Here is a 144,179-nt window from a genome sequence, read left to right as displayed (position 1 = left end):
AACGGGCATGTGGATACTGTCAAGTTCTCGTTTCAGTGCTTGGCTATAGATGCTGGGGCTTTCTGTAAATCCTTGAGGTGCGCGTGTGGATTTAAAACTTCGTCCATTTAAACTGAATCCGAACATATATTGACTTTCCGGATCTATTGGGACGCTAAAGAAAGCATTTTTGAGATCAATTACAGTGAAGAACGTTGCTTCTGAGTCAATAGCTGTTAGTAACGAAGAGATATCTGGGACCACAGGGTATTGTGGTACAATACATTTATTTAATTCGCGCAGGTCAATAACTAATCGATATACTGGTGGTGCTTTTGGATCCGTTCTTTTAAGAATCGGAATTATCGGGGAATTACATACATTGGAGTCAGTTTCGACAACCACTCCTTGTGCAATGAGCTCGTCAATGATTTGCAGCAAAGCCACAACAGCATCTGGTGGTAACTTGTATTGTCGCATTCGTGGTAGTACTACTCCTGTTTTTAGTGTGACACGATATGGTGTAATATTCATGCAACCAACATCAGTGGGGCCTTGTGCCCATAAATGTATAGGTAAATTCTGTAACCGGTGATCCATGTCTCTTGACACGTAGTGACCTTTAAAGTCACGCAAAAATAATCGTACTCCTTCCGGAGAACAACATATTATGGCTCCTAGAGCTTTCAATGTTTTTATACCTAACAAGTTTTCTGGACATGATTTAGTAAGCAATAAATCTGTAGTACGTGTCAATGGACCGACCGTAAGTGGAAGAGGTTGTGTTACTTCATTAATGATAGGTTTTCCTGAGAATCCAAGGGAAATATTCTGTGAGCCTGAGAGGGGTGCCCCTGGAACTTCACTGCGTCTTATAGTTGTTCTGCTTGCCCCTGTATCAAGTAAAAACTTTCTGTCTTCCCCTAATAGTTCACTATGTACATAAGGTCCCTCTTGGTCTACAGGAACCTCTATAAGGGGTAAGCCAACTTCCCTCTCTAGGCTATTTCATGTGTATCGCTGATAATCGGGATAATCTGCTTGTGCATACTGATACATCTGTTGTGTTGTTGCTTGTGTTGCAGCAATAGGCTGCGCCTGTGGCGGTGCTACGGTCTGTTGTGGAGCTCCCTGTTGCGGAGCTAGTTGTTGCGGAGCTAACCTAGGTTGTGCATGCTGAGGGATTTGTTGTTGATTCTGATCCTGTCTAGGTGGACGTGGTCTCTCCTGGGTTCTACCTGTGGCAATATTATGTTTCAGGACTGGACAATCGTGTATATAATGACCTTGTTGTTTACAATAGTTGCATGTCCCTTTCGTAGGACCTGCGGAATCACCATTTGATGACCATCGGCTGGAACTGACTGTGCAACAAGCATTTTCATTTTTGTATCTTTCATACGTCTTTGCTCTTGTTCTTGTTCTTCTCTAATTCTATTGTGGTGATATTGTAACATCTGCAACATCTGTGATGGGGTATTACCTTGCCAGGTACTTTCGAATTTCAATACTCTATTCTTGACTTGCAGCAGAGAATTTTCAACTAATTTTGTCACAAACAGATGTGGATATGACTCACTACTGGCTTTTATGCCACTATTTATACCAAAACATTTTTCAAATCGGGAATAGAAATCACTAGTGTCTTCATCTGGCTTTTGTTTACAGGCTGATATTGCACCCCAGTCTTCCTTTTTCGTAGTTAATAAACGTGGCAGTACCTGTACTAGTAGCCCTGGTAGTGCTGTAGTCTTTTCCCCAAGCCCTGCTCCTGCAGCTCGGGCCCTTTCTTCGTTTTCTAATGCTGTCCACTCTATCTTTTGGTCTCCCACCTCCCATTCCTTTTCTTTGAGTTTCTCATAAACACCGGCGGGTAATAGGACTTTTAATATCTTCATAATGTCGGGGTAGGTATACTCTCCCATGAGTAACATGTATTTTATTTCACGGTGGAAACCTGCTGGATCCTTGTCATGGCTGGGTACTACTTTCTTCATTTCTAATAATTCCATTTTAGTTATAGGCGTGTACACAAACACGCGTGTAAAGTTATTACCGTCACCTCTGATTGGGTGTACTTCGCGTAACGGGTTCTGTCTATCTATGTGATACATTTTTCTTCCCATAATGGGAATTGTAACATGTTCTGGGCATACGAAAGTTAAATATTGGTTTCGAAATTCTAGAATTTCTTTAATCAAATCAGTACCTGACCCTCTCCATATATTCGTGAGTAGTTCTGTCAATATGTCAGGTAAGGGTCCTGGATCGGAGTGTTGGCTTTTATATAATATAAGGAGGTGTTGAATCATGTATATACTAGCTAAACGCTGTTCGTATGGGTCAAGATTCAGAAACGTGTGTGCAAGTACATCATCATTGTATTCGCTGGGACTGTCAGCCCATTGTACTGCTGACCTGGCTAATTCTTGTTCGTCCATGGAATCGAGCATATGGTACCCCCTTTGATCTCGGAGTAATTTATCAACGGCTTGGAATAGGTGTTCAGGGGATCTTGTATTTAACATAGGGTTTGGAAAATGTCTATTATATTCTGGACGTATTGGACGTATCGCGTCATTAAAGCCTCTAGTATTATTATGGGGTCTTCCTCTACCTACGTAAGCTATCGTTTCTAATTGTTCTGAGTCTTGCTCCTCCTCTTTTTCTGATTCTACTCTGTCTGCTTCTCGTCTTTCTTTATGTATTCGTTCTACTTCCTTGCGGATCTTTCGATACATGGCGATTATACACGCCTGTCTATCATGTTTCTCTTCTGATATGTTCTGACCCCATTTGGCAAGTCTCTGCATGGTATCATGATCTGGCCCAGGCCTGTCTTGGTTCCTAATCTCGCAATTTATGAAAAAGCGTAGTAGTTGTCTTTGTACATCCACTTTCTGGTATTCCATAGCTTTGTTAATACTTTCTGGACCTCGCCCTGTTTGGACAAAGCGATATATATCGTCTAGGTGTTCAACCATTCCTGGTATCGTCATTAAATACAATGTAGCTCGTCGTATACGTAGTGATGATATGAGCAATTTGTCCTGTCTACCTGGTACTGGGTCGTATCTACAATCCACAAGCTGTTCTTTAAACATGTCGGATGTCGCTAATTGGGGTGTACGTTGGAGTGCTAAATCTCTAAGGGTCTGTTTATTTCGCGGCGGTGTGGCAAACATGTCTGTCGTACCTCCTGTAGCACCATCTGAGGTGCTAGGCACGAAAGGATTCGTTGGACGTAGGATAGAGATTGTAGATGTGGGAAAAACTGTAGAAACGGACGGACATGTGGGAACTTGTGTAGGAGTTTGTAGTTGCGGGGATACAGACGAATGCTCTTGGTGTTGAACACCATCGGCAAGCGGTGTGTGTGGTATGGCATTAGCATACTCGGGAGCTACGTCATCTAAATAGGAGGAAAGGAAAACGTCCTTTGCTGTTTTGGGATGTGTTTTGGGATGTGCTTTTATCGGGAGCAATGGAGGAGTTAAATCTTTTGGTATCTCCGGGGTAGCCTTAGGTAACCCTTCGGCCAGAAGAGGATACATACCATTCATAAGAGTGTTTCTTTGTCTATCTACTTGCTCTGATTTTACTCGGGTACCTTCCTCAAGTAATAGATTTTCTCGAGTTTTATTTGAATTCTCTCTACCTTTCTCTTCCTGTCTGAGCGCTTTTTCTGTACGTCTATATGATTCTTTACGCCATAATTCAATGGCATCTTTCTGTGACTGTCTGGCTTTCTTTTTCCATAATTCTTCTTCTACTCTCATGATGCAATCTGCATCCCAGGTCCCCGCTGCGGGCCATCTCTGATTTTCTGGCAAATCCTTGGTGTAGTCCACCCATAAATCAAGAAATAATACGGCATCTAGGCCATGTTTATGATACATAAAGTACCCTGGAGTGTCCCTAGGTGGGATGGGAACAGCTTCTTCGAGTACCCCTTTTCTGGTTTTGATCTGTCTTAATTTCGAAAAGAGCGGCATTTTTAGACCTTATTACTAGAACACACTTTATACAATAAACACAATAATGAACAGTCATTCACACCACAATATGTATAACGTATTAAAACATTTAACACTTAACAGTTTTAACGAACGATGATAACTAATAGAAAACTAGTTACTGACATAATACTGACATTAGATAATACTTATTTATATGCAAGACATACTATATATACTGCTAAACAGTACAGATACACTGCTGAAACAGTGCAGACCGGATTTGTGTACCCAAACCCGTCTTGACCGGCACAGACTATGTGCACGTTAAATGCCTCCCCGGTAATGGTACTCACCGGGTAGCTCGGAACGGAAGGCCTCGGAACGGAACTGAAACTGGACCGGACTGGACTCGACTCGACTGGACTCGGAACTTCGGAACCTGGTGGGCCTCTGTATACCTCGGATCTTGCTCTCTCAGCTAGGCTCTGGTCGGGATACTTCGCACTTCTCACCGCCTCGTCTGGGTGTTGATCGCAGCCTCAGTCGCCCCCGCTTGGCCGGAGGGAGATACAGGAAATCCTGCAGGTACGCGTTTTTTTCCGTTCAGCTGTGGCAGGAGACCGGGCCTGCAACGCACCTCCGGCGCGTGAGATGAGAAAGTGTCCCTATTCGGGCGCCAATTTATGTGGTAAATATTTCATTACCGGTACTATTTTTTATGCGGTAAAGTCTAGTAAGAATAACTCAGTAAATATAAGAGGCAGAATCCGTGGTATTAGAGGTTCTAAAAGGCTTTATTCCTATACAAAGGAATACAATTCGAATTGCAGGCTTCTATTCCATCACCACGAAAGTTCAGGAAGGAAGGGCATACATTATTGACAGATAATTAGTTTTATAGGAAATGCATTACAGTGAAACAGATGCAAGAGGCGTAACAGCTGATAATACAGATAAAATGTGCATACGTAACTAATAGAGGCGGACATATAGGCGTAACTTAGTAAACGTCATTATACATGATGTCACAAGTGGGTGGATCCATAAAAGAATCCTGTAATGTCAGCAGAAATATTTGGCAGAGATGCGCGCGCAGCCGCATGACGTGTGATTGACGTGCAACTAGAGGGTGAAGGGGACTTGACATTTAGCTCTACATGTGGAGACAGAAGTCTGGAGGTCATGCCAACCTAATCCCAAATCATATCTAATATCCTATGTTTAAAGAACTGTGTTATCCAAAAGGAAAGGTCTCTAGGATAGAATCTATTCTATACTGACTGTTAGTGCGTGTACAAGCGTCTAAGTGTCTACATGAGATGCGAGGGGGTAGGAATATTCCATGGTAACGGGGGCTATGAATTACTTGCATGTGGACAGCGAGGCCTGGCCCTTTGCACGGTAGCTGGAGGAATGTTTACCTAAACTACTAGACAGGAATGCATCGGATGAGGAGCGGAGCAGATAATCTTGAAGGTGAAATACAGTTTTTGGCAGGCAACAGGCTGGATCAGGCACCGTTAGCCGCGCAGGGAGTAGGACAAAGTTCATGGATACAGATGCAGGCTCAGACTGGAGCTTTCAGAGGCAGAAGGCAGGAAAAGGCTTGATGACAGAATTCAGGGCCTACTCGCCTGAATCTGTAAAATGTGGAAAGTGAACCACATAAAGTCGGTGGCCTTTCATACTTAGGAATGGAATATCTGACCCATTCATGGCGGATCTGAAAGAGGACATGTTGACGGTGGACGCACATGTATTTGCGTCTTCAAAACTGGAACTGGAGGGAACATACATGTACTTATAGCATGCACATGGAGCCGTTGGGGTCTACGATAGGGGACAAAACTGATCACAAAATTCATATTTCCTCACACTCATACATGTACTCACTCATCATATGTACTCATACACCTATACATCCTGCTACACAATGCCACTCATCCACAGAGTTACTGACACACATACTCACTCATGAAAATAAAGAATCAAACATAGATTTATTTGCATATAGTTATACACACACCACCACACTTACTTCTACGGAAACTTACACATACTTAGTCTTTTAAACAATCACTTATAGAAACACATACTTATTCATATAGGAACTATTTCAATCTCTCACTCTCACATATACTCACTTATATACACCAATAGTCACATATACTAGTTTAAAAATATGTAGTTACTCATAAAGACACTATTGAGACAGTCATTCACTCACTAACACACCCATACACACACTCATCCACCCATACAGTCCTGCACACATGCTGTCTTCAACACATGCAAACAGTGAGTCACTCATTCATGCACCTATGCACTACGTAATACCCCCCACCGAACCATGCAGACACTCAGACTGATACTCAAAAAACCACCTAATATCCTATATAAACACCCATGTAGCTACTCACCAACCCATGCAGCCACTTATACACAAAGTGAGAGACTGATAAAGATATTTACATATTTAAACATTACTCAGTAAGCCATGTATTCACTAAGATACACTTAATCACTCAGTTATACAATCAATTTTTCAAAAACAAATCATCCATTTAGACACTTATATACCCATTTATTCTTCCATCGTCCGTGAGATATACATATATAAAACATATTTAATTTTCAGAAAAATACACATTCACTGGATGATGTCATCAGTGATGTCATCAGTGATGTCATGAGTGATGTCATGAGTGATGTCACTGACCATGTCATGAGTGATGTAATATGTGATGTCATCAGCAGTGGATTGCGGGTGCGCGAGTTATAGTTAGCTTCACTAACTATAACGGGGGAATTTCATTGGTTTTTTACGAGTGAAATGTCCAGCTAACTATAACGTGTGTGAAACCTATGGTTTTTTCACTGAATTTGCAAGGTTTTTTAAATGCTAATTCCTAACTATAACATGTGTGAAACCCATGGTTTTTTCACTGAATATATATATATATATATATATATATATATATATATATATATATATATATATATATATATATATATATATATATATATATATATATATATATATATATATACCTAATAATATAAAGCATTTAAACAACATACCAATATACCAATTTAATTTCGACATAAAAAAGTCAACAACATCAAAAAATTACAGTTCACAAAAAAACTTATATATTATTATAAATATTATAATTTTGAAACTTAGTGTAGTTCCGTGGAACTCCGCTCTGCCTTAACACCAATTGGGATGAACCCACCTCCTTGAGTGTATCTGAACTAAAACAAGCGGTACTCCAATAATTAGGAACTGGCCAGAGGACTGCGGTGCCATCGTGACTGACCTGTAAAGTTGCTGCAGTTGCTGGAGCGTGATCTGGAAGGTGTTATCTGCACTGAGGGACGTGTACCTGCAGAAAGCTGTCCCCAGCTTAGGTTCAGCAGCCTGGACCAGGTTGCCCTACTGAACAGGTCACTGACACCGGCACCAAGGAAGACAGAGCACAGCTCCCAGCCACCCTCCATAGGCTATTGAAGAACACACCTGGAGCACCCCGGCGGCACACTTACATGTTAGGTGTATATTGTACACAAACTGACTGCATTACTCACGCTGGTGTTCTGGTGGGAATCTGGTGTGCTCAGTGCGTACCTGCTTTTAAATAGGAAGTGTTGTGATGTGTAGTCCCTAATTGCATCTGTGACTAACGCTGTCGTTGAGCCCTTCAGCAGCCTCTGAGGTGTGGCACCTGTGTGGACCGCGTCATCAGAGACCCAACACAGAGGTGGGTGATTCTTTAGCCACTTGAGGGTTAATTCCATGCATCTTCAAGACAGGTCACCATCCATTGATGTCGAAGCTACTGCGCAGCTATTGCAATACATATCACTTCCCAAAACGACTATAAATATTAGGAATGTTATTTCTACATAGCATTGCAATTCAGTAGTATACTTAAAAATGCACGTGAGTGCATATGCGTACTTGAAATGCATTTACGTGCATGTTCGCGCATGTGTGCGCGCTTGTACATCTCTGTATGTGCATGTTTTGTATGTGATGTCTCGATGTGGTTATTTGTGTGGTATGCGACTCGAGTGTAGGTGGTATGATATGTGGGTGTTTACTTATGCAACAGTGTTTGTGTGAGTTTACATGTACGCTTTGTGTTTGTGGTGTCTTCTTTTATGACTGGGTATGGTGTGTGTGTGCATGTTCAGTGCATGTTCAGTGAGCTGTTTGAATGTGAGATGTATAGGTTGCTTTTGGTGTGTGTGACTGCATATATTTGTATATGTGCTGTGTGTCTCGGGGTTTGGCATGCATGTGCATGTGTTATGTATGTCATTTGTTTGTAGTGTGTAATGCTTCTGTGTATGCATAGTGCAAAGTATTTTCGTTTATCTGGGTGATTGTTTGTGTTTCAAGTACAGAGCATGAGTTCTATACATACCTGGGTGTGTGTGTGCATGTGGCACGGATGTGTGTGCATGTGCTATGATGTATTTGTGTCATAATGGGAGTGTGGTTACATGTACTTGTGGTGTGTTTAAGGAGAGTGTGTGTCAGGGTGTGTGTGTTTGCGTGTGGTGGCACAGTGTACACACCGATACACTACCTGTTTCACACTCGCTTCCTGTTACTACTTAGAAAATCATTGGTGATTTGCCTAGGCAGCTTTGCAATGGAAGCAGGAACATTGGTGTCAAAGCGAACCTGGTGCGTCTTCTTATTCTTCTGGGCTGTCATAGTCTGCCTTTCTCTCTGCTTCCACACACCTCTCACCGGGCAGACAGACCAGGGTACATAAGGGTAACGAGGGCGTACTAACAAAAGATCAGAAACTGAACACCTGGATACACAATGTACACATCGGTGTGGCTCCATGGACTTATTTAAATGGCTGCATGGACATACATAATAAAAAAGAAACCCTTGCCATTGGTCATCAATCTCCTACTTGGTGACATTTTCAGAGTTGGTAGTAAGTTAGTGCACGGTAATAAAGTAGCGGTACCACTGTCTAGGGGTGGGCCGGCACAGGTAAACTCCACTATGCGGCAGTGGGAGGAAGAGTTTTTTGCTGAACTCCACCCTCCAAGGGAAGTACGGAGTTGGCAAAACTTTGCAAGCTCCGCCAACTGAGCGGAGTTTACCGCCCACACCTAATACAAACAACTCGTAAGCACCTTAGAAACCATCAAACCAACACTGCTATACTCCATTCAGTTATTGAGACTGCAGCATAAGGAATTTACACATAAACGAGTTTTCCATCTGGGAGAGCTGATTTGGCACAACGCCTAGCTACTGATTGACAATTCACACTTTCATTGGTAGGTTGGGGCCAGAGAATCCAATCTACAGCTAATTTACCATGTCTAATCAGATCGAAACCAGTCTGGGGTTGCTTGTGGTTCCTTCTAAAGAGGCCCTCGCCTGGCAGTTCATGGTGGACTGTTCCCATGAGGAGGCCTTTGTGTAGAGTGGCAGAGCTGCGAGAAAAACAAAGAATTGGAATGCTACATGGAGTGACTGCCAGAGATTAAACTTTTTACAAGCTTCCCATTATGTGTATTGTGTCTCATATGTAGTTATTTCGCTTTAGCTAAAAGTTATATTATTGCATCTGTATCAGTAGCCTATATGAAGACACAAGTGTATAAGGAAATTTACATGAGAAGATCAAATCTGCACTTCTCCAAATTAATAATCTTATGGCTCTGTGAAACAGTTATAAGTGTTATAAGCAAATATATCCCCGTTGTTGGAGCCTTGATAGATACAGGTAGATATAGGTTAAGGAAATACAGAGATATACCAGGAAATTGAGAAATTATAAATTCGCTTGTTGCCAACCTAAAGGTGGGGTGGCTCAGAGGACACATCACAAACCTTGTATGTTGCCAACATAAAGGTGGGGGTGGGCATTTTCTATGCTAGTTTGATAAAGAATACAACTACATAGATTTTGTTCCAATGTCCATCAAAGAAAGATTTGCGTAACAGGACATATAAAGAGAAAACTGATTTTGAAATGATTTTGAAATGTTGTTAAGTATTGCTTCTTAATCATTTTAAAAGTATATTATAAATTTTAACAAATAAATTCTGGTCCAGAAGAGCATTCTTTAAAAAACATAGAGCTGAGTCGTTTTGCACAAGGCAATCAATAACAGAACAAACTTATTCTGAAACTTACTCCTGACTTTCATATTTTAAAAGTGGAGAAAACGTATTTTCTCTATTTCTATATATGCAAACACAGAATCAATTGTGCTAAATCAATTTACTGTATTTTTCTTTTTTTTAAATAAATTTTTTTATTGAGCAGAGCAGAGAACCAAAAAAAAAAAATAATATCACATTGGTTTTCAGGGAGCAACAGCACTCATATTTCCAAATTTAGTGCACATATATCGTATATACATTTAAACCTACGTCCAACACCTATATCGTATATACAGTTAAAAACTGGAACCCTTCAGACCAAGATACAAGAAGATAAATAAAAAATTAAATAAATAAAAAAAACGAGAGTCCGGAACACCCTATGTTCATAAACATCAAGAAGCAATTAATTACACCCTCCCCATCTGAAACTGCCTAAAGTGACTAGTGCAAGGTAATCATCAAGGATACAAGTAAATCAGTTGGTTCATCAGTAGCTTTTTTTTTTCCTTTGCGAAATCTTGGCATTGTTACTTCTAACGTGCGAACATGCTAAAGTGCTAAAATTCCTATAATACAGCCAAGTTGTCAGAGAACTTCCAAACCACTGCAAACCTTTTTGTTGCACCAACCCGTTTAGCGTATGCTTTCTCAAATCTCCTTATTCTTGCCATTTTATTTACCCATTTGTGGTAAGATGGAGTCTCTTCCGACCTCCAATTTTGAAGGATTAGTGAGCGTGCTACTCTAGAGCAGATTGATATATATATCTCTTCAGCTCTTCTGACCTAGCTTTAGAGAGTCCAAAGAGAGTCACTTCGGTCTCTGAGTTGATCTTTTTTTTAATTGACTGGCTCATTGCTAAAAAAATGTCTTTCCAAAAGGCCTCCAGCTTCGGGCATGTAAAAAATATGTGAAGCCAGTCTTCCTCACCTTGGGAGAGACATCGAAAGCATTTATTATCTACTTCCGGATGACATTTGTTTAGCTTTTTCGGAGTATAATAGGCCAGCCATCGTGACAAGAAGGCCATCCTTTTAAAGTTGGCCGCTCTCAGGGCATTGCTTCCTATTTGGGCTATAGCCTGCCATTCCTGATGAGAGAGGGAACAATTTGTCTCCTGAGTTATTTTCCCCAAAAGTTCATCAACCAGGGGGAGTGCCTTATGCTTCATAAGTAGGGAATACCAATTTCCCACTCCCTTCAATTTAACTTTAAATAGAGCATTAGCCAGGGGAGTTGGGGCCCCACTTAACAGGAATATATATTTTTTAATAAAGTTTGTAATCTGCATATATTCCAAGAACCCTGGCTTAATTCGGTTTCCTGCCCTACATAGTACTCCTTCCCAAGGAATCACTATATTACCAATGAGAAACTGGCCCAGATTCTCAAAGCCAATATCTTTCCATCTCCTAACATGGCTTGAATGAGTATGTTGGTCAAACCCCCTACATTCATCCAATTTCAAAAAGGCAAACCCACAGACGTTAGCCTGTTTAAACAACAACTGGAGTCAGATAGAATAGTCACGAACAGTCTTATAACGAGACTTTTTCGATACTTTAGATGTTTTTAAGAATACGGGAGTTTGTGTGCCAGCCTCAACAATAATTTTTTTTTAAAAAATGTGTCCATCTGGTCATTAGGTCCCACTAGGCATGCCGTAAGATCTAATAACGCAGCCTCATAGTATGTGCGGATGTTTGGTAGGGCTAAGCCCCCCTGATTTGTCTCTAATTGTAGTATGGGCAATTTAACCCTAGACGCCTTTTTGTTCCACACAAATTCCCTAAACATAGAGTCGATTTCCTTAAAATATTTAGCATTAATTTTTAGGGGTACATTAGGAAACAAAAAAATTAATAATGGAAGGATTGACATTTTTAGGAGTGCTACACGGCCAATCAATGTCAAAGGCAAGAGGGACCATTTGTCTAATAAGGTTTTAATTTTGATTTGCCCAGCTATATAATTCAGATTGAATAATTTATCTAAATGGCACGAGACGCTAATACCCAAGTATCTAATTGGCTCATCTTTTAGGGCCTGAGTTCTTAAAATCGAGGGTAAGCAGTCACCATTTGAATTAAATAATAACATCTCCGTTTTCTTTTGATTTATTTTATAGCCTCCTATTTGTTCTAAATTCTAAAAGGGCTTCTTCAACGATCTGTTTTTCCGGGCAAAGGTACATAATTATGTCGTCTGCAAATAATTTTAATTTTGGCATCCCTTTGCATGGAGGTCTAATAAGGAAATTACCACGCATTCTTACAGCAAGGGGTTCAATGAAAAAAGTAAACAAAAGAGGGGACAACGGACACCCTTGTCTAGTACAGCGGTTTATTTCCACGGTCCCTACTGCATCTCCATTAACTATCACCTGGGCTTGAGCGCCTTGATAGATATTTTTACGAATGTTTAGAACTTGAGCCGGAATACCAAATTTACCTAGACCAAAAAAAAGTGCGTCCCAATTTACCAGGTCGAATGCTTTTTCAGCATCGACCATGGTAATGAGGGTGGGTATTTTATTATTTGTCACATAATCAATGGCTTGAATTAGAAACCGAGTATTTGTAGACATGTACCTCCCCTCTACAAACCCAGTTTGGTCACAGTGAATCAGCTCCTGGGCAATAGGCGTGAAGCGTTGTGCCCAGATTTTCAATAGTATTTTAAAATCCGCATTGAGAAGACTAATCGGCCTATATGAGTTAATATCTTTACCGTTTTTGCCCTTTTTGATGAAGCTGACCAATATAGATTCCTTAAAACTTGGAGGAACACTGCCTCCTAGGGTGATATTGTTAAAAAGATTTGCCAAAAACGGGGTCAGGTCTCTTGAAAAAGTTTTGAAAAACTCTATTGGAAGGCCGTCAGCACCGCAGGCTCTTGCTCCCGGAGTGGACTTAATAACATCTATAATCTCTACTTCAGAGATGTCTAGCAGGAGCTGTTCCGCCCTAGGCCCTGAAAGAGTAGGAAGCTCATTTCCGTCATAATATTTGCTGATTTGACTTACTCCAGCTTTATATCTAGTTGTATATAACTGGGAGTAATGATCTAAAACGACTTGAGCTATCTCCTCTTTGCCCGCTACAGACAGACTAGTTTTAGGGTCTACAATTTCTGTAATGGTGGATGCCTCCTGTTTGGTTTTCACACTACCAGCGAGCAACTTGCCAACCATCTGACTCTCCTCATATACGTGCTGTACATAGGTTCTAGAGCTAGCAATCTCTTCCAGGGTAAAGAACTCTTTTAACTCATTTTTGGCCCTATCTAGCTTTGATTTAGCGTCCCCTATACCTACAGATGGTGCATATCTGATTTTTGTTGCTTCTACTACGGCCTGCTGGAGCTTAACATTTTTCTCTTTCCTTTATTTAACCAAAAAGGGCGGATAGTGCTATCATTCGCCCACGAAGGGCAGCCTTAAACGCCCCCCAGACAGAAAAGATTTCTGCAGTATCCGTGTTAATCTTAAAAAATTCAATGATACAATCTTTTGTATCAGCCACCCATTGATGATCCTGCAAAAGGAGCCGATCCATCTGCCACCTGGATCTTGGCCTCTTATTTACCCCAATTTCTATACTAAGTTTAATGAGAGAATGGTCGGAAAAAGGAGTAATATCTACATCAGAGGTTGTACAGCCCAGAGATTTTGATATTAAGAAAAAATCAATCCGAGAGGCCGTATGAAATTGATTTGAATAACATGAGAATTCCAATTTAGATGGATTGGCAACGCGCCAGGGATCCATCAAAATATGTTCCTGTTTTAAAGCGTCAATCACCTTTTTAGTTTTTGGTTTAAGCACTTTTTTATTTTTATTCAAAGTGTCTTTCTTTAAATCCTGAATAAAATTAAAATCCCCTCCCATGATTAATTTCCCGGGTACCCCCCCTCAATAATTCACTGATTTTACACAGGGAAGAAGTGGCGTCCACAATGGGGCCATAGTAGTTGATGAAATGTAATATCGTTTCATTGAATTTGGCCCCCACCCATATCCATCTCCCCTGAGGATCTCTCTTTACTTGACCAAACTCCCATGGAAGACCCCTGCAGAAATAAATCGCTACTCCTCGCTTAGCCAATCCTGTAGAAGCAAAAAAGGCATGCGAGTACATTCTTGGGAGAAATATTCTAGGAGAGTTCGTTTTTAAATGTTTCTCCTGTAAAACTAGTACTTGGGGTACAAAGCAAGCTAACCATCTAATTAGAGCTCCATACTTTTGTTTGTTCAAAATTCCATTCACGTTAAGCGAAAGAATACTACATTTACTCATCATTAATAAGTCTATTTCTATAGGCCATACCAATTGCATCAAAAATTTGCATACTCCTGCCCCTTATTCCAATCGAAGCCCTGCTACTGCTCATTTTACAACTGCTTACACCCCCCCCGATCCCTTCCCTCCTCCCTATTGTGGCCTCTTCTGGTCCCGCAAACCACATTGCCCCCTTTCCACTAATGGGGTGCCCTGGACCTGCACCCTAGGTGAGCACCCCCACCCCCCAAACCTAGAGAAAAGACCTGTGGGTAAGAGCTAAACTATTATACATATTCGTAAAGCCAGTCAAAACAGTTTCATCTCGTAGTAGAAATATCTCTCAGCAATTCCTGAGCATCTTTTACCCGTGAGAGCATATGAAATTTACCTTTAGCCAACACCCTTAAATTGGATTGTTGCGCAATGGATGCTTGAGCCCCCTTGTGCTTTAAATAGAAACAAGAGCTTGACAAATTCCTTGCGTCTACAGGCTGCCGTTGCTGACATGTCTGAAAAAAATCCGACATTTGGAGCCCTCGTCAATAACAAATTGTTTCTGCTGGATTGCTTTAGTTAACACATCTTCTTTATTTCTATAATCTGCAAAATTAGTTAAAATTGTACGAGGGTATTTGGAATTCGGAATAGGATGTGCCGGGACCCGATGTGCCCTGGTTATTGTAAGATCCCCCGAAAAGTCAGGAAATACTTTTTGCTTGATAAATGCTTCAACCCAGCGAATAGTGTTGGTACCATCTTTCACTTCAGGCACTCCCACGATGCGAAGATTTGAGCGGCGTGAGTAATTTTCCAACTCCTCTACTTTAGACTCTAGGGCGGTCTTTTCGGCTGTCATCTCATTGATCTTCTGTATAGTAGACCTCATCTGATCTTCCAATTGAGCTATTCTTAATTCTGCCTCCTCAAGCCTCGCAGGAGTGCCAGAGATTGATTCCTCGATTTTTTTGAGTCTAAGATGGAGAGCAGCTATCTCATTTGCCTGGGACTTTTTCATTTCCCGGATCTCCTCCAATATCAGATTAAGCAAGTCTTTCATTTCCATCTGCTGTGAGTCTATCATAGGGGATGGCAAATCCGGATTTTGTTGCGCTTTCTCTTGCGAGTTTTTGCTTCCATTCTTGTTCGACTGGTTTGGAGATACCCGGTCCTTCTCCTGGAATAGACCTGACTGGTCCTGTATTCGCTGTGGGCTCACTCACTGTTGTTCTGGTCTATTTATTGCCACGGAAGATTGAAGTGGCAAATTTGCCCCGGCAAGCTTTTTCACTGGGAGGGATGGTGTATTCTCTTCTCCTTGATCGACTGTGACAGACTGTATCGGGGCTGGAGGCGAAACCTCTGCAGGTGGAGAAATATGTAGCCTTGTAAGGGAATCAATTGTTACAGCCTCATCTGGTGTAGCAGGAAGAATTGCAGCTGCCAGTGAAGGGGATGGAATTGCAGGGGGCTTTATAAGCTGAGAGCTCTTTATAGTGAAAAGCGAAAAGTCTTTGGTAGCTGATATGGAAGATTCACTAGGTCCCTCTTGTACTCCATCATGTAATCCATTGGTTCCTAGGCTCACGTCCCCCTCCCTTTGTACTCCTTGTGGCTCCATCAGCTCCTCCGTGGAGCTCTCCGAGCTTGAGATTGATATTGATCTGGAGCGACTTAAGGCACTTGAGGCTTTTGCCGGGGCTAATATGCCTTTAGCCTGTGTTTTAAGTTTCTTCGCTTTCAATCCTTTCGCAGCTGCCACCACATTTACTTGTCTTAAATGTCTTCCCATCCTGTTTTTGGCTTTTTAACTTTCCCTCAGCTGCTCACCGATGGCAGCGTCAGGTATCCCAGGGAAAAGAAAAAAAAAAGTTCAAGGCGCCACCCTACTGCTATCACTCGGTAATGCAATGGGTGTGCAAATCCTATAGGCCACCTTCAAATAATACCGCCCAAAAAAATACACCAGGCTGGGACTAGTATGGCTCTATTTATAACCTTTTACGGTTCAGCTGTTACTCAAGCCTCCCAAAGCCTCCCACAGCATTGTATTAAAAGCTTCAGGCGGACAGGGTAACACATTTAAGGGCACATTTTTAAGGGTCCCAAGCAGCAAGAAAAGAAATGCGCTGGAGTCTCTCAAGTTATTCCTCCTTTCCTTTTTCCTCCCTGCTTTCCCCCGGTACCTGGCTGAGCAGGGCGCTATTCAGCGCGTGAAGGCCATCTGTTCACAGTCAGCTCTAACCTCACCTATCAGTCAGAAGCAGCGTGGATTCCTTGCCGGGTTTCTCCTTGTACTGAAGTGTTCTTTGCTTCACTCGGCCGCACTCCAAATCACTCATGGCAGCGAGCGCAAGAAGCTGACTGGCCTCCCAGAAGCTAACGAGCATTCCTGGGTCTCTTATTCCTGATGCTGCTTGCGTTAGTGGCGTTCTCAACACTCCGCCATTACCGCCATTACCGCTTCGTCACCACAGCGGTCTTTCCCACTGGGGGGTGGGGTCCCGCACACCTGAGCTACGGAGCTACGGGAATCTCCGTAGCCACCATCACAAAGCCCAATTTACTGTATTTTTAGTCGAGGGGCAAATATTTAGGACCTGATTATGGTGTCGGTCGGACGAGCCTCCGACCAACACCTTAGCGGAATTAAATTTGCCTATTAGTCGGCAGTTCCACCTGCAGTATTAGGATGCAACCACCCTATGGGAGGTCAGAAACATTCTTATTTCTATTGCAGCTTGTACAGCGGCTGGAAAGGGTTGCAGCACAAGCTGCAATAGAAAAATAGATTTTTCAAACATCCCTGCGCCGTGTGGCAGGTACCATGCGGTGTGTGCCACACGGTGCGTGGATGTTTAGGGGGACACCATAGGCACCCCCACGCCCCGTAACGGAGGGCAAGGGGAGAAGGGGGCCCAGCTAGGGGCCCCTTTAAGTCACTTTCCGCCTGCCTTTTCATGGTCGGCGGACCACCATGAAAGGGCAGCCGTAAAGAGGCATCGTAATCTTTACTGTGAAGCCGAGGCATCGTAATCTTTACAGTGAAACCGAGGCTTGCTCCACTGCCATTTTGGGTTTACAATTATGCCTGCTGTCCTGACGGGCTCCATGAGCCTGTCGGAATGGGAGTGAAATCCCTACGTGGGTTTCCGTCTGACCTCCAGTATCATTACATGCCGGTCGGACGAAAACCCATTATATTGGGTGGAAAGCCTCCGGCGACCTGTCGGGTGGCTTTCTACCTGACATCATAATTAGGGCCTTAGTTCGGAACACATATCTTTTTCTCCAGTCCATTTTACACGAGCAGCAAAAACAGTGCTGATGATTTTGATTTATTTTTTAGTTTTACACCAATGCAAAGTTTCCATCATGATGCTCATGGTGCACAGATGTAAATCTCAGATGTACCTTTCCATCTACATGTACATGTGAGTTCAAAAATGTATATTGGTTTCTGCCTAGATTTAGTAAATCTTTACGCTGGTGTGAAGTGATGCAAAGCAACACAAAGTTTTGATGGGTATTTACTGTCCAGAGCAAAAGGTGTGTTGCACTAAAAATGTGCCCATTTTTCAGCACAAAAACCCCTTTGTGCTGCTTTGCGTCCTTTGTGTCAAGGGGGAGTTAATGGAGCAGCTCAGATAGGTTTTGACACAAAGGCCAATCTACTAAAATAGCCAGGCTGGTCTTTGTGTCAAAACAAATGCCTTCTTCAAACAGGCATTAACAAACGGAAATATGTTTGTTTCTCAAAAATCCCACACCTTGCATGTATGCTGCAGTGCACAGCGCGCTTCCAATGCACGGGTGTCCTTTAAGTTTGTCTAGGCACAAGAGTTTGCATTGGAAGGGTATGCTTCCAGTGCAAGTCCTATGCTAGAAAGTGCACGCTCACCTCTGCATCACGGTGCGAGGCTGTGCATTGAGCCAGGCAGGTTTTTCGTGTTCCAGTGGAGTGGATGACAGCAGCAGTAGAGAAATCTTTGGGGCATATTTACAACAAAATGGCGCAGGGTGGCATAATTTAAAAAATGCAGGGATGTGCCGTATTTACAAGAATACAGCGCACCCCTGTGTTTTCCCTTGTGCCAGCGCTGAAAAAGCAGTCTAGTGCCCGCGCAGACACCCTTGCACCATGGTGCAAGCGTGCTTGCATTGCCGGGATGATTGTGTTTGTGCAGGAAGGAACACCTACCTGCACAAAAACAATCATTAATGGCGTTTTGCTCCTTCTATGTGTGCTGCAGAATGCAGAACACATAGAAAGAGCAAAAAACAAGGAGAAATACAAGTATTTTTCCTCATTGCACCACTCTAACGCCTCCTTTCAAAGGCTTTAGTTTTTGGTGCTGCCTCGGATTTACAGATCTTTATAAATCTGGGGCAGTGTCAAAAAGCAAGGGGTGTTGCGTGGGAACGTCCGAAGCAACACCCATTGCATGCCCCTTAGCCACAGAAAAAGGCGGATCGGTGGGCCACATTTACAAGCAGCCGCGGCCCGTGGAGGGAGTTCCGTGGGGCGGTAAGGCGGGGCGGGGGAGGGGCAGGGCGGGGGGTTCTAAAAACCGGAATATGGATAATTACAGGTAAGTAAACAATTAAATAAATAAAACGAATTTTGCGATGCGGCGCGCTCTACGAAATTCGTTTTATTTATTTAATTGTTTACTTACCTGTAATTATCCATATTCCGGTTTTTAGAACCCCCCACCCTGCCCGTCCCCCGCCCCGCCTTACCGCCCCACGGAACTCCCTCCACGGGCCGCGGCTGTTTACAAGGCATTTAAATGGAGCAGGCCATTGCAATACCGGAGCGTCGGAAAGAGTGATGCTCCGGTGGCGCAATGTCCTTGTAAATATGCCCCTTAGTACACAGGGCTCTGTGCTGCGTATTCCCTTTTTTGCAATGCAGCGCAGAAAATTTGGTTGCTGCCCGGCGTTGAGTGAAGAATTAGTAAATCTGCCCCACTATATCTCTGAAATTACCTTCATAATCGTCAGAAAGATGATTAAGTGACTTTTTATGTGATTTTCCAAAAAACCTCCGAACATTTCCATTGTAAGAAACCTGTAACTAGTAAACGGAAGCACATAGGCACAAAAAGAGCACACTGCTTTCAGAATATTCCATGTGGAACACCTACGACGCTTCCGATTTGTCATGGGGTTAACAATTTTCACGGATTTCACCTCAAAAGGCAGCCTCAGATGGCTGCTTTTACGGTGGCTTTAAAGAGTAATAGATTTTGATGAACACGCTGCCACCCCTGCAGATCATCTTAATCTTCTTGAAGGCTCTGCCCGGATGACTTCTGGGTGGTGCAGAAGAGGCCCCTGCAGGACAGAGAACAAACCCGAGGATTTCAGGCCAGCTGGGAGGTGAACTTCGCCAGACTTTCTTCCAATATTCTTAATATGTTCCCTAAACAAAAAACATTTCCTGCGCAGTCTGCTTGTCAACGCGCCGCGACTGCAAGGGGCACCTCATATTTAACATAGGTGCCTGTGCCAGACAGAAGGACACGCGGAGATGTTATATTTTCGGATGAACACAATTCACTCATGTTCAAGTCTTTCTAAGAAATCGCTCAAATGTTTAATACCTGGAGAAAAGAAAAAGGAAAGGGAAACATACGGGTCGAGCAATATGGCCTCCAGTCGTTTCCCTTTTCAGCGGTTTATCTGGCCAATCAACAGTTACAATGAATCCAGTGTCTCTGACATAGGACAATTGCAATTAGAAGCATATAAATTAAAGGTTTGAAAGCATCGGGTTAGACCTTTTGTCCCTCCACAATCCCCAAAGTGAATTTATTCTGAAAGTTAAACACATTTCACAAACTGTGTGCACAATTCAGAGCTTTTTTGCTCACTCGTTGTGCTTCATGTCATGTTAAAATCTTAGTAATACACTGAACGCGATTTTTTAATGTGTTTTTTAAGAAACGACTATTATAATTATAATTTACACTTAAAGACAAACAATGGTGATTAATGGCGATATACAACAAAAATCTGATTCACAAAACACACAGGTTCAGGTACATTTAATTTAGAGATTCAAATGGCTCGATTTATACTTGAAAGTTATTCACAAATGTTTATTTTGCAATATTAAATCAATGAACTTGTGCACAATATTATCTGGTGATGGTATAATATTGCATTTGAATAAATCCTACTTCAGTGCTATGCTAGAGAGTTCCAAGGTGGGGATACCTTAAAACCAGCCCAATCCTACTCTGAAAGTGATTGAAAATTAAATCTTATCGGTTGGAGGATAGAGTCCTTTTCTAGGATGTAAAGAGGAAGAGAGTGTCCCCAAAATGGCAGGAGGGAGGCTCTCCATACAAAGGAACATATTTAATATTTTCTTTACGGAGATTTTTTTAAAGCGTTCTTGCTTAAAGATGGTGAAATTTCCTAATGAAGAATGGTGCACCATGTACTATAGTGCATGAGGAATAGCCCCTATATAGTTCCAAATGCTAATTTGCAAAGGTTTTTCAAGAGAATGCGTGGAATCATGTAAGTGCAAGGTTTACAGGCCTATTTTTGGAAGAACTATATTAATTCCCCAGAGTTGTATATCTGAACCCAAGGGAGGGTGTAACCATTTGTATGTCGATTTACACTTCGGTAATGTCAGTAAGGACAGACTCTCTAAAATGTGTTAAAACATAATAATCAAGTGGAAAGTTCAACCATTCTCAAAGCTTTGTAAGTATTTACACAAAACTATGCCATAAAGCTAAGAAATTAGAGAATAGGTCTTTCCACTGGTAAAACTTTTGTTCCATCACTGTCAAATACTTCAAACTTCTAACCCATTGCTCCACGGGGGGTGAAGGGGGTTTCTCATCACCAGTTCTTTGCAAATAATATTTGAGGAGTCAGAGCAGAAAAGCATATATTTATTTCTGGTAAGCGCACTCCTTCATAGACATTCCTTGGCTGCTGCCTAGTAGAGCTTTGCAGGGGTTCTGGCTAATCTCAAAACCTAATATCATACTAAAAAAAGGAAATAAAACAATAACCAGATCTAATTCAGCTCTGAACAGTGCATTAAAACAAGATGCCAATAACATACACTCAAACTTCAGTGATTATATTAGTTAGAACAATTAAATCATGCCCTCTCGCAGGGACGAAATAGGAACAATACTTAAGTGATTTAACTTAAATTATTCGCATCTGCATATATTTGAAAAACATTTTTGATTCAAGAGAGAGACTATGTTCCCCTGTAATTGTGCAAAAGAGTAAAGTTCCACCCAGGCTCACTATTTACTCCAGTTATAATCCAGTTTCTAAATTCACTTTAATTACCACTAGGACGGGGTTTCATGTATTTCGTGTGGTAGATTGGAGTTACACCACAGTGAGATATGCATATTCTTTTCCTATTTAAAACCCAGCAGCCTCTCACAGACTTTACAATGGACACATGAAGTTTAGAAGTGGATTTTCTTTTTTTTTTTTTCTTTTTTTTTCTTTTTTTTTTGAAGAGAAAATAGATCCATGTTGAAAGAAACAATGCTGAAATATACATATTAATAAATATGATATAAATAAGATATAAATATGCATTTAAATAGATAAATACTAATTGAAGTAATAATGAAGTCAAGGCATAGGATGATACATTATAAAGACATAACCTATAAGGAGAGGAAAAGGGAAAAAGCTTAGACAATGGAAATGCGGGAAATATAGATAGAAAGAACAAAGAGAAAGTAATTAGATAAAGACAGAAGAACACTACAACGAATAAAGCAGAGGGTACAGAAGGCAAAGAAAAGAAAAGAAATAAACAAAGGACAAGAGAGAGTAAAAGCTGATTAATGTGTTTGGGTAGAAGTAGAAGCAGGGGAACTAGCTGTATTTGATTTAAGAAATGGAGACCAAATTCGGAGAAAGGTGTCAGCTTGATCCTGAAGGTTATAGATAGTGCGTTCATGTGAGGCAGTCTGAATCATCGCTACCAACCAATCTTCCTGAGAGGGAGGCAAAGATGATTTCCAATGACGCAGGATACATATTTTAGCAGTAGCAAGTGAGGTATGAAAAAGACGAAGTTGTGGTTTCGAGAGCTTTGGGGAGTGGCGTAAGTCATGCAGGAGAATGTTAGTTGGTGTAAGTGGCAATTTTAGGGGCATAGTGGAATTCAAAGTAGTACCAATGTAAGCCTAATAGGATTGGATACTAGGGCATTCACAAATGATATGAGTAATATCGCAACCTGAATTGGTACATCTCCAGCAGTTAGAATGGGAAAGAAGACCAGCTTTGTGCAATTTGACTGGAGACCAATGCCAATGGTGTAGTATTTTGAAAAGACAAAATTTGAGCCTTGATTCACGAGCTCCCTTGTTCAAATTCTCTAGAATCAAATCCCATTCGGTGTAGAAGTGGATTTTCTTGACATACCTCTGTCTCTGGAATTTGCAGGCAAACCTGTATGAAAAGAATGTACCCCAAATACTTTCTAGCACATTTGCAAAAAAATGATAAGACAATCTCAAGAAGCACTAATTGCTGGTGTGTCTAATTTACCCAGGGCTAAACGATATCCAATCAGTCAGTACCCAAGAATCCTTAAATCAATTTTCTCCACATCTTTCATTTACCCACACCAGTGGCTATTTTACTCATCACAAATGATGTAAGTAAGCCATCAGGTTCCTGTAAAAGACACTATTTAATTAATGAGGCATGGCCTAAAATAACAAGCCTGTGCAATTCAATAGGTCTCGCATTTACGTGAGTTTAAGCTATTGGCATTGTAAACGACAATGCCTTTTATTTATGTTTTAAAAGCAAAAATCTAAATAAAAGGCATTGTTATTTTCAATGTCAATAGTTTAAACTCTCGTAAATATGACACCTATTGAATTGCACATGCTTGTTTTCAATGTAATCAAATGAGCACTGGTCACCACGTATCACAGTAAGTTAGAAACATTGTCCGGTGAGGTAAACGCTCACTGCTGACATCTGTGGAGAGCTGCATGTCATTAGTTCGAATCCTAGCTACGTCCGCCCATCCCTTCCTCCCAAAAAAGTAGTGTAAATTATGTACGGTTAAATATAGTCAACAACACCTGTTATTTACAGAGCAAAGGAACAGCCGAGGTGGTATATGGCGTGCTATAAAAGCTCATGCTATTGTTATTTCTATATTGAGCGCAAAGGAAGAGTTTAAATATCAATTACAAATATAGTTATAATTTATGTGGAACTGCATTCATACTACATTTACTTTTGAAATCCATGTTTCTGCTATTCCTGGCAGTTAAGCCCGGTATGGCCCTCGATGACAGTTGTGCCATCCATCGCACCTTCCATAAAAACATATTTATTCCCTAGTAGTTTGGTTTTATCACAAGACACTTTACAGTGGCATTATTTGTCTAAATGCATAAGGCATTTCACTTCTCCCGGGTCTTGGGTCGTGTGAATGTAGCAGACGGCCTAGTAAATAACTACGAAACACTCGAACGCGAAAATAGTCTACGAAGACATCAGAAAAACTGAAAACATGAGGGAGAAAAGGGATTGGGAAGCGTGAGAGGTTACGAAAAAGAGGAAGAAGTAAAAGGAGCGGAGGGTAGAGGCTGGTGGGAAATTAAACAGAGAGAAAAATGGAAGTGCGGCATGGACAGCAAGCAGGTGATGAGCGAGGGAAGGGAACAGAAAACATGGAGTAAAGAAACCCTAAAAGAGAGAGAAATGGTCGGTGGAGAAATAAAAGATAGCAATGAAACAACCTACATTCAATGCCACTTGTCTTTTCTTTCTTTTACTGCCCCATCCCCTACGGCATTGTTCTGTCGGACTCTCCTGGACGCTTCCTGTGACTCACTCTCACTCAGTGTCTTTCTGTGTCACCTTGTCAATCACTCTCACCCTGTCTTCTTCACTCTCTCCATGTGTATCTCTACTTCTGTTATCTCTCCCGCACTCTGTCAGTCTCTCCTCTCTCGGTCTCTGCCAGCCACCCCTACTCTCTCTCTCCTCCTTGCTGTCTCTGCAACTGTCAGTCGTTCTTTCTCTATTTCATCAGAAACACATAACCTCTCCTTCTCTTTTATGGAAAAACGCGCAATAATTCTCTCTTTGCAGAATTTTTCATGTGCGCACCAACCTGCATAGGCACAGACATGCACTTTAAGTGCACTCACTCTTATACATCATGCACACACGGAACAAGCGCTATGAAATGTTGGGTGGGACTTCGGCGTCTCGAGCTCTGGGACCAGAGAGTATCTGAATTAGACAAGGGAGGGGTAGTTCGTCCGAGTGGGGTGAGGAGTGTGACGCATGCGACAAATTAATTAGCGGCCTGTGCCAACGGCCACGTCGTTAACCTCGTGCCCAGTGATCATTACCCCCCATCCACACTCGATCTGCACTCTCTGGACTTCAAAGGGACACGCAGGAGGGACTCTAAGGATGCTGCCTGCGGCAGATGCACAGAATTCGGCGTCTTTAAAGAAGGCATTCCTTTGAACAAAAATCTCAAGTCTTGTGAAATGAACAGAAGGGGTCCTATACAAAGAAATCCCAGACTCCAAAAAAACGTTAGTGTCTCACGAGACCCGGTCTGGGGCTTTGGGGATGTGGGAACATTAGGATCGAGGAGCCAAGGCAGTGGGGGTCTGGCAGCGCACTTGGTGATTTGTAGGGGCCCATCTACAGGACAGGTGTCTGGCGCATGCAGCCACCATGCTGCAAAAAGCCCCCAGGGGAAGAATTGCAGAGAATGGGTGAGACTGGGCATTACAGATGGAAGTGGGGGATGGGCACGGTCCCGTGTTCGGTTCTCAGCAGCTGACACAGCTCGACCTAGCCAAGGTCACACGAGGTGTGCAACCACCCATGGTCTGGTACGGAATCACTTCTCTCCCAAGGCAGCGTCTACAGACGCTCTTTGTTCCGCAGCTTAGAAAGATGGCAGATGAGCCCCACCCCTCTTTAATTCAAACTCAAAACAAGCATTACATGGACGGATGCAAAAAAAAAACATGGCCCCTCCACGCGCAGACTCATACGCGCAACGCAAACAACACAAGTAAGCTGAGACTGGTAATTATAACCAGATGGCCTCCTTAAAGATAAGGAATTGCTTCACGACAGCCGTGAAGCAGGCAACCTAGTCCGATTGCAAGCCAAAGGGTGACAATGGCAGGCCACCGTTTAGCATAAACAGTGACGCTGGCCAATGGAAATGAGGGGCGGGGCTTAAAGCCCTCTTCTCAAAGTCCTCTCCTACAAAATCTTTCACGGAGGCGGAGCAGCGCTTTGCGCTGCAATGCACACGAGACCTAAAAAGGGCAGGGCAGTGTGTGTGTGTGGGGGGGGGGGGTGTAGACATTTTATATGATTTATTCTGCTACCGATTGATAGTGGCATATGCGACCATGTATCAATGTCTGATTTTGTTTCCTGAAGAGGAGGAGCTAACTGGGCTAGTACAATAGTTTCATGAGTGTGGTGCCCTTTTACTTTCATTCTCATATTTTCTACAACAATACACAGGTAAAGCATGAATTATTAATTTCAAAAGGGCGGTGTAACTGTGTCACTTTCATTAAAATCCAGAATTTTACTTTAAAAGTTTGAGTCATCTAAATTTAGTATGAGAGTTTATAGCATGAATAATAATAATAAGAGATGTTAGAATTGTGAATATAAAGTACTATCTTTTATCATTCAGAAGTAAGCCAGCTATTTTAAGAAAATGTTAGAGTGGTTATTTTTCAACACAAACAAGTTGGTCGTGACTATTCTTTGACTCCAGAGCAACCAGGTCATGGTTGCATAGTGAACTAGTTCGGTGGAGGGTTTAGATTGAGCACAGGAAGAAATGGCGCTCAAGCAGGTACGCAATCGATATTACAGATGTGACAAATGAGTACGGTGCTGCCAGGTCAGGGGAAAACAAACCCAAAATAACCCCTGCGAGTGTGTAGGTCAGGACCCACACTGTAGAAATTAGAACAAAGTCCTGTGCACATGTTTTCAGTTTGATGGTTCCAGTGTAGAAACCGTTAATCAAGTGTTCTTTGTGCAAAAAGAAATATGAAGGTTGACATCAGGAGAATCTTTCTGAAGATATTTATATATCAAACCAAATCAAATACAAAATTGAAATGCCAGCCGACACGTGTTTTGTCACAACTCGGTACAATTGTGACTCTTCAGGGCTGGGAAGGACACAAAGCATAAGGTGTAATACAAGAACAGAAAATAAAAGCAGAAATTAAGACAAAATTAAAGCCGAATGGCGCATGAAATAGGAGACAAAAAAGAAGAAAGCGACTTGAAAGCATAGGAACACCCCTGATCTCGTGGATACCCTATGGTGTAAAACGTACATAATTGTGACTCCACTGCACACAAAGAGAAACGTATTGTGGCCTCACCACATAAAAATTATAGTGACTTTGAAAAGAAAAAGAGGATTATAATAACATGCAGACCATCAATGAATCACGTCTTCATGGAAGTGTATAGCATAAAGGAAGTGTCTAAAACACACAAATCAAGCATTGGGTAACGTGCATGGAAATGTGGGTGCGTGCATCCATGGTGACTGTAAAACATATTTCGGTACATTCTGCATGCCAAAATAAATTGAAAAGCGAGTACAGAACGAAAAGCTCAGAATACGATAATTAATAAAAAAAAGAGCGCTATAATGGTGAAGTAAGGCAGTTCCAGCTGGTCGTGATGAAAACCGGAAGACAAAAGGGGGAAAATAACGCACTATTAAACAGCAGCAACGCAAAGAACCCTGTCGTCGTAACAATAGACAAGAACAGATGTCAGGGGTCTATCCGTGGCGAGCGGACGTGCACGAGACGCAGTGATCAGAAAAAAAGTACCTGTACTAATGAAAATCGTGGTGCATGAGTCTAAAAAATGAGACAAAATGAGGTTTTAAAAGAAAGCTAGGCACACCGGAAGAGACAGAATAAAAGGATGTAGTGAGTCTACGTGGAAGGGATAAGCACTCACCGCAGTACCGGTGATAATTCCAACCCGGTACGGACACGGGTTCATCAAACATTGAGGACAGGTAGGAAGGAAAGGGTCGTCCTTCCTAGGTGTTTCAGAAGTAATCTGAAAACACAAATATAACGGACGTGTCAGTCCGTGGGATCGGGAGACCTGTGGAGAAAGATGGATATCAAAAAGGGTGTCTAAAGAGTGGGGAGTGCAGGAAAGTATATGGCGTGTGTGCAGTAGATTTACCTCAGCTCCCGAGTGAAAGGCGAATAGTCGTCATGTCTAGAGTTCCAGTGTAGTGGAAAAGGCATCGGGAGCTGAAGTACTTAAAGAAAAAAGTGCACAGGAGGACTAGAGCGTAAAAGCTCAGGTGGTCTGGCGGAAGGTAGTCGCTACCAGGAATCAGGAATAATGGAAAGCGGAAGTGTAAGAAAGAAAGAGGTTGCGAACAGGGCTAGTGCGCTAACCTCATTATGGTAAAAGGGGAGCGTCACCTAAGTAGTACGGGGGCACTAGAACGAAAAAACTCCAAAAAAAGGGAAACGGAAACCGTGGAAAAATGTAATCCGAATTTGGAGTGATAACAACGGAATGACATGGAAATATGTATATCAGAAGTGCCGTCATAATTCAGAGTGTAGGAGTATGTGGGGGGGAATAATAAAATTGTGAGTGATAGAAAAAAAGAAAAAAATGGTTCGAATCACTATCGCGAACAAAAAAATCAAGTACTGAAGGAGAACAAAATAGTAATTGGAGAAACCCTAGCTCTAACCGTGCGGGGTTCCAAAACACGCATAATCATATATCAATCATATCTATCATCAAAGTGGCATGAGATTGACAGTCCATCAATATAACCTGTCATCAAGGTGACAGGGGAATCCTAATCAAAAAGGTATCATTATTGCGAATAGTCCTAAAAGAAAAAGTATATTGCAACAGTAGTGACAAAACGACTATTTAAATAATCAGATAAGATTGGTGAATAAAGTCAATTCTACAACAAAGTGATGCCTATACTTTGATACATTTAAATTCAGTTAGTAGAATTATCAAAAATAAAAAAAGGTGCAACATAGTCGTGGGCCACTCACAATAGGTTAATGCACATAACAGTTTCAGAGAAGATAGAACATATCACATAGAAATATGGCATAAGTATACATTGGAGTTTACAGATAGTGAAAATTGAGGAGTCAGGAAGTATTAGGAACCTAAAATGTATTGGAGTTCATGGTCGATGTTAAGACCATGTTTGGCTGTGTGTAGACGCATTATTCAAGTTGCTTCAAGCTGTCTCAGTCTCAGTTCGCGGTTTCCATCCCTGATGTTTTGTTCCATCACGTCTATTCCAAAGAATGACAGACGTCTGTGCGGACCTTGCGTAGCACAGGACGCTACATGCAAGGCCATGGGGTATCTAGCATCTCCATTGTGAATTGCCCTGATATGCTCAATGATTCGTTCTTTCAAGGGTCTTATGGTACTCCCCACATATTGTTTTTTGCATGTGCATTCGAGAATGTATACAACATATTTGGTGTTGCAGTTGATGTTGCGGTTAATGTTGTATTGTGTCCCTTGAAACCTGTGAACTCCTTGGTGCCATTAAGAGCCCATTTGCAAACTCCACAGCAACCACATTTGAAAAAAACAGTAGTGTGAGGGGTGAGCCAGGAAGAGATCGCAGTAGTACGTGGAACAGTCGGGCTGAGTATATTCCTTAATGTTCTGCCCCGTCTGAAAGTGATCTAGGGTTTAGTTGTTATGAATTCTAGCAATGTTTTGTCAGCTCGTAAGGTTTCCCAGTGTTTATTGAAGCTGTTTCTCATTGCAACGCTGACTTCATTGTAATATGTGATGAGTCGCACTGGTTGTCCCTGTGTGGAAGTGGTAGTTTTGGCTTGAAGAGTCATGTTTCTTTTGGTCTTTCCAATCCTCCGTGCCGCTTTATTTATGGTTGGTTTGTAACCCCTTTTGGTGAATCTATATTTCATGTCTGTCAAGCATTTCTCAAATACTGTGTCCTCACTACAATTCCTCCTTGCTCTGGTGAATTCACCATAGGGGATGGCCTGTATCTGGTGAATGGGATATGAGCTGTTGGCATGTAGAATGGAGTTACAAGAGGTCTCTTTGCGGTAGAGTCTACTCTGGAGTGTGTTTCTCTTGACATATAATTCTACATCTAGGAAAGTAACATTGGTAGGACCGGAGTGACATGTGAACCTCATGTCCATGTCATTTGAGTTCAAATGGTGACAAAAGGTTTCGAGTTTCTCTTGAGATCCGGACCAGAGGAGGAGACAATCATCAATGTACCGCCCCCAGTACACATACTCCTACACTCTGAATTATGCCAGCACTTCTGCTATATATTTCCGTGTCATTCCGTTTTTATCACTCCAAATTCGGATTGCATTTTTCCACGGTTTCCATTTCCCTTTTTTGAAGTTTTTTCGTTGTAGTGCCCCCGTACTACTTAGGTGACGCTCCCCCTTTCACCATAATGAGGTTAGCGCACTAGCCCTGTTCGTAACCTCTTTCTTTCTTACACTTCCGCTTTCCATTATTCCTGATTCCTGGTAGCGACTACCTTCTGCCAGACCACCTGAGGTTTTACGCTCTAGTCCTCCCGTGCGCTTTTTTCTTTAAGTACTTCCGCTCCCTACGCCTTTTCCACTACACTGGATCTCTAGACGCGACGACTATTCGCCTTTCACTCGGGAGCTGAGGTAAGCCTACTGCACACACGCCATATACTTTCCTGCACTCCCCACTCTTTAGACCCCTTTTTGATATCCATCTTTCTCCACAGGTCTCCCGATCCCACGTCTGACACGTCTGTTATATTTGTGTTTTCAGATTACTTCTGAAACACCTAGGAAGGACGACCCTTTCCTTCCTACCTGTCCTCATTGTTTGATGAACCCGTGTCCGTACCGGGTTGGAATTATCACCGGTACTGCGGTGAGTGCTTATCCCTTCCACGTAGACGCTCTACATACTTTTTAGTCTGTCTCCTCCGGTGTGCCTAGCTTTCTTTTAAAACCTAATATTGTCTAATTTTTTTAGACTCATGCAAAATGATTTTCATTATTACAGGTACTTTTTTTCTGATCACTGCGTCTCGTGCTCGTCCGCATGCCATGGATAGACCCCTGACATCTGTTCTTGTTTATTGTTACGACGACAGGGTTCTTTGCGTTGCTGCTGTTTAATAGTAGTGCGTTATTATCCCCCTTTTGTTTTCCGGATTTCATCACGACCAGCTGGAACTGCCTTACTTCACCATTATAGCGCTCTTTTTTTAATTGATTATCTGATTCTGAGCATTTCGTTTCTCTACTCACTTTTCAATTTATTTTGGCATGCAGAATGTACCGAAATATGTTTTACAGTCACCATGGATACACGCACCCACATTTTCATGCACATGTTACCCAATACTTGATTTGTGTGTTTTTTAGACACTTTCTTTTTGCTAGACACTTCCATGAAGACGTGATTCATTGATGGTCCGCATGTTATCATAATCCTCTTTTTCGTTTCAAAGTCACTACAATTTTATGTGGTGAGGCCACGTTCCGTTTCTCTTTGTGTGCAATAGAGTCACAATTATGTACATTTTACACCATAGGGTATCTACGAGATCAGGGGTGTTTCTAAGCTTTCAAGTCGCTTTCTTCTTTTTTGTCTCCTATTTCATGCACCCTTCTGCATTAATTTTTTTATTAATTTCTGCTTTTATTTTCTGTTCTTGTATTACACCTTATGCTTTGTGTCCTTCCCAGCCCTGAAGAGTCACAATTGTACCGCGTTGTGACGAAACACGTGTCGGCTGGCTTTTCAATTCTGTATTTGATTTGGGTTGATATATAAATATCTTCAAAAAGATTCTCCTGATGTCAACCTTCATATTTCTTTTTGCACAAAGAAAACTTGATTAACGGTTTCTACACTGGAACCATCAAACTGAAAACGTGTGCACAGGACTTTATTCTAATGGTTGCATAGTGACCCTCTGGGTTAATAAATGATATTGTTAGTTATTACTAATGGAACTGCTGTGTCACCTATGAAAGGAGATGAAGTCATAAGACTTCCATTGAACAGTTTCTATTTCAGTTTCTCTTCAGCATTATTGCTCAGGTATATTTCTTGCAAAAATACCATATCTGCAAAGAAAGTATTCTTTAATATAAAATGTCAGTTGACATCTTGCAGTCCCTGCAAGCTATCAATCGGATTCATCTGTAGATCAAGTATCTGGACATGTAGGCAGCAGAAAATAAACAAACACACACAGAGGCGAAAAAGAAAATTATAATAATCATAATTGGGACATGTAATCATGCTCTTGGTCTTATGACTTGAATTCAGCTGACCCAGTGTTATCAATACTGTAGTATGCCGTTTCGATTGTTGAGCTTTTTTAACAAATATTCCAGAATCTTGTACTTTCAAAGGTAAGTTTTTCTTTTTTTAAAGCATTTTTTCTGAAATTCCTGATTACACCAAAGATAATAGAAATAAGAATCTTGAATACCATATTATTGAATTCAATTATTTATTCATCTTAAATAAGTCTCTCTTTCAACTTGTATGTTTAATGTTTACAAAATATAATATCACATACATTGTCCTGTGATAATAATGCTCACTTCAAAAGTAATGTTTAAGAATTATACTCTTATCCTAAATCGTTACTTTTGCACAGCTAAAGATTGTTTCCCAAAAAGATTCCTGCTTCCACATCTCCATTACAGATTTAGGTATGTTTGTGGCTGATATTGGAATATGCAAGGTATCCAAACTTACTGCCCATTCATGATTGCCAAGGAAGAAAAACAAAAATGTATTATGTCCTCAGTAGACTGAGCAGCGACAGTGTTAGCCGAGGGTCGGTATTCTGGTGAGATTTCCTTCATCTCGCATGAGCACCAAACCCTTGGGTGCTCGGCACTTGGGGCAACTGAATGCCTGAAACCAAACTTGCCAGTTTCCATCACCAAGGCCTCATTGCTTTACACCACTGCTTGAGATGAAAAGTAATTTTAGAAATGAACCAATCTATCAACAGGGGACGCACACCTGTTTAAATGAAGAGTTGTGCACTGCTTTCTGTTGATAAATGAGGACTGAAAAGTGTGTTTAGTATCCCATCGCATACTCAGGAAACACACCCTCTACCACACACTTTTATTAAAAATTCAACCCTATTCAACCATGAGCACCATACTTTAATATTCACATGAAGACAAATCCCTGAACTTTGGGAAGGGATTTAGACGATAGGAAAAATCAACGCAACCGTCGGTGTTTTGCGTCTCTTCTCTCACAAGATGTTCTCCCAGGTAATTCCCTTGAGTGACTACCAAACTTTCCGTTCCTACTAATGACAAAACAACAATTTAATGTAGCAAAAATGTACAATACACAGAAGAAAACAGAGGATAAAGGGAACTTGTCTGAAAATACTGATCCAGCTGAAGCGGTGTAAATATTTTGTGAGCAAAGTCACGAGCTACCAACCTCACTGTAAACACAATCCTTGGCAACACTATTCACAATAACACAGAGTTTGGCCCGTTGAAACTTTACAATAAATCACAAACATAAGGTCCTCCGATAGATCTTTGTATGAGCGAATAGGAACTCAGATAATTAGAGATGGAAAGCCACTGCTTCATGAGAACCTAGAATAAAGGAATGCCAAGCTAATAATAATACTCTCGCAATCTAAACAATATCATCAATAAGAAAAACAAATATATGAAATAGTCATCAGATATCTTTATCTAAACTTCAAGATGAATGGGAAAAGCACAAAAATACATTAGAATAATTTAATATTAGCAATTCTTTTGTAATATAGGTAAATCACAATACATCACAGCTTAGAGCAAATACATAATCAAAATAACATATTGTGTGAGGGAGAAAGAGAATGAAAATGCATTGCAAAATACAAAATGCAATTTGGAATCATACAAACCAATAATCAGTTGCAGATTTGTCAGAATCAGGACACAATAGGAGCCCAATAGAATGCTAGAGTACAGCGTACAATAGCCAGAGTCATTAATTCCTCAGCTGAAAGATTTTGACCTTCATTGACTTCACCAGCGATAAAATATGGAGGTAATCAGGAGAGTTCAGTTTAGTGAAAATCAGAGTTCAAACTGTTAGCATGTCAGGTGAAGGATTGCAAGGAAAATAGCTGCACACGTCCTTTTCCCACTGGGTAATTATACCTTCTTACTTTATCAGTTCCTTCTCACAAAATAACTTTTTCATAGTTTGCATGATCTCTGTTGGTCAAAATCTGTGATCCAACCGTGGTGTGATCTTTTTCTAACCCAAATCGTCCGGAACCCATAGGTAATATCTTTGTTCAGTGCTCACTGTTTTCTAAGAATGTAGAATATCACTATATAGGTAAGCTTCTGCTCACTCCCTCACAGCCACTGCACTCAAAATCACCTGCCCAGACACTGGATGACCAGGGGGAGAGTGCGAACCCCACGAATATTACTGGTAATTGCATCTCAAATACCGTGCCCACAATAACTGGTAGTAAGAAAGGTAAAAGGCGTGGTGGCGGGGCGCGGGGGACTGCAAAGGCCAAGAGTAATAAAACCTCCCAGCTGGGGAAAAGTGACCTTAGTTGTGATAAGATCGGCAGTGGCAGCACACTTCAGGAGAAGAAGGGGAAGGTGAATACATCTCTCGATAGAGACGGCATTTCTACATTTCAACACTGCGAGGTAAAGGGCAGGAGTATCAAAGTGGGGAGAGCAAAAAAACACTTTCTGGATTCAAGAATTAAGGTTACTCCTTCTTTGCGGTCTTATTTTAAGGTACAACCATTAGTGCTGGACGTAGTCGAACAAGGAGAGGCCCTAAGGAGACGCTCGAAAGGGCAGTCGGAGTTACCCCTAATTACTGAAGGAATGAAGGCGGCAGGTAGCTCGTCTTGGGTTGAGCAGACTTCTTCAGAAATGGTTGTAACAGCCACTGTAATGGCACTAACAGCTCCAATAGCCCCGACAGCCGTAAATATGGTCTTGGACATAAATAAGACCCTTCCACCGAAGGTAAACGCTGACGATTCAGCTACGTTGGACAACTATAGCACAGAAGGTGCAGAAGGCCCAAAAAACGTTGATCAGCAGGGGATCTGTGGTTCCTCATTGGCCTCTCTGGAAGCTCTTTTCTCCTCCTTAGCGATGGATATAAAGAGGGGCTTTTCAGTTTCCGAGGTGAACCAAGGAGAGATTCGGCTCTTCTGTGAGATGCTGGATAAGAAAATTGATCTCCTGAACTCAAGGACAGAGGTGTTGGAAAACTCTGTAGGAGAAATCAGAGAAGAGGAACAATCTGTGTCTCCTAAATGTCCCGGAGGGAGTGAAGGGGAAGATATTAAGTCCTTTATTGTCACCCTCATAAAAGAGTCTATCCAGATTGAAGAATCGGCTGAGTATCTGAAGAAAGACATACAGAGATTCCACAGGGACCCTTTCCGGAAACATCCTAATCGGACAAAACCGAGGAAAATCCTCATAAATGTTCCTATTTTTTCTCTGATGGAAATGACCCTTAATTGTGCCTTAAAGCAAAGGTCCCTGAAACCAGAGACTTTGCCTATGAAATGCACTCTGATCTGGTCCGAACTACCTTGGACAGACAGTGGGAGCTGGGCAAGTAAATCGATGATTTAAAGAGACTTTGTGCGGTTGCCCAGTTAAAATTCCCTGCACTCTTGAAAGTCATGTACAACAATAAGATGTATAATCTCAAGACAGTGCAGGAGGCAGATGAGCTTCTTGAAAGCCTTGTTAAAGTTATAGCTACTAAGTAGCTCAGTTGAAACATTAAAGAGGTCTCTATATAGTTATTAGGTTCCTTCATGTTAATTAGATTCGAGAGAAAAATGCACAACACAATGCGCAACATATTGATTTGCCAACCACAACTTGGTTTATCTTAAAATGAGGGAGACACTTCTTTTATGACTAGCTTTAAAGGAGATTAGGAATAGAGTGTTTGCTTCTCGGAGCCTCCGTTTCTAGTTCTATTATGTAAAGTAAGGAAGGGACAGGGTATGTTGCCACGGCAGGCAGAGGCTGGACTAGTAGTCCAAGTAAATTTTGGTAGGGTTCTCCAGGGGTGGGGCAGGGAGGGGGATTGAGGGGGAGCACGGGGTGGGGAGCATAGGGGTTAAATATGGAGAGAAAAACACTAATACGCCTTTTAGCTTGGTTTATTCACTGTGGTTATGTTGGGCTTGGGATTGGTACTCCGGCATACTTGAAGTTCCGTTGTCTAAACTGCCATGACCCTGATACAGTTTTTATCTTGTAATGTCAATGGTCTGCAAGTTAAAATTAGGAGGGCAAACATTTTGCAGTACCTTAGAGACTCTCCGGCACAGATTATCATTTTGCAGGAAACGCATCTCTTAAAAGAGGAATTGGTTGGAATTTTTCGCAAATTAAAGTGGGTGGAACATTTTATTGGCACTAATCAGAGCGCTAATATTAAGGGTGTTGTTATCCTGGTTAAGAAACAAGCTAATGCACCTGTTTTAAAATCAATGGTGGACCCAGGTGGTAGGTGGGTCATTGCTGAATTGTCTATTCAAGGTTTTCTTACAACGGTGGTAGTTTATTACGGACCCAACCAAGATGACCCTTCTGCCCTGAAATCTATTTTTTCAAATCTGCTTGAATTTCAGAACCAATTATCATGGCTGGCGATTTTAATATAGTTTTAGACCCCCTTCTAGACAAATCTCCAAGTAGTACAGAAAAAGTGGCTGTCCAAGTCTCGGTCATATCTTCAAACAGTGTTGGTACAGTATGGATTATGTGACGTCTAGAGGGAAAGGTCTGGTTCCCAGTTAGGTGTCTCCTTCTACAATAACAAGTATGGACATAGGTCAAGGGTCAACTTTTTTTTAGTTAGCCATGACCTCAGGGGTAAGATCAAGAATATCGGATACCTGACTCATCATTTGTCGGACCATGCGGCTGTGTGGATGGACTTAGACTTGGCAGGGAAGGATCAATCAAGGGTATGGACGTTTGATCGTTCATTACTTCTCGATGATCCTGAAGTAAAGTATCTATTTTCAGAAGCAGAGTGCTTTTTTAATATGAATATTGGTTCAGGCAAATTTCAGTAGTGTGAGACGCTTGCCTGAGATGTATGGTCACAAACAGGGTATGCTATAAGAACAGACAATACAGGGAAGAGGTGGCCCAAACAGAGTCTGAGATGAAGAAAATAGAGCTGAGCCTGAACAGGGAGATTGTCCCTGAAAAACTGCAAGAGTATATCGCGGAACTAAAAACCTTGAAAGATCAGCTGGATATCCCCATCCAGTTGAGGATTACAAATAAATGGGAGGCTAGTAAAATGGCCCATTTTGAATATGAAGAGGGAGCTAGTAAATTCCTAGCATGGAAAGCCAAGTCGGATAGGATGAAAAATTTAATAAAAACGAATAGGCAGTGAGGATAACACCTCTTCAGTATCCACAGATGAGGAGATTGGAGAAACTTTTCTCGCCTTTTTCCAGGAGTTATATAAAGAAGAAAGTGTAGTAGATGGAACCTGGGATTGGCTAAGTGGAAAATTGTTTGCCTCCCTAAATACCCTTCAGCGAGAAAATCTGGAGATGGATATATCCGAGCAGGAGGTTAGGAAGGCCATCTCCGTTTCCAAGAGGGGTAAGGCCGCAGGGCCGGATGGGCTCCCTGTGGAATTGTATAGATCTTTGGGGGAGGCCATAATCCCAAATAGGAGTCCTAACTTTGCTACTCCTAAACTGAGAAAAATCCTAACTTTAAGACTTTTGGTATTCACAGAAAGCATTTAGGAGTCCTAAAGTTAGGACTCCTAACTTTACTACTCCTAAACTGAGAAAAATCCTACCTTTAAGACTTTCGGTATTCATATGAATAAATGAGTACGTGCCTTCTGTGAATACCAAAATGAGTAAGTGCCTTCTGTAAGTACCAAAATGGTAGTAAGTTTAGGATTTTGTCTTAAGTTAGTTCTGTGAATCGGGCCCCCTGTATGGCCCACGCCAACAAAGTTCCAAACAGGTCTTTCTCACGTTTTTTTTATATGCACCCAATCACCTGGATACAAGTCGTGTGATTGCTCCTGTTGGACAGTAGTGGCGAGACACAGAACGCACTACGTTAGCTAATCCTTTAGAATAATCCAGCACTAAATCATCAGATATGTTCACAAGCTAATTTGCTGGGACTGTAGGCTGTCTCATAGCCTCCCCATAATTATTTCATGAAAGGACAGTCCTGTTCTTCTGTCTGGGATACTTCTTAAACTCATTAAACACCAGTGGAAATGCATCAGGTCATTTCAGTGAGGTTGACACACAAATCTTTGCAAATCATGATTTTATTGTGCCATTTACTTGTTCAACCATGCCTGATGCTTCGGGTCGATAAGCACAATGTAATTTTTGCTCAATATGTAATGCAGCGCAAAGCATTTGAACCACTTGATTAGTAAAGTGGGTTTCTCTATCTGATGCGACGAGACTGGAAACACAAATCTTGGCATTAATTCTCTAAGCAGCAGTTTAGTAACAGTTAGGCTGTCATTACGTCACATTGGGTATGCTTTAACCCAACATGAAAACAGACACGCAATTACAAGGACCTATTTTAATCCATTTCTCTGAAGTTCATCTGTATGCTAGTAAATGGATCTCCTCCTCTCTTAATTTGACTCAAATTAACAACTGTTTTCCTCCTTGCATTTTGTTGCTGACATGTTACACATCATTGGCACAGACTTTCTGCAAGGGCTCTGAACCTGGGATTGTACCATGTTTGTGTAAAAAGTCTCATCATTGCATCTCTGCCTACATGAGTTGGACCATGGCAGACTCTTGCCATTGGTGACAGCAAGCTATCTGGCAATACAGGTCTCCCATCTGCGTTTTTCCCACTCTTCATCTTCAGGTCTGCGTGTACATCCTGCTTTAATCCATCCTTCTCTTTCTGCCTTGGTAACTGAATCTTGTAACTCTCTCATTTCTTCCCATATTTCAACAGTTGAAAACATTAGTCTGCATTTATCTTCATCAGATTGTTTTTTCAAATATTCCCCATTGATTGCATGTGAATTTAGAGCACAATAGCGCACAATTCTGTCTGCATATTTATTGCCAACTGTGACATAGTCACAATCAGATTTATGTGCTGAACATTTCACTACCCCAATTTGGGCTGGCAGTTTTAGTGCCATCAGTAGGTTTTTTACTCACTCTCTATTTCGTATCGGTGAACCTGAAGAGGTCATAAACCCACGTTGAGACCACAACTGCCCAAAATCGTGCACCACCTCGAAACCATATTGACTATCCGTAAATATGGTAACTCGCACCCATTCTGTAATGCCCTAGTGAGTGCAATTAATTCCACCACTTGTGCTGAATTTCACCTTTCAACCATGCTGCTTCAACAAAACACCCACCATTGTACAGATCGCAGAGGCAGCTTGCAAGGTACCTCCACTGTCCCTTAAGCATGATCCATCCACAAACAAAACATAATCAGATTCAGTTAATGGAGTATCCTGTATATCAGGTCTTGTTTCGTACACAAATCATGAACTGCTTCGTCTACCACCACTTCACAACTGGGAAGCAGTAATAGTGTAGCTGGATTCAAACTCGGGCATCTTGTCACAGACACATTCTCCGCACCCAAAATAACTTGTTCATATTTTGTTAGGCAACTGCTTGCAAGGTGCTGTGTGCGAGTTCACGTTAACAAAATCTCAACTGAATGTGGCACATACACTCTCAAAGGAAATCCCATTACAATCGTCTCACTCTGTTCCAAACTCACACAAGTAGCAGCAATTGCCTTTAAACAACCAGGTAAGGCAGCGTCAATTGTGGCTGAAAAATATGCCACAGGACAGCGTGCTGTTCCGTGCATTTGCATCAGAACTAAAAGTGCAAAGCAGTGCAAATTTTTTGGGGAAGTCGGGCATTCCTATTGTTGGTGCTCGACACAAACTGTTTAGCAATTCGAGAAATAAACTCACGCATTCCTCATCCAGATTTACAGGACCTGACATGTCTTTGTGTATCAGTTTTTGCGATAACTTGGCTATCAGTGAAAAACGTAGGATCCACTGCATGCAATATCCAACCATTCCCAGGAACATTACAACATCCTTTTGTGTGCTTGGCGGATACATATGCAAAATGGCATTAATGTGATCTTGAGACACCTTTCTGACTCCTTTTTCAATATTATGTCCTAAATAAAGGACCTCTTTTTTACAAAATTGTAACTTCACTGGTGACACTTTATCCCCACCTACTGCAAAATGGTTCAGTAGGGCAATCGTATCAGTAACGCAAGCTTCTTTTATTCCTGACGCAACCAATAAGTCATCAATATACTTTACTAATACTGAATTATTAGGCATTAATAAATGACTCTAGATTTTTCTTCAATATTTGATTAAAGATTGAGGGACTTTCAGTATACACTTGTGGAACTCGGCACCATGCCAAAACACAGTTTCCGAACCGGAATGGAAATAAATATTGACTATCCGGATTAAAGGTATCGAAAAAAATGCTTGACATAAGTCAATCACTGAAAAACACTCCGCTTCACATGGAATTTGATACAGAATCACAGCTGGATTTGACACTATTGGACAACAAGGTATCACAATTTGATTAATTTTCCGAAAGTCCTGAACTATTCTATATTTCCCATTAGGTTTGTGAATTCCCTTAATAGGTGAATTGCATGGACTCCCTAGAATTTCTTTAAGGATACCTTGTTCAATCAACATCTCAATCACAGGAGTTACTCCTGCAATTGTCTCAGGACTCATGTTGTAAGCTGGTGTTCTTAGGAATTCTGCATCTGGTTTTACAGCACTCTGACTTGGAGCTACTCCTTTCATCAGACCAATGTCTTTACCTGAAAAATCCCACTCATCCAACAACACTGTATCTTTTAACTCCACCGGAAAATCATTCGCTGTAAATAGTGGATATATGTTTTTTATTTCCATTTCTTGTTGTGCCATTTTAAACACCACATCTTCGTCTTTCATATGGAATGCTACTCCATCTGGTGTACAATAAATGGAGCAGTTCATTTTGCAAAGTAAGTCTCTATCCAATAGATTAACTGGACTGGTGTCACACATCACGCATTTATGCAAATCTTTAAAACCTACAATTTGTACTTTCATAGGTTTTGTCACTGTGGTCGCGAAAAGAATCGTTACTCTGTATGCTGCAACCAGTTGCAATCTCTTCTATCCATTCATCTAGTTATTCTGGGGAAGGTCCCAAAGATGAACCCTGTTCTGATCTCTGAATCTCTTCACTAACTTCACCTGTCTATGACCCTCCTGATAACGATGTCATCCACCTTTCCTTCTGCAACATCCTTCTCGGTTCTGTATGTAAACCTCTTTTTGGGGTTTCAGCTGAACTTTCTGAAATACGAATCAATGGCTCTACCCCTTCTCCTGTAATTGCATTTACTCCACTATTCTCATTTGACCCATTCTGTGTGGTCATTCCCTGATTCCTCACATTTGTTCTCTCCAAAACAGTGTGGATTCCACTCATATTTTTACTGTGGACTGTTAAAGTATGGACTTGCGAAACTCCTTGTCCATCATTGTGTAATGGAACAATAAGACCTATAGTTACTGGGACCAATAATGCATCTGTATTAATTGCAGTCATTTTTTCTGGCATCCATACTCTATCTGGAGTCTGATTCTGTACTAATGATGTTTTTCTCATGTGTCGAATTTAGATGCATTATTGGGGCACTTGGTTGTAACCCAAAAGGTCTTTACTCCACATCATTCTGTTCTTCATGATAAGGTGGAGGTCTATTCAGTACTAACTCATTCAGGAATTCATCATCTATATCCTCACCTCCCTCAACAAATAACTCAGTGTTTTTTACTTCAATCCCTCAACATACTTATTTTTCTCTTTGCTTTTCTCTCCTTCACTGGTCTCAACTATCATAACTGGAAACATCAGTTCTCCCTCAGCTATCTCTTTTCTCCACATTTTCTTTTGTGCATCCCATTTCACTTCAGCATATCGACTCATAGTATTCCTGTACTTACTCTGATGCTTTTCTCTTTCTGGTTTTATATGCCTCATTTCCCACTCCTCTAGAGCTTCATACTTCATAGATCTAGGATTTGACCTCAAGCTATTCATTCGATTCCTTACATTTTCTAAGATTCTAGTATTAAAAGCCCCATATTCTGGAAATGCTAAACTACCATCAATCTCAGTATATTTCATCCAGCTCTCCAACCACCTACACATGTGATATTTCCCCTCTAATGACATAAATGAAGCAGGGGTTCCTTCCGGAGCCACTGGAACTCCTTCTCTAATTGGTATCAGCTCATCTTTACGAAAGAAGGTTTTCAACAATTTTAAAAGCTTTATTATTTTTCTTACACTAAAGTCAAACATTTACGTGAAAACAATCTCCAACAATTTCATTTCTGTGCTATGATTCTCTGTCACCAATCAAATCCGATCCCAGCGCGGCGCCACATCAACCAACCAATACCATCACGGCACCTGTGGTGATTTCTCACCAACTGACCAATACAAGCGCGGCACCTGTGACATCAGTTTAACTCCTGCAACTGGCCCTCCCTTTACAAAGTTGTCGTCGTTTTTAGCAAGTCTATAACATAACGAACAACATAAAACAACTTGTCTCAAGATTCTCCACTTGTTACATTCCAAGTTTCCATATGCTAGCACTGGCAAGGCCTATGCACAGTACTACTTCCACAACAGACAAAACACGCTTAGTGTATGCCACACTAAGACCGCCCATAAGCTTCATCCCGGGATCTTAGGTCAACGACGGACCCTTTACTTTCCATTAAGGTCAACAATGGACCGCAACATGAAACACAAAGGTGCAAATTTTTATAGTCAGTCAATGTCTCTTTACCCGGTCTTTTCATTACCTAGTATTTTTAGTCAAAATAACCATCAGATTACGCTACCAGAAAACTGATTCAGCGGAAGCTGGGTAAATATTTTATGAGCTCAGACATGAGCTACCAACCTGACTGTAAACTCAATCTTTGGCAACACTATTCACAAAAACACAGAGCTTGGCCCATTGAAACTCTACAATAAATCACAAACATAAGGTCCTCCGATAGATCTTTGCATGAGCGAATAGGGACTCAGATAATTAAAGACTGAAAGCCACTCCTTCATGAGGACCTGGAATAAAGAAGTGCCAAGCTAATAATAATTCTCTCACAATCTCAATAATATCATCAATAAGAAAAACAAACACATGACATAGTCATCAAATACCTTTATCTAAACTTCAAGATGAATGGTCAAAGCACAAAATATACATTATGTTAATTTAATAATAGTAATTTTTTTGTAATACAGGTAAATCACAATACATCACAGCTTAGAGCAAATACATCACCAAAATAACATCTTGTGTGAGGGAGAGAGAGAAAGAAAATGCATTGCAAAATACAAATGCAATTTGGAATCATGCAAACCAAGAATCGGTTGTAGATTTTTCAGAATCAGGACATGAGATGAGCCTAAAAGAATGCTAGAGTACAGCAACAATAGCCAGAGTCATTAATTCTTCAGCTCAAAGATTTTGGCCTGCTCAACTTCACCAGCCGGTAAAAGACGGAGGTAATCAGGAGAGTTCAGTTCAGGGAAAATCAGAGTTCAAACTGACATAATGTTAGGCTCAGGACTTGCAAGGAAAATAGCTGCACACGTCCTTTTCCCACCGGGTTATTATACCTTCTTACGTTATCAGTTCCTTCCCACAAAATTACTTTTTCACAGTTTGCATGATTTCTATTGGTCAAAATCTGTGGTCCACCTTGGTGGGATCATTTTCTAACCCAAATCGTCCAGAACTCGTACGTAATATTTTTGTTCAGTGTTCATTGTTTTCTAAGAATGTATAATATCACTTCCCATCAGCAATGGGAAATACATTTTCAATCTTATGATGTCCACTTCACATGATCTGATCTTGCAACAAGGTGATACAGTTTTTTAGTTACAGAGAAGATGTCCATTATTCAAACTGTAGGTGAGAAACTTCAGTGATAATACTCATAGCGACAATGCTATAAGGTCAGCAGAGAAGATGTCCATTATTCAAACTATAGGAAAGAGACTACAGCGATAATACTCATAGCTACAATGCAATCAGGTCAGCATTTCTAGTCTAGCTGAAGTAAATAATAATAAAAACTAAATACATTTGAATTTCGAGGCCTAAATGGAAAACTACTAAATCATAATTTTCTAATGAATAAACACGCTAATATTGAAAACATTTAGAGAAATAAAGAGGCATTAGAAATAATATAAGAAGCATCATTTCATTAAACTTATAAACATATATATACAGAATTTATAGAGCGCGAGCAGTTACCTCTCGAGGAGGTGTCCCGGCGCTAGAAGCAGAGCAGAGAAGCAGATACCGCCATGCAAGTCAGCCCGATTAAACCGGTTGGTTGAAGAGCCAGGTTTTCAACATTTTTTTAAAGCAGGGTTCAGAGGGAGCCTGTTGGAGCTCAGGGGGGAGAGAGTTCCAAAGCCTTGCTACATTGGCCGAGAACGTTCTCCCACCCAGCCGAGCCCTTTTCACTCGAGGGACTATTAGCTGGATCCGGTGGTTAGAGCGGAGAGCGCGGGACTGCGAGTATCTTGGCAGCCGACCCCTCAAATAGGTTGGGCATAAGCCAAACAAGGATCTGAAAGCTAGCGTGAGGGACTTAAATTTGATTCTATTGGCTACAGGCAGCCAGTGAAGTGTTCGAAGATGCGGAGAGACCGAATGTTTAAATGGAATATGCATTAGCAGTCTCGCAGCCGCATTCTGAACCATTTGCAGGTGTTGAATTAAGTATTTGGGCAGACCTAGGAGTAGGCCATTCGCGTAGTCCAGTCTAGATGTGACTGTTGCATGGACTACAGTTTTCCTGCAATTTACCGGAAGAAACTGCAAGATTTTGCGAAGGTTCCTGAGTTTGCCCAGACAGCAGCCCATCAGTTGTTGTGTATGCGAAATGAAAGACAGATTGTTGTCCCATCGTACTCACAGATTTTTTGCTGAGGGGCTGGGGGAAGGGGGGGAGCCCATTGCCATTGGCCACCAGAGCTCAGATGAGGGCGGAGTGCCTTTGCCAAAATACAGCACTTCTGTTTTACCCGCATTAAGCTTTAGTTTATTGGTATTCATCCATCGTGCCACATCAAGGAGACAGCCTCTAAAACTTGACAAGGCTGCTTCAGACACCTCTGCAAATGGAAACACAAGCTGGGTGTCGTCGGCATAAGATACTGCCTTGACCCCCCAGTTAGCAATAAGTGTGAAAAGTGGGGCCATATAGATATTAAATAATAGAGGGCTGAGCGCTGAGCCCTGTGGCACGCCGCACCACAGCGGCTTCGGAGTAGAGGAGGCGGACCCCAAAGCCACCTTCTGGGTGCGCTGGGACAAGTATGAATGTAACCAGTCCAGTGCTTGAGCTTGTATACCCACTTCTGACAACCGAAACATCAACCTTGCGTGGTCGACGGTGTCAAAAGCCGCCGAAAGATCCAGGAGGACTAGTAAAACTGAGTCTCCCGAATCCAACGACCACCTTATCGACTCAGCCACCTCGATCAAAGCTGTCTCGGTACTAAAGCCGGGTCTAAAGCCCGATTGAGTCTCATGTAGGATCTTGTTGTCCTCTATATATTTGCTGAGCTGCCGCTGGATCATTTTCTCCAGCATTTTGCCTGGGGCAGCCAACAAGGAAATAGGGCGGAGGTTGCTGAGATCCTTGGGATCTCCGTTGGGCTTTTTCTTTAGTGGGAGCAGGGTGGCATGTTTCCATATATCTGGAAAGACCCCCAAAGAGATAGATGTATTCCACACATGTAGTAGGGATGGAGCTACAAAATCCGCGATTGAGCACCACAATTTAGGGGGGCAAGGGTCGTCCGGTGAGCCCGATTTACAACGGCTTAATTCCTTCATGGCCGCGAGCAGAGTAACTGGTTGGAAGCAAGTTAGCGGGCCACTTGTCAACACTTTGACAGGCTGATCTGATTTTTCTGTTAGTACCTCTGGGCCAAATGTGTCATAGACATGCTTGATCTTTTGGTCGAAAAAGTCCGAGATTTCATTGCAGAGGCTAACTGAGGCCGGTATCTCCCTTTCAATACATCTAGGTTGAAAAAAAGACTGAATCACTTTAAAGACTTCCTTGCTGGAGTGTTCAGCCTGTTCGATTGACTCTGCAAAAAACAGTTTTTTAGCCTGTCTGACAGACTTTTGAAATTTGCGGACGGCCACCTTATATAGGGACCTTTCTTGGGACCCATAGTTAGCCCTCCACCGCCTCTCTAACCGTTTGCATTTAGCCTTCTCAATTCTGAGGTCCTGAGAGAACCATGGGGCAGAGGGCGACCCCCTCTTAGACAAAGCACGTTTAGCTGGGGCAATGGATGAAATCATATTCCCAATCCAGTGATGAATCCGCAGGGCATCAGTGTTGGCGTTCAAAGTCAGCAAAGGTTTGCTTTGTGCCAGCACGGGGCCCATGGCGGTAGGGACAAGTTTCGACCATTGCCTACTCATGTAAACGCGTTTGATAGGCATTAGTCTGTCGGTTGCCAAGTTGATTGAAAAAGGTACGAGCATATGGTCGGACCAAAGTAGTGGTAGGGTTTCTTCCATCATCACCTTTTCAACATTAGACAGGATGAGGTCAAGTGTGTGACCCGCGCTATGTGTGGGGCCATTGTTAATTAATCTCAAGTTAGCGGCATTTAAAGTGGCCCTGAGTGTCTCTGCTTGGGCACAATCCATACTGTCCATATGGATGTTAAAATCCCCCACTACAAGGAAGTGAGGATGGAGGAGGGAGCTCTGCACTATTGCATCCATCAAGGTAGTAAGGTTAGAGTCATTCCCACCCGGAGGGCGGTAGATGACTAAGCCTGCTAAGGAGGTCTGGGAACCCACCTGAATGCAAAAGTGTAAACCTTCCACACCAACAATTTGCATAGGGGCCGATGATGTTAATGTGAACTGATCCTTAATTATAGCAGCAACCCCTCCCCCTCTTTTTCCGCCCAATCGGTTGGCGAAACACATTGTGTAGCCCGGGGGGACTGCTAGAGCTATTGCCGTCACATTATCCTCACTAAGCCACGTCTCGGTGAGAAATAAAACATCCCAGTCTTCCCCTTCCAATAGCAGCCAGATATCATTGGCATGCTTTGGGAGGGATCTGCAATTCAGCAGCCCCGCTCTCAGACTTCTATTATTACTATTGCTGAGCGGTCTGGCATTGCGGAGCCCCATCTCCTCCTCATTATCCCGCCCTCCAAAGGATTTCCCACATGTCCCGCAAACGTGAATGAGGAGGGGAAAGCTTAGATCAAACCTGTGAGTGCAGCCGACGTCGTTTGTGTTGAGACGCCACAAGTCAGCTCGAGACCACACGATCCTTCCCCTATCTGTTGCTCCTCGAGCAGCATGCCTAGCCCTGGCCGCAAACGGGTCGCGGACGGGCGCAGACGGGCTTGCCTTCGGCGCGCCGCCGGCGCGCCCGCTGCGCGCGTCCGCTGCGCGTTGTCCAGGGCATCCGTTTTAAGCGTAGGGCAGTGGGACAACTAGAACGCTAGCTGCCGTGCACCGGAAGTGACAATCTCCCTCCACATCAATCGGGACGGCACCCGCGGTGGAACGGGGAGGAGCACCCGGACACGGTAGGTCAACAAACTGGATTAAAAAATGGCTCTAATGCAGTTGTATCCGTTTTAAAATACCTAAATGTGCAAAATAGCGTAATTTAAAACCTGACTGTGCAAAAGCGCTATGAGAGAATCACCGTCGTAAAGTGCCGGTAAAAGGTATGGATGACAGTAATATTAAACAGTACACAACACAGTTAAAAATTGACTAAGAAGGCTGACTCAAGCAACACATGGCATCAAACAGGACTTGGCAGCGATTAGCTTTCTGCGCGCGTCCGCTGCGCGTTGTCCAGGGCATCCGTTTTAAGCGTAGGGCAGTGGGACAACTAGAACGCTAGCTGCCGTGCACCGGAAGTGACAATCTCCCTCCACATCAATCGGGACGGCACCCGCGGTGGAACGGGGAGGAGCACCCGGACACGGTAGGTCAACAAACTGGATTAAAAAATGGCTCTAATGCAGTTGTATCCGTTTTAAATTACCTAAATGTGCAAAATAGCGTAATTTAAAACCTGACTGTGCAAAAGCGCTATGAGAGAATCACCGTCGTAAAGTGCCGGTAAAAGGTATGGATGACAGTAATAATAAACAGTACACAACACAGTTAAAAATTGACTAAGAAGGCTGACTCAAGCAACACATGGCATCAAACAGGACTTGGCAGCGATTAGCTTTCTGCGCGCGTCCGCTGCGCGTTGTCCAGGGCATCCGTTTTAAGCGTAGGGCAGTGGGACAACTAGAACGCTAGCTGCCGTGCACCGGAAGTGACAATCTCCCTCCACATCAATCGGGACGGCACCCGCGGTGGAACGGGGAGGAGCACCCGGACACGGTAGGTCAACAAACTGGATTAAAAAATGGCTCTAATGCAGTTGTATCCGTTTTAAAATACCTAAATGTGCAAAATAGCGTAATTTAAAACCTGACTGTGCAAAAGCGCTATGAGAGAATCACCGTCGTAAAGTGCCGGTAAAAGGTATGGATGACAGTAATAATAAACAGTACACAACACAGTTAAAAATTGACTAAGAAGGCTGACTCAAGCAACACATGGCATCAAACAGGACTTGGCAGCGATTAGCTTTCTGCTGATAGTCTGATTACTATTCATTAAAATATAAGCAAGCACTTTCTCTTAGATTTACATATCAAAGAAACTATAAACAGGAATCATTTTACATAAGCATTTTCATAAGCATATTTTGCTAAACTACAACTTGCATTATTACTTTTCACATTATTATCATAGCACATACGTAGGTTTCTTTCTCTGTCATGAATGACTGTGAGAAAGTGCCATCTTTCTTGCATGGTATACCCCTTACCTTTTGCTGAATTGCTGATGTACTTTGACTGAGTGTGCCCTGGGCTCCTGCCAATCAGGTACCCAGGGTCTTTGTTCCTTCCCTAAAACTGCATGAAGCCTAAACCCAATTGGCATCTCTGGCCACATGTCATCCCCTGGTAAATGGTACCCTAGGTACCCAGGGCCTTGTGACCAGAGAAGGCCCCTAAGGGCTGCAGCACTTATTGTGCCACCCTTAGAGGCCCTGTACCCTGACACACACACACTGCATTTGCAGGCTGAGTGTCTTGGTGCAGAACATAACAGAGAGTCGATATGGCACACATCCCTGTGTGCCATACCCACTACACACACTGCCCTGGCATACCTCAGTCACCCCTCTAGCTGGGTGGCCTATGCCAGTGGTGTGGGTACAGGTGCATGAGCCCCGTACCCCTACAGTACCCAGGTCCATTCCTGGGCACTGTAAGTGCAGTGCTGCCATTAACTGGGAGGTCGTCATCACGAACTCCACAGCCCCATGATGGCTGAACTGAAGACTGAGAAGTTTGATATCAAACGTCTCAGCACATTAAACCCACACTGATGCCAGTGTGGGATTTAATGTAAGATGCACGACAGATGGCAACTTAGAGTTGCCCCCTGAACCTAACCCACAATCCACGTCCTGTCTGAGAGGCTGCCTAGGCTGCCACACAGCAGACATGTTGCTGGACTCCTGGGTAGAGAGCCATCCGCTCTCCTGGGCCTGCAACAATGCACATCCTGGGCGAGGTGCTAGGTCTCCTCCCTCAGGATGGGCAGGGGAAGCTTCAAAGGCATGCCGCCTCTGTGAACTTCTCTAGGCCACTTGCTGTACTCACCAACTGGCCCCCACTGGTTCTGACCCCCACTCTGGCGGGAAGACTGGCGGGAAAGTCCAAGTGAGGAAAGGGGGTGTGACAGCCTCTGCCAACCCCAACCCTCAGGTGGGGGAGGCAAGGTGAAGCACAACTCAAGGCTCTCGCCATCTTGAGGATGGGGAGCCCTGCCCAATCAGGATTAGGCTCCTGCCCCCCTCCCACTGGAGAGTGGCAGGATAGGGGGTGTACCCACCCTAGGGAAGGGACCCATTGGTCCCTGACCTCTACCTACCTGTAACGCCCCCAAATTTAGTATTTAGGGGCACCCTGGACCTTTCTTCATCAGATCACGAATCCGAAACAAGCAAGAAGAATAAGAAGAAAGAAGACCTGCCGTGCAGCTGCTAACAAGAGGACAACACCAACTGACTTGGCCCCAGCCCTACAGGCCTGTCGACCCTCGAACCTGCTCCTGCTAAAACCCGTCTCCACTGGTCAGCAACCTCGAAAACCCCGGCAGACCTGACTGCCTTGTGACTCTAAAAGACTGGGACTCCCACGAGCAGTGGTTCTGCTCAAAGCAAGTAAGAAGGCCCTGGTGCCAACCAGGAACCGCGACTCCTGCACACTCTGCACCCGCCAAGCCCGGCCTGTGCCTGAGTCGACAAAACCCCAAGGACGTCCCCCCGGCGACTGTGACCCAGAATCAAGCACCCAAGGACCCACCTCGACGCTCCTGATGACGCCTGCAGCCTCAGAACCAGGGACCCCTCCAACCGCGACAAGCTGAGGGTAAGATTTCCCGACGTGAAAAGACAACCCTGCACCCAGCACCCTGCGGCCCCCTTTGCCCAGCTCCTGGGTGCCTACCTAACCTACAGCTTCCCAACTTACCTCTCGAAGTAGTGGTGGCACCTGAAGAATCTTCGTCCCCGAACTTGCAGCCTTTATTCGTTTTGTAGCTTCTCCATTGGAATCCATTGAGCAGCCGACGGCTCAAAAACACCCTGCACCCAGCCGCCCGAGTGCCCCTGGGAGTGCAACATCTATCCTAATCTACTTCCCCACTTGCCCTGAGTAAGGAAGCAGGAGCTCATCTCCCACATCCGCGTGGCCTGCCTGTTAGCAGCCACCAACCAAAGGCCCCCTGCCTGCCTTAGGCTAATATTGGGCCTAACTCTCTCTGCACCCGGCTGCCCCTGTGCCGCTGAGGGTGTAACAACTGTACCTACCTGACCCTGGGAGACCCCTGAGTCTATGCCCAGAACCTTAACTCTGCCAGTCAAGTACTTACCCAAAAGCCGATAACTCACTTTTTCTCCATAGGGTAACATTGACTGATTTCACTTGTGTGTTGAATTTTGAAACTAAAATATTCACAAAAAATCAGCCGATCAACGAAAACGAATTTACTCACCTGTTATCAGGAGAGATCTCAGTGCTGGATCTTGGTGCCCAGCACTGACCCTGAAAAGTAATTACAATCGTACTTACCGATAACTTGATTTTCCTCTATAGGATAACATTGCCTGGTTTTTGCCAGAAATTCTTCTGTCGATTTTTGAAACTTACAAATATTCCTTAAAAATCACCTGTGTAACAAAAACGATTTCTTTCAACTGTTTACAGGAAATGCACCAGGGTTGAATCCAGGAACCAACCCTGAGTAAGAAAATCATACACAAAGTAACTGAAATTGCATTTACTTAAAAACTCCCATTGAGCTCAATGTTATAATTATGTTTGAATTGTTTTACCTATTGCGACAACTGTAACGTATGCATTCAAAAGTCTATTGCCTATTGAAAGTATTTAACTAAAGCATCTCATTCTGAGAAAGTAAATTTTGATACCTACATGTGGTTCTAAAATAAAACAACTATATATTTTTATATACAATCCATTGGCTAAGAGTTCAGTTCTTGAGTGTGTGAGATCATTTGCTGACTGAGTGTGTACAACAAATGCTTTACACTGTCCTCTGATACTGCCTTACTTCTCGACCAAGCTACCACTTTGGTGAGTAAGGTTATATCTAACTTTAACCTCTGCCAAACCTCTGGGGACTGTGGACTCTGTGCACACTGAACCTTACTTTGGTGCAGTATATACAGAGCCATTTTATTACAATGACTTTATCTCAACCACTTTGTGTCACTTCTGCATGCTTTTATGATGCAGTTTTAAACTTTCACATATTCACAAGACACTCTGTTAGTCATGTTTTTTAAGTAGATATTAGTATCACACCCAATAAGCAGGATTTGATCGAGGAAGACATTCTTAAATGATCATGCTCCATCAATACTCATTTAGGAGCGTATGCCTCATGTATCACATGTCAAATGCTTGTGACGTATTATGGAGAACCAGAAAGAGGGAACCTTAGTTGTCAGTAACTGTGAAAGCATCACTGGCCACCAGTATTGTTTCTTCCTCAGTTTAACAGGTGTGGAGAAGTAGACCTACAGCAGCTAGTAGAAGTTGATGTACCGCTGGACAGCTCTTTCAAAGCTTTTGATAAACAATGGGAGTGGGTGATGAGGTGATAGAAAGTTCCTCTCTGTTCAGATGTAGTTAATTAAAAATGGCGCTGCTATGGTAGATATTTTTAGGGAGTTGGGAAACTGCCAACCTGGAATGTGGAGTTTACAATGCTGAGAACAAGTTTAATTGCATTAGGAGTAAAAGCATTGATGATCGCTGAGGGTAGGATGTACTTTTGTTTTGAGGACCATTTTAGTGAGCTTATAATCTATATTTTCAGTTATTTATTTGATTTTTAAAGCACAGATGATACCTTAAATATGGCTTCCTGGTGCTAATAATACTTTTTATCTATTTATCTCTATTTGGCAGTTAACACACCAACAAAAGACAATCCATTAATTATAGGGCAAGAAAAATATAGAAACAACAAGTAAAGAATACATGACTTAGTTGTGTGCAATAGGACACGAAAACACCATCAGAGATACCAAAATTAACAACTGAGAAAGTAGTAGATGTTTGTTTGTCAAAATAGGCATGAAACAATATAGATTATAGTAGAGATTAAAACTGGTAGGGATGTGTATTCTTAATTCGCTTGCATTTCAAATAATGAATGAAGTGTGCCAAACTTTGTGGAAGCGCCAATTTGTCCTAACTTACCCCATCTAAAGAAATTCATGAATACACTTTGATTTGCAGATAATGGCAAGACATACATCAAGCCTTTAGTGAAAAATATGTTTATAAACAGTCAGACAATTGCAGGGAATATCAGGTGGGAGAGTAGCAATGTGGTGTATTTAGTTTACTTGTTTCTGTAATGCAGAGCAGATTTAATCTTGTGATGTTCCTTTTTGACAATGAAATAGTGATTTATGGTAGTGAATCTTTATTGTGAGTGTGAGATAGGACAGATAGTGAGTTTATGGTCTGCTATGGACTGAAGTGTGGAGTTGGGTGCCCAGAACTTCATTACTATTGAATGTGGCAGTATGTGGGGTGATGGTTCATTGTAATTTGTTGATAGATATGTAGTTCAGTAATAAGATAATGATTGTCATTGATTTTGTTAGGATTGGAATGTATGTGTTTGTTTATGATGGGTTTCAATTGAGTAGGTTGTGGTAAATCTTTCTAATCATTTTGTTTCTAGATAGATGAATGATGACATGCCTGAATTGATACAGTGACCTGTGTTGCATATGGTGTGTGTTTGTGTGTATTTACAATGTCTTTAGATCTTTGAATGTTTTTAAGGGGTCAATTTATGGTGACTGAAATCCTGGAGACAGGTGTTGCTGTTATTGGTTACTGAGGTTTTGTATTCTTAGAATTCAGTTTTTTAAAGTTTTCATGTTGCTAGGGAACAGATGGGTGAATCAAAATGTGATGGACATAAGCAAAGACCATAAAAAGTTAATAGACACTTGATGGAAGTGCTTGAGTATTAAGAGAGTGTGGTGAGCAGTACAGTTTATTTGTGGATGATAGTAAGTCATCGTCTAAGACATACATCAAGCCTTTAGTGAAAAATATGTTTATAAACAGTCAGACAATTGCAGGGAATATCAGGTGGGAGAGTAGCAATGTGGTGTATTTAGTTTACTTGTTTCTGTAATGCAGAGCAGATTTAATCTTGTGATGTTCCTTTTTGACAATGAAATAGTGATTTATGGTAGTGAATCTTTATTGTGAGTGTGAGATAGGACAGATAGTGAGTTTATGGTCTGCTATGGACTGAAGTGTGGAGTTGGGTGCCCAGAACTATCTTTACTATTGAATGTGGCAGTATGTGGGGTGATGGTTCATTGTAATTTGTTGATAGATATGTAGTTCAGTAATAAGATAATGATTGTCATTGATTTTGTTACGATTGGAATGTATGTGTTTGTTTATGATGAGTTTCAATTGAGTAGGTTGTGGTAAATCTTTCTAATCATTTTTTTTCTAGATAGATGAATGATGACATGCCTGAATTGATACAGTGACCTGTGTTGCATATGGTGTGTGGTTGTGTGTATTTACAATGTCTTTAGATCTTTGAATGTTTTTAAGGGGTCAATTTATGGTGACTGAAATCCTGGAGACAGGTGTTGCTGTTATTGGTTACTGAGGTTTGTATTCTTAGAATTCTGTTTTTTAAAGTTTTCATGTTGCTAGGGAACAGATGGGTGAATCAAAATGTGATGGACATAAGCAAAGACCATAAAAAGTTAATAGACACTTGATGGAAGTGCTTGAGTATTAAGAGAGTGTGGTGAGCAGTACAGTTTATTTGTGGATGATAGTAAGTCATCGTCTAAGACAAATAAGCATGTCTGGGTGCTGGTGTGTGATTGCTATTCATTTATGGAGACTCATCAAAGATGGGTGATCAAGTGGTTGACAGTAATCTCCAGACAATCCAATTTTTGGTATACATTCTGACATACTCACCAACTCCAACATAGCCAGAAGATTCAGAGGTTTGGAAAGACAAGAACCTCACATTATGGGCTAAGGTGTTTTCTTTCATCTGAATGTGGTCTGACACAAATACCGCTATGAACTAAAGCTAATAGTAATTATTTGGCACAGCTTTCTACCCAATTGCAGTGGTGGCATATGAAGGGGAAAGTAGGAGATGAATTTGAGATAAATGGTAATTTTCAACTCACCTCTCCTTCATGACACCGTGTGCATGTCAATACTTCACCTTCAAGTGCATGCAGAGGAGACATGGCTTCATTAGCATCTAACATTTTGATCCAAATGGAGAACATCCCTGTTGCATAGATCTCTGATCAGTATCCATGTTTACTGTTCAGTTTACAGGGAAACAGACTCTTGCACAGATTCCAATTTTGAACTGCATGGAAACTTGGTTTACTGTCACCTCTGCAACCAATGCCTTGGGTGGTCTTGAGATGCTTGGCTAAAGCTTATACAAAGAAAACGACCCTGGTGTATCAAAAGTTTGCATGTACGTTAATTGCCTAACATTTTCAGTTTTTTTGGGGCTACTGTACTTATCTATAGGGTCAGTTCTTGCGTTTCCCTGTGTTCACAGTTTAGAAAATCTCTTCTCTTCTGCATTTAATGTAGATATGTATAAAGGTACAACAGGACTGTCTTTTCACAACAGCTCCTTAGGTTTCTCATTGTTGGTGTAACCTTTTGTGTGCACATGTAAGGGGAATCCTGTCCCTGTTGCTGGCTCCTACCTCTGTCTTAGCCTTGCCCAGTGCCAATGGTGGGATGACTAATATTGTCACAGCTAACTGCCTTCCATCATTGTGGCACTTCAGCTATGTCTGTGCTGGTGGCAAGTCTAAATCAATATATCATGGCAAAAATATGCATATATCAGTGGCTACACTTTTAAACTTGTATTATTCTTTTGTGTGTCCCTACACATTACTAAAAAAGCACAAAAAAATGCCTTTTTTATGCAGTTGACATGCTCCACTCCAATAACGCACTGTTCATTTTTGGGCTAGACTCTTATGTTCTTGCTAAGCCTTCACAATCACTCAAGTGTATGAATTCCAAAATATTGCATATATCATCGCCTCTGTGTTGATTTACCTTAAACATCTTTCTACTCATGTGCTGGGCTGTAATTGTAGATAGGTTCAACTAACCCTAGCTGTAAATGTGGAAAAGAGCACTCAATGCACCTCATTTTGTCAGGGGTCTGGTGGAAAGTAGATCTTGACGAGGTCATTTTTTTTCTAGTGAAGAAGAAAACTCACTGTGACAATTTTCAGAAACTCACATTCTATGTCTTTAGACTCACCTTAATGCAGGCAGCATATGAAAACCATAGTTCTCCATCATTGACATAAACCTAGAGGGTTGTAATTGCCCAGAATTGACTTAAAATCACAGATACCTAGGCCTGCAGGGACGTTCAATTTTTCAGGAATGAGTTAGCAAAAATGAATGGTGTGTGCCCCAAGAATATGAATGTTTTGGCCAAAGTTGTGATAAATGCCACAAACTAATGCCATAAAATACTCTTCTGTCACAGGCCGCATTGGTTACTGGTTGTCAAAGGGGTCCTTATGGACAGGGCACAAGTCCTAAAAAAAGTGTGGGGACTAACCAAGTTAGGCAGTATGCAAGTGACATCACAGGAAGTGGCATCATAATCTCTGACTTTACAGGAAGTGACGTTACAGGAAGGAACATCAGATCATAAGACCTCATACATATGTTTAGCAGATTTATAATTTTAGTACATTACGAATATAAATGCAAACTCTCCTGATTTAAGCAGAAGACACACTTTTGTAAGCTACATGTAAAACAATGTTACCTTTTGTCAGCATAAAGTTTCATTTACTTGGGGATTGCACAAACTAACTCTGCTGCCAGCCTACTCCACCAGGCATAATGTTCCATATGCAGCACATTTCCACGTATATGTGATCGCTTTAGCTGCCTGGGCTCTCCAGATGTGAGACCACTCTCTTATGCGAAGTATGCTTACTGAGCCCTACCCACCTCTTAAGGTGTCTGTGGTGGGCACCTTTCCTCATTTTAGGAGATTGGGGCTCATTTTTCACCAAACGGACCATAGCCTAATTCAATATAGAAAGGCAGAAAGGGAAGAAAGGAGAAAGAGAGAAAGGAAAACAATGATGAAGGCAGAAAAGGGGATGAAACAATTAAGTGTAGAAGAGTAGTGAAAGAAAAATGGGGCTCATCATTTATATTTTTACAAATTACACACTGCCCACCAAAATGTCACATTCAAATTTAGCAGCAGATATCTCTCATGTTCTTATTGTTGGCATAACTATATCTAACCACACTCACATTCACCAATGCAACCTGACAGCTCATCCTGAAATCAGTACAACCAGAATACCCACACAAAGAATAGACCATAAATTTCACAGTAAGAGGTGTCAGCTCCACATCTGAAATAAGAGCAAGCCATCCAGTATCCAAGCATGAGAAGGAAATGGTGATAGAGGTGACTCAGAAGAAAAGACACATGCAGTTCCAGTCCCAAACTAGCAGTTTCAAGAAATTATTGTCCTTCAGAAGGAAATATTGCTAGTTTGCATAAAAAACTATCCAAGTGGGGAGATGTAGGAACAGCGGGTGACACCACAAACTATGGCCAGTAATCAGAATCTACACTAGATTACGCTTGCTAATAAAAAACTTTGCATATCCTAGATATGTTACACTGCCAACATGGTGCACTGGAGAAGGCCTACTTGACCTACTTGTTTACAGTACCGCTGATCTGTGGAATTGCCTATTCACTGTAATCTCATCCTGAAGGAGCCAGCCCTATGTAAGCACACATGAGCTTTCATTTCATACATAGCAAACTTTGAATAACATCAATCTCCTGGACCTAAGAGTATCATAATAACAAAGCTACCCTGTGTTATTGTGTTGCAATACAGTGCATTGCAAATTTTTCATAATCGCTGCAGTAGGTAAGTGTGAGAAGGGTGAGAAACAGGGCCACCATACCCCGGCAGGGTAACAACTTGGCAAATTTGAACACAGCTATATCCAGGGCTCTCAAATTTCCAGAGCTACAAAAGAGCAACTTATCTTCTTTTCAAGGAAATCTGCTAATCAACATTTAGTGACTGAAAAAGGTAAATAAAGCACACAATTTCAAATGTTCGGAAATCATTTGTATTGAGGTGTGAAGGATTAAGATACTTCTGCACAAAACCGAAATGTCTGGGTCATGGAGAAGCAAGCAGAATTATGCAAGGCAGTCCTTATTTGAAATGAGAATACACATTCGGGCATCTCTCTGCCATCCATGCTCAAACCTTATGTGCCAAGAATTAAAGACAAAGCATTAACCTTTCATGTAAAACAGATGAAATAGGAGAAATAAAGAGATGTCCATCTAATGGCTGAAATGACTAATGTGAAAGCAAAAAAACTGGGATTAATCCCAGCTTCACAGCTTGACCAAAGTGTGTGGTACTAGACAAATCTCTCTTTTGTGCTTGATTTTATAGGCTGTAATGTTGCACCTTATATAATTAGAATCTAGGCTGCATATCGATGCACTTGATACTTTACTTTCATGTGGCTTCTGCATGCCAGTCACACTCTAAGCTTACACGCCAAGGATTAAAGACAAAATAATAACCTTTGATGTAAAATAGGAAATACAAAATGATGTCCATTTAGTGGCTGAATTGCACACAGGGAATTCAAAAACCTGTGTGCTGCCCATGCACTCCGTATTCCAGGTGGGCTGGTGGTGATGATTGAGGGTTGTCGCCCTGGTACATTGCTCTATCGAGAAGAGGGCCATCGCTCTGGGCAATGCTGTGACCTGAAGGGGCCATTTCCCTGTGTGTTTCCATTATAAACCCTGTAGGGATGCAGCTGTAAAGGAGAAGCAAGTCATTACTTGCGGAGGAAGAGCAACGATTTAACTAACCAACAATTTCGGAGGACTCAAGACCTGCTTGGATTGCAAAGGAGGGTGTGGACACCTGCAGCCTCTATCATTGCAACCAGACTTCTGCTCACTGATGGGCCACAAATTCCAGCCACGGTGCTCCACAACTCCACTCCAGAGAGTGGGTAAGACTGAATACTGGGCTGCCAGGCCTTGGGTACAACTTGCTCTGCAATGGTGTGGAGGCCCTTTCACTTTCTCAAAGTCATCATGAAACTTCTAATACTTGAACTCACTAGCGGGGCCTAGCTGGAATGTTGCCTCATGTAAATGGGGAATAACCACAATTCTCGAGACCCTCATGGCTGAGTAGCCACGCTTAACAAGCACTGATTGATTCATTCATTGATTGATTTGAAGTGTGATTCAGGAGTTGACCCATGGAAAGCTAGAGTGCCTGCCTTAGGAAGACTGTCAATATTATTTGTATGCAAAATATATGTGTGGATGTATGTGTACACCCATGCACCACCCATATAATGCCTACCCGATGCATGAAAATGCAAGTTCGATTTTTTTTAAAAGTCACGCAAAACTATCCTGTGAGACTATTTCCTCTTCATAAATTTACTGCAGAATGTAGCATCCATGCAAAGAGGAAATAACAAGGAGAAATTCAGATATTTCTCTTTGTTACACCAGCCTCAGGTAGACTCACCAGTTTGGTGTAAACCTCTGTTTACAAGTCTTTGTAAATATTAGTTTGCCTCAGAATACATGGGTGGATGCACGGGAATGTCCAAGTACCACCCATGTAACACCCTACCTGACACAAGGTAATGCAAGGCAGGACAATGTGCTGCTTTGTGTTCGTTTTTTTAATTTTTTTTTACAAAGCCACGAAATAGGGATTTGTGTGGCACTGTAAATCACGCAATAGGGATTTGTGTGGCATTGTAAATCCCAAAATAGATTTTGCATCAGGGGTTTGCCAGAAAAGTGATAAAACCCTGATGCTAAATTTGGGCCTCACATTATACATTTATTTTTTAGAAACTAGAAAAGTGACAGTAAATCTGCACTGCTTAGTTGGTTGGAAAGTCTGAATTTTAGAATATCTTATGGGGTGAAGGCACCTGCTGCAGAGATCTATGTGTTTCCAGCAAATCTGAGGGAATAATAATAATGATAGATCATATTTTGTCCATTCCTAGTTTTGACTCAAAGTAGCATAGGGGGTTAATGTGTCTCCTGCAAAGCACATAATAGAACATGCAGATGACAGATTTATATTTTATGTAGATAGATAAGTGGGTTACTGATTTTAACACAAAGATCCTTTGTTTTACTTGTATTTGCCTTGTAATCCTTCTAATATAGCACAGTGAGCTATGAAGGATGCAACATGATTCTTACATCTTGCAAACCTCACTGTCTTATGTAACATATCCTGTAAATGATTTACAAACTTGTATGATTATTTATCAATATAATGTGTATGTGTGATGTAAAGTGCTCTGACATTCTGCATTGGGATGAGTAGTGCTATAAAAGAAATAAAAGATAGTGGTACTTAAATTGTTATTATCTATATATACTGGGACAGACCAACACATCTGATATTGTTACAGTGCATGCATATCTGTTTTATACAAGGACTAAACAAAGTCAAAAGCATGCTTCTCTTACATACGTGTGAAAAACTAACAAGCGGTTTGTCTTTTTTCCCCACCACAGCATTTGCATCAAGGTGTGAGGCTCAGAAAACTCCTAGCTGGGATACTCAAACAGTAGGAGGCCTGTTGGCCCATTAACTGTGTCATTTGCTATAGGTCAGGCTGGAGTCTGAATTAAGAAAGACTCCTCACAGCCTGGACGTTGTTGCTCGGAAAGCAGACAAAGTGCAGGCCCTGCTGACTGTGTTCCATGTTTGTAAATTACACCGGGACGAATCCAGCACATTTTACAATGGGGCTCAACTTCTTGGTAGGGGGGACATGTCCACCCTGTGAAAATAGCGGGTGGACACCGTCCACCCGCGTGAACCCCAGACTTGTGCGCTGGTTATGCAGCTGTTGTCCTCTCAGTTCCTTCATGGAATCACCCTGTATGTAGGTGAGGAAATTGGGCCCTGTGTTGTTATGAACTTCTTTAATCACTTATCTGCTGAACAATCATGTGGCCAAAACCTGTTAGCCCAAAAAATGACATTTACTCACCCCAGGCCTGCTAATTTCATGGTTGTATTTCAGTGGCTCTACACAGTCCCTTAATAAACTAAACACACATTTTCCCAACATTCCAATCACATTATGAACTATTGTTGGACACACACACTCTACGATGATACAATCAAAGTTGGGAAAAAGAAGCTGTGATCCAAACGGCTTCCAGCTAGTCATAAATAATCAAAAGAGAATGGATCACTTGTTGCTGGCACCAGGGTTCAGGTGGTTGTGTCTGATATAGGTAAAAAAACCTCAATCACGTCAAGATATGCATGGGCGGTATATCTTGGTTCTCCGCCTTTAAATACGTGATAGCATCATCATTGGGTTTATTCCATGCATCCTCCAACCCGGAGGGAACCACTGAATTCTCCAGTAGTGATCAGGGAAAAAAATGATAAAATAAAAAAGTGAGAAGTGCTCAAGTGTGTGATTAAAAAGAGTTGTTCCTCATGCTACCTATAAAAAAGTCTTTATTCTGATAGGTGCTGGGGAAACGTTTAAAAAAAAAGGTCAAGTTGCAAGTAGGATGTATGATGAATCCTCTGCGACATTAAACGTGGTGGTTGGTCGACATGTTTCAGCTCTTGTAAAGCCCAGAGGAGGGTCAGGGAGCTTTCTTCATGACCTCAGGTGAATAAAGTGAATTGAAAAAATTTTTTTTGTCAATTATATGTAGAAGTTCCAATGCCAATTCAGATGGACTTCGTCAGGATTAGTACCTATATACAGAGGAAACGGGGGAGAAGAAGGGGAGGTGGGTAAGGATGTCCTTAATGATTATAAGGGGTAGAGGGGTAAAAAACGCCAAGGAACTGCAATTTGACGTAAGCTGAACAATATGAAAGCAACTATAAATGGCAAATCTTTATATACTATTGGTATACATTTTGATCAGCAAGTGGAGTTTTGAACCATCGCTCTTACTCAGGAGAACTCAAAACGCAATGCCCTGGGGGGACATCGACTGGTAGAAGGATCTTGGACATACAACAGATATTTAGGCATACAACAAATATTTTGGCATTCAACAAATATTTAAGAAGCAGCGGTAGTTGGGGCTGCTCGAGATTGTGTATAAAGTTGGTTACGTGTTGGTCCGCATGGAGACTCTTAATGAGCCATAACCAAGGTGAGTTGGGGTTAAACTGTCTGCATTTGTCCTAAGTTGCGACTGTGAATGTTAGTTTAAATAGCGAAGTATGGCGCGCTCTTTAGAAGGAAACATATTAAAACATATTAAAACTGCTGATGTTAATGTGCGTCTCGTACAGATTAGGCGTGCAATTTAACTAAAGAAAAATACCTGATAGTTTCAAAGTACGAGCTCCGTACGAGGATACAGGTAGCGTTAATACTAAGCAAAAGAAAACAAGAAGAAACCGCACATTACAAGGGAGACTCAACGGATTAACGTTACGTGTCTTCAAGGTTGTGTCGTAGTAGAGGGCTCCGTACCGCAATGGTCTGCTACGACTTGTGCTGACTCTGGTTTCCTGTATGCACACGTAGGCTAGGGGTGTGTCTTAAATAGTGAGTTGAACTGAAATAGAAAGGGGACTGGTGCGGGCCGTGCCAAAACCTAGACAACTTTATTAAGTCATGTGAGAGGTACACGGATACGGTTGGTGAGGTGTTTCAACAGTAACCGTTATCGTGGTATGTAAACTGATGGCGAGCACTGAGTTGCACATGAAGTGCGAAGGGACCCGATATTTCCAAATATCTTGGAGAAAGGGGGGGCGGGGTTGGAGTCTCAATCTTGGCCCTAAAAGAAGAAGTGTAGTGCCTTTACAACTTGGATGGACACAGAGGTTAAATAGCCATTATTGTTGTAATTACTCGTTAGGTACAGAGAGTCTAATGAGCTGAAGGTGGGCTCTGGGTATCATATGAAGTGTGGGATGACCCGATATTATAAATACCATGGAGAGTAGGAGGCTAGTGAAGGTTCTTAAACTAGCCTAGTTGGGATTTAATATGGAGGTGTAATATAAACCATATCTCTATTTACAAAGACATGCTCAGCCATGGAATATCATCATTCAGTCCTGTGATGTTAGTTTGGAGGCGGTGAACCCATCTTTGTTCTTTCTGGAAGAGTAATTTCTCAGCATTGGATGTTTTGGATACAAGTGTTTCAAGAACTATCCATCTCAGTTCATTGACAGTGTGTGGATGTTCAATGTAATGTGAACTCAATTTGGTAGTTCCTCTTCCGCATTTGACGTTGCTTCGGTGTTCACATATTCTTTGTTTAATCTTCCGGCAAGTCATTCCAATGTACCGTAGAGCACATGGGCAGGTTATCATGTAAACTACATGTGTCGTGTTACAGTTGGTATGTTGTCTCATCGTCCAGGTCAATTTTGGTGATAAGATGACATTTTTGGTAATTTCAGTCAAGGAACAAACAGAGCAATTGCCACATGGAAAGTGGCCAGTGACTGGGGGTAGGGACCACAAGGTACTCTGACTTGGATTCAGTTTGACGTCAGGTGGGCGTGTGTGTACCAAGATGTCTTTGTAGTTACGAGTTCGTCTGTTGGCAAACATGGGTTTGGACCAAGTGAGGTTTCCAGACGTAATGATACGCCAGTTTTTATTGATGATTTTCTTGACAGAGTTTGTAACAGTACTGTAGGTAGTGACACAGGTCAATTTTTCGGTAGATGTGGTTTGCGGTGTTAACTCTAGGAGGCTTTCTCTAGGCTGGTTACGAGCCCGCTTCTGGCATTTATTGATTATTTTTTCAGGGTAGTTCCTTTTCCTGAGTTTGTTCGAAAGGTCTTGTGCTTGCTTTTTATACTCACTGAGTTCACTGCAATTCCTTTTGAGACGAAGGAATTGGCTGTAGGGCAGATTTTCTCGTAGTGGACGCGGGTGAAAGCTATTGAAAGAAAGCAGGCTGTTCTTAGCCGTTGTTTTGAAGAAGGTCTTGGTTTTAATGGTGTCATTTTCAACGTAGATGGTAAGGTCTAAAAAGTCCAAATGTTCCTTATCTGCGTCAAAGGTAAACTTGAGGCAAGGGTCTTGAATATTCATCCAGTCGTGAAATGCTTGTAAGTTGGTGTTGGTACCTTCCCAGAGCATGATGACATCATCTATATACCTTTTCCAGAAAAGGATTCTTGGGAGGAAGGGGTTGGTGTCATTCAATATGTAGGTACTTTCAAAATTGCTCACGTAGAGGCCTGCCACGCTTGGAGCAAAGGTACTTCCCATGGAAGTACCGTGGCATTGTTGGTAGAGAGTACCTTCATATTCGAAAAAGTTTTCAGTCAGGGCCAGTCTGCAGCATTCTAAGACAAAGTGTCTAGGCGTATGGTATAGCCATTCTTGTTGGAACAATAGATCTTCCAGGGTGTCTAAGGTGGCTTGTTGTGGTAGGCTCGTATAAAGACTTTCTATATCGAGTCCTACCAGCAGCATTGTTTCACTGGAGAAACTCTTGTCTGTTAGATAATTGAGAAGGTCTCGTGTATCTTTGAGGTAAGTGGGTGTCCGTTGGACCATGGGTTTTAGAAATTGGTCAGCAAACTGGGACAGGCGTTCCAAAACTGAGCCGATCCCAGATACTATAGGACGGCCAGGTGGAGGTTTTCTTGCTTTGTGTACTTTTGGAAGAGAATAAAAGTATGGCGTTCGTGGGAGAGTGGTACGTAAAAAAGAAGCTTCGTTCTTTGAGATCCACCTATTTGTCTCTGCTTCCTCAACCATTAGATTGATAGTTCGTTGTAATCTGGGTGTGGGATCTTCTGTTATTATTTTGTAGAATTTCTCGTCAGATAGTAGCTCTTGACATTGTGCGTGGTAACCTTCTTTATTGAGGATGACAATGCCTCCGCCTTTATCGGCGGGTTTGATGATGATGTTAAGGTGTGATTTTAGTTCTTCCAATGCTTTTTTCTCTTTGTTTGTGGTGTTCACAAATGGTTTTCTGACTGTCTCACCAAGTTGATTGATTTCCTTCATGACCGCTTGTTCAAACGTTTGAATCTCAACTGGGACTTGATGTTGTGCTGGACAGAAAGTTGACTTGGGTCTCAAAGAGGTGTCTCCTCTGTTGGTATTATCTTCTTTACCCTGAAAGAAGGCTTTCAGTTTCAATGTTCTGCAAAAATGGGCCACTTCACTTTGTAGTTTGAAAATGTCCAGTGGTGGGGTGGGGACGAAGCCAAGACCTTTGTTTAGTACAGATTCTTGTTCTTCTGTAAGTAGAATATCGGAGATGTTGAAGATTAGTGAGTCGTGCTTGTGCTCGGTTTGTCTTTGTTCAAGTTGGACATGCTCCTGGTTAGTATTTGCCTTTCTTGGTCTGACCATGTCACGCCTCTCCTCCTTCCTCTCTGGTTGGACCGGCCTCTCCCTAAAAAAGACGGTGGTTGTTGAGGGAAGGGGCCCATATAGGGACCTAATGGAGGTGGTACTGTTTGGTAAGGATTCATCCATCCTTGGTAGTTTTGAACAAATGGGTGAAAAAGAGGAGGTGGATGTTCACCAAAGGTTGGGTTACGCCAGTTGTTTGGTCTTCGTCTCTGTTGACGTCTGTTGGAACCTCTATGGTTACGTTGTTGTGTGGTATCTTCTCCACTGTAATCTGAATTGTTAGAAGAGTTGGCACTGGATTCGTTATCAGATTGGTAACACACACTCTACACCATAACAGCTTAGAGGACACAGAGATTCTCAAATTAGACTTCCCAACTGGGATCATGTTTCTTTGTTTGAGGGCATTCAACCAGGTAAATGGAAATAAACAGTTGTAAAAAGATACAATAACAACTATACATCATTTTTGTTTTCTGTTGGACAAATTGTTGAGACTCAGTTCTGAGAGAAATGGTATTCATTATAGTAAGCAAGATGCAATGCAATTAATATAGCAGATACTGTTGCAGGACCTATCTCTCAGATAATCTACATGGTGGAGATGCGGGGTCAGGAGCAGTGTTGTCCTCAAGAACAGATGAGGAAATGTGTCCCTAAAGATAAGATTCAAAACAGCATTTCAAATAACAGTCAATAAATAAGGGTTGACTCAGATCAGAAATCAGTAAATTAAAGAAATGAAGGTTCATTAAAAATATTAAAGTGCAATACAGAAGATACAAATGGAGTGAGTCTCCATAAATCAGTCTTAAGGTTCAGAAATTAATTGCCATGAAGGCTCTTAGCATTTTAAATAGACGCAGCATGAGCAATTCTGGAAAACAGACTGAATCCTGTGTGTGCAGCAAATAAATAGAAAATCGGGCAGTATCCCTAGATGCTCAGAGAAACTGTCATACAGAGCCCCAAACCATGGCTATCTATGGAAACATTCACAATGGAAAGCAATGGAAATCGCAGCAGCATAAAGAGCGCAAAAGTATCAACACATCATCAAATCAAAATACAGCATTATAAATCGGCATAAAATACCACCATCCTAGCAATATCCTCCGTAAATGAATAATAATAGGCATCCTCTGACCTGCAGTCATTGGATGTGTTAGTACAAATGTAGTTACATAATGAAAGGTCTCATAAAGGGGGGCGTGGCTAACCGAGCATGGCGGACACACTCTGAGTGAGCTCCGTGCCCAGACCAATTAATCCTTCCCAATCATGCGGTGCTGAGGCACATCCTTCATCTGGACGAGAGCTGTATGATTGCAAAAAGGAGGACGGATGGCATATCCACTCCAAGTCCGACGGGAGACCCTCTGGATGGCCGAGCATAGTGAACACGCTGACGCCATTTGAGGCCTAACCAGTTCACCAGATCCCGATACAGTCATGGAGGGACCGGTTTGGGAGATCGCGGAGGTGTGAACGACATGGAGCGGTATAGCTGTCTGGCATGTTGGGGACCCCCTGCATTTCTGGCCTGTTGTGAGACCTCTGAGTGAGAGCGAGTGCCCTAGGAGCCGAGTAGCTGAGACTTTCCGGGGCCCCCCCTTCGGGGTACGCCGATGGAGTCAACGTCTCTCCCGCTTCTGGAGCAGCGTGTTACATCCACCCTCCAACCCCCTCACCTGTATCTCACTGACCTCCTGAGCCCATGAGACGGGTGACGAGCGTGGGGCTGGGAAGCGGAGATGGGCGTGGGCGGGGCTTTGGAGGCGGACTGATGGAGACGGAATCCTGGAGGCTGGTGCGGCAAGCGGAGCAGCACGCGTCCTCGTCCCTGGGCTGTGCCCACCTTTGTTGTGGCCTCTGGTGGGTGAGCGCGGACTGACGAGTTCCCCCTGTGGGCAAGCGGAGTGCCTGATTGTCCCTCCTGCACAGAACTCGGACCAGCGACGATCCGCCAGCACCTTACAGTGGAACCTGTGCCCTGCCTTACGCTGTGACTAGGCCTATATAAACACACATGCGGTGATGATGCCCGGTTGAAAACAGTGGGTAACGAATTCCGGAACCCTCACACCACAGGCCCGGTGCCTACCCTTCCCTTCCCTGCAGATACATAGTGTGCACGAAGCGGTCGAGAGGGCCCTGGAATATTGCTTAGGGCCACGGGCCCGCTCGGACGCTGGGTGGTTGTATATCCGCTGCGAGGAGTGTACATTACAATAGGGCCCCCTAAGGGAGGCAAGACTCCCTGCTGAACCCTCAGCACGAAGCACAGCACTCCTCTCCCCCAACAGCTCGCAGATATTGGAGGGTGGCCACGAGGGCCCCGGGAAGTGGTTCGGGCGTATCACAGTGGGGTGCGACCTACAGTTGGTGGATGGCCTGAATCGTACTGACTATTTGTGGACAATTTTGCTAATATACAAGCAGAGAAGCAGCTGGGTAACGGAACACATCGGCTACCTGCACAGTAACAAAACGGGGTGAAGGGAGGATGGGTTGAGGAAAAAAACGAGGACATTACTCAGAATCACCCGCTGAGGTCCACCGGCCCAGGCTGGAATTGAATGCCCAACATACCACACACTGAGCTGATCACTGTCGACAGTGCCTAACCTCATACAACAACGAAGATACCGAGCTCACATAGCCATAATTACCACAAGGCGCACTGAACTGACTCTCAGTGCTGTGCTGGGAAATGGCTGAAAAATGGGGCGCCCAAAAAGCAAAGTTCCGGAGAACACAACTACTGGCTCACAACAAACAGAGGACATGGACGCTCCTTCTCAGCAGCCTTCCTTGGGCTGTGTCCCACCAACAAACATGGCTTCAGAGCCGGATAAACTAATTTCTATTCTACAGGAAGTCCAGGACTCTAGAAATTCCGTAGAGCAGCAAATTGTCTCCCTGACAACAAGGCTCACTCTTCTGAAAGCAGACCATGCAAAACACGCCACCACCATTAAAGACAATAAACTTGCCATAGCTGAACTGGTGCCGTAGCATAAGGAGCAAGCAACGCAATTAACGCAGCTACAGCATCAAGTAACTGGACTACAGGAGAAGATTGATGATGTGGAGGGAAGAGCTCGGAGGAATAACGTTTGCGTTATAGGTTTACCGGAGCGATGTGAAGGGTCCAACGCCACCAAGTTTATGGGGCAGTGGTTCAGGGAACATGTGACCACAGAGGGCCTCTCAGATTTTTTCTGTGAGGAGAGGGCACACAGAATCCCGTCAGGCTGACCAACAGCGGGGGCCATGCCCCGCCCCATGATTGCCCTGATTCTGAACTTTAGGGAACGAGACACGTTACTTGAGAAGGCCAGAGAGGGGCCGCCGATACAGTATGAGATTCAGAGGATTTCATTATACCCTGATTATACGATGCTCATACAACGCAATAGGTCCTCATACCAGGCGACAAAAAAGAGGCTTCGTACTTTAGATCTTAAGTATGCCCTACTCTTCCCTGCTCGCCTAAAAGATATATATGACCAAAAAGCGAACTTCTTTGACACCCCGGAGGACGCTGATGAATGGTTAGAGATCATGTTCCCTCCGACGACGGGGGGGGTCCTCCTCACAAAGTATGCCTCGAAGTCAGAGGGCGACGATTCCTTGGAAATCACACCATAATAATCCTGTCAGGAAATCCCAGGGTGGTAACCCTACTCCGGAGCAGGCCCTCCGAGAATGAGCGAAGATAATAGTAGCGGCAAGCACCTTTAGAGACACTGTCCTCCTGTTGGCATCTGATTCTTCTGAGGAGAACACAGCACATTCTGACTCCCGAAAAAGTATCGCTTTGTTCCCCCTTGTGACTCCTCAGACTGATGATGATTTGCTGGGTTAACATATTGAAGGGTGAAGGGATTTGCTATGCTTTGCTTTGATTAGATCTGTTTTGATATGAACCGCCCAGTCTGGATGCTCTAGAATCGTAACTGGCTGATAATAGCACACATAACACTATCGCAGCTTCGATACAAACACATTGGTTAATCTATTGGGTCCGGGTATTGCGGGCTCTAACGTCACATGCATCACTATGTACGATATAGGAAGCACCCCCCAAAATGCGAATGCACCTTATCACACTGTTGTGATATTAGTTTGGACCAGTGTAGTTCTAGCGCTGGACCTAGTATTTCAAGTTAGTTCAAGGGAGGTTAGGGTTACAGGCTCACCCCATGCACCACGATTCTTAGTACACACCTTGACACCTCGAGGTGTCCCGTACCGCCAAGTTCAAATTCATACAGTATATGATATTACATAGGGCATACATCACTCCGCACCGCTTACAACGTATGTTCCCGGACACACAACACCAGTGTCCTAGATGTAGACTGGAAAACGCTGATATCTTACACATGCTATGGGCATGCCCTACATTAACTAGATTCGGGGAAGGGATAATCTAAAGTATAAGCACCACAACACGGATTCCTATAGCACCAACAGCTGACGGCTGCATGCTTGGCCCGCGCCGCCGTCCTAAGTCACAAAAGGCACAAATACATTTCATTGACTTGGCGGTTCTTATTGCCAAACGAGCCATCACTATGCAATGGAAATTGGCAAAGGTCCCATCAGTTTATATTTGGCACAATGAGGTGGTGCGATGGTTTAGTGCATAGAGCGCTGCCATTAGTCAGAAAGAGGCCCGAGGCCAACGTAAGACCCTAATATCAATGGAATGGGACCTATTACTCGAAGCACTTAAGGCCCTTGAACCTGCACCCACCACTGGTAGTGTTGATGAATAATATGAGCCTCACCATCTGTTTGCAGCCCCCCCCTAACAGCAGACCCATAATGATATATATGAGTAGTAGGATTCTCCAGACTCTACACATGCAACGATGGGCATAATGAAAGGTAGCATGCATAACAGACAGGGCCGTTTCTAGGTGTTTTGCCACCCTAGGCAAGAATTGAGAAATGCCGCCCCTCCCTTACTACCCTCACTCTCTCCCCCCTGTCATCCAGGCTAACTGTCCTCTGCAGTTTCTCGCTCTCTATACACTTTCATTCGTTCTCTTCCAACATCTCTCTGAAATGGCCCATAAGCACGCCCTGTCGGTGCGTTGTTAAAATCTACAGAAACATCGCAGTCTTCAGGAATGCAATATAGAGTAAATCGTGTGAAATGTAAACAGGCGCTGCGTCGGTCTCATGGTCTAGTAGAGGTCACACACGCCTCACATTAGCAGTTCGCTGCGACGTCTTGCACACTAATACGGGTACACATCACATGACTAAAGCGTACCGTGTGCAGCATCCATGCAGCTCTATCATACGAATTGGAAGCTAAAGGGACCTCTGGAATGTGGTCGGGCACACTGCGAGACTGGAGGAATGTGGGTGTGCACTCACTGCAGACACCAGGATTTGTGTTAGCTTGGAGTCAAAGGCAGCAACATCAATGAGGGGCACCAGAGGACACCTGGAGGGAAGTACCGTCTGGTAGAAGGGCGGGGGGAGGGGACAAACTACACTGCATGATGTATGTGCATACATCATGCACATACATCATGCGCCCAAAATTCCACCCACTCGCAGCGCAAACCGGGTGTGACTACATAGTGCAAGAGGTGGGGCCTCTGATGGGACAATGGTCTCACCCTCTTCAGGTCTCTGAAGCCTCAAGCCCCAGGGAGTAGTGGTCATATACCCAATCAATCGTTACTTTGGGCCCCTCTATCTGTACAACCTCCGCCAGGGTTCGCGTCTTGTCGTCGCTGAGAGCCTGCGCCATTAATTCGTAAATTTAATGAGCATTTGCTCTGTTCAGATGTCCCACGAGACCCGTGTCTTGGTTTCATTTTGTCTGCAGCACCTGTGCCTAGGGAATGCAAAAGAAGGGCTTCATGACACCGCCCTCAAAGCCCACGGGATGTGCAAGCTCGAGCAGTTTACATTAAACAATACCCACGTCAAGGGCAAATTGTGAAGAATTGTATTTTGGCATAAACCCTCAGAGATTGAGGAAGAGAGCAGCGGATTATAAAACAGTGAGGCAGGGACACAATGTGAACGAACCAGACAGCACAGTGCTTAATTTGTAAACATTTAAAATCCAGGACCCCTCGACAGGAGCCCACTGCAACTTGCACCACCCATTGCCCCTGCAAGCACTCCAAATGGTAGTACCAACACAACCACTAAGTAATACTATAAGTGTGACAATCCGGGCTATTCCAGGCCCCCAAAGCTGTAAGACTAGCGCGGGCGAAAGATATCAGTCTTTTGTAATGTATATTTAATTAGTAAACAACTGTTGTTGTGCTTATCGCTAAAGCACAATACCAGTGCCACTATATAATTGCCTGCAATAAATGCCGGTGTTGACAATTAAATGTCAGTGCCCGCACCGGAAACCACCGGTTCATATTAAGCACTGATACTGGGACAGAATAAAAACTCGGAGTCGGTCGGGCTCAGGAGCCCTTGTGTCATATATAGATCACAAATTAGAATTTGGACAGGACAGTCCATCACTTCTCTTATTAGCGTACCCCAAAAGGAGCGTGATTGGCTTGAATAACAGGAACACACCGGGTATTGAAGCGCCAAGAGGCAATTCATTTTCTTGACCGCACTACGTAAATGCCCAGGTTGATAAATACTGATGGCAGGGTTTAATATCATTTAAAAACAAATAGCAAACAGGTGCGTCAATTATATTCCGATATCCATTTCCATCTGAATGCATTTTACAGTTAGTTGCACGAGGTGTTCAGACAGCGCCTGAAAGCAGGAACTCAGTGCTTCATAAATCACCTAAATAAAGCGCTTACTGCCCAGCTCAGCTTAGTAAAAAACAATACAGGAACATTAAACAATGCCTCCAATTCAGGAATTGAAGCCTTTTATGGAATACCCATGGAGCTGCAAGGCTGGCACTACCACCCAGAAGCAGCCGCGTCCTCCCATCACTCTTCACCGGGCGATGTCTGCCGGCTCTGCAGTGCTGCTATTCCAGAAATGCCCATTTATCAATAGTGACGCCAAAGTTGGCACTTGGGGCATTGCTATATGGGCTACAGCCAGCACTACCAACCCCTCTGTAGCGCCTGGAGTGAAACAAGAAGGAAAACAAGTGAGCCGTGCCAACATGTCGGTGGTATTCTACCAAACCTCCCAACTGCAGCCTCTCTTCACCTGTTAGTGTTACATCTAGCAATGTATTCCTTTTCCGTGTCCCCATAACTATGCCCACCTATGAGGCTGCTCTAAAGTGCCACCTCTGCTACTTGCATTACAATGCTACTGCATCACCAGTGCTCCGCCCTGGGTAAAACCTACCTGACCATGCTGCCACCTGCCTCCAGCTCCCGAGCAGGAACAACAATCAGCGAAGTTCTCCTGCCAGACAAAATGTCTCCCGCGGAGTGCACGTGGTCGAGCCCAGCGCACAGACACTCCTGCCGCCCGCAGTGAATACCTCGCACATCCGGCTGCTGGGAGTGTCCGCCCCCCATCGTCTGGCTTGCATATACTGGTGGGCTTGCATGGGCCCTTCTCCGTGGCCAGGGACTCAGAGAACTCACTTGGTGGGCAGAGACCCGTCGTGATGTGGCAGTCATGGGAAGGGGACAGGGTGCCTACGCCAGACATTTCCCTGCTGGGGAGTTACGAATATTCAAAACAGACTGTGCCCCACATGGAGCAGAAAACAGCCAAGGAGGGGCCAGGTGACATCAGGCCCGGCTGTAGTCGTCAGCGAGTGATTCAGCCACCGGCGGGAATTTTGCAAATTGCAGCGGGCTTTTAGCGGCGCACACACGGCCCCGCCTGTGGCGCCGAACGTGACCTCACATCACGTCGAATGAATTGTATAAGACGCTAACCAATGCTCTTTTGAGGTTGAAGGCCCTTGATTCCATGAATAAGGAGGATTCCCAAACTTATGTTTTTTGCCGCCCTCCCCCTTTTGCCGCCCTAGGCAGCCGCCTAGTCTTGCCTAATGGTAGAAACGGCCCTGATAACAGAGTTTTTTTGTACATGGGGATGAGCCAGTTGAGTGGGGTGGGGGGTGAGATAGTTTAGTTGTTCTAAAATTACACATGCACTAATATATAGCCTTTTCTTTCCAGGTACTACTGTGAGAATATACAAGTGCATTAAACTGCATAATCTATGTCATACCTCATAATAGCTATAGACTAATAACAGTAAGATATATACTCAGTAGCGGCACCTGAAGAGAGTGCTGCGGACGGTGGGGTCGGGTGGGGGTAGTAAACTCCGGCATACAGCCGCACCGAGGTAAGTACACAAATCAATAAATAGAACGAATTACATTGTGCACGCTGCATCGCCATTTGGTGTGGCAGCGTGCGCATTGTAATTCGTTGTATTTATTTATTTATTAAGGGTGGGCGGTGAGCTCCACTCCGCCCGCAGAGTGTGCGGAGTTTTGCCTACTCCGAGCTCTGCAAAGGCAAAACTCAGCACACTCCGTGGCGTGTGGAGTTGACCAGCCCCTGCGCCTCCCTAAAGTAGTTGTTAATAGGGCGGGTAAGAGGCAGGTGGCGCATAGCGGAGCTACGGGAGTGTGCGGAGTTTGTTTTACACTCTGTGGCACTCTGCATAGCCCCACGAACCCCACTACGCCCAGGGTTATTTTTTATGTACTTACATCGGTTCGGCCGTATGCCGGAGTTTACTACTGAGGAACTTCGATTTTCGATCACGATCGAATCGACCCGCCATTTTGTGACCCGCCGCCATTTTGTGTTGCCATCACTCAGGCAGCACGGCGAACGAAGTCTATTCTGCTTTTCCCGTAGCTTGGTGTCGAAATTCGTCCTCGGCCTTTATTTGTGAAGCTGGTGTTTGGACTAGCCGAATACACTAATCCTTGTCTGGCTTTCCTAATCCCTGTTTCAACTATCTGTAGGCTCACACTATTCTTTCCCGATCATATCTTATCGACTGGCCTTCACCGTCTCCTGCTAGCATTCTCTTGTGTCATGCCTGTCCTCCAATACACACAAACGTATCTCGCCACCTGCAAGTTAGTTGTAATCTGTTAATGAATTAGTTCGGGGGTGGGATGACAAACACAGTTGGAGGAGAGGTCTCTTCGAGTCATCTGATCTTTCTATTTTCGAACCTTTCTTACTGGTTCCGCTTTGTTTTCCACTTACCCTATTGGCTCTTTTCTTCCATGCTTGGGGCGTATGTCTTGTTAATAATCATGTATTGTATGCTATTTAATTTGATGCGCCACAGAGTGAAGTGGCAGTCTCCTGAGAACCTACTTTGTGTACTTCTAGGATAACTGTACTAGCTGCAGCTAAATAAATCCAATCTTCTAACGCCGACAGAGTGTCCCGTGTCTCTGTGTAACGAAGCAGGTGAACCCCGGAGACAGAGGGCGTACCCTGGGCCGCCAGGTCCAAAAGGTTCTGGTTCTTCACTACCCCCCACCCTGCCCCTCGCCCCGCACCGCAGCACTCCATCCAGGAGCCGCTGCTGTATATACTGTACGAGATTCTTTAATTGTACTGTAACATTGATTACAAATGTACTTCTGTTTTGGTAAAAGGAAAAAGAGACAAACTAAAAAAAAATGAAAGGTCTCATAAATGAATAGCCTTCAGTGAGCGAGCAGGAAGATCCTTGAAAAGTAATGAAAGGCTTCCTCTGAAGTTCTTCGAGAACAGCATTTCATCCATCACAATGCATCGATGCACATTTTACTGTGAGTGGTCAATGAGAAATAAATACACAATAAATGTTATGGCTGCTCCAGGAAACAAGATGGAATTGAGGCCTAATTGATCCCTAGATTGGCCTATGTAGGAATACATAGTTCTCATCCAGGGGATACTCATCAATAGTCATAATCTATGAATAATCCCCGCCCATGTGCGGGATCCCGGAGCATATAGAAAATACATATATATACATATATATATACATATGTGAAAACATATAAATGCAGCCTAATAATGTTCAAAACATGGCAATGCTGTAAATTACATATTTTTGCATAGTAGTGCCCCCGTAACCCGTAAGGAAAACAGGAAGCATCAGGCAAATTATAACACAGCACTGCTTTATTGCCATAAAGCAACATGTAATTGTAGGCATTCGCCAGTAGGCTGCAGTAGAGTATCAAGAAACCAAGAAAACTGACACCCTGCCTTTACGGCATTAGAGTAGGGGGACCGTGCCTTTAAGAACTGCCTGTGACCCCCTGCTCCCATGATGCACTACAGGTGGCAGTTGGGCCAGTTCTTTTTTCCGGCTCCTTCTGTGAGGATCCTGGAGCTTGAGCTCTTCAGTTTTTTGACTGAAATTTAGAATTACAGCTTTTTCAAGCTTTTTTCGACGTTTTCTGGCTTTTAAGGGCTAATTCTGCTGGTTTCCAGTGAATTTTCCAATTTTTTCCAGTCAGAATGTCTCCTTTATTTAGGAAATGTCCTTCTTGTGGTAATAAAATGGCACTGGCGGATCCACACTCGGTGTGTATTGTGTGTTTACCATCAAAACACGATCCTGACCAGTGTCCTCACTGCCAGAAGTTCTCAAAGCGCACTCTGAGGGACAGAGAGCGCATTAAACTGCATGCAAGACTGGAGAAGGAACGAAGCCGTCGTGAAGGCGAGCATTCCTCATCAAGACCACCTTCTTCAGCTACGCGAGTACAGAAACGGCGACATACCAGCTCCCCGGGCTCCAAAAAGACCAGGAGTCCAAGAGGTTCGCCGTCGACGTCGAGGATGCCGGCGAAAAGGCAGAGAACTTCGGCGTCGAGGGATTCATCCCACCATCAAGAGTCTCCGCCGCGCAAAAGTAAGTCGGCGTCGAGAGGCGGCCCTTCGGGCTCGAAGGCTGCTAGTCCGGTGACATCTGGACTGTCTCCGTCGACGTCGAGGGGGTCGACGTCGAGAGATGCGGCGACGTACATTCCGCCGCAAGTGGGCCGGTCGCCGTCGATGGTTACCCCCACTCGGCGACATAGAAGGTCGACGTCGAGAGGAAGATCGACGTCAAGATCACCACGTCGACGTCGAGAGAGGTCGACGTCGAAGTCACCCAGTCGACTTCGAGAGAGGTCGACGTCAAAGTCGCCCAGTCGACGTCGAGAGAGGTCGACGTCAAAGTCGCCCAGTCGACGTCGAGAGAGGTCGAAGTCGCCCAGTCGACGTCGAGAGAGGTCGACGTCGAAGTCGCTTGGTCGACGGCAGGAGAGGTCGACGTCAAAGTCGCCCAGTCGACGTCGAGAGAGGTCGACGTCGAAGACACGGCCGACGTCGAGGTCATCTAGCCGACGTCAGGTGCCAGAGAAGAGGAGATCGACGTCGAGGTCTCCGCGATCGGTGTCGAGACCGCCGTCGAGACCTCACACTTGCCGATGGTGACGCAGACGTCGTCGACGTCAAGGGATTCGACGTCAAGGGCGAAAACTGGACCGCCCGCGGAGAGGTCCCCAGGAGAACAGTCATCATCTCCGGGACTGCACATCGTGCAAATATCTCCGGAAAGATCACCCGAGGCTCCAGAGCGGTTCGGACTGTCACCGCGCTGGTTACGAGATGTGGGCGCTGGCGCATGTCGGAGTCCGGGATCGGACTACTCCCGCAGGTATTCCCCACCGCGCAGGAGTAAATCGCCTTCGAGGGATCCAAGGACAATTTCACCACGCCGGTCTCGTTCCAGGGACCGTCGCACCACGCCAAAACGTCCAAGATCTCCGTCCAAGCGCAGATCAGGATCAAGGGCTCACCATAGCGAACGCTCCCACAAGAGGCGACGCACCAGGTCGTCCACTGGGACTTCATCCACAAGATCCTCAGTCCGGGACTACTCTCCTACTTTTTCATCCACGCCTCCATCGCGAGTGTCCCCGGTGGATGACATTATAACTTTCTCGGACGTCCTGGGTAGATGGGCGCAGAAGTTGAACATCGCACTGCACGTCCCTCAGGCACCCACTTCTGTGATCTTTGACACTTTACACCATCGGTCAGCTCCCAGAACTCTGCTCCCGTTGGTGCCAGGATTGTTAGAACCAGCGATGGCCACGTTCCTTACACCGGCTACAGCGGGCTCGGTTCCCTCGAGAATAGCAAAGAAGTACAAGGCTCCGACCGAGGACCCTTTATTCTTGAGGGCGGACCCGTCAGCGGATTCGGTGATCGTGGCGGCGGCCATGAAGTCTCACTCAGCCTCAGTATCTGCTTCTGTCCCCCCTGAGAAGGACAGCAAGCTGATGGACTCCTACGGCAGGAGAATGTGCAACACCTCTGCCTCGCACATGAAGGTCGCTAGCGCTTCAGCCCTGCTGGGGAGGTATGATCGCTCCCTATGGGATTCCCTGGCCAGATTCGTGGAGAAATTGCCTAGGGAGGACCGGCAGGAGTTCACGGAGATCCTCCATGAAGGCGGACTGGTGGCCAACCAAGTAATAAGCGCAGCAGCGGATGCATCAGACCTAGCCGCGCATGGCTACTCCCATGGCATCTGCTCCCGCCGTTCGGCCTGGCTCAGATTAACGGGCCTCAAACCAGATGCGCAGAAAAGAATTCTTAATTTGCCGTTTAATGGATCATCGCTATTTGGAGCTCATGCGGACGACCAAATGAGCAAGATGAAAACGGAATTGGACACCGTAAAGGCTGTGGGACTGGAAAAGCGCAAAGAGTTCCGCAAGCGCTTTCGCCAGGGCGACAAACGTGCCTTTCACCAGCGCGTTCAAACGCCCCAATGGTCCTCTCAAAACCAACAGAGGTCCCAGTTTCAGCAAAGGGGCCGGGGCAGAGGAAGAGGAAATGCTAAACAGCAGCAGTCCTCTAACAAGCAACCTCCCAAACAGTGAAAACTTACTTCCTCCGCGCTTGTTCGCCACTCCGGTAGGAGGAAGTATCACCGTTCACCTGGCAGAGTGGAATGCAATTACAAACGACAGATGGGTGCTGAGTATTGTAGAGCGTGGCTACTTGCTGAGGTTCAAATCTCCCCCTCCGCAGGTACCCCCACGGAAACAGCCACTCTCTCCCAGCCAAAACAAGCTTTTAAAGGACGAAGTTGCCACTCTCCTCTCCAAAAACGCCATAGAGGAAGTTCCAAACAGGCAGAGAAATCAGGGAGTGTATTCCCAGTACTTTCTTGTTCAGAAAAGAGGAGCGATCGGAGACTACAGACCCATCCTCGATCTCCGCCTACTCAACAGATTTCTCAGAAGAGAAAAATTCAGGATGCTAGCACTGCACCAGATCTTCCCACATCTACACCAGGGGGACTGGATGTGTGCCATCGACTTACAGGATGCATACTTCCACATTCCTGTCTCAGCGAAACATCGGAAGTTTCTCAGATTTCGCATCTTTCGCCAACATTATCAATACAAGGTCCTGCCATTCGGCCTCAAGTCCGCGCCACGAACATTCTCAAAGTGCATGGCGGTGGTGGCTGCATTTCTCCGCAAACGGAAGATATTCGTCTACCCCTATCTAGACGACTGGCTCTTTAAAAGTTCCACTCCGGCTCGACTCCAGAGTCATCTCTCGTTCTGCCTAAACCTTCTACACTCGTTGGGCCTTCAGGTCAACTACAGGAAGTCGATCCTCAATCCAACTCAGCGGATCCACTACCTGGGCGCCTCTCTAGACTCCTCAAGCGCAAGCGTGTGTCCTTCGGAGGAGAGGTTATCCTCCATGCTGCAAAAAAGCCGCACGCTTCTCAGCACGGAATATCCCACAGCCAGACAAGTGTCATCTCTCCTGGGATCCATGGCCTCGTGCATCTACATCGTGCCCAACGCACGTCTGCACATGCGTCCTCTGCAACAAGACCTAGAGGATCAGTGGTCGCAGAGGTCCGGCCGCTGGGAAGATCACATTACCCTTCATCAAGCCGCCAAAGATTCCATCCGGTGGTGGATGAAGCGCTCCCATCTGCTTCACGGAGTCCCTTTCCATCAGGTGCCTCCGACACAGACAGTGGTCACAGACGCCTCCATGCAGGGCTGGGGGGATCATATGGGCCGGCTTCAAGTACAAGGTCTCTGGTCCGCTACTGAACAGAGCTATCACATCAACTTCTTGGAGCTACGAGCAGTCCATCTCGCTCTCAAGTCCCTGTACCCATCCCTGCAGACCGACTATGTTCAGGTTCAGATGGACAACACCACAACTATGTTCTATCTGAACAAGCAAGGAGGGACCAGATCACGGGTCCTGTCTCTGGAGGCCCAGTCAATCTGGAAATGGCTTCTGGCGAGAAACCTGACGATAGTCGCTGTTCACCTGCCAGGGACCCTGAACGTGCAGGCGGACGGCCTCAGCAGAGACTTCGTCGAAGCGCACGACTGGGTGCTCAATGAAGACGTCGCTCAAGACATCTTCCGTTTGTGGGGCATACCGGACATCGATCTGTTCGCAGACGCGGACAACAAGAAATGCCCCGTCTTCGCCTCCAGGTTCCCTCAACGGGGGTCGCAGGGGAACGCGCTTTTGATCAGCTGGTCGAGGACATTGCTTTACGCTTTTCCTCCTCTCCTTCTCATCCCGGCTGTGATTCAGAAGTTCTACAGGGCCAGAACTCGGATGATCCTAATAGCACCGGAGTGGCCCCGGCAGTGGTGGTACCCAGATCTACTCCAGCTGTCGGAGGTACCACAGAGGAGGTTGCCATGCCTGCCGAACTTGCTGACCAAGGACAAGGGGAGAGTGTTCCACCCCAATCTCCCCTCCCTCCGCTTGACGGCATGGCTCCTGAATTCATCCAGTACGGACATCTAGATCTTCCACCGGACTGTATGAGCATTCTTCGGGAGGCAAAGAGGCCCTCCACGAGGAAGTCGTATGGCTTTAAATGGAAAAGATTCTGCTTCTGGTGTAGAGATAACACCCTTGATCCGACCCGGGGTCAAGAACAGGTTATTCTCCCCTACTTACTGTACTTGGCGAAGTCTGGGTTAAAGTACTCTTCCATCAGAGTACACTTAGCTGCTATTACAGCCTATAGGAAGTCTCCTACCCAGACCTCATTCTTTCAGATGCCAGTGGTAAAGGATTTCTTAGAAGGGCTTAAGAAAGTTTACCCACCTGTGAGGTCTCCTTCCCCTTCCTGGGAACTTAACATCGTTCTCTCTAAGCTGATGGGAGCTCCTTTTGAGCCGATTCATAAGGCCTCCTTGCAACATCTGACCTGGAAGGCTGCCTTCTTAGTAGCCATCACTTCGGCCCGTAGGGTTAGTGAAATTCAGGCCCTCTGCTGCAAGGAACCTTACACTGTGTTTCATGCTAATAGGGTGGTGCTCCGTACTCATCCGAGCTTCCTGCCCAAGGTGGTTTCGGACTTCCATATTAATCAGGTGATCACGTTGCCCACCTTCTTTCCTCAGCCGACCACTCCCCCGGAAAGAGCTCTACACTCTCTTGACCTCCGCAGGGTTTTGAAATTCTATCTAGCTAAGACCCTTACTCTTAGAAAGTCAGACAGGCTCTTTGTTAACTATGGGCCCACTAATACCGGGCTGGCTGCGGCCAAGAGGTCTATCTCTAGATGGATTGTCTCTTGTATAGCTTTGGCTTACCAACTGTCCCACAAAGTTCTACAGGGTAAACCTAGAGCACACTCTACTCGAGGGAAAGCTTCTACTGTAGCACTCCTTCGCAACGTTCCCATGTCTGAGATCTGTAAAGCGGCTACATGGCGCTCAGTCCATACTTTTACGCGCCATTACTGCCTAGATTCAGACGCGCAGGCCGACGCCCAGGTGGGGCAGGCTTCTCTGAGGAACCTGTTTGCATAACTGTAAATGCAAAATGTGTTTTGCTGTTTGTTTTTTAACTGGTTTTTGCTCGTCCGCGAGACTTTGGGTATGGGCTTGCTACTCTATTCATAGATTATGACTATTGATGAGTATCCCCTGGATGAGAAGGATTAGTTACTTACCTGTAATCCTAGTTCTCATCCAGGGGTATACTCATCAAAGTCATAAGCGACCCACCCACCTCCCCGGACGAGCAATGTTTTCTCTTTAAATAAGTGATGTATGGAAGGCAGATCTACTCAGGTGCGGAGGCACCGCCAAAAAGAACTGGCCCAACTGCCACCTGTAGTGCATCATGGGAGCAGGGGGTCACAGGCAGGCCTTAAAGGCACGGTCCCCCTACTCTAATGCCTTAAAGGCAGGGTGTCAGTTTTCTTGGTTTCTTGATACTCTACTGCAGCCTACTGGCGAATGCCTACAATTACATGTTGCTTTATGGCAATAAAGCAGTGCTGTGTTATAATTTGCCTGATGCTTCCTTTTTTCCTTACGGGTTACGGGGGCACTACTATGCAAAAATATGTAATTTACAGCATTGCCATGTTTTGAACATTATTAGGCTGCATTTATATGTTTTCACATATGTATATATATATATGTATATATATGTATTTTCTATATGCTCCGGGATCCCGCACATGGGCGGGGATTATTCATAGATTATGACTGATGAGTATACCCCTGGATGAGAACTAGGATTACAGGTAAGTAAATAATCCTTCTGTACATCACAGTTTTATCTTTTCAATTGCCAAACTTTCATGTTCAATTGGCAAATATGATTCTAATCAGAAAATTAAACAACACTGTCATCAACATCAGTAAAAAATCAGAGATCAGGTATAAGTGCTAATGTTTCCCTGAATACTGTTGAAGGTTATTCTGCATGGAGGTGCACTGAACATCATTTAAACACCCCTCTGCCAATGTGTACATTATAAGACATTTTCTTTCTGGTGACATTACCTTCCCACCTTGATGGATCCAACGGGGAGTCGGAGGAGTCTCTCTGAGGAGTTCTGACATTTATGGTACAAATAATAATGGTACATTTTCTGATTTAAGGTAAGTCTTTCATATTTTGATGATGTACATGACAGCTGACCTCTAAATTCAGCCCATAGGGTATGTCAAGGAGATCGATGAGGATTACCTATAGAAGTTAATACTTGCTCGCTTGTTTAAGACACCCTCACTTAATTTTGGGATCATAGGGGCAGATTTATTAAGATTTTTTCCACTCAATGCTGCCCAAATATCAAACTGCATTGTATAAACTGACAAAAATTGAGGATTGTCATATTTACAGTATGTTGCACACCAATATTTTTTTTTTGACACACAATGACAAATGACGACATGCCCATTGGATGATAACCACTATTTAGCATTGCGTAACCGTGAGAAAGATACCAAGAGGTATAATGCATGTGTTTTCTACTATAGATATACCCTCTAGACAATTATATACACCTAGATGACTTGTCAATAGATAAATTGCATAATATGTGCATTCTTTGCAACTGTTGCACATATTGTGCATTGAAAAATCACTTGATGTCACTCTCCTCAACTTTTACCCATTGTTTGTGATTGGTTTCCATTTGGCACTGTTACTCCAAGAGATGCGAGACAGCGCCATTTTGCGTGATTTCAGTTGGGTCTGCATTGAATCCCATGGATCTTTCCCAGTTCCCCTCTTACACGCCCTCTTTGCATATCATAGCAGGGGGTTTGTGCTATGCGACATAATGCCATTTAGTATTGTGCTTAAAGAGACTTTTGGCTTAAAAACATTTTGGGGCAGATTTACAAGCCCCATGCGCCACATTTACGCCGCCGCTGCACCACTTCTGTGACGCAGTGGCGGCGTAAACCATGCGCCACGTTGCGCCGTATTTACAACGTGACGCATCTAGGGAAATGCATCACGTTGTAAAGCCCTGCGCCACATGAAAGCTGCGTTAGGTTTCATGTGGGCGTTCCGTCGCAGGAACGCCTCGTAAAAGTGACGCAGTGAAATCTACAAGATTTCACTGAGTCACTTTTACATTCATGCTGCCTCAAAACCCTGCGCCTGCTTGAAGCAGTCGTAAGGAGTGACGCAGCATGTTAGGCATAGGGCGCCCCTGAGCGTTGCTGCAGCCATGTCACGCTTGCGACACGACTCCTACAATGTGCCGCCCATACACCACAGGATGCGACACGCATCACCCTATCCTTGCGCCACGGTGCGCCGCATTTGCATTTGTGGTGGCGTAGGGAGCGAATTGCGTGTCGCATCTTTTCTGGCGCATCCCTGCTGATTTGCAGAGATGTGCGAGTACTCGTAAATCTGCCCCTGCGTGCTCAAAAGTGCATTTGTATGGCTTCGCCTTCCTTTTGCATTGCGTGAGAACCCACCAAAACGTTAGTAAATCCAGGCCATGTTTTCCAAAATAATAGTTAAAAAAGCAGTCTTCGGTGATCTAGAGTTCTTCTCCTTTACCCCTCGAATGTCTGTTTTACATCAGAGTGGCTTTCAATGCACTGCTGTTCAGCTGAGCAGCACATGCAAAGCAAGTTATGCCAGCTTAGCCCTGAATCACCTAGTGTATTAAGATATATAGCAGTAAAAACAAGTACATGTTGGCAAGTTAACTTAAAACTTCATTAGTGGCTTACCTTCATGCATATAATCTTAAGTAAATTCTTTAGCCACTATTCCTGACACATCTCATATACTTCACATATTCTGTTATGACAACAAATGGTAACTGACGAAGACGATCTGAAAATATCAGTGGCTTTCATCTGTGTGACCTTCATTTAAAACGAGCATCAATCAATTAAATGCTTCCACTCATCTGTGGCTAATCCACAGAGCAGTGCGTATTTCATCTGCTCGCAGATGGTTTTTTAACTGGTGCCACAATGCCACCCACAAAGCCTGTACTGTAGTGCCTTGCAGTGAAGCGCACGCCCAGAATGCTCTTTAGAGCCCGTCATCCGTAGGTGGTGGCATTTCACTGCAGACATGGCTGCGCTTGAAGGGCAACTTGTACAAGAGCCAGTCCGGGCGCCAGCAAACCTGCAGGAGAAAGACAAAAACACGCTCTCACTTACGGTAAAGTCAAGTTCACCTATTCATCGCTTAACAGAGAAGGAAGGAAACCGACATTACGCAAGTAATCACGCTAAGCTGTGAATGGAAACTGTATGATAGCTATTAAGGGATTAGGCAATTAAGATTTCTTAATAGGGCATCTTTCAACCAATTTGTGAAAACTAAAGGAAAGTGTGCGTGTCGGTGGTTGGGTGCATGTGTGTGTGTGTGTGTGATTGTGCATGTGTGGGTGCATGTGTGTGTGTGCTCCTGTTTTTTAAAATACTGAAAATAGACAAAGAAAAAAGTACAAATGTATAAAGGATAGTTCATATTAATAACATGACAGCTAAAATAAGAAGAGAAATAGAATAGATGTTTACTAACTGCGCAAAAAGTACTTTTGGCAATGTTAATCGGAAGATTTTCTTTTGTGTCTGTGGGTTGCGGATTTTGAGAGGTTGGGCATGGAACAGGTAAGAGAACATTAAAAAAAAATATAGATAGTTAAGTGTTTTGGAAATTAAGGCACAGCAAGCTGACAAGTAATGCAACATCTTTTTAGTCCAGATGGCCTTTCTTCTGGAATCTGATCATCCCTAGCAATCATTAATATGACAACAAAGTTGAACGATTCAATAATTAGCAAACAATATTATATTGTATGCAGATATTATGAACAGGATATACTAAAATCTTATGAATTACACGTTTTGAAACATGTGGACCAGTAGTTTGTTCCATTAGAGTTAGAAACACAATTGTTTGATGGAATTTAGAATTTTCAGTGGCCATAATTATGCAAAAAAATCCGCAAACTAAGAATTGCATAATTCCACTGACCCTAACAATTGGCCCTTTTCTATCAGTAACCTATTTATGAAAAGTAAACCAAACTTAAGCATCCTAATTCCAATCAGTGCTCGTTCTTAGCCTGCTTGACCATCTCACCCTTCTGCAGACAGAAAGTGTTTTTGACTAATATTGTAGTTTTTTTACTTTATGGTTGAACATCAGTCCAGTATTTAACTTACTGTTCTCATGAAACAATTCTCGTTTTGAAAAGTTTGCAAGCTATCTACCACAGACTAAAAAAGATTTAATATAAAAGAAACACATAGCAGGTAACGTGTAAAATATTCATATATTTCAGTCTCTGCGTTCTGGTGATGAATCCAAACCACTCAGCCTCCGGACTAATGGGTTATGATGTCACCAGAACCCCTAAGCGGCAATATTGAAACATATTACATGGTTGCCCATTATATGTGTGTGTGAGAGTGTGTGTGTGTGTATTTAAATACATTCGAACCCCAAACATATGTGGAACTGAGACAGGATAACATATTTTCTCAAAGATAAAATGTAAAGTATTAGGTTTTTAAATCTGAGACATATTTCCATCGCCATTCATGGCAATGGAATGAACACATATGATGCTCTTCTGTCGCTAAGTTTGACAATTCAAACCAAACCACAAGCATTATCTTTCATTTATTGATTTATTATTTATTTTATTTAATAAAGTTTTATATAGTGCGAACTTGACCCAAGAGGGTATCAGAGCGCTTTACATTTAGGATCGTTGTGTTAAAAGTTACATCAGTTGCAAGAGCATAGTAAGGTACAGTACATATCAACAAAGTTGCAAGAATTTGTAGGAGGGAGTGGAGGAAGGAGTAATAGCGGGGAGATGAGGAGGAACTGTGCCCAATGTCCGGCTTGGTAGGTGACAGTCAAGGGGGAAACCCAGGCCAATCTCCTCATTAGCTGTCTAGCAGCTCCACTGGGCATCAGCCATGTTGCTCAGGTCTCAACGTTCAGGAAAACCAGTTTTGAGGTTATTTGATCTGAGAAGTTTATATAGCGCTGGCTAGACCCGGAGGTATCAGAGCGCTAAACCAGAGGAACATTGCATTACAAGTTACATCAGTTACAGAAGCGTAGTAAGGTACAGTAAACAAACATTGGGGTTGAGAGAATTTGTGGGAAAGGAGGGGAGGAAGGAGCTATAGCATGAAGACGGGGAAGAACTGTGCCCAATGTCCGGCTGGGTAGGTGACGGTCAAGGGGGAAACCAGGGCGAAACTCCTCATTAGCTGTCTAGCAACTCCACCGGGCATCAGCCATGTTGCTCAGGTCTCAACATTCAGGAAAAAACATTTTGAATAGCTACATAGGCTACAGAAATAGAGTCAAGTAGTGGAAGAGCATGACCCCACTAGAGGATAAAGGTAAAAGAAGGAGGTGGGGGGGATGGAGTAAAAACAAACCAGAGAAGGAGCTGGGGCTGCCATTTAGGTTGATGGGGGATGTGTTCAAGGTCTGGTTGGAGTCCGGTGGTAGGGAAAAATGTGGCAGCCATCTTGGGGTCAGGCAAGGGATTCTGACCTTGGAGTTAGAAACAGACTATCTTACAGTCAGACAGTTGAGACTGTTTGACCCCAAGACTCAGCAGCTGGTCTTGCCTCTAATTCAGTGGTTCGAATTGATCAGGTATGCTAAATATCCAGATGGGACATTGGGAGCCCCTTCGACTGCTGGGTCATCCTCGCTCTACGGTGATATGTCCCTGGCAGGCGCCATTTTGAGGTCAGGCGTGGCGTATCCCGCGTGAAAAGCGTTTAATTGTAGGCTTAATTCGGGTACCCTCCGTTCCTCTCAGGGCCGGACTGACTACCGGGCGTTTTGGAATTCCGCCGAGCAGGGGGCTGATTTCACTACGGTGGGGGCTGATTTCGTTCATGGAGACCTGCGTGTACTTCGAAATAACTAAAGCAAAACGAATTTCGTTCAGTACACGCAGGTCCCCAGCTCAGCAGCATTCCAAAACGTCCGGTAGTCAGTCCGTCCCTGGTTCCTCTGAATACCCTTTCAGATCGTTGGATGTTAACTCCGCTCCCCCGCTCACCGCCTCACAGTCCCTGCTGCGCATCAGCAGGGACTCATCGGCGCCATCACCCGCGAGCACCCGGCGGGTTCACCAGGCGAGGCAGAGTCTGACGAGTGTTGTCGCGGTCCCTCCGCAGGTACTGGGGGATCATTGGGACATTCATAGATTGTAAGCAGCGAGGGCCGCATGCAGCTTGACTGGTGCTCCCAGCCAGGTACGCCTACAGCAGAGGCCCGGTGGGGGAGGGGCCAGAGCCTGAGTCTTTGCTGTTCCGACTCGCTTCCCCGTAGTTGAGGTTCTCACCGTCGGGCTCTGAAAGTTCGCAGTACACCCGTGGGGGCTTCCAGCATGATTTTGTGGGCCGCTGGCAGTTTTTTCGGCAGCCAGATGCAGGATATTTGGCGGTCGTGGCAGAGTGCTCTGGAGACGCGTCTGCTCACGCCACCATTGGCGTCCTTGGAGCAGAAATAGCAGCGACACGCTCCTTCATTCATATCACATACTAAAAAAAACTGAGGTTTACATAGTCTGCTAAATAATTCTAGCCACAGCTCATTGTATATAGCAGCTTGCAGTTATTAAAGATCCAATTTAAAGAATATTACAGATAATTGCCTCTTAGCCTTCTTCATGACAACATACTATCCAAAATGTGTCATCGGTGAGAGAATACTTCATATGTTTTGGATCTCAGTGATGGGCGGAGATTATTCGTTATGCAGTGATGATAATCACAGATTATACATTATGCACACTATTTCAAGCTGGTCACACTATATTAGATATGCATTAACTTGTTGAAAACAAATATCGTACTAATATGGATATTGCTTGTCTGCAGATCATACAATTTTCTAATGCACAAATATGTTTGCAGCTGCAGAGAATTCTGTTTCTTTCTATTCTATTCTATTAAGTTCTATTCTATTCTATGAATTTGGGAAGTATAGCAGTCACCTATAAGTGTGTCCTAGCAATGAGGAATACCTGAGAGATGCATTGTGAAAACATGCATGCTAAAGGACTGACAGCAAAGTTTTAGTAGCCTTGGGAAAGGCCAGATGGTTGGCATCTACGCCGCCATGGTACGTGCAGGTAACAGCGGTGGGGCCTGGTGGGGGGGGGGATTTCGATTGACCATGCCGAGGGAAAATTAACTAATTAATTTTCCCTCTGCATCGTCCCTCTATATCCTCCCCATGCGGCCCACCGCCCCACTGCTGTTACCTGCACGGACCGCGGCTGGATCTACGGTGAGAAAGCTCAGCCTCTTATTCTATGGTAGGGAATGTGAGGACCCTTGAGGTGAGAGGCGAATCAGCGAGCTCTAACCGGCATGCAACGTTTCAGTTTAGCTCACAGTTTAGCTCACAGATAAAGCGGGAATGAATTAAAAAAGGCTTGGTGGGCCAAGCAGAGAGTCTTGAAAATAATTTGTTTCAGAATTGTGAGGCAATGAAGAGTGATGATAAAAGACGCTCAAGGAAAATCAAAGGTGAGTCACACTGTCATCTAGCAAATGCTTTGAAGGCAGGATAGGAGCTTAACAGGTAAGCACAGATAGAAAGAGGTGCAGTAGTCCTCTCCGGATAAAATCATGGATTGGAATACTCTCTGCCTAGATAAAACAAGTAAAAAAGAAAGTATTTTCTGAAGGAGATGGAGATGGTAGAAGCAGGATGAGAACATATTGCTGACCTGACTGAGAGGATATAGAAGGTCTTGGTCAAGACAGAAACTTATGTGACCAGTGTGGGTGGAGAGCCCACCTTCCAATAGAACAAGAGGGGGTGTTTCCCGGGAAGTAAGAGCTCTATTTTGGCCGTGTTGATTTTAAGAAAATTATTGTTCATCTATGGGACAATAGCATCAAACAATTTCGTAAGTTGATATATGAAGTCTGAGAGAAGTCATTCAGACGGAACAATTAACATCCATATAAGTCATAAAAGACAAGCTATAAGTGCAGATAAGATGAGCCAGAGTATAAATAAAGATATTAAAACATGTACTCAGTACTCCATGCTCTAGCTTCTTAGATTTAGAATGAAAAGGTGATAGATAAACTGTCTTGATATGATCATGAAATAAGATGATATCCAAGATAATTTCTGCCTTGTAGCCGTATCTGAAAAACTGGCTGAGGAGAATGTCATGTGACATGGGGTCAAAGCCTTCAACAGGTTGAGTAAGATGTGGGGCATAATGTGGTCCTTGTCTGCTCGAAGGTGATTGTCATCCAAGATGGAAAGAATGGGGGTCTCTATTCTTTGTAAACAGAAGAAGCCCATCTATGCGGGATCAAGAATGCCATTGTTTTATGTCCTAAGATGCCAATGGAGCTGATGCTAGGAGATCTAGTACGCTTGCTGCAGTAACAACTGAACTATATATATTGTTGATTGCTCGGTGTGCTGTTTTGAGCGACTCTTAATACAAACTTTTTATCTGCATAATGATGAGATTTGCAAATCTATATGTTTGTTCCAGATAAGAATGCTGTACTTGTAACTATGCTCTCTCTGTTTGTCTATGAGTTTGTCCTGTTGGCCATGCATGTTGTTTATGAATTGACAAATACAAATAAGTTTAAAAAAGAATGGCATTCTTTAAAACAAATGCCAAAAGTTTAGTATTAATCTTCTTTTTAAAGGATTTTTATTGGAAAAGGTAATAAAGCTATGGGCCGCTAATTGCTAAGAACTGAAACATCAGCAGTGGGATTTTTTAAGAAAGGGGAGAGCCATCTGATTAAACCATGTGGTCAGGTGTTCGATTTCAGGTGAATTCATAAAAAGAGTGTGAAGTCGTCGCATATAATGTGTGAGTGAAGTATAGAAGCACTACAGCAATAAGGATTAGGGAGTAAAGAGACGGCTTTGAAAAAAGTCTCAGTTTCTTTTCAGCTGAATCAATTTGCATCAAGAAAAAGGTGGCTGTAGCTAATATGACATGCTTTTTGTGGCTCATTATGGATTTTGGTTGGCTATAAAGTTATCATGAGAAAAGTTGCTGCACCATTCGCTTTCTATTTTTCACAGATGAGCTTAGTGTTTCTGAGTGCCTTCAAGAACCAGTAAGTGGAGTGTCTGGCTCTGGGGCAGCAAGTGCCTTTTAGAGGGGCTATCTGGTCCAATGCATCTACTAGTCAGCTATTATAGTTGGCAACTGATTCATCAAGAGTAGCTTTCTGGAGGAGGAGCGGTAAGAGCTGTAGTAAGGTTGTTGTTGTACACCTTGTGCCACAAACGCTTAAATGAATCAATGAGAAAAGTTATGACTTTGCCAAAGAAGAAAGTTTCCACATGAGGATAATGGCTTTATGAAGGGACCAGACGAAAGGTGTGGCAGTATAACAGATACTTGTATTTTGCAAAACGGCGGTCAATAGTGTGGTCAGCATTGTCTGTTTGGTGGAGAATCCATTGAGACAATCCTAGAGCTGCACATGCTTCAGGTATATTCCTGGACTCAGGCAAAGCTGGTTAGTCAGAACAGATATTAGAATCTCCTGAGCATACACAATGGAAAGTGCTAAGCACAACTGGTACAAGAAAATACTAGAGTTTCTCATTAAGTTCAGTAGCTGGACAGGGTGGGCGATAGACTGGGATTATGTTTAAAGTTAGATTTCCTGAAAGAGTTAACTTTAGGCCAAGTAAATCGGCCTCTGACAAAGGGTTAAGACTGAAAGGGCCACATGTACAATCATTTTTAGCCATCTCAAACTGAGATTCGGGTCATTTGTCGCTGTACGGGAGGTGATACCCAAAAAGTAGTGCAATTCCTCCTTCTGGACCGGAGAGCCCAAGGCCTCCGAAATAAACCCTAGTGCCTTGCTCCAAAAAGGATCCAGTTGTGGGCATGTCCTGACCATATGCAGGAAAAAAAGTGGTGGCCTGGCAGCGTGGACAGATGTCAGTGACCCCTGGGTACATACGCGGCAACCGTTCTGTGGTGAGGTAGGTGTGATGGAGATAATTGAATTGTGTATATTTTAATCTGGCATTTATTTGTATGAGTTTTGGGACCCCCATGCATTGTGACCACTGTGCATCTGTGAGTACAGTATCCAGAGCAGCATCCAAGTAGGCCAGAAGAGAGTGCACGGGAGCCTCCCTCTCTGCACACAGTGAGCCATAAAGTTGCATGACCACCCTACGATCCCCACAAGTGTCAATAAGACCTGAAGAAGCAGTGAGGTCTTTGGCTCATCATGTGTTCGGCACCAAACCCTAGGCAGCTGCCGCGTGAGTGCAGCGTACTATACGAAGGAGCCTGGAGAAATGCCATAGTCATCCACCAAACTCTTGTATGTACTGAGAATCTTGTCTGTCAACAGGTTTCCCCATGCGGTAAGTCTGGCCTCTACCCAGGAAGCCCCATCTGGTCTCCTGTGGAGTTCAGAACAGTCTGGAAGCGCCTAAAGGGGCTGATCAGGTGCATATGGGGGGCTAGGGTGATTCTTGAGCATATAGGTGATCCAACACACTTTGGCCACGTGCATAAGCATGTTCGCTCCCCATCTGAGCACCGCGTCACCAGAGCTCTTCAGCCACTGTACCACCATGGGCTCTGAGGGCCCATCAAACCAATCCCCCCAACTCAGATGTGTTCTGCCCAGCCAACCAGTGGGTGGGCCACAGCAACTTGGCAGCAGCATAGTAGTATTCATAGTTTGGGGCACCTAGCCCACCCGTGTCCATGGGGGCATATAATTTAGTACACGCTACCTGCCCTTCCTCCAAATCAATGTAGTCAATAATGAATGTTATTCTGTAAAAAGTCCATCGGGTTAAAGGACAGGGATAGCAGAGAATAAATAAAGCATTCTGGGCAAAGTCAGCATTTTGGAGATGGCAACCCGGCCCATAGAAGAAAGTGGTAAGGACACCCAGAATGAAAGAGAGGACCGTGCCCCTGTCAGAGTTCTACCCACATTGCCATTGACTAGGTCCTTCTTGGGGGGAACAACCTTTACAACGCAACTTTTACAACGCACTACCATTACAACGCATTTTTTACAACGCATAATCCATTACAACGCATGATATTACAACGCAGGATACTACAACGCATTTTTAAAAACTACCTTTACAACGCATTCCATTACAACGCATACTACCATTACAACGCATACCATTACAACGCATAATATTACATTATACTTTCCAACACTTACACTACTGATGCACCCCTGGAGTTAGAATAGTAATTTTTACCCCTATACTATCCAACACTTACACTACTGATGCACCCCCTGGAGTTAGAATAGTAATTTTTACCCCTATACTATCCAACACTTACACTACTGATGCACCCCCTGGAGTTAGAATAGTAATTTTTACCCCTATACTATCCAACACTTACCCTACTGATGCACCCCCTGGAGTTAGAATAGTAATTTTTACCCCTATACTATCCAACACTTACCCTACTGATGCACCCCCTGGAGTTAGAATAGTAATTTTTACCCCTATACTATCCAACACTTACCCTACTGATGCACCCCCTGGAGTTAGAATAGTAATTTTTACCCCTATACTATCCAACACTTACCCTACTGATGCACCCCCTGGAGTTAGAATAGTAATTTTTACCCCTATACTATCCAACACTTACCCTACTGATGCACCCCCTGGAGTTAGAATAGTAATTTTTACCCCTATACTATCCAACACTTACCCTACTGATGCACCCCCTGGAGTTAGAATAGTAATTTTTACCCCTATACTATCCAACACTTTCCCTACTGTTGCACCCCCTGGAGTTAGAATAGTAATTTTTACCCCTACACTATCCAACACTTACCCTACTGTTGCACCCCCTGGAGTTAGAATAGTAATTTTTACCCCTACACTATCCAACACTTACCCTACTGTTGCACCCCCTGGAGTTAGAATAGTAATTTTTACCCCTACACTATCCAACACTTACCCTACTGTTGCACCCCCTGGAGTTAGAATAGTAATTTTTACCCCTACACTATCCAACACTTACCCTACTGTTGCACCCCCTGGAGTTAGAATAGTAATTTTTACCCCTATACTATCTAATACTTACCTTAAATGTAATTTAATATTATGCGTTGTAATGGTATGCGTTGTAAAGGTAGTATGCGTTGTAATGGTAGTGCGTTGTAAAGGTATTTTTTAAAAATGCGTTGTAGTGTCATGCGTTGTAATGTCATGCGTTGTAATGGATTATGCGTTGTAAAAAATGCGTTGTAAGTGCATGCGTTGTAATAGTGTGCGTTGTAACGTCATACATCCCCTTCTTGGAGTGGTAACGTGAACCCCCAAGTATTTAAAGAAGTCATAGGACCAAGAGAGCAGAGCACACCGTTGTCCTCTCCAATGAGCCTTTGAGTGAACTATGAGTGGGAACAAATGTGATTTATCCCAATTTCAGTCCAGATGCCTCACCAAGCCGGTGCAGGAGTTACATAATTTATGGTAGTATAGTGCATCGTCCCTGAGATATGTGGAAATATGGATTTTTCTGGTCAGTTATGTCCCCTATCTTGGACCCCAACGGTTCTATGTGCATGTTACAAATACATGTATGTTCCCTCCAGTTCCAGTTATGAAGACGCAAACACATGTGCGTCCACCGTCAACATGTCCTCTTTCAGATCAGCCATGAATGGGCCGGATATTCCATTCCTAAGTACGAAAGGCCACCGGCTTTATATGGTTCACTTATGCTATTTTTCAGTCCAGGCAAGTAGGCCCTGATTCTGTCATCAAGCTTTTCCTTCTTTCTGCCTCTGAAGCTCCAGTCTGAGCCTGCATCTGTGATCATGAACTTTGTCCCATTCCCTGCGCGGCACACGATGCCTGACATCAGCTTGCTGCCTGCCAAGAACTGTATTTTACCTTCGAAATTATCTGCTCCGCTCCCTGCCCAATGCATTCCTGTCTAGTAGCTTAAAGTAAACATTCTTCCAGCTACCGAGCAAAGGCCCGGCTTCTCTGTCTTTATGCAAGTAATTCATAGCCCTGTTACTATGGAAGATTCCTGCCCTCGCATCTAGTGTAGACACTTAGACGCTTGTACACGCACTAACAGTCAGTATAGTCAGTATAGAATAAGATTCTACTCTAAGAGACCTCTCTTTTGGATAACATAGTTCTTTAAACATAGGATGTTAGATATGATTTGGGATTAGGTTGACTTGACCCTCCAGACTTCTGTCGCCACATGTAGAGCTAAATGTCAAGTCCCCTTCACCCCCTAGTTGCACGTCAATCATACGTCATGCTGCTGTGCGCGCATCTCTGCCAAGTATTTCTGCTGACATTGCGAAATTATTTCATAGGTCCACCCATATGTGACATCACAACCAATGACGTTTCCTTGTTACTCCCAATTACGCCTCCTTCAGCTACGCATGTGAAATGTTATCTTTGCTATCAATTGTTACGCCTCTTGCATTTGCCTCAATGTAATGCCTATTGTATAAAAGTGATTAATTATCAATAATGTATGTACTTCACTTCCTGAACCTTCGTGGTGATGGAACTTGGAGCAACCGATTCGAATCGTCCATTGGAATAAAGCCCATTCCGAACCTCTAATACCACGGATTCTGCCTCTTATTTATTGAGCTATCTTTATTATGTTCTGTATCAAATTAAGTCCCGGTAATTAAATTATTTACCACATGAATGGCGCCCGAACAGGGACACTTTCTCATCTCACGCGCCGGCGGTGCGTTGCAGGCCCGGTCTCCTGCCACAGCTGGACGGACAACAACGCGTACCAGCAGGATTTCCTGTATCTCCCTCCGGTCAAACGGGGGCGACTGAGGCTGCGATCAACACCCAGACGAGGCGGTGAGAAGTGCGAAGTATCCCGACCAGAGCCTAGCTGAGAGAGCAAGATCCGAGGTATACAGAGGCCCACCAGGTTTCCGATGTCCTGAAGTGTCCGAAGTTGTCGAGTCGAGTCCAGTCCGGTCCAGTTCAGTTCAGTTCCGTTCCGAGGCCTTCCGTTCCGAGCTACCCGGTGAGTACCATTACTGGGGAGGCGTTCTGGCGTGCACATAAGTTGTGCCGGTCCAGACGGGTTTGGGTACACAAATCCGGTCTGCACTGTTTTAGCAGTGTATCTGTACTGTTTAGCAGTATATCTAGTATATCAAGTATATAAATTCAGAATAATTCAGTTAATGCCGAGTATTATGTTTAGTGATTAAGTTTCCTTAGATCGTCATCATCATCGTTGCTCAGTTAAATGTTAAATGTTAAATGTTAAATGTTTTTAATACGTTCTGCATATTGTGGTGTGAATGACTGTTCATTATCGTGTTTTATTGTATTAAGTTTTGTTCAAAATCAAGTACCAGATCAGTTCTCAATATGCCGCTCTTTTCGAAATTAAGACAGATCACAACTAGAAAAGGGGTACTCGAAGAAGCCGTTCCCATTCCTCCTAGGGACACTCCGGGGTACTTCATGTATCATAAACATGGCCTAGACGCCATATTATTTCTTGATCTATGGGTAGACTACACTAAGGAATTACCAGAAAGTCAGAGGTGGCCCGCAGCTGGGACCTGGGATGCAGATTGCATCGTGAAAGTAGAGGAAGAATTATGGAAAAAGAAAGCTAGACAATCACAGAAAGACGCCATTGAATTATGGCGTAAAGAATCGTATAGACGTACAGAAAAAGCACGTAGACAGGAAGAGAAGAGTAAAGAGAATTCAAATGAAGTCCGAGAAAATCTATTAATTGAAGAAGGTACACGAGTGAAATCCGAACAAGTAGACAGACAAAGAAATGCCCTTATGAAGGGTATGTATCCCCTTCTGGCCGAGGGATTACCTAAGGCTACTGCGGGGATACCAAAAGACTTGCCACCCCCATTATTTCCAATAAAAGTACATCCTAAAGGGCATCCTAGAACCGCAGAAGATGTTTTTCTTTCCTCATATTTAGATGACGCAGCTCCCGAGTATGCTAACCCCGCCCTACATAGACCGTCGGCCGGGGAGGTTCAACGCCAAGATCCTGTATCTGTATCCTTACAGCATCAAATCCTGACACAAGTTCCGGCAGGCACATCTGTTTCCACGTCTGTTCCTACAGCTGCTTCTACAGCTGTGCCCACACCTATAGTTGCTGTATCGCGTTCAACGAATCCTTTCACGCCCGATACCCCAGACGGGGCTACCGGAGGTGCTACCAACATTTTTTCTACGCCACCCAGAATAAATAAACTTACTTTTCAAGAAACAGCACATTCACGTACCCCCAAACTCATAAATGCCCGCACGCTTAAGGAACTTCTAGTAGATTGTAGATATGACCCTGTGCCCGGCAAAGAGGACGAAATGATCATGGCATCATTACGTATCAGACGAGCCGCGGTGTATTTAGGGAAGTTACCAGGAATGACTATGCATCTAGATAATATATATCATTTTGTCCAAACAGGGCGAGATTCTGAATGTATTAACAGAGCTATGGAATACCAGAAAGTGGAAATACAGGGGGAACTGTTACGTTTCCTCATAAATTGTGTGATCAGAAATCAAGACCGACCGGGGGTAGACCCGGAAGCAATGCAAATTCTTACTAGATGGAGCCAGAATATATCAGAAGGGAGACATGATAAGCAAAACTGTATAATAGCCATGTGCCGAAAGATCCGTAAAGAAATAGAACGTCTACACGAAGAGAGATTAGCGGTAGACCAGTTTGAACAAAACGAGGAGGAGGAAGGATCAGGACTGCCCACAGGACAGTCAGAAACCATAGCCTATGTAGGTAGAGGAAGATCTTGTAATAGTACTAGATGTTTTACTGACCCGATACGTCCGATATGTCCAGATAATAACAGGAATTTCCAAACACCTATAATAAACATGAGGTCCCCCGAGCATTTGTTCCAAGCCGCTGACAAATTACTGCGAGAACGAAGGGGTTATCATTTTCTCGATTCTATGGATGAACAAGAATTAGCTAGGTCAGCCGTTCAGTGGGTTGACAGTCCCGGAAAATATGGTGATGACACAGTAGCACACACATTTTTGAACCTCACCCCAGATGAACAGCGTTTAGCTGGGATTTATATGATTCAACAACTTCTTATACTATATAAAAGCCAACATTCAGATCCTGGTCCGTTACCTGATATATTGACTGAATTACTCACGAATAGATGGAGAGGTTCAGGTACTAAGCTAATTAAAGAAATACTAGAATCAAGAAAGCAGTACATTCTTTTTGTATGTCCAGAACATGTCTCACTACCCATCAAGGAAAGACCGATGTATTACATGGACAGACAGAATCCCTTACGAGAAGTACACCCAATAAAGGGCGAGGACAATCAGTTTAAACGTGTATTTGTATATACGCCCATATCGAAAATAGAATTGTTAGAAATGAAGAAAGTGGTACCCAGTCATGATAAAGACCCAGCGGGTTTCCACCGAGAAATTAAAGACATGTTACTCATGGGAGAGTATACCTATCCCGACATTATGACAATATTAAAGGTATTAATGCCTGCTGGCATTTATGAAAAACTCAAGGAAAAAGAGTGGGAGGTGGGAGACCAAAAGATAGACTGGACAGCATTAGAAAATGAAGAAAAGGCCCGAGGTCCAGGTTCGGGGCTTGGGGACAAAACTAAAGCACTACCAGGTTTACTAGTACAGGTACTGCCACGTTTATTAACCACGAAAAAGGAAGACTGGGGTGCAATCTCAGCCTGTAAACAAAAGCAAGATGAAGACACTAGTGATTTCTATGCCCGATTCGAAAAATGTTTTGGTATAAATAGTGGTATAAAAGCAAGTAGCGAGTCATACCCACATCTGTTTGTGACAAAATTAGTTGAAAATTCCTTGCCGCAGGTGAAGAATAGAGTATTAAAATTCGAGAGTACCTGGCAAGGTAATACCCCATCACAAATGTTACAAATGTTACAGTATCATCACAATAGAATTAGAGAGGAACAAGATCATGAACAAAGACGCATGAAAGACACGAAAATGAAAATGCTAGTCTCCCAGACTGTTCCAGCTGAAGGACATAAAAAGGGTACGACACATTCCGGTGATTCAGCAGGACCTGTAAAAGGGACATGCAACTATTGTAAACAGCCAGGACATTACATACACGATTGCCCAGTCCTGAAGCGTAATATCGCCACAGGTATTACAAAAGAAAGACCACGGCCACTTAGACAGGACCAGAATGAACAAGGAGCCCCGCAGCATGCACAGTCCATGCCAGCTCCACAACAGTCTATACAGTTTGTGCCAGCTGCACCAGCGCTGCCGGTTGCTGCCACACAAACCACGACACGACAGCTGTACCAGACCGCACAGTATGACTATCCTGATTATCAACGATACGCATGAACCAGCCTAGAGAGGGAAGTTGACTTACCCCTTATCGAGGTCCCTGTAGACCAAGAAGGACCTTATGTACATAGTGAACTATTAGGCCAAGATAGAACATTTTTACTTGATACAGGGGCAAGTCGAACAACCATAAAACGTAGTGAAGTTCCAGGGGCACCCCTCTCAGGCTCACAGAATATTTCCCTTGGTTTTTCAGGAAAACCTATTGTGAATGAAGTATCACAGCCTCTTCCACTTACGATAGGACCCTTGACCAGAACTACAGATTTATTGCTTACTAAATCATGTCCAGAAAACTTGTTAGGTATAAAAACACTGAAAGCTCTAGGAGCTATAATATGACGTTCTCCGGAAGGAGTAAGATTGTTTTTACGTGATTTCAAAGGTCACTATGTGTCTCGAGACATGGATCCTCGACTGCAGACTTTACCTACACATTTATGGGCACAAGGCCCTACTGATGTGGGTTGCATGAATATTACACCATATCGAGTTACATTAAAGGCAGGAGTGGTACTACCACGAATGCGACAATACAAGTTACCACCAGATGCTGTAGTGGCTTTACTACAAATCATTGACGAGCTTATTGGCCAAGGAGTGGTTGTGGAGACCGACTCCAATGTATGTAATTCACCGATAATTCCGATTCTTAAACGAACTGATCCAAAGGCTCCCCCAGTATATCGATTGGTTATTGATCTGCGCGAATTAAATAAATGTATCGTACCACAATACCCCGTAGTTCCAGACATCTCTTCATTACTGACAGCTATTGATTCCGAGGCAACATTCTTTACTGTAATTGATCTCAAGAATGCCTTTTTCAGCGTCCCTATAGATCCGGAAAGCCAATACTTGTTCGGATTTAGTTTAAATGGACGTAGCTTTAAATTCTCACGCGCACCTCAAGGATTTACAGAAAGCCCCAGCATCTATAGCCAAGCACTGAAACGAGAACTCGACAGTATCCACATGCCAGTAAACACTGCCCTGCTTCAATATGTCGATGATCTGCTGATCACCGCTAGAAGCGAACCTGAATGTGAGAAAGCATCACTGATAGTTTTACAATTTCTAGCCGAAAAGGGGCACAAGGTGTCCCCTTCTAAGCTGCAATTCTGTGTCCAGCGAGTTGTTTATCTTGGACACTCGCTGTCCAAGGAGGGAAGGCAGCTTACACCCGACCGCATTCAGTTAATAGCTAACATGCCAATACCCAAGACACAAAAGGAGGTGCGGGCTTTCATAGGCCTCACTTCGTATTGTAGGCAGTGGATCCCTCAGTATGCATTTTTAGCAAAACCACTCATTCAATTAACAACACAGGAGGCAGCCACATCGACTGTCCTCCCTTGGACTCAGCAACACACACTAGCTTTTGAAAGCTTAAAGAAAGCTCTATGCCAAGCACCCGTTTTAGCAACACCATGTTACAGAAAACATTTTACACTCTTTGTTACAGAACGAGAAGGTACTGCCTTGTCAGTACTCACACAGGAACAAGCAGGATCACACAAACCGTGTGCTTATTTTTCTAGTACATTAGATCCCGTAGCTCAGGCTCTGCCTGCGTGCCTGAAATCAGGGGCAGCAACAGCTTTAGCAATCAGACAAAGCGATGCCATAGTGTTAGGACATCCATTGACAGTACAAGTACCGCATGCAGTGGAGGTTCTTGTGAATCGAACGCAAACACAACATTTGACTATAGCACGACTTACAGGGTATGAATTAACATTGTTTCAGCCACATATAGAAATCAGACGTTGTAGTACATTGAATCCTGCCACACTGTTACCTGTAAATGGAACAGACCCGCTAGCTCATGACTGTATTGATGTTATTACAATCACGACGAAACCCAGACAAGACTTGACAGATGTCCCATTGTCAGACCCAGACCTGACGTTGTATGTAGATGGTTCATGTATGAGAACAAGTACAGGAGATTTAGTGGCCGCTTACGCAGTCACAACAGACACTGAAATCATTGAAACAAATTGCATAAATACCTTGTCCGCTCAAGCAGCAGAGCTCGTCGCTCTGACACAAGCCTGTATTCAAGCCACAAATAAGAAAGTCAACATATACACTGATTCACGTTATGCATTCGGAGTTGTACATGACTTCGGCGTGCTGTGGCGAGAGAGAGGTTATTTAACGTCTCACGGTGCCCACATTCAACACGGACCCCTCATTCATGCCTTATTAGATGCAATACATCTACCAACTGCAATATCAATTATGAAATGTAAAGCACATACGAAAGTTACTGATATCATTTCTCAAGGCAATGATCTAGCTGACAGAACAGCTAAACAGACTGCTCAAACTCAAACATCCGACATGACAAAGACAATAGTCCCGACGCCAACACATTGTATGACGATTAAAGATCCCGCTCTTGATGTAATTGACATACAGACACATGCTACACCAGACGAAATAAAGAAGTGGACGGAATCAGGAGGGATCCAAACGGACCAGGGATGGATGACGAAGGAGAAATCTGTATGGTTTCTTCCTGACTCTATGGTCCAAGCTATCATAAATACAATACACAGTCCAGCGCATCTAGGAGAGAAAGCTATGCTAGACAGCATCCAACACATTTGGTTCAACAAACATTTACGAGCAGCAGCTAAACAAAAAGTCCGTACCTGTATGATATGTTGTCAGTTCAACCCAGGAAAAAGCGTTCCCGTAGAACAGGGTGGATTCCAGCCTCCTGATCACCCTTTTGAAATCCTCCAGATGGATTATATCCAGATGGAACGATGTCGAGGATTCAAATATGTTCTCGTAGTTGTCTGTGCTCTTTCCCGTTGGACAGAGGCATACCCGGTTTCAGATTACACTGCCCCGACTACTGCCAAACAGTTAGTTCGAGAATTCTTCCCACGATACGGTTTACCACGTGCTGTCTACTCAGATAACGGCCAGCCGTTCTCATCCGAACTAATAAAACACGTTTCACTTTTGTTAGGCTATCAGTGGAAATTCCACTGTGTCCGACACCCCGAGGCAGCAGGTCTCGTGGAAAGACATAATCAGACCCTGAAAATCAGATTGTCCAAAATATGTAGAGAGAAAGGTGTTGACTGGGTAGTAGCTTTACCAGTTGCACTCTTTTACATGAGAATGGTAGCACACTCTCGAACAGGGCTATCCCCTTATGAAGTGATCTTTGGTAGACCACCAAATATGTGGGGGACGCCTATACCACGTAAAATAACTGATATTGACTGTAATATGCTGACAGATTATTTGGCTTCCTTGATGTCTGCACTACAATCTTGTCGTTCACAGGTAGCTGCAGCCTTTCCTGACAACACTGAGGTGAAACCCCATGACGTAATTCCGGGGGATCTCGTTTTAGTGAGGAACTTTGATCGAAAGACTCAGCTGGATCCTAGGTGGAAGTCGCCGCAATTGGTCCTGCTCACGACAAGGACAGCCGTGAAGATCGAGGGCAGAAAAGGCTGGATACATTCAAGTCATATCAAGAAATTCCATGGACTACCATCGGATATAAATGCCACACCTCGTGTGTCTTCACCCATTGACTCAAAACTTCCTTTTGTTGAATCAAGCAGTCACGAACAATATAAACTAAAACTCAGATCTAACCAGTCGGGAAATTTGATTGTTTAAGTCCTCTTCAAGGTGAAGCGGTTGAATTTGTCCCTGACATGTATCCCTTAGACCTGAATAGAGAAAACACCCGAAAAATGTTGAAACGACATGATTACTGTAAATCACTGCGTAGTCATTGCACAGTGACGTTATTAATTTTGTTTTTCTTAAGTCTTTTAATAATTATTGCAAGTATATTGTTGCACATATATTATCCTATTTCTAAACATGTCTATAATGTTACTGCTGAACATTCTTTTAGTGACCTACCTCCGCATGAATTGTCGTATAGATTTGCGCTGCGCAATAACACTTTTATTAGTATGTTACATCATTCCCATCAGACTAGTAATGCTACCAATTGTTGGATATGTGGCCGACTCCCTCCCTATCAGAACTATAAAGGAATTCTACCTCTTTTTCCATACCCATTCACACACAACGGCTCCTGTGGAGCATGGTTTAGTTTAATTAACCCCTTCAGTGCCCATGACGAGCTGGACTCGTCATGGGCTGCGGTGGCGCTGTGCCCATGACGAGTCCAGCTCGTCATGAACTCCGCCCGCTAATGTTAAGCGCGGCACTGGGCGGGGAAAGGGGCGGGCATGCAAGGGGTTAATTCCTTAGACTCAAACACAGCAGTTTATCAAGACAATTGGGTATGGGGAAATCTGAACTTAGTTTTACTCAAAGTCTGCTACCCCGACAAGGAGGGTCGTCCCAAAAGAACAGGAACTGATCTAGAAAATGAAGTATATGGATTAGGTAATTTTACGCTTAATCTTATGATCCTAAATGTCGAATCCGAAGCTACTCCAATTTTGCCCGCCATGTCAGTATTTCCGGTAAAAGGTGAATTATGTGTAAGAAAGAATGGTTCCATACATATGGGCCATAGTAGATGCACCACTGTAATAGAATTCAGTGATCAAGGCAAGTCGACATTTAGAGCTTCCCGCCATTCCTATTTTATATGTGGTCAGACGGCATATGTACGTTTGCCTCTAGATTGGGATGGTACCTGCTACATTGGATTCCTTTTGCCACCTGTTTTTCTAGCTCCTCCTGATTATCACAGAAATACTCATTTAGTACACAATAGAGAAAGGAGAGATCTCCCAATAGTCGATTACACTGAAACAGCATGGGAAAAATACACAGATTTCAATAAAGGTCTCTTTCCCTATATAGGTACCGTTACTAATAGTAAGCTGATACGTAGATTAACTAGAACCCTTGAAGCAGTAGTGAACGAAACTATTTCCGCCTTAGGCAATTTAACAGAAGAGCAGTCTGCTATGCGGATTGTTGTGCTTCAAAATCGTCTTGTCCTTGACGTCATCCTGGCCGATAGGGGCGGAGCTTGTAAGGTCATCGGATCAAGCTGTTGCATTTTCATACCAGAAAATTCGCCATCTGTATATAAAGCTATAACCCGCCTTCATAAGATTGTGAGCCAGATACACCAGAATCCAGGCACTTGGACTTGGTCCGGGTGGTTTTGGAGCGTGTTATCAGCCTGGGGATGGAGAGTTCTATCCTTCCTAGGTATTGGCCTTCTCATACTATTCAGTTGCTGCTTATGCCTGCAATGTGGACCAGCGATTTGTGGTCTGTGTGCCACTTCGTGTATTCCACATCAAGATTTTCATTCAAGATCCCAGAAGAAAAAAGAAGAACAAATGATGCTATATGAACAGATCAATGGATTGATGAAGATTGATATCTCTTGACGGGCAAGTAGGGGACAAGGAGGGAATGTGGAAATAAGGATTTTTCTGGTCAGTTATGTCCCCTATCTTGGACCCCAACGGTTCTATGTGCATGTTACAAATACATGTATGTTCCCTCCAGTTCCAGTTATGAAGACGCAAACACATGTGCGTCCACCGTCAACATGTCCTCTTTCAGATCAGCCATGAATGGGCCGGATATTCCATTCCTAAGTACGAAAGGCCACCGGCTTTATATGGTTCACTTATGCTATTTTTCAGTCCAGGCAAGTAGGCCCTGATTCTGTCATCAAGCTTTTCCTTCTTTCTGCCTCTGAAGCTCCAGTCTGAGCCTGCATCTGTGACCATGAACTTTGTCCCATTCCCTGCGCGGCACACGATGCCTGACATCAGCTTGCTGCCTGCCAAGAACTGTATTTTACCTTCGAAATTATCTGCTCCGCTCCCTGCCCAATGCATTCCTGTCTAGTAGCTTAAAGTACACATTCTTCCAGCTACCGAGCAAAGGCCCGGCTTCTCTGTCTTTATGCAAGTAATTCATAGCCCTGTTACTATGGAAGATTCCTGCCCTCGCATCTAGTGTAGACACTTAGACGCTTGTACACGCACTAACAGTCAGTATAGTCAGTATAGAATAAGATTCTACTCTAAGAGACCTCTCTTTTGGATAACATAGTTCTTTAAACATAGGATGTTAGATATGATTGGGGATTAGGTTGACTTGACCCTCCAGACTTCTGTCGCCACATGTAGAGCTAAATGTCAAGTCCCCTTCACCCCCTAGTTGCACGTCAATCATACGTCATGCTGCTGTGCGCGCATCTCTGCCAAGTATTTCTGCTGACATTGCGAAATTATTTCATAGGTCCACCCATATGTGACATCACAACCAATGACGTTTCCTTGTTACTCCCAATTACGCCTCCTTCAGCTACGCATGTGAAATGTTATCTTTGCTATCAATTGTTACGCCTCTTGCATTTGCCTCAATGTAATGCCTATTGTATAAAAGTGATTAATTATCAATAATGTATGTACTTCACTTCCTGAACCTTCGTGGTGATGGAACTTGGAGCAACCGATTCGAATCGTCCATTGGAATAAAGCCCATTCCGAACCTCTAATACCACGGATTCTGCCTCTTATTTATTGAGCTATCTTTATTATGTTCTGTATCAAATTAAGTCCCGGTAATTAAATTATTTACCACAGATACACTAAAGCATCAGTGGCATACATCGAGATTATATGCCAGTTACCGAAGTGCACATGCAAGGGGTTCCATTGCTAGGGCAAAAATTATTGGAGACTGAGGACAACCCTGATAGCTGCCGCGTTCTATATGGAATAGATAGGATATTACATAGCCGGTCTTTACTCGGTGAGTGGTGCATTGTGTAGTAGAGCAATCCACTTGAGAAACCCGGGGTTGATACCAAATCCTGTAAGGATTGCCTTCAGGTAGTCTCACCCCAGGGTGTTGAACGCCTTCTCTATGTCCAGCAATATGACCCAGGGGTGAGAGCCCGACGAACATGCCCAGTCCATGAACAGGCAGCACAGGTTCAGAAACGTGTTCCTGCCAGGTATGAACCCGTTCTGATCAGAATGAACAACATGCTAGACTATGGGTATCAGCCAGTTAGCCAACACCTTTCCAAGGACTTTATAATCCATATTTAATAAAGAAAGGGGATGATAAGATCCCAGTTGGAGGATGTCGTTGTCCGATTTAGGCATAACCACCAATATCACCTCGTGGAGAGAGGAGGGAAGGATACCCGTCAAATAGGCCGAGTTGAAAACCTTTAACAGATGTCGGGAGAGCGACAAGTGAAGTAAAACTCAACAGGTCAACCATCTGCACCCAGGGTCTTAGCCAGTGCTATCTGTTTGAGTGCTTCCAATACTTCAGCTTCGGATAATGGTGCCTATAGTAGGCCTGATCCGCTGGTCGTGGGGCCGTATATAGCCAGGCATAACAGGATTGGAGGGTGTCATTGATGACATTCTGGGAGCTTAGCAGGAGACTGGCCTTGTTCCATATGGCTGTAATTTGAACCCTAGGGGAGACAGAGCGAATGACCTGGCCAACAGCCTACCCACCTTGACGCTCTCCACATCAGGTGATCTACTGTGCCCAAGACATCAAGTGTGTCCACGTATTTGAGTCTTGTCCGTGCCAGAGAGACAGTGGCTGCACCGTCCATGGACAACAATGTCTCATGGTGCAGAATGTCTGCTTTTAGGGTAAGAAGCTCCCTGCGTAACATAAGCCTAGTGCCATATACTATCTGGATGACATGGCCCAGGAGAAGGACTTTAAAGGTGTACGACTACACCAGTATCGGACGTCATGTCCTCATTTTCATCAAAGCATAGGGTAATATGATCAGAAAGTTTGTATGCAAAATGTCTTGTCTTTCAGGGCGTCCGTGGGGAGACACCAGGTGTGTATGCATAGGCACTCCACTGCACTTGAAGTTGCAAGGGGCAGTGGTCAGAGGCAGTGCGTCTCAAATATTAAGCCCGTGAGCACTTCTGGGCTACAGTAAAATAGGGCAGTTCTAGTGTGGAGATCCTGTAGGCCAGAATAAAAAGAATATTCCCTAGCCGTAGGGTGCCACCTATGCCAGGCATCCTGTACTTGAGTGTGGGAAATCCAATGCCATAGGTGGTGTGATAGACCGATGGACTTCATTCCCGGCTTTGGTGGCCAAGAGTGGTCACAGACCAGACCAGGGACACAATTAAAATCCCCACCCCAGTAACAAGGAGATAGAGCATCACGTAGCAGTGCCAGAGTTAGGTAATGGAGAAATAGGGCCTGGTTAGTGTTTGGAGTGTACAGTGAGATAAAGGACATGGGGAGGCTATCTAGTTTACCTTCCCCGACCACGTATTGGCCTTTGGAATCTAACTTAGTATGTAACACCTCCAGCGGTACACCCGGGGACACCCAGATGAGGGCACCACTAGCACAACGAGAATATATAGCACTCACCAATATGCCTTACCAGCACCTATGCATTCAATAGAGGCTGTAGGCCGGTGCCACCAGACTCTTATCCAATCATGGTGTGTCAGGATCTAGAGAGAAGGCAAGGGACCCCCAAGTCGTGTCCCTGGGTGCCAGAGTTATCTAGTGCAAGCATGGGCAGCAGGAAGCCTCCGATGCATAACAGGAGTTCTTTATAGTGGCCAAGGGCCACAGAGCTCCGAGTTGTGTGACTCACCCAGTCGCCATCTTGGCCACGCCCCCTAATATACTGAATTAAAATAAAGATGGGAGGGAGCGGAACCTGGACCTCCAATTACAAGGAACGAAAAAGGGCAAGTCGTAATTAGATTTCACCTACAGAGCACATGTGCTGTCAACAAAAGTTATTGTTTATTAAAAAAAAGCTTAAAAATTGGCTTAGTGCCCTTCCGTTACTTACCATTGGTTGGCTTCCACGTCAGTCTCATTTCCTTGCTTCTAACAGGTCATGCCTGCTGCTTCCTGCCGGCTACTCACCTCCTCCTCCATTCTTCCTAGGGCTTTTTTTCCCAGTCGCGGAGCATGGACCTAGCACAGCATCCTTTTTGCAGTCTGTGTCCTTCCAGTGGTCATGTGCTGCTCCAGGTACTTTTTAAAATATTTTAGCCATGCACTGTATTGGAGAGCATGGCACCGTATGGGCTCCATACCCCCTGCCCTTGTTCCTCCCTGCTAACCTGTAGCACACTCATGTTGCTCTCCCGACCTGCCTCGTGCTGTTTCTCCTTCCTCCCCTGCCTTCCGTTATTTGAGCAGGTTGCTGTGCAACATGGCTTAAAGAGCAAAATCCTTGTTTTTAAAAGTCTTGGTGTAGGTGTTTTCAGCAAGCTGTCACAGGCTATCTTGGCAGCCAAGCTGTATTCTTGGTAAGTGAAAGGAACTTGAATCATGGGGTTATTTCATAAATTGTTCTTCAGAGCCTCTTTGAAAAACTATGGTCTATTAGGAAACATATATACTGAGAAAACTGACTATCAATTGATTGTGTGTTTTTTAAGAGCTCTCCTGTGGTGAGATAATCTCACCAGAGTTCTTGGATGGTGTTGGCTCACCCACTGACATTATAGCACCATGACTTGGGGCGGTTTGCATCCTCTAGGACTTTCATTATCTTCATTGTTGCTTATTTCAGGAAAGGTATCCCTAAAACTGTACATAACAAAACACAAATATATAATATTTCAGAAAGCAAAACCATAAAGTCTCCTATTTTCAAAAATATGTAAAATAAATAAAGTGGATGATTAAGATGTGAAATTGTCGTACTGGATAACACTGTGCCTCAACAGTGGGTTAGATGCATGTCCTGAAATCCTCAAGCTAAGATGCAATGTGCAGATTTGCAAACAAAATCACAAAAGTGGCTGATCACATTATTTGCTTTTTGAGGGGTTGGACAGAACTCAGGAAAATTAGAAATTTGCATTGGTTGTAGGACCAGTATGCAGTATCCTTTTTTTTTAACCACATTTTATTGGTGTTTAAGGACAAATACATTACACACATTCAGTGTTCATCAACCATGTCCCCTCCTGCATCATTACCCATTTGTAATAGTGGTATAATTCTCTGGCATGTTTAAATTAACAATCCTGTTAAACAAAACACTGCCCCCTTGAGTTGCGTATGACAGTCAGTCCCATTCTGTGTGTGATGGTTTATTCGTATGGATCATGCTTCTAATTTCAACGGGTGTCAATGTGCTGGGCGGCGCCCTATTCGATGTTCTACTCAGCCGTTCCCTTGTTCTGGTGCTGCCGGTTGCGGAGTGCTCGCCCCTCTGTCATTGTCCTGCCATCAGGCTAGCAGCTCATTCACTAGTCCTTCCCACACTTTGGCTCTATCTAGATTGCCTATCCCCCGACGAGCTTCCCTAAGCAATAATCTGCCTTCTGCTCCTGCCCATTTCTCCAGTTCTTTTCGCCAGGAGGTAATCTTGAGCCCTCCCGGCACCTTCCAATTTCTGGCTATTTCTCTTTTAGCTAGTACGTAGGCCAAGTCTTGAAACTTCCCAGTCGTCTTATTTTTGGCTGTGTGGGGGAACCATCCTAGTAGGAAGTGCTGTGAGGTATGCAGGAGGTCCTTGTCAGTGAGTTCGCCCACTACTTGTCTTACTTCCTCCCAAAAGAGTCGAAGGGTGGAGCAGTTACAGAAGATGTGGAATATGTGTGCCTCCCTTTCCCCACACGGTGGACATGCTGCCGTATCCGTGCTGAAGTATCTCCTGATTCTGGACGGTGTAAGATACGCCCTATGCAAGACATAGAAATTAATTAATTTAAACCTCGCATTTCTGGATACCTTCGGAGTACGTTCTAGGATCCTATCCCACTCCACCTCTGGTATCTGTTTTCCTAAATCTTCCTCCCATTTTAGTCGCAAGTGCTCTATTGGATGTTGTATGTCTTGTTTTATGGTCTTGTAAAGGCATGCTACTGTTTTAATCCTCCCCGCAGATAGCCCCACATATCTGCACCCTGTTAGTGCCCTCGGCTTGGCATCTCCCTCTCCCCAGTGACATCCAGTCCCTCTCGCAAGGGCCCTATGCTTCAGGAAGTGACCTCCCGGCAAATCATATGCACCTCGTAGCTCTTCAAATGGTAGCAGCGCAGAATCCAGGTACAGGTCTCCCACCACTTTCTGTCCTGCCTCCACCCAGTCCTCTAGCCCTGTCCAGTACTCTCCCTGTGGCAGATAGTGAATCAGCGTGATGGGTATGTCTGGAGAATAGGGGGTCTTGATGCCTACTCGCCTCAAGTACCTGGCCCAACAACGAACCACCACCCTGGTCTCCATTGTGTCTTCGGATGTATCCCGCCGCACTCAAAGTAGTATCTTTGCTAGGGTTGTAGTGTCTGGTGCAGCTAAGCACTGCTCTTGTTCCGGGTCTCGATCTGCCGCCAGCCATTGAATCAGCCAGTACAGTTGAGCAGCTATATAATAGCCCTCGAATTCGAGGACCGCTAAGCCCCCTTCCGCAGTAGAGCGCCGTAGGGAGGTCAATGCTACTCTTCTACGACCCGCCCCCAGAGGAACGATGTGATTGCTGAGTCAAGATCTTTGAATGTGGCCCATGGGATCCACACCGGGAGGGCCCCAAAATAGTACAGTAGGCGCGGAAGTGCTATCATCTTCAGGACAGCTACCCACCCAGCTACAGACAGTGGCAGTGTTCCCCACTGATCTGATCGCTCTGCCCACATTGCCTTCTATTAGATCTATTGACCCAAGGTATTGTAGGCATCAAGGCTCCCATTTCGGGTGTTTCAGCTCAGGTGGCGGGGGGCATTGGGCAAGATAGGGTATAAGCTGGCCAGATACAGTACCGAATCGGGCTAGCATGTTTCTCGCTCCTCTCAGCTCATCCGCCGTGTTATTGAGGAATGGCAAGAGGTCATCCGCATATAGAGCTATAAAATGCTGACCTGCATCCGTCCTTAGGCCATTAAAATACTGTCCACTTCAGGCCCTGCATGCCAGTGTTTCCATGGCTAGGGCAAACAGGAGCGGGGAGAGCGGACATCCCTGCCTCGTGCCTCTCTCTACCTTCTGCCTGGGTGAGATGGTCTTACCCGTGCACTCCCGGGCTGTAGGAGACGCATATAGTAGCCGTACCAAGTCTAGAAAACCTCCCCCCAATCCCATCTTAGTGAGGACTTCATAAGGATAGGGCCACTCCAGGCTGTCAAATGCCTTTTCAATGTATACTGCAAACACTGCTGCTTTTTGCTTATCGTAACCGCTGGAGCCCATAACAGTAAGGAGTTGTCTGATGTTTATGGCCGTGTTCCAACCTGGGATGAACCCTGCCTGGTCTGCGTGGACTAGACCTGGCATGTGGGGGAGGAGGCGGGTCGCGAGTATTTTGCTTAGGATTTTGTAATCCATGTTCAACATGGATAGAGGCCTGTATGCCGTGTAATCGTGCAGCTCTTTCCCAGGTTTGAGCACTGATGCAATAAAGGACTCTTTAGCACTCTACGGCAGTACTCCCGCGTCCCGGGCCTCCTGGTACATCGTAACCAGTCGGGGTGTCAGCTCTTCCGAGTAAGTTGTGTAAAACTCAGAAGGTAGACTTCCGTGCCCGGGGTCTTATTCCTAGCCATACTTCCAATGGCAACTCGCACCTCTAGCTGTGTGATATCCATGCCCAATTCCTCTGCCTCCTATGGAGTTAGCCGCGCCATCTGCAGGTCTGTAAGATATTCCCGTGCATCTGTGGAATCGTCTGCTCGCAAGCTCCTGTAAAGCTTTGCGTAGTAACGGGCAAAGGTTTCATTAATCACTGTCTGTTCATAGTGCCTGATGCCCTCCTTGTCCTCAATTTCAACTAGAGGCAAACTCCCACTCACTGGATTCGCCAGCCATGCTAGGAGCGACCCTGACTTGTCTCGCGTGAGTGTGCTCCAAATATTTTTTATAGTCAAAACATCAAAGTCTTTTTGTCTCTTTTGCTACTTCCTCCTTGGCCTCTAGCAGTGCCTGTTGCAGTGCCGGGTGTCCTGGTCTCTTGTGTTCCAGCTTTCTGAGAGCTGCCTCTGCCCCCTCCTCTTCCTCCAGAAGGACCCGCCTGACCCCCGTGGTACACGTTATACACTGACCCCTCAGGACCATTTTGAAGGTATCCCACTCCGCGTTCGTCGAGGAGGCCATCCCCTCATTGGCTGTAAAATAGTGCCTTATTTCCCCCCTGATCTCTTCCCAGAAGACCTGGTCCTCTAGGGTGTCTGGGCGAAGTCGCCATGTAGGGATTGCTGACAAGGGGTGACCCCACTTTAGAGACAGGACGAGTGGGTTGTGACCAGATATTGTTCCCGCTAGGTATTCCGCGGCTGTGACGTGGCGTTGCACATCTGCAGAGCTTAGGAAGGAATCTAATCGTGCATGCACTTCATGAACAGCTGAAAAATAGGAGTAGTCTCTATCAAGGGGGTGTAAGGCCCTCCAAGTATCTATCAGTCCCCAGCTCTTTCTCCAGGTATTGAAAGCATGCGAGGCGCACGCTGCTTGTGAATTTCTGAGAGGTGGGTGAGATCAGTCTAGTTGTGTATCATCCACACTGTTAAGGTTGACCCCCAGCAGGATAGTGCCCATCCGGTAATGTGGTAAGCAGTGGCTCAGCTTTGCAAAAAAGGCTGGCTGGTCCACGTTAGGGGCATAGACGTTAATTATGCTTATTTCCTGACCTTCCAGACATCCCTTTATAGTTACATAATGCCCCTCTGGGTCTATAACAGAATCTGTCACCTAGAAAGGAACTCCCGCTTCTATCCATATTAGCACCCCTGTGCAAATCCTGAATAGGTAGTGTAAAAAAACTGGCCCCTTCATCGCCGCTGCAAAGTTTGCCCCTCTTTCTGTGTCAGGTGTGTCTCCTGCAGTAGGGCTACCTGGGCTCCCCGCTGCTGGATATAAGAAAGGACTTTGTGGTGCTTCGTCATTGTGTACATACCCCTGATGTTCCATGTCATGCATTTGTACTGTTGCTTGTCAGCCATTAGGGTATGTGATTAGGTTCCAACCGCCTCCCTCTGCCACCCGTGTCGACCGTCTGTGTTCCCCATACCATCCGGCATAGTTCCCTGCATGCTGCAACTCAAGGTGTCCCCCCCATATCAACATTAAACATTTCCCCCAACTCCCACTCACCAGGATAGGCAGAAAAACTTCCCCCATCCAAACCACAATCATAATATCCGCAAGTGACTGCTTGCAGTTCAGTCAGTTAATTGCAAGGGGGTAGGCTGCTCGTTCGCCATGCTCCCAGTCTCTGCAGCCGCCTCTTAATCCCGTTGTCCCCTCAGGACCCCCGCTCCACCCCCCCACCAACAGTCCCGGTACCTCACTGCTGAGCAAGTCGCATCCCATTCCGCTCTAGGCTTTCACCGGAGAAGGCTCTGCTCTTCCCGGTTAAGCGATGTCATCCGCCGTCTGCGGTGTGACCTCTGGGAGCACCACGCTCTGTGCCTCGGATTCACTGGACCCATACTCCGAGCCGGAGTCCGCTGCTGTCTCACTGTCCTCAGGGAGGACATGATACCTCTCCTTGCCATTGATCAGTGCCACCACCTGCATTGCGTTCTGGCGTTCAAGCTGTGTTTCTTCCTAAAACTGGAGCCAGATTCTCTCTCATGGATTTCCAGTCCCTAGAACGGTTATCTCTCCTTCTCCTTTGCTCCGGCTTTCGTGGCTTCGCCATCTCGTTGTTCTTCTTCAGCCAGTCAGCTACCTCCTGTGAAGACCTGAAGAACTCTGTGCCCTTTCCTGTGATGACTCGTAGTGTGGCTGGGTATTGCGTTGCATACTTGTAGTTTAGTTTCCGCAGCCTCTTCTTCACTTCTCGGTAAGATCCTCTTTGCCGCTGTACCTCCCTGGAAAAATCAGGGAAGATTCACACCACCGAGTTGTCCACCTCTATGTCTCCTTTGAGGCACGCTTGGGTCAGGATATGGTCTCTATCCCTAAAATGTAGCAGTTTCGCTATCACCACTCGCGGTGATGCTCCAGGTATAGGCGGCTTCGCCGGGACTCGGTGCGCCCTTTATAGGGTCAAGAAGTTTGACAATCTGTCCGGTGCCACTTCTTCCCGGAGCCAGCTCTTCAGTTAGGCTATCATACTGCAGCCTTCAATTTTCTCCGGCAGGCCAATGATTCTGAGGTTGTTTCTCCGCGATCTATTTTCAGCGTCTTCGGCTCGAGATTCCAATGTTTTTTCACTTTCGCCTTGAGCATTGTAAGGCGGTTTATCATGGTTACTATGTCCGGTTTCAGAGATTTGACCCTCTGTTGTCTTGACGTGGTCCACTAGTTGTTTGTGGTCTTCCCTGAGTAGACCAAGATCCACGGACAACAAGTCTATTTTGCTTTCCAGGCGCTCACTGGATGAAGTGATAGCTTGTAGTATGTCCTGCACTGTAGGGTGGCCAGCGGCTTCCGCCTGCGATAGGGCCTTCCCCTCTCCTCCATCTGCTTGTCTGACAGGGCTTCTTCTCTATCTTTCTTCTTGAGAGCCTTCCCCATGGTGTCCTCTCGGTCTATCGTGCTTCTGGTCCTACGTGCTCTCATGGAACACTCCCAGGACAATCGTGTCCGTCTGCGCTGCAGGTTCCTCCAGTAGGTGCTTCCATCTTCAAGCGCGTCTCGTGGCCAAGGCACGCACCTTGGTCTTCTCGTCTCCTGAGGTAGGGGGGTCAGTACCACACTGTGTTCAGGCCTTTCGCGCTCACTATGAAGGCAGTTATGTGCGTGTCGTCCTCGTCTCAGCAGATCTGTTTTCTCCCACCTGGACCTTTGTGGCTATGGTAGTTGCGGGAAGGAAGGCTCTCAACTCCGACGTATTCAGCAGGCCTGGGGTCAGGTATCCAGGTCGCCTCCGCAACAGTACCCGTGGGCCCGCCTGCTGGTGGCACACAGCACGTCTAGGGCAGAGAGTTCTCCCCCCTCGGTCAGGAGGCGATGTATCTAGGGGCAGGGTTGTGCTGCCCTGTGTCTCCCTCCAGCCCTCTATACTGGAACTCTGCCTGTCTCTGGGCCCATCTACCGATTGCTCCAAGTCATGTGCTCACCCACGCAGGAGGCTAGGTCTCTCCAGGGCTGCCGAACGTTGGGGTCAGATCCCTCGTTGGTGCCTCATGCCACCGAGGCCTCTGGTAGTTCAACAGGCTGTCAATGTGTCAGGGCAGGGGCCACACTCACCCCTCCCAGCCATGCGTGGGGTCGCTGCAATCCTCTCGCCTTGGGGAAGCTCACGCCCCACTCACCATCTCTCAGCAGGATGTCTTGAGCCCCACCTCCTTCCACAGTCACCGCTCGACCAGGCACTCAGGTACATCACACAGGGCTCAATCTAGTGCATGCCATCCTCCATTCTGCCCCCAGGAGTGATCACAGGAGGGACCATGAGAGCTCCGGTCCAGTTCTACAGTGGTGCAGGGGAAGGGGTCACTCGCCACCGCCACCAGCCACTGATCAGTTCCCGCAAGGCTCCCGGCTCATTCACTGCCCGTTGGGCGCCACCATCCTGGCTTGCCTCGCGGTCGGGATCGGCACACGCAGCTTTACAGAATATTGTCCCTTCTCCCCCCTGCGTGGGGTGGCCGCAATCTTCTCACCTTGGGGGGAGCTCGCACCCCACTCACCGTCTCACAGCAGGGTGTCTACAGCCCCACCTCCGTTCTCAGTCACCACTCATTCCGGCCCTCGAGGTCATCACGCGGGGCTCGATCCATTCCATGCCAGCTTCCCCTCTGCCCCCAGACGTCATCATGAGAGGGACCTTGATAGCTCCGGTCCGGTTCTACAGTGGTATAGGGGGAGAGGGACACTCGCCGATGCCACCAGCCGCCATTCAGTCCTCACTAGACTCCCGGCACATTCACTGTCCATTGGGCTCGCCTCGCGGCCGGGATCGGCTCTCGCAGCTTTGCCAATTTTAGCCGTTCACCCAGGGTTTCATCCGCTGCAAAAACGCACCTCACCCTTACACAGCTGTGGGGGCCCCGGTCTCACTCAGGGCGTCAGGATCGTTGCAGATGGCGGCTGGCCGACGGGGGCTCACAAGTTTGCTGCTCACTCCATCGGCGCCAAGCTACCCAGTATGCAGTATCCTTGAGTCGTATTTTCCATGTTGTTGCTATGATGTTGCTGCCTGGGATTTTGTATGACATTTCTAGTCTGGTACCCAGGCACTGAAAACAGTGCTATTCAATCGATATACCTACATTCTCAGCTAAATTATGAAACACACATCTTAGACATTACAAGTCCTTATGGCCTCAGTTTAGTATTGACTACACATGGCCTTGCCCAAATACATGAATTCCAATTGTTCATCCGAGAACTGAGGGTATAATACCCAGTTTGAAATAGGCATGCTACCATGTATCACTAAAAAAGTTCTAATTTATCTGCCATGGCTGTTTTTACAGCTCCCACATATGAGTAAACTAGCTTTAAAACAGCAAAATATTCCACGTCTATTTGGATCAGGGCTTTCATTCCCACTTACAATGAGCTGCCTTGGTGAAGGTAACTGTACAGCTTCTAATCGTGATTGTTGACCGTCCATGGTGAGGGTAGACCAATGTTACAGCTCACTACTGTGTTCTTACTTGCGCCACGGTGTACCTAAATTTGAGTTTTTTTTCTTCTGGCGGGTACAAACGCATCCCATCAGCTCATGACCATCACACCCACAACTCGTTTTGTCCCAATCCCTAGTGGGGCAGATCAGTTACTCCATCAAAGAAAAAATACTTCCATTTTTTCAGTTACCCTGAAAGCCTCAATAAAATATTTTGAGACGTAACACATTTTGATTGTGTTTGATGTAATTAGCCCAACGCTGGCCTATTGGAACCAACAATGAATAAATCCAGCACATACACCTCACACTTGTTTCTTGGGCATTAATTAAGGAGCTATTCCATTGTCACCATACTGATGAGCTCCCGTCTGTTTGGTGTGCATGTCTGATTGTTGGCTGCGTCCAGTCACTCGTGTGACACCCATAGGTAGGACGGAGTTTTGTGAGCACCACAAGCGCGCAGTATAATTATTCACTTCATCTTACCTTTATGTGTTCATTAATTGAGCCATATCTTTTAAGGATGTGCAGTTATGAAACCATTGCTACCATTGTAAATGCAACCTTCCCAACCAAGGCCTGCTATAGAATTTAATTATTTTGTGCCAAGGTATTCTCAGACCCTATATTTCATTGGGCTATGTTGTGCGGGTGTATGCTTAACAGGAAGAGCGATTAAAATGTAGCCAGTACTATATATGGTTCTTGCTTTGCCTTCTAAAGTCGTGTCTTAGATGTAAGTCGGTGTCTGCCTTCCGTGTTTGGCTGAACGACTGCACAGAATCATTAATAACTGCTGCTGTGGGATTAACACTCTTCTGTAAACGCATCCTATGGAGGCCTCAAGTAGTGTGAACTTGGTGAGTGATGACAAGACATCAATCTCATTACACCGTGCCAGAAAAAGTTGTGACATCCAGCACAGGGCACACAAAAGAAAAACAGTATAAATAAACAAATCGACGCGGAGTCTATCATAGGAGCCGGTGGGTCCGAGGTGAAAAGTAATATTGTGTTAGAATTTGCTTACACGTCTTTCTTCTCCACAAGCAGTGAGCACACTGTGAATTCCCCGATAGCATGTGTTAGCCACATGGTGACCAGATGTTTCGATTTTGCACTTATAAAAGAATTCCTAGTTTAATGGAAAATGGTTTGAATATATCTAGGGCATTAAGGTGGCCCTCCTGACCTTGACATGCGCAGGGACATATTAAGGGTTTTGGGGCCCTGGGCCAAATGTTTTCTGGGCCCCTTATTGGAACAGATTTGAATTTATGATCCAGTTTCACCTCTTTAATGCCCTCTTTGGCCTGGTCACTTACAGTGCACAGGCACACTGGTGCAAATTCTAAATATGTTTAAATCTAAAATTAAGGGATAGTGGCGTGTGTTTTCAACATTGTAACACAGCAGCAGAACACTGATAGTACTGCAAATAATCTCGGTGACACCTTCCATTTCTCATAATGCATGAAACATAAGCACAGCATTTCTCTGCAAGATGTCTGTCATAGACTCTCATACATCACCCACATTAAAAATAAATGGGATTCAAAACAAGCTGATTAAGAAGTATTCAAGGTCATCAGGGCAAGAACAGAGCTGGCTCTATCAGGGGCCCCCTGAAAGGCTGGCGCCCTGGGCCAGAGCCCACTTTGCCCATGCCTGAAAACATCTCTGGACATGCAACCAGCCCCCTGTTCATCAGTAGAAGCACCTAGCTGCTCTGTACTTGACTCCACACTAACAATCAGGAAGGTGTTAAATACGCAGGCAAACTCTGGTGGCCCTGGCGGGAGGGCACCTGCAGCTGGTGCCGCACTTCTTCAGCTCAGAGCGCTTCACAATAGCGCTGTAAGCGCACCATCAAAGTCTCACAAAGTTTGCTGCCACAGAACATTTTTCCTTTCTGTGCACCTCAAGTCAATCTAACTGCTGCTTCTCGCTTTCTTGTGGTAAATGAGGCCGTTTGCCCGTTCCCTAAGGAGTGTTAATGTTAACCCATTAGCAACGAGATGCTGGCACGTGCATCTGAAAGGCTATCTCTCTTACCTACTAGGCTTTTTAACCTGTGATTGCCTACAAAAAAGAACGGAAAGCCAGGAACTACGTTTTATTTTGCATTTCACAACTCTGCCCTTTGGTGCTACTGCGAATGATCCCATCATTTTTTTCAACCAACAGCATGTTGCAATGTGTGGCTTGTGTTTTGTTTTTAACTGTTTCATTATAGCCTCAAAATCTCAGCATACCATGTCCTGTTCGTTAAAATGCTGGAATTTTCCACTTGTCAGCTATATATTTAAAGTTTTACAAAGTCGACCACTCCATTACAAAAAAAGTGATTGTTTAATGCATGAATCCAAAAGTAAACCCTGCACACATACTTTCTGAGGGTTCACTCTTTATCTCACATCATGCATTAAAACAAGCATTTGCAACATGAATCAGTTTTTCTTATGTGTAGTAGAAAGTTTTATACCGAGCTTCACAACACAGCAAAAAAGTACAACATGCATAGCAGCAGCGCAACCTTTCAAAACGCAAGGAGTAAGGGCAGCTGGCAGTAGCAGAAGGAACAGAACATGATTCTCTCACACATACAGGACAAGTACAACACAGATAGCTAACACACTATAAGAGGGAGAGAGTGGAGTTAAAGACTGTAGACCGATTTCCATAAGCATACAAGTTGTACAAAACTCCTGGAAGAAACAGCCAAACCTCTTCAGGAATTAACATATATTCATGTACTCTCACAGGATGATGAACACTAACCTAGCCAGTGTGGTAGGCGTCATTAGTGGAAACCATGTCTTGCACTTGGAAGGATTCAAGAGGACAAGTGTTTACTGCTTGTACAAACTCCTATTTATGAGTTTCCTACTTTGGGTGTCACTATGGCACGTATGTCAACATTTATGTACTGCCTTTGTTAAACTATCAGACCTATATAAAAATGAAATGTGGGTGAGCTAAAATGTTTTTCACTGATGTCTCTCTACCACAGGATTAAAAACAGGACAGTCGAGCAACGGGCCTTATTTCTGTTTTCCTTCGACATGTTTTGGTGATCGAATATTGCCCCTGTGGAGTCAAGCATCTTCCCTAGAATATAGGTATCTTACATCAAATATTGTGAAACAGTCATAGGACATGTTTACCATCCTCAGACCGGTATGGAAGGGGTTTGATTGGGCAAATTTTCTCTAGCCCAATTCCTTGAAGAGGGCTTGCAATGTGATTTTGTGAAGGCTGTCAGCAAGCACACCATGTTTTGCAAATCCCGTCACTATAATAGTAGCCCGCACTATAAAACTATTTCATTTTCCAGAGAAGGTTTGTACAACACGCATCCTAAAATCATGTATATCGACGTCCTCTTTTGTGTGATAATGAAGAAAAAGGAAGCAAGGATCACACAATTTAGTCAAGCAGGGAAGACAAGACTGATGCCAGCTTTTCAGGTTTCACAATATGCAATTCAACCTTTAGATGTACATGCTGAATATATGACATTTGTTTGCATGCGATACATCGCATGCCATTACAACGCCGTTGTTACAATGCATATGATTACATCGCAAGTCGTTACAATGACTTAGGGGACGCGCTGAACTTAGTAATAGTATAATTTACTATTCCTACTATTCCTACTCCAGTTTGTGCAACAGCAGGGAAGGTGTTGGATTGTAAATCCAACACCTTCTGCCCCCTACAGCAAGTCGTTGTAACAACTTGCAATGTAATCATGTGCGATGTAAGAACGCTGTCATTGTAACGACCGCATTGTAATGGCATGCGATGTATTGTATGCAAACTAAATGGTCTCCTGTACATGCATCTCTTCCCTTATGCCCACCTTACACAAACTCAGTCCACCCCTCCCCTCCCCCACCCATCGACTGCCATTCTGCAGTCCTCAATGCGGCTCTCGGTCACACCATAGACCAAATGTTTTGTCCCTATGGAAAATGTTTGCGAATACTTATGATCTAGGAGTTCCATTGACATGTCATAAATTAAGCTAAGAGGAACGCTGATTTGTGATGAAAGAAAAAGCCAGAAATTTGGTTTAGAAACTGTGACTACAACTTCTTTAAACAGCCATAGAAAGAAACTTGGAAGAAAATCATAATAGGAAATAGCTTGGTGCAATGATGGAGGAATATTGTAGTTAGTACGCCTAAGTCTGTGAGGAGAAAATGCCGAAGCTATGGGAATGGACCCCAAGGGTCCAGGTCTCTGTACTATCCACATTTTCCATAATACTTATAAGGCAGCAGTGCTCATGGTTGATATGGGTGGAGCCACGTTGCGAGACAGTGAGGAAGGCAACTCTGTATAGTCCTTAAGTGGTTATGCAATGCACTGCATGTTCTTAATTGTAGGACCCTTACAATGAAGTCGCAAGTAACACACAGGAGGACATCGCTTCTTGAATCATGGCTGTGCAGCCATTACTCCAGGCCGCTTCACCAAGCTGCCCTGATTTCATGGAACTAGACAACTGTGTGTTTTGCACATTGTCTGTAGAGAATCACAACTCTTCACTTTTAGCATTAGCACACATCTGTTCGGAGCAAATCAGGTGTAACTCATTCTTTTGCAAGCCTACGTCGATTTTGAATTGGACATACATGTAAACAAAACATCTAGGGGTGGTGGAAGTGACTTGAAACAACCTTTGACTCTGCATAATCCACAAGGGGAGCACTTTGTCCCATTGTTTAATTTCAGTTCTTTCGACTGTCTTCATGATCCATGAAGCCAGGGGTAGCAAGGTCAGTGCCAGTGGGTTTCAAAAGCCAATCCACGTGTGATAACAGGTAGTACTTGTAAATTATATTTGGTCTCCATGCCCAAAACGTTATTTCTTGTGAGGTACTAATGAGCGTTCACACATTTATATGAGGATTCAGTATTTGTTCCTGAATTCAACGCACTAACATCTGCAGAAACTACTCTTGTTCCAGACCTATAATCCCTACCACATCTGAATATGTTTACATGTACCAATAAAGAACTTCAAAGCAATTTTAGTTTGTAGTTGTGACAAAGTGATCACCCTATCTCTGAGCACAAAGAGGAAATCGAAACTGCACTGCAAGAAACTTGAAGCTAAAAGGTGTAGTAAACTATGCTGCATGTTGGTGGGGGTATCATGTATTCCAGAGACATTGCTCAGACTAGTAGTTCTGCATATTCCTCAGTACATTGACAACTTTTGCGCCTCATTGACGCTTTGTTTTCACTAAAAACGACTTGAAATTAATGTCACCTTATTAATCAGTGGTTTGTATAAGTTTTAACTCATAAACTGATCTTCCCTCATGCAGCACTTCTCTGCCACTGTAGGGGAGGCCAAGGAGGTTTCAAAAAGGCGCAGTGCTGCAGTGAATGACGAGAATAAAGGGGGGTGGTATTTATTAACGGTCTGTACTGCGCTTGCGTGACACTAAGCACATAGTGCAAAGGACTACAAAGCCTTGCATCAATTTACTTATAAATAAAAAGTCTTGTGTGCACAGTACAAAATTGCTTAGCATGTGTGAGCACCAATGAAACCCTCACTAAATGGAGGCCTGGATGTTTTGTACTTTTTTTAACTAAATTTATAAAATTATTGCCCTTTAATGAAGTTTCCTCACCTATGCAAAAAACACACTGGGGGTCTGACACAGAGGAAGAAGCAAGGATATCTTCTCACAGTTTGTGACACAACCACAGCTCTCTACACTAGCTGTGTTTGCGCACCTCATCTGAGGGTGAGAGAAGGGTTGTGAACGTTGAGCTCTTTGATTAGTGTTTGACTGCTCTCTGTTCACTTCAGCTCCGTTTTCTCTTGATTTTATCCGAATCATCAGTCAATTCAATCAAAAATAAACTATACCTCATCAGCAGAATAAAAAAAATCTCTAATTGTCTCCAACTATAATAACGATTTCTAAGGCATGGACTCAAAATAACAGGAATTTAAATCCGATCTGATGGTCAAGTTGAATATTAGAAAGTGGGCATTTTTCTGCCTAACAAGGGGGGTGGGCGGAATTTGCGAAATTCACTTTCGCAAACTATCGCGAAAATGTTAAAAATCTCTGCAAACACGCGGAAATATCGCGAAGACGCGGAAGTTTTTTTCCCTCCTGTTCGCGGTATTTTCTGCGTGATTGCGGCTCGCCAACTTACCCATGCGGTTGCTCATGGGCCCGGCCATTTTGTTTTCACTTGTCCCGCCCGCCCGCGATGCTTTCTTCATGTTCCGGGTCACGTAATGCATGCTCGCGCCCGTTCGCGGTACGTATTTCCTGTTTGGGAATGCTTTTACTTGTTCACGTCGCTTTTTGCGTGCTTGGGGAGAAAATATCGCACAAAATTGCGCATTTGGTCGCAATGGGGGCGGCCATCTTGTTTTTCAATCTATTGCATGGTTCTGGGGCCTGATTTTCAATCCTCCCTGCATCTCTCCAATCCTTTGTTTGAAGCCGCTTTTTTAAAATCTTTTTTATTTATTATCTCTCTAACTATTTTCCTGCTTCTATATTTTTTGTTTTTGTCAACTTTCTTTTTGTTTTTTAGCTACTTTTTCACTCTTTCTATTGCATGCTATTTATTCCCTTTACTTACTTTAATTTTATTACCTTTTCTTTCTCGCCCCGTCTCTCTCTCCCCAGAACCATGTCAAAGGGTAGGGCTCGCCGCAGCCAGAGCCGCGACCGCCTTCCTTGTGGAAGGCGGCCCCCACAAGGGGTGCAGGCATGGGCCTTATTTGGGGAGGTGGAGTTGGCTTCACTCATCTTCTTTGTGCAGCGCCACCTCCCCTCAACCCTGGCAGCGGGTGGCAGGCCTGGGTCCGGGTACGGGCTCCGGGAAGGTTGACAGCGGTGGGGGAAGGTGCGCTGGGCAGTGTTGCGCTGCTCTGGGGTCCGGCGCACCCAGGCGAAGTTGATGCACCGGTGGTCCGACATCCTGGACCGTGAGCAGGACGTGCTGGACATGCTAGGAGTGGAGGTCCCGGGTCTTGGTGAGTAACTATTTAATTATTACTACTTTGTGTCTGTTCTTCTGCTCTGTGTTAAATATTGCGAATATCTTTTTTTCTTCCAACCAGCTAGAATGTTGCTGCTTACATTCCAGGTTAATTATGTTTAAAAGTCTTCTGTGATTGTTATGACACAGGTGCTCCTCTGCGCTACTACTAATCTTACTTGTTTGCAACTTTGCGTTTGCACTCGCTTAGCGTGATTATGTTAGAGTTTATTTTAGAGAAATTAAGTTACGTAATGCTATAGTGACTCTAGTCCTTACTTTGTCCTGTCACTAAGAGATAGGGGCGGATTGATACTTAGGTTTAGTTACTTTGTATGAGTTTGTAATTTTTTAGTGGTATGCGTGATGCCCCCTCAGTTACGTCACGTGCTGCTAGTACGCCAGTCTTTATTAGAACCTTTTCTACTTTGTTAATGAGTGGTGGTAATAGGCTTAGTACTAGCATAGCATCAGCATCAATCAGTCAACCCAAAATTTGGTGTATACAAAAAATGTAGACATGTGTCCTCCATTTGACCATATGCATTGTTGAGGACTAAAAGAAGTGGAAATGCATACTTAATGTACAATTGGCACGCCTGGAATAGGTGGGCTAGGTCGGGTGGTACGTCGTACTTAGGCTTAGTTAGTATTCTGGAATCAGAATGGAAGACTGGATTACTGTTGATAAATAGTAAGTAGTCGATCCGCGAATCCCCCGATACTACTTGTTGACCAGAAGAGATCGGTCAATTTAGTTATTGCAATTGTTGTTTACATAAGTGTTTTTTGACCGTTCTTTAAAAATATTTTATTTGTTTGACACCATACATCAATGTTTGTCTCTTTCTTATATCTTTCCTGTTCAGCACCCAGGGGCAGGCAGACAGGGAGTGGGACAGTGTCGGCGGGAGAACAACACCACCAGGAGGACACCAACGAGGGCTCCTCTGCTGGCCCTAGTAAGTCTTCTTGTTTTTAATAATAATTCTTATTCCATAACTTTTACTGCGCCATATTTTTCCCGAACTATTGTTTCAGTTTCCCAATGCTATTTTTTACCAACAATTATCCTTCGATCTGTACTGTTTCAAAAATCTTGTTATCCCTGCCTCTGCTATGATGACTCTCTGTACTACTACTACTATCAGTCATTCTGTACTGTAGTAGCTAAGCTTGCCCAGTTGGCCACTCTTTATTAGAAAGGTTGTAAATAAAACTCAGATTCACCAGTAGCTCTAGCCATTGAGTCCAGTCCTTTGGGTCGTCCTCTTGTACTACTTCTAGTCTTATTGATCTTGAGTCTTTGTTAATCTTGAGGCTTTGACATTTCACACCAACAAATGCCCAACCAGATTTATTACTATTTTGATATGATAGGACATACTACTACTGTTGTAGGGATTTTGCACATACAGACCTTTGCACAAGAAAATAGGATGTTGGTGATGGACGGTTGGACCTTCCTCACACACCTCAATCAGAAATTCAGAACCCACCACAATCCCCTGCCCGACTAGTTATAGTAGTGTCTTGTCATAACTATTAGCTCTCCGAACCCTCCCCCCAAGATACCCAACAAGTAGACTACCCAACCAGAACATAACACACCCAACCTCTTAGTCGTAGAAGCAATGCACATCCTTCCTTTAATTTGCTCACTCGTGTAAGTCCACACCAAATACCACCAAGTCTTTGTAAGTTCAAAATGTTTATTTAGAATTGACAAGCTCTGTATGTTGTTCTAGTATAAAATGCAGCACCAACAAGAAAATCAATAACATTAAAACAATAAACATTGTTACACTTACTTACAGTTGGGAATTAAATCATGATAACTGAACAGTGGTGGAATTTAGTTTATATACATTTATAAGTGAAGATCTCTGAGTGAAGGGACCCCTCACCTTAGAAGAACCTAGTACTGGTAGTTATTGCATCATAAGCTCTGCAAAGCTCTGGTTCGTAGAAGGGAATCTTCCGTCTGTAATGCGAAAAATGAAATGGTGCGCGTTAGTATATTGCAAGCATTTCTCAGCCGTGCCAAAAAGTGTAGCATTTATGGATGAGCAATATGGACTAACAGTACACCAGTACTTCATAAAAAAGTGGCTTATTAATGTTTTGGTTGACCGCTTGTACGCAGCGCGTAGACAGTAGCAGTGTGAGGTCATGTGGGCTCAAAGGTGTCTTATACAACAAGCTGCAAGGTAACGTCACATGTGCAAAAATAAAAGACACAAAGGTAAAATGGTTGCATGGCTCGGGCTAACGAAGCAAAGGCTAGAATGACCCTAGGGGGGACCATATATAACTACTAGTGACTACTCTACTACTACCTGATTTGTACTAGTGATGTATGTTATATACTATTAACTCATTTTTCAATCTTGCTAGGGGGAGGTGTATATGACGGCTAAAAAATGTGCAATGTTTTCTAGGCGCACTACTGACCACGGCCACCATTTCCGGGGCCAGCGAAGGCGACGCGGAGGGAGAGGATGCGGCAGTTGCCGATACCGACGATGGAGCGGTAGGGGGAGTGCCAGCACCAGTGGCGGGCGGTGGTAAGTTAGATTCATAATCCTTAACTATTGTTGACATTACACTCACTGCAAGGGTGTACTGTATGTAGTATGTATACTGTACTGTTGAGACTTAGGGCCCCATTAGGATGGTGGGCGGATTGCCCCCGCCGGGTCGGCGGTAGTCACCGCTGACCCCGCAGGGGCAAACCTCCCGCCATCCCTGTAGAATAGACCCCCCACCATAGATATTACATTTACAATGGCTGGGGGGTCCGCGGCGGATAGACACCGTCCGCCGATTTTCTGCACAGTCGACATGTCGACCAGGCGGAAAAGGGTTCGATATGGTGGCGGTGTCTGAACACACCGCCAGCCATATAATCTGCATTTTGGAATGCCTTTACGTGGCGGCATTGCCACCACGGAAAGGCATGCGGAGTATGCTTGGGGTGCCCGTTGCGGGCCCCATGGAGGATACCTATGCTATGGTACCCCCTGCCTTTCAAAGCACAACATGGCAGGCTCTGCGCGGGGCCTGTCACCTTGTGCTTGGAAAAGCACAACATGTATTTTTAGCATTGCGGCGGGCGGTGCTTTGGGCACCGCCCACCACAATGTGAAAAATGGTGGCGGGCGCATCCTAATTGTCCCCATGGCACCCCCGCCCTTATGGCGGGCAGTCCCTTTTTAGCGTGTGGATGGTGGGCGGACAAAGTCCGCCCGCCATCCGATGTCCTAAGTAAGTAAGAGTTGTTGTGAACATTTGAAGAGTGAAGACACCCTTTAATTGGCATAGGGGCGGGAGTATTGAGTAACCAGTGGCCTCATCTATCTGATTTCAACTCCGCTTTGAAAGTTTTATGGAGAAGACTAAAAGTCAGATCAGATCACCTGGTGTTCAACTAAAAAGTGAAAGACGGGTGGAAGGAAGAAGGACGGGCGAGATTTAATAAATGTTATGTACTGTGCTTTAGAGTGCTACCATGCCACTATGTGTATAATTAACTTGTCTTACTGTTTTTCTAAGAGTATATTTTACAATTGTCTTGTTTTTTTCTTTTTGATACACAGCTACTCCTTCCAAAGTTAATCGGAAGGAGTTGGCCGCCAAGGCACGGCGCCGCAAGCTGGAGGCAATCCAGCAGGAATATCGGCGGCTGGTGGTCTTGACAGAGGAGGAGGAGGAGACTGCAGCACTTCAAGCCTCCTCCAGTGCCCCGGGCCCCAGCCACCACCCTCCAGCGGTACGGCTCAACCGTCTGGTGACTGCCCGCTGCCACGCCCGCAATACCATCTCTGGTGCCCCCCCCCACTGTGGCTGCAACTGCCGCACTCTCAGGCGCCGCGTCACCCGTCTAGAGGAGCAGATGCGTGTCGTCCTGCAATTCCACCCCACACCTTAGTCCCTGTCTTCTGCCCCTTTTTTAATTCTTGTTTGGGTGGGTGGGAATTGGGCGTTGGAGTTTGGGACTATTTTGTACTTTCAAATGGACATTGGTCGGGGTTAGGGAGGGGGGTGGGTCAGCTTTTGTGGTTTTTTTTTACATAGTTTATTTTTTTAGGGTACATTAAATCTATATTTCTACGTTACATGCAATGTTGTTAATGTTTTGTAGATGGGGTTACTATTTTACATCACACTGTTTCTTTGCTGGTGCAGGTCCACCCATAGCCAGTGTTTGATTTCAATAATTGGCTGACTGTGTTAGACACAAACAGATAGATGCAACACCCCTCACTGATTGAGTTGTCCTACTAGTACTTTCAGTCTCTCTTCTAGTCTATGCATTCTTTATCTGGACTCAAAGGGGTGTGTGAATTCATTGAAAACATGTCCCTTATTAATTATGCCTCCCCCAAACTTCTCTTACCTTTGCTTGATGTTTAACTTAGGCACAGCGATGGCTGCATGGTGAAGATGGTTTCCTTTTTCTAACAAGCCATGATTGGGGTGGTGGTGGTAGTATAGTAGTAGTAGTAGTGGACACTGGCAGGGCAGCAGCATTTGCAAAAAAAGAAAATGAGACAGTCAGTCGCCTTTGAGAGACTGTTCGAGGAGTAGTAGAATGAAGTACAGTACAGAACTTACCGAGCAACAATAATATGCTAAAATATTTTACAACAAAACATAATGGTGGTGGGGATAGCCTACTAGACAGAGTTACAAACTATAGTTGTGTCGAGTCACTTGACTAGGCCTACAGCGTAACAGTTAGTGCTGTGTATGAGGAATGACAACAAATCCAAACAATGCCGGCAATTAATGCTAAGGTATATGTTCCTTTGTTAAATAAAAATCATCTCTAAAATATACTGCTCATGGGTGGGTAAGCAGAAGAAGATCATCGCTCTGCCTTGAAATTGAAGTACTGTTGCTTTCGCCACATCTGCCCCAGCAAGCGTGTGATTAATTATTGGTGTACATTTAATTTAGTCACACCTCGACAATAAGTCACACAGCCCGGGGGAAGAGGGTTAGGGTTTGTTGAATGGATGGGAAGGGGGTTTGGGGAAAGGTTTGACAGTGAAAAACAGTACGCATGGACAAACAAACGACAATCTTTGAAGACTACTATATCCATATCAATATGTTAAGGGAGAAAAAGGAAATGCATGCATGATGATGATTGATAAGGAGACCCGGATTACATACACTTCTTGTTCTGTTGTTCCTGGCTTAATACTTTTACAGATAGCAAATAGAATTTTTAAATATTGGTAGGGATGAATCATAAACAGAGAGCAAACCTAATGATAATAACAGCAACAAGAAGAACACACTGTTGTAAAGATTGTAGACAAAAAAATGAATCAAATTATTTAAAAGAAGATGAAAGTTGATACTGTTACTGTGTTATCCTGGTCAAAAATGTGGACTGGATTTGCATCTCGGCATTCCTCTTGGTCCTCTTGTCCATCAATCTTGGGTGTCGCCACTCGCCACTGCCCGGCTGGAAAAAAATGTAGATTTATTGGTAAGGTAAGTGTGCATTGTAATGTTTTCCCAAGTATAGGGTAAGGCCGGGCCTGTAATTGTAGATGGAAAAACAAAGGGAATATTGGGAAACAAAGTTGAAACAAATGCACAAGTTATGGTGTAGTGCAACAAGAACACTTTCCGAGGCGGCATGTATGCATCATCTCTACTCTAGTCTGTTTCCAGCATTGACCTTCAACAACAACAGGACAGAGCAGGCCCACAGTGACAGGCCTGACGGCACGTTGCTTAGCACATCCTCCGTTTAGAGTACTTTTCTTTTTTTAAAGAGTTGGACAAAGGCAAAGCACATATCCATTCCAAACATAGCATTTTACAATTTAAGTTAGTAAATCAATGCACCGCAGTCATCCCACCGCTACACTCGACTCAACTTCTACACAGACATTTGGGTCTGCTGTGGTTTTTGTTGACGTGTTTACCTTTAGGATTTTATGCCACTCATGAAATGTCCTCCTGACTGATCGGCCTGCAATAGAAGTAAAATTTTGTTATTTCACAACAAGAGTAGAAGTATTATTTACTTGAGTCACTCTTTAGTGTGTACAGTAAGACTACTAGTACACTTTGACTTCACTTCGTGCACAACAAACAAACAACAAAAACACAAACACCAATCGCTCAGAGTCAGGTGTCCAATGCATGCCATTAATTTTCATTACCTGTTCCTTCTCATCTTAAGTTAACGGGCCGTCTTTTTCGCCTTCATCAGCATGGACGGTGCTGTTGTCAATCATACTCAGTGCGCAGATTGAGTCCCCTTCCTGTATTCAATCAAAAGCAATGTATCAAGCTGCAGGAGAAATACAAATTTCTTATTTGCAAGAAGGGGAAAATTCACCTTCAGTTACGTTTAGTGTGTACTGTAGAAAGATGATTAGTGCACAATGACATAACTTCATACACAACAAACAACAACAACATCACTCAGTCTGTGACTCTGCGTCCAATGCATGGCATCAATCATTACCATCTCATTTTCAGTTAATGGGCAGTCTCTCTTGGCTCTGAAAGGAGGATAGCTATAGTAGTCATCTGATTCATGCTCCACTTCTTTTGGCGGGACTAGGAAAGTTTTTATTTTTTCTTCTATTTTCCATCATCCAATCATCATTCATGAGGGCAATGGATTTAGGTGGGAGATTCAGTATGATGGAGCGGAGGAGCTGGATTCGGAGGACTGTACTGTCAAATTGCAGACACATGAAACTTGTATATTAAATAAGAAGAGTAGAGGACGGTGGTAATGGATTTGTTGTGATTCACAAGTTTGTAACCGAAAGGACAGACACACAAATAAAGGGGAAAAAAGGGAGGAAGACAGTAAGTGCAAGCATAATTGTCAGGGAAGTATAGCTCGTCCTCAAACTCTGGGGGTTCAGCCAGTAGTAGGTAATCATGTGACACACTACTTCCGTCACCTGAGCCGCTGTCCTCATCTTCCTCCCTTTCTTCATGTATTGTGTAATTCGGTGGTATGAAGTGCTGATTCATTTTGATCATTGTTAACCTCTCCACGTTTTTGGGCGAGAGACTGGTCCTTCTCACTGTTACAATGGAACCAGCAGCACGGAAAACACGTTCGGAAGAGACACTTGCGACAGGGCAAGCCAGATAGCTTATCGCCAGCCTGCTGAGCAGTGGCCATTCAGAACTTTTCCTATACCAATACTGCAATGGGTTTTGATCAATGTACACCTCTGTTGGGTCGTCCAGATAGGCCTGGACCATCCGCTCAATGTTCAGGGGTGCTGCTGCTAAGCTTTCGGGCTCTTTTCTCTGTGCATCAGCACTGTGCTTATTAATGCCTAACTGTACATACCAATCGTCTAACAATTCTACTGGGCCTAATGATCCAGTTATTGTTGCTGTTGTCGATAGTGATGGTGAGTGTTGTGATCCAAACGCACTGCCCTCAGCCTCCGAAGTTGCACTTGATGCTGCATGCCCTGCTACAGTACTTCTTGAGGGTTGATCTTGCGGGCTTTGAATTAGCAGCCGTTCATTTTCCAACTTACTTGCTGCCTCAGCTATCCAAGTTTTGTAGCGGGCAACATCAACCTCTGAAAAAGGAAAGAATGTCTTCAGTCCAAATTTTGCCCATGGATCCAGAATTGTGGCAGAAATGTAATGTTCTTGTGACAAAATTTTATTTTCTATCCTTGTATTTTCAGCTAAGCGACGGGCTAAGCTCTCCACCAAGTCATAGGCTCCCTTTTTGTCCTCTACACCTTTGTATGATTCAGACACCTTCTTCAGCTGATGCTCTAGCATTTGCAATAATGGGATAGCTTGGCCCATTGTACAGTCCTCCTTGCTGACTTCACGTGTGAAGATCTCAAAAGGATGAAGCACCTCAGTCAGGCATTTAACTAGGCCCCATTGCTCCATCTGAAGGGTCATGCCTTTCACAGTAGCATCCCCTCTTTGCCAGACATATTCATTGAGTGGCCTGTACTGCTCAAACAGACGATCAAGCATGTATTACGTTGAGTTCCAACGTGTTGCCACCTCCTGGATGAGTGCTTTGACTGGCATCCTATATTCACGTTGAATGATCCTCATCTGCTTCCGAGCTTTAAAAGAATGGCTGAAATGAGTGCATATTCTTCGGCAGATGGCAAGTAAGTTGCTGACTATGGGTTCTTTTTTCAGAAAGTCTTGAACTATAATGTTTGTGCAGTGCGCCAAACACGGAACCCTGAAATAGGAACCAAGATCCATGGCCTTAAGTACATTACTGCCATTGTCTGTGGCAACAAAACCAATACTAAGCCCTCTTGGGTGCAGCCATTAAAAAACCTTGCTGCGAAACTCTTGCAAAATGTTTACAGCAGTACGAGATTTCTCCCTGACGAACATGGCTACAGTTGCATGTTTCCAAGAACCTTTAAAAATCGCATCTGTGTCAACAGCACCTCATTCAGATAGCTTATCTCTAAGCCCCACAAAAGAGACCCAGTGTGCAGTGATGCACATGTAATCTGTGGCTTGGCAACTGGTCCACATGTCTGTTGTCAGGTGGATGTTGTGAACAGCACTCTGCTGCAAAGCTTGTCCAACCAATTCCAGCACATCATGATGTAGTGCCGGAAAAGCAATTCTTGTAAAATAGAACCTTCCATTTAGGGCAGATGGCTGACACAAATTCAAGGAAACCCACCCCTTCCACAAATGAAAAAGGGAGAAGGTCCAGCACTAACATTTTAGCCAGCTTCACATTGTACAACCGTGCCGTTGGGTGGTTGCTTTGGAACTGCCCCTCCAACCTAAGCATGCTCTCAATGGTAGGCTGGATTACTTTCCTTTGTGGTGCTGTTGTTTTCATTAACCCACTTAGGCTCAACGAAGCAGTTTGTCTCATTGCGGTACTCGGTCGCCTTGGTGTCTCAGCCTGACTCTGAGTATGGCTCTTACTGCGGTGCCACTCAGATGTAACTGAGGAGGATGTGTGCGGTACCACTACACTACTGGGGACAGGGCTAGAAATGCCTCCCTCTTCTTCACCTTCCACCAAAATAATATCGCCCCCTGATTCTTCCTTTCCAACTTCAATGGGTTGAGTTTTTCTACTTCCTTTTAACAGAAGTAGGTGATTCTCCCACACGATAGTGTGGTGTATTCTGAGATGACTTGCTTGGCCTCCAGTACCATAGCTTGTACCAAGCTTACCCCGCCGAACACCTTGTCGACAAAATGAGCATATAGCAACGTTCTCCTCCTTGGTGCTAACAGAAAAGAAGTCCCAAACTGGGGAGGAGAACTTTCTGCCACTGCTGGATGTGCCGCTTTCAATACCAGATGAACTGGAGGGTGTGCTTGGAATGTGACTCTCTGCAGCTACACTGTGACTTTTACTACCACTACCTACTGAGGTGGTTGAGCTGGATGTAGGTCCCTGCTGGGCCTTGGAAAATATGGCAGCTGGAGGTAGTGGTGGTGTAACCTGTGTTGGTGATATCCGTGCTACATCCCGCTCGGTAGCAGCCTTTCTGGATAGGGTGAGAATGTTGGTCTCCAATCCCTTGGGGGCGGGAGTGATGTGCGTGATGGTTGGCTCGTCTTCATCAACATCACCCCCCTCTTCTACATCTACCTTCATAACTCTAAGTTTTTCTGGGACCTTCCTTTTCAGAAGCATTGTCTTGTGGCGTGCATCACTCTCAGACTGAGCTGGTGGCTGCCAAGTGGCATCACGGTCATCAGAAGCGGGGCTTGAAGAAGAAGATGATGGACTAAGCCTCCTTTTCCTTGCTGGTGGTCTGGAAGACAATAGATCTTCCGAAACAGTGGTTTGCTCCACTTTGTCTGCAGGAAGCTCGATTTCCTGAAATACCCCTACGTCAGGAGCAACAACTACTATGGTGGGCTGTTGTTGCGGCTGCTGCTGTTCTTGTTGCGGCTGCTGCTGTTCTTGTTGCGGCTGCTGCTGTTCTTGTTGCGGCTGCTGCTGTTCTTGTTGCGGCTGCACACTTATCTGCTGAGTTTCCGCCTGCGTTGATTGTGTACTACTTTGCGATAATGACATTTCAACATCGCTGCTCGTTCGTAGACTGGCTACCTCTGCGACACTCAAGACCTTGGGCCTAGGTTGGTGGCGTTGGACCGCTGGTGCTGAGGTGCTGCTCCCAGCTTGGTTCCCGGACAACGCTGCTGCAGGCGTAACTTTTTTGGTGCCAAAAAAACATTGGCCGGCACACCAGTCGTGGTTAAGGGCACTTCCTTTTTCTGTTCCTTCTTCTCACCGGCAACTTTCTTGGTACTGGACCTGGTACCTTTCTTTGGGGCCATCTTCTTCAGATGTCAGGCAGGACGCAGATGCACAACAAGTTCTGGTCACACGTGGATGTGATGCGCAGCAGGACTTCTGTCTGGCTGGCAGTACAACGGGTTATGATGATGACTCCTCCTCCTCTGGCTTTTTGTGTACCTAAAAGCAAATAAGCCAGGAGAAGAACATCAGTGAAATGTTGAATTTGTTGTTGTGGTTCAGTTACTTACTACTGTACTAGTGCAAACAAAATATATAGTCTAGACATTTCTAGGGCTATGTTATACTACTGTGTACACACACTACACTCTCAGGAAGGATAGGAAAGATAATAAGAACCACCAAAATAAAAATGTAATGGACGTGGGGTGGACCCTATTTGCCATTAAATTATTTGAGCATCTCATCATTCATGGAGCTGCTGCTGTCAAAGGGGGTGGGTGGATCGAAGCAGTAAGACAATAGGAAAACCATGCAGGCCTATATGGCAAAAGCAGGACACTAATAACTCGCAACACAAAAAAAGGCCACCAGCCACATGGACACTCACAAATCACAAACAAGCAGAGGGCCTGGGAAACACCAGGAGCTGACAAAAGGCCTATAAAAGCCAGGCAAAGGATGCATGCTAAAGCACACTGCTCTGCCTTTTTAATGTAACAAAATGCAAATACAAAAATTCACAGGCCCCAAAAAGGTCTGCAGGGTGCATGCATTGCACACCAACACACACCAGACACACACAACAAAAGCATATCTTTAAGACAACCAACTTCAGAAATCCCACCCCAAAAAAACACACTTGCCAACTCACTCCAATGCCATCCATGCCCTAATTGATGTCTAAATTCAACAGACCACACAGAAACACTTGATTAATACAGCTGTGGCTACCTGCTCTGATCCTACTGGATGAAAGCAGGCCTGTTGGCAGACAAGGCCAGACAAGCTTGCAGGCCTAGACTTCAAAATGGCCACCAGCCACATGGCCAGGCCCAACAACATCAGAAAGCCCACCCCAAAAAAAACACTTCCCAACTCAATCCAATGTGCCATCCATGCCCTAAATTATGTCTAAATTTAACAGACCACACAGAAACACTTGATTAATACAGCTGTGGCTACTTGATCTGAGCCTACTAGTTGAAAGCAGGCCTGTTGGCAGACAACAAGGCCAGACAACAAGCTTGCAGGCCTGGCTTCAAAATGGCCACCAGCCACATGGGCAGGCCCAACACCATCAGAAAGCCCACCCCAAAAAAACACACTTCCCAACTCAATCCAATGCCATCCATGCCCTAAATGATGTCTAAATTCAACAGACTACACAGAAACACTTGATTAATACAGCTGTGGCTACCTGCTCTGATCCTACTGGATGAAAGCAAGCCTGTTGGCAGACAAGACCAGACAAGCTTGCAGGCTTCAAAATGGCCACCAGCCACATGGCCAGGCCCAACAACATCAGAAAGCCCACCTAAAAAAAAACACACTTCCCAACTCAATCCAATGCCATCCATGCCCTAAATGATGTCTAAATTCAATAGACCACACAGAAACACTTGATTAATATAGCTGTGGCTACCTGCTCTGAGCCTACTGGATGAAAGCAGGCCTGTTGGCAGACAACAATGCCAGACAACAAGCTTGCAGGCCTAGGCTTCAAAATGGCCACCAGCCACATGGGCAGGCCCAACAACATCAGAAAGCCCACCCCAAAAAAACACACTTGCCAACTCAATCCAATGCCATCCATGCCCTAAATGATGTCTAAATTCAACAGACCACACAGAAACACTTGATTAATAAAGCTGTGGCTACCTGCTCTGATCCTACTGGATGAAAGCAGGCCTGTTGGCAGACAAGGCCAGACAAGCTTGCAGGCCTAGGCTTCTACATGGCCACCAGCCACAAGGCCAGGCCCAACAACAGAAAGCCCACCCCAAAAACACACATTTCGCAACTCAATCCAATGCCATCCAGGCCCTAAATGATGCTTGAAAATGAAATACATTCAAAGAACACCAAAGGAACAGTTGCTTCATCATGCACACACCCATGAGGCCATGACTAGCTCGGGCCTACTACTGACTACTACTGCCCACAACATTTTTAAAAAAAGGAATGATAGTTACCAAAAAATAAATTGTAGTTACAACAACTGCAATGCCCCCAATCAAACAGACACAACAACCACTTACTTGTAAAATATCCAATTAAAAAATCCTCAAATCCAATTGCAATGATGCAGCAGACAAAAAGAGTGATCTTTCCAGCTCAAAATCCAAAGGCAGAATGAGCAGGAGATGGACAAAACACTGGGAGGAGCCTGCTGGACAGGAACAGGAAGTTAGAGATTCTGTGGCACTTCCTCCCTCTCCCCACCTTTTTAAAAAAGGACTCCTTGCACAAAAAAGGACAGCCAAATGTCAATCTGAGGAGTTGTTTTCATCCAAATCATCATTTGGAGAAGGTTTGATGCTGCTAGAGCTGATATTCTTCTCCAAATAGAAAATTTTACATGTTCGAGTTCTTGAGCTTCACATTACTTCCGCCGGATGTCGATAGCGTGTCTAAAATGACTTGATCGCATTCTCTCGCTCCCTGTCGCGTTAGATATGACGTGTTCGGGGTCTTTTGCTCCTTTTTGCGTTCGATATTGATGTGCCCGCGTCCTCAAGCTCTCGCTCGCGGTGGAGAATGATGTGTTCGAGATCTCAATCATCTCATACTCTCGCGGTGCATGATCGCGAGAAGAAAGAGGTGACTGGGCGACGAATGGCGTGATCGCGTGACAAATGACGTTAATGCGGGCGTGAACTGTCGCGAGACAGCGCAAATGGCTACCAACAATCCAACATCTCGTGGAGAACGCAACCGGATCGGGAAAACTTGTCGGCGAATGCGGGGATTCAGGTAAGGCGAACGCGTGCACGCAAGAATGTATTTTTTTACAGCGCGAGCAAGAAAAAAAATTCCGGATTGCGGAAATTTTGACATTTTCGCGGTCTCCGTGAAACGCAAACATGTCAAATTATCGCAATTTCCGCGAGCGGAACGGAATTTTAGCCCAGCCTTTTCTAATTTAATCCCAAGCTATCATTTGGCTGCTTGCTGGGATGTGTGAATGGCTCCCGAGAAGGCAACAAAATGGCCTTGGCTGGGAGGAGGGGTGGCCAGCTCTTGAAATGATAACCAGAAGGATGTACCCACCAACTGCACAAGATCCAAGGAGCATCCCCTGTTATGGGCAGATGTACCTCACACCTAGGCCTGCCACAGACATTGTCCCACTAGCTATAGTGGCAGCACTCCCAGTGGAAGAAAACCTGTCACAGAAAAGGGAAGTTCCTCATATTCCCAGACACACCTCAGGGGTTAGCTCAGAGCTTTGACTAGGGGATGAAAGATTCTGCCATGTTGTATTTTTGCAGAGCAGGGCCCTGTGTGATTTTTTAGGGTCATACCCCCAGAAAAGAACGTCAGAGTGGGCAGGGTTGCCCCTTGGAATTTTTCCCCATTGGCCAGGCAGTTTTTGCCACCCACAAACTAGTTCCAGGAATGAAAGTGGCACCCCGGAATACCTGCTTCAGAACACCTCTGGGCCCTGGGAAGACAGAAGAAGGACTGTACTTGCTGTTAAACATGTGCAGAGAGACCCCAAGTGTTGGGCCTGCTCTTACTTGTGACCAGGGACTGAGAAGGGAACTCCAATGGTCAGTTGACTGACCTCCTGTTAAGATACAGGGACATAAAAGCTGCAAAAAGCCCACCTTCTTGATGAACCCAGCTGACCATGGACCCTGCTGGCTTCCCATGGAGTGCGTCCTGAGCCTCAAGTGGTGTCCCTTAGGCGTGGGGACCTTGAATAAGTGTCAGAGTGTATTTCTCCTGCCTAAACCCAACACCTAGGATTTGGAAACTTTTTCAACAACTAAAAGTTCGAAAAAACGTATCTTTGGTACCCCACATCTGATTTATGTCCTTTTGGTGCCTATTTGCTCATTAAAAATGTCTCTATATTTATAAATTAGAGTGATATTTATATTGAGTTTTGTTTTCTACTTTTTAACTGTTTTTGCACTGATAAATGCTTTACACATTTCTCCTAAGTTAAGCCTGCGTGCTACAGCTATCAAGGGCTGTGCTCATGATTATATTATTAAAACCTAAGTTAAGCCTGCGTGCTACAGCTATCAAGGGCTGTGCTCATGATTATATTATTAAAACCTAAGTTAAGCCTGCGTGCTACAGCTATCAAGGGCTGTGCTCATGATTATATTATTGAAACCTAACTGGACTGAATAGTGTCATTATTATGTGAAAAGGACTACCATCCACTTCAGCTAATAATCTACTTTCTCACATAAACCACAAAGGTTTATTTAATGATTCAATGTGCAGTACAGAAGTAAAAAATAGTCAAAATGCAAATAAATGAAGTACGGAATTGGCTTAAGGCACACGCAAATACAGTAAGAGAGTGACATGAAGTCAAGGCAAAAATATTTTAAATCCAAAGTATGAGACAAACCAACAAGGGTTCAGTCACTGGAGTCAGTGAAAGACAACTGGCTCACCTCCAAAAAGTACCATGTTTTATAGGGAAATTCACAATAGAAGCCAATAGAAATCACACTGTCAGCACAAGGTGAGCAAAGTGAAACAAATCACAAAACAGAAGTATACCTCACCAAATACCACCATACTATCACAATCCCCTAATATGGATATGGATGTGTTTTATTCTAAAGTACTATCATCGGATGTGGTAGTCACACAATAAATGGATTCACATCGTTACTGGAAGGAAGAGTGTTCACTGTTGCTAAAAGCTGCCCCGAAAACAGCATGCCAATAACAAGCATTACATAGTGCACATTTTGGAGAAATGAAAATAAACATAATGGCTGTGCTGAAAAAATCAAGATGGGAGTTAGGCCTAATTTGAGCCTAGTTTAGTCAGGCCCAGAAAAATACAGTTCATGTGCAGTGTTTTCGTTTTAGTGCAGTAATGTTCATATTGTTAAGCACACAATTTCATGAGATCAAGATCAATTTTTGCAACATCATGCAACATTTTTCTTTCATATGGCCGAATGAAATAGGATCCACCCTGATTCCTCCAGGAGTAGTAAAAAAAACTCAGAGTGTGGTTTGATACTATCATTGACTCATCATATCACACATGTAGTAAAAAAACATACACATTTGTATCTCCTTTCACTACGAAGGATCCCACTGCAACTCCTGTTTATTCACCATATAACATTTTTCATTTTCATAGATGTTGTGTTTTTGTAGTTTTTTTCATGCAACACATTATTCATGCATTGTCCTTACATTGGAAAGAGTTGCCTCTATGTATCTGTGCGAGTTCAGGCTGTTGGTGGGTGTTTGTAACTGTCCACGATTGAGAGCTGCGGAGTTCTGGTCGAAGGCAGTGTGAATTTCTTACAGTGCCTGTTAGTGGATTATAAACCGGCATAAATGCTCATCGAATACATGCCTCTCTGGAGAGTGCACAGAGCAATGGTCAGGTGTGGCAATTGAAATTGTGATTCGATGCAGAAGTGTGTGGGAAGGTACACAGCGGTCAACATTTTGACAGTGAAAGTTAAAGAAAATGTAGTGTGCAGAGGTGAGCGGATATGCGTGTGGGGGTGGCGAAGTGTATGAAATGCAGGGAAATACATGCAGGAGAGACTGAAAAGATTGTGTTGAAGAGGAAAGAGATGATGCGTGAGATCTCAGATGTAGTGTAACAGAAATATATGAGGAGGCAAAGGGCGTGAGTGTTTAACCAAGAGACTGCTGTCCATTGTCAGCTTGCAGTGGCTCAGAGAATTAAACCCATAATTCTCTGTACCATTCATTAAAATTCAGGCAGGTCAAAGACCAAAATGACTTTAGTGTCTGTTTCAATACTACACCTTCCTTGTACCCTGAGGCCTGGTAATGCAAACCTGCTTACACAAGCCAGACTGAGTCTCAAGCTTCAAGGAGGTAGATCTGTCCAGCCGCGGTGCGTCCATTGGGGCGTAGGGGCGTAGCCCCACCAGCCCTGGACCCGCGGCTGCCGTACGGTAAAAGAATTAAAATAAATGTTTTGACATTTACTTACATTGACTTAGTTTTAACACGATATTTATCCGGCGCCGCCGGGCAGCACCCGACTGAATCGGAAGTGCGCAGGAGGGGTGGGCTGACGGGGCTGGTGATTGATTGACAGATTGACACTGTGTGAGTCACACTCTTAGTTTTTTTCCCCGCATGTATGCTTCGGGCAGCAACTTGCCCGAGCATGCGCATTACAGTCCCCAGCAGGCCCCATTAGCTAGTAGGGGGGGGGGGGTTATGCTGGCGGCAGCCCCTGACAGCAAAAGGGCGACAGGGCGAGCAGTTAGTGTGCCATCCAAGCCAATCCTGGTGCTGCATGCAGCGCCAGGATTGGCCGGTCACCGCGCAGCACAGCAGGGGCAATCCATATTGGATGCTGAGCATGGGTGGCTCAGCCGCCCTGCACAATGGCCAATCACTGTCTCTGACTTAATGTAGTCATGCAGTGATTGGCCATTTGCGGCGCGCGGCGCTGCAGTGTCGTTGGATCCGGTTCACTCGCCTCGTGGACCTCGTGGTGTACTGTGGACTAGAAGACAGTTCAATCAGGCGTGGTAAGTATCCGTGTGACGAGTGTATGTTGTTCATGCCGTAGCTGTAATTTGTAAAAGCCAAGGCACGCTGCACGCATAATAAACAGAAGTCGGACTCCAGTTAACGCTTCACGTGACCCAGAGCTTGTTTGAGACGGAGCTCGCGCCAACTGTCAGTGGGGTAAGAGGAGGGCATTGGACTTGATGAGGTGTCTCGGGGCTGAGGATAGGAGCCCAAGATGTGCGCAGGGACGAGTGCAGGACGGGACGCACTACGCAGAGGTCTCAAGCTGACAGGGCAGAGTTCGTAAACTTTCTACAGCGCAGAAGGAAGTGCCGGTAATTATCAAAGTGCACTCTACGGTACTCACCCGTGACCCACGCCATACTTCTCCCTCTTGGTGGGGATCCAGCGGGCTCCCATGCTGCCCCCCACCAGCGACGACGCGCCCCCTCACACCCGCAGCGGGTCCCAATCCAGCCCTGCCACTCGCTGCAGCTCCGCCATGTTGGGCCCTCTCTCCTCCTTCCCCTCTGGCTGCACAAACATGGGGGAGGGGAGGGATTGGGCCTGGGCTGTGAGGCCAGCCTGGGAGGCTCTGGAGGAGGGAGGGGGAAAGCTACGCTGGGCTTTCCATGGGGAGGAGTGGATCTCTCTCAGATCACTGGAGCGCCAGTAGTGATCAGGGCTGCACTAGTGATCAAGAACACTGCACTCGCTGTGAAGGAGAGGACAGCACTAGTGACACTGACTATAGGAAATGACACTAGTGATTGGGGAAAGAGTTGCGCCAGTGACTGGTGAGAGAGCTCGTTAGCGGGAAGGTAGCTGTACTACTAGTGATTAGGGAGAGGACAGTACTGGTGACACTATTCCTCCAGGAAACTGCACTAGTGCTCGCGGAAGAAGCTGCGCTAGTGACAGGTAGATGACCCTAAAAACTCGTTTTTGCTCATAATCACCACCCATCTCTGAACCCTAAAACCTCCTTGCTACCCCTAAACACCACCCATCCCCAAATGCTAAAAAGCCTTACTACCACTACATACCACGCACGCATAATAAACAGAAGTCGGACTCCAGTTAACGCTTCACGTCCCTATTTAACTCACCCGCGGTTCTTTTCAGTTTTCGGGGAGGTCCGTAATGGCTGTTTGATGGAGGGAGAGGGCAATGGTTGGGGGGGGGGTGTCCACCCCCGGGTTGGTTCTGGCAGGTCAGTGTGTGGTGGGCTGTGTATTTTTTGGTCATTTGCTGGTCTGTTTTTAGCTCTGCGGTGTTGGTTTTATTGTTGGGTTCCCTGATATTAAAATACACGTTGCCTGCAGCAAGCTTATACCCGTGCAGTCTCAGTGCCTTGTACAACACATATACAGCCTTTTACAAGTTCAAAACAGGCCAAATTTGTAAACATGGGCCCCTTCTTCTTTATCCTTCTGATTCACTAATGAGGGGCCACTTTTATTTTGGTGCTGGGATTATTTTCTGTCCCAGTCAGACCCTGCTCACCCTTACAAAAATGAAGATTGTGGCACATTGAGGTTTTTCAAAACCAGTTCTAACACCCTGCCCCTTTCTCATTCACAAACGGATTTTTTTTACTGCTCCTGTAACTCAGGACATTGGGTAAAGCTGTGCACACTTACCATAAAAGCGCTTCAGTTTTTTCCTCTGGGGTATTAGGCACTATATACATGCAATGACAATTAATACAATACTCAATTTTTTTCTGCAAGAAAATATGTAGGCCACTTTTTATATGTGTAACATTCAGGTATGTGCAAAAGTGGATCAGCGACATTTAAGGAGATTGTCCTGGTCACTTTGAAGAATAAAAATGAAATAAAACTGTTCAGTGATACAGGATCTCTACTTGTTTGAAAGCGATGAGCCCGGGGCAGTTGACGTCACTCAATTAAAAACAATGAAAGCAGAAGGGTTTGAAACAAAACGTATTCATAATGTTTCAGGTGTGGGTTTTTGCTTTCAGTGAAAATCATTTTAAAACTTTTGGACTTTGACCAGTAAATCAGTAAGATTTAGGTGTTTCTAACTCTGGAACTTGTTTCATAACAAAATCTACTTCCCCAATCCCTTTGTGTAAAAACTTCTAGAGTAATTTTGAGTGACATTATCTCCTCTTGTTTCAGGTGAAAACAACCACTGTAGTTTGAAAAAATACTTTCGGATGAAAATAAGCATTTGGTTATACCAGTGTCTGTTCGTATTAATCCGAAGAGTGGGATTGTACAATGCCGTGATAAGGCAGCTCAGTGGCCTAAGTGCCTGACCAGACTCTTGGAGGCCAGAACTTCATATCCTGAGAGCACCTCGGATCCTTCACCGTGTACAAAGTCTATTGAAAAAATGACACTTGAACATGACGGGTAGATGAAGTAATTTACCCAGGATCACACACTTTAGTGTGGTGGAGAAACCGGATTGCAAAACTGGTCTCTTGTTTGGATTGATTAACGTTGAGTTATAGGGTACCTAAATAAAAAATATATTTTCCCCCTAAGTACATGATGTACTCCGAGGCTATTCAGAAGTAAGTTTCACCTAAGTCAATCAGCCATAACTTTCACAGAATAAAACGTTGTGAACCAGGCTCAATATGTCACTTTAAGTACCAGATCATGGCATTACAAAATATATGTATTCTTAAAGTATGCAATATGTTGAAAAGCGTAATCCTGGATATGCTGAAATTAAAGGGGAAAGTTAACTTCAGGATGCAAAAAATGTCCATTTACATACAACCACAGAGCATTAGTAGTCCAGCTACGGCAAACTTGCTTAGTTAATGAATCGCTATTATAGCTGCCATCCCCCCTCACACGAAACAGAAAAAAAATCAGAAAACAAGCACTGGCAATACCAATAGGCCTGCCTTATGAATGCCTGTGCGTTATCTGCCCTCCTCTCATCTGTGCTGCTGCCTGAGAGAAACACAATAAATTAGCAATGGAAGACACTTGTAGCATTGTGGTGGCATGTGTGTGCCACTAAAAGTTCAAGCTCAGGCAGCTACATAAATAAATACAATGATCTCAGCTGTGTGAAGGGCAGGCCCTTTTTGTGTGGAAGCACACAGCTTCTGCCCAATCAAAACGGGTACTCCTGGCTCCCATCTCCTGGGGATACTCACATGAATGTCTGGTGACAGTTGCGCTGTCCAGCCAGACCAGAAAAAAATGCTGAACAGTGTCTTTTTCCTTCATTTTTCTCGTTTCTCTACTTCTGCCATCATATTGTCTCCCTTGTGTATTTTATTATTTATTTTTTCTTATCTATGCACACTCAACCCCTTAGGACACAGCTGGTCCAGGTGTTCACATTTTGATTTGCCTAACGTTTAAATCCCGTGTGGCCAGAGAGATCCTTTTGTTACTTGCAGTTTCTAAGTTAAAATCCTAACATACAACAGCTATTAACTGTCATCTAAGAGCTGGATGCAAACTGCAAGGAAACAATTGGAGCGTTATGTTTTTTCCCCACAGTCTTTGTTTCCTTACCCTACTGTTTCAAAAATAAATTGTTATCTTTTCATTTTCAGCACCTGACAACCTGAAACATTACCGCATTTTGGGGCAATTTTCCAGCAAACAACAAGAGGACCCCAACCTCCTTTGCTGCTCTCTCACCCGACCCCGGCTACAACCCAGCAAACACCAGTGTTAAAGGTAAGGAAACTGATGCTATATATTTTTTTACATGGGAGTGTCTTTCAGTGCCTCCAGCAATCACTATGGCACAGAGAGGCAGGAGGCAGTACGGCTCTATTTTTAGCAGTCATTTGAGATGTATTAGGATAATGCACAAGATATATGTATAATGTATTTATACTGAAATTTGATATTATTGCACTGCACCTTATACGTTGCAAACTACCCAGGACAGAGGAAAAATGTCAAAACGTACATTCTCAAATGCCTGGTACACAAAAGCTGATTGGCTTACAGGGAGCCCTATAAGAAATTCTCTGTTCTGCTTCCCCTGCTTGCTGTTTGGCGGTGACTTTTCTTGGACACGGCAAGGAATGGTCGACCTGAAGCACATCGCTGAAAAAATAAAGAAGCATGCGCTCACAAGAAATCATCTGGAAAACCTGACAAGACTGGGAATGTTGGGGGAAGATGCACCAATTGAGCAGCAGATAAATGATGCGTATCGCAAATCCATTCAAAAACACAATGAAGCTGTTGATAAGAACAGACAAAATCTATCCAAGATCATTGATTGCATTCGTTTCTGTGGTGCTTTCGAACTGGCATTGCGAGGCCATGACGAATCAGAAACTTCCTCAAAACCTGGGATCTTCCGAGGCCTAGTGGTTTTAATGTCAACCATAGACCAGGATTTGGAAAGACATTTAGCACATGCTACAGTCTTTAAGGGCACCTCTAATACAATACAAAATGAACTCCTTGACTGTATGCTCGAAATTATAAGAAGCCATATTGTGCAAGAGTTGCGAAACACAGACTTTGTGGATATTCAGGCTGATGACACCACTGATGTGTCCACTCAAACACAGTCCGTGTTAGTGTTTCGGTACCTTGACAGTGACAGAAACGTTGTGGAAAGATTTTATGGCTTCACGCATTTAAGTGACTCTAGTGCAGCAACCATCACTGAAGCAATACTGTGTCATCTGGACTTAATTTTCCCGGACCTGCCTCAAAAACAAAAACTTATCGCACA

This window comes from Triturus cristatus, chromosome 2_2 (genome assembly GCF_964204655.1).
Source record: "Triturus cristatus chromosome 2_2, aTriCri1.1, whole genome shotgun sequence".
NCBI lineage: Eukaryota > Metazoa > Chordata > Amphibia > Caudata > Salamandridae > Triturus > Triturus cristatus.
This window is presented reverse-complemented; position numbering follows the sequence as displayed.